At 40.5% G+C, this 144179-nt stretch overlaps 3 protein-coding genes across 5 annotated transcripts in view; 1 reads left to right on the plus strand and 2 right to left on the minus strand.

Moving 5' to 3' along the window:
* Window positions 1-11905: 11905 nt before the first annotated feature.
* On the minus strand, window positions 11906-96979 carry Chsy (Chondroitin sulfate synthase). Of its 2 annotated transcripts, XM_071697001.1 has the most exons (13): window positions 96878-96979; window positions 93758-94638; window positions 52979-53119; window positions 52522-52654; window positions 47801-47978; window positions 41265-41433; window positions 38791-38928; window positions 35320-35419; window positions 34889-35049; window positions 26367-26516; window positions 16256-16339; window positions 13388-13525; window positions 11906-13160 (listed from the first exon to the last, which is right to left on the minus strand). In XM_071697001.1, the coding sequence occupies exons 2-13, from the start codon at window positions 94631-94633 to the stop codon at window positions 12951-12953; spliced, it is 2478 nt and encodes an 825-aa protein (XP_071553102.1). In that variant the 5' UTR covers window positions 94634-94638; window positions 96878-96979; the 3' UTR covers window positions 11906-12950. The 2 variants fall into 2 exon arrangements, with proteins under 2 accessions (XP_071553102.1, XP_071553103.1); XM_071697002.1 differs by lacking the exons at window positions 11906-13160; window positions 13388-13525; window positions 16256-16339 and adding an exon at window positions 16438-16510.
* Window positions 96980-105540: 8561 nt separating this feature from the next.
* LOC139745795 (uncharacterized) lies at window positions 105541-108578 on the minus strand. Of its 2 annotated transcripts, none has more exons than XM_071656342.1 (3): window positions 108431-108578; window positions 106915-107110; window positions 105541-106392 (listed from the first exon to the last, which is right to left on the minus strand). In XM_071656342.1, the coding sequence occupies exons 2-3, from the start codon at window positions 107077-107079 to the stop codon at window positions 106111-106113; spliced, it is 447 nt and encodes a 148-aa protein (XP_071512443.1). In that variant the 5' UTR covers window positions 107080-107110; window positions 108431-108578; the 3' UTR covers window positions 105541-106110. The 2 variants fall into 2 exon arrangements, with proteins under 2 accessions (XP_071512443.1, XP_071512444.1); XM_071656343.1 differs by lacking the exon at window positions 108431-108578 and adding an exon at window positions 107359-107377.
* Window positions 108579-119680: 11102 nt separating this feature from the next.
* LOC139745786 (uncharacterized) overlaps window positions 119681-144179 on the plus strand; it is an 82293-nt gene continuing 57794 nt past the window's right edge. Inside the window, exon 1 of the mRNA XM_071656327.1 lies at window positions 119681-119884. Coding sequence (XP_071512428.1) covers window positions 119870-119884 — 15 coding nt within the window. The 5' untranslated portion in view covers window positions 119681-119869. The remainder of the gene's footprint in view (window positions 119885-144179) is intronic.

The following is a 144179-nucleotide window of genomic DNA, read 5'->3' on the forward strand; positions in this document are numbered from 1 at the left end:
TTTTTATTTACACACATCTTTCTTACCTATTTTATCGACCACCCCTTAGGGGTGGTCTGAAGTGAATAGTCAGCTACTTATTCCCTGTCTGCACACATCCCAATAAAAACGTATGTAGTTAATTACCTTTAGTTACATTCTTCCTCCTATGTATTATATTTTAGATTAGTTTGTTAATTAAATTGTTGAGTCCTATTCCATTATTTTCTTACTGCTTACTTCTTGAAACACAAAAAGTTTGCACCTACATTTTATGTGATATGCAAAACATACAGAATTATTTCTGCAGTTGTTTGTGCAATGACACTGGGCCTTTAATACCTGACCAGCTAGAAATTGAATGATGGTGACAAGCACGCAGGAAGGATTCTGTAGAAGCCACCCTACTTAAATGCTTTAATGGGTATTTCCAAAAAGTACATGGTTTTCATACCAATGGTTCCATGGGAAGGAAATAATAAATAAGTGATTCACTTTTGCTATACCTTTAGAGACTTAATCCCAAAATAAATTTAGGTTTTCTTATATAAAAAGTATATATACTTTTTATATAAGAAAACCTAAATTTTATATAAGAAAACCTAAAGTGGGTTGGTTTCAGATGAATCTTCCCAATATATTTCAGTCTTTGTAAAAAAGAAAAGGGGAAGAAAGAGAAGTATAATGAAGATAGGGCCTAAACGGAGATTATCCAAAGAATAGTAACACATGATTGATGCAAACTTTAAATTGTTGCATGACACATAGTATTAGCATGTGTGAAACTATTATGACATGTCTTAGCATTTGCTTATGCAGTATACAGTTTGTGAACACGTGACAAACCAAATTCTTAAGGTGGATGTGACAAAAAATCATTGAGAAAAAGCAAGAGAGAAAACCCTTCCTTCCAACAGTCCTTCTTATTTCTATGTTGATAATCCCAATGCATAAGGTTAAGCTATCTGCAGTTTCTATAACATAATTTTTGTTTTTGAATGTTGTGTTTGTCAGTCAACCTAATTAGAAACAAATAATTTTCTAAGGCTATACACATATATAATATCTAAGAGAGCAAGTCATTGAATTTTTAGAGCACAACACAATATATTTGGTCCCCTTTTAAAATAATTACATTTCCTTTGCAGATAACCCTATAGTTTTGGCAAGACACTACTTAAAGATTCATTAATATTTTAGCAGCTGAACTCTATGTTCATGCCAACTTAAAATCTTTCACTGACTAATCTTATGAGGTATACATGTTTTTACCATGATTTGGCACCAATATCTGGAATACTAAAGGTTTTGATGTTAAATAATTTCCTAACAAATAGGAAGTACCTAAGATTGTCAAAATGCAATGGCTTGAAGACCCATATTCATCTCTGGAGAGAATGAAAATGTTTTGCACCATATGAGAACATGTCAGTCTTTCATACTAATCTGGAGAGTATACTTAAAACTTCCAAAGTGGGAAATATTAGAATTTTTTTTATCTAGCTACCTAAATCTTGTGTGTCCTCTCCTATATATGCTGGTTATTCATGCACATTTTTCCAATACAAAATAACAAAATTTTTTAGATGTGCAACTAAATTTGTTTTATTTGATTTCAGTTTCAATAATCTTACAGCATAATATTTATAAACGTTTACAAGAGAAATCTATTACATGCAAGTATACAACTAAGTGTAATAAATTCTTCAATACACTGTGTATAAAGTGGTTTTCCTTAGATGTATTTTCCTGAAAATTTTAGTGACTAATACTTGTTTGACAGGAAACTGCATATTTAAAATTATCTTCCATACGTGATACATGTATACACACACAAAAAAAATTGATCTGAACTATGCATCGGTTATGAGATGATGCAAATGCAGAAACAGGACCGTCAGCATCCTTTAAATTCTACTATCATAAAAAAAAATCACAGCTTGGTGATGGATGTTTTTCTGGAGACAATCTAGATTAGATGAGTATCTCTAAAGGCACACTAAGTTATTATTTAGTCTTATGAATTATGTGCTTATCACTATCTGCACAAAATTTAGAGTATGTTGAAATGGTTTGGACATATGGAGAGAATGAGTGAGGAAAGGTTGACAAAGAGGCTATATGCGTCAGAGTTGGAGGGAATGAGGAGAAGTGGGAGACCAAATTGGAGGTAGAAAGATGGAGTGAAAAAGATTTTGAGCGATCGGGGCCTGAACATAGAGGAGGGTAAGAGGTGTGCACAAAATAGAGTGAATAGGAACGATGTGGTATACTGGGATCGACGTTCTGTCAATGGATTGAACCAAGGCATGCAAAGCGTTTGGGTAAACCATGGAAAGTTTTGTGGGGCCTGGATGTGGAAAGGGACTGTGGTTTCAGTGCATTATACATCACAGCTAGAGAATGAGCGTGAACGAATGTGGCCTTTGTTGTCTTTTCCTAGCACTACCTCGCGCACATGCGGGGGGAGGGTGTTGTCATTTCATGTGTGGTGGGGTGGTGACGGGAATGAATAAAGGCAGCAAGTATGAATGATGTATGTGTATATATGTATATGTCTGTATATATATATATATATATATATATATATATATATATATATATGTGTATATATGTATATGTCTGTATATATATATATATATATATATATGTGTATATATGTATATGTCTGTATATATATATATATATTTTTTTTTTTTTGCTTTGTCGCTGTCTCCCGCGTTTGTGAGGTAGCGCAAGGAAACAGACGAAAGAAATGGCCCAACCCACCCCCATACACATGTATATACATACGTCCACACACGCAAAATATACATACCTACACAGCTTTCCATGGTTTACCCCAGACGCTTCACATGCCCCGATTCAATCCACTGACAGCACGTCAACCCCGGTATACTACATCGCTCCAATTCACTCTATTCCTTGCCCTCCTTTCACCCTCCTCCATGTTCAGGCCCCGATCACACAAAATCTTTTTCACTCCATCTTTCCACCTCCAATTTGGTCTCCCTCTTCTCCTTGTTCCCTCCACCTCCGACACATATATCCTCTTGGTCAATCTTTCCTCACTCATTCTCTCCATGTGCCCAAACCATTTCAAAACACCCTCTTCTGCTCTCTCAACCACGCTCTTTTTATTTCCACACATCTCTCTTACCCTTATGTTACTTACTCGATCAAACCACCTCACACCACACATTGTCCTCAAACATCTCGTTTCCAGCACATCCATCCTCCTGCGCACAACTCTATCCATAGCCCACACCTCGCAACCATACAACATTGTTGGAACCACTATTCCTTCAAACATACCCATTTTTGCTTTCCGAGATAATGTTCTCGACTTCCACACATTCTTCAAGGTTCCCAGAATTTTCACCCCCTCCCCCACCCTATGATCCACTTCCGCTTCCATGGTTCCATCCGCTGCCAGATCCACTCCCAGATATCTAAAACACTTCACTTCCTCCAGTTTTTCTCCATTCAAACTCACCTCCCAATTGACTTGACCCTCAACCCTACTGTACCTAATAACCTTGCTCTTATTCACATTTACTCTTAACTTTCTTCTTTCACACACTTTACCAAACTCAGTCACCAGCTTCTGCAGTTTCTCACATGAATCAGCCACCAGCGCTGTATCATCAGCGAACAACAACTGACTCACTTCCCAAGCTCTCTCATCCCCAACAGACTTCATACTTGCCCCTCTTTCCAAAACTCTTGTATTCACCTCCCTAACAACCCCATCCATAAACAAATTAAACAACCATGGTGACATCACACACCCCTGCCGCAAACCTACATTCACTGAGAACCAATCACTTTCCTCTCTTCCTACACGTACACATGCCTTACATCCTCGATAAAAACTTTTCACTGCTTCTAACAACTTGCCTCCCACACCATATATTCTTAATACCTTCCACAGAGCATCTCTATCAACTCTATCATATGCCTTCTCCAGATCCATAAATGCTACATACAAATCCATTTGCTTTTCTAAGTATTTCTCACATACATTCTTCAAAGCAAACACCTGATCCACACATCCTCTACCACTTCTGAAACCACACTGCTCTTCCCCAATCTGATGCTCTGTACATGCCTTCACCCTCTCAATCAATACCCTCCCATATAATTTACCAGAAATACTCAACAAATTTATACCTCTGTAATTTGAGCACTCACTCTTATCCCCTTTGCCTTTGTACAATGGCACTATGCATGCATTCCGCCAATCCTCAGGCACCTCACCGTGAGTCATACATACATTAAATAACCTTACCAACCAGTCAACAATACAGTCACCCCCTTTTTTAATAAATTCCACTGCAATACCATCCAAACCTGCTGCCTTGCCGGCTTTCATCTTCCGCAAAGCTTTTACTACCTCTTCTCTGTTTACCAAATCATTTTCCCTAACCCTCTCACTTTGCACACCACCTCGACCAAAACACCCTATATCTGCCACTCTATCATCAAACACATTCAACAAACCTTCAAAATACTCACTCCATCTCCTTCTCACATCACCACTACTTGTTATCACCTCCCCATTTGCGCCCTTCACTGAAGTTCCCATTTGCTCCCTTGTCTTACGCACTTTATTTACCTCCTTCCAGAACATCTTTTTATTCTCCCTAAAATTTAATGATACTCTCTCACCCCAACTCTCATTTGCCCTTTTTTTCACCTCTTGCACCTTTCTCTTGACCTCCTGTCTCTTTCTTTTATACGTCTCCCACTCAACTGCATTTTTTCCCTGCAAAAATCGTCCAAATGCCTCTCTCTTCTCTTTCACTGATACTCTTACTTCTTCATCCCACCACTCACTACCCTTTCTAATCAACCCACCTTCCACTCTTCTCATGCCACAAGCATCTTTTGCGCAATCCATCCCTGATTCCCTAAATACATCCCATTTCTCCCCCACTCCCCTTACTTCCATTGTTCTCACCTATATATATATATATATATATATATATATATATATATATATATATACATATTATCCCTGGGGATAGGGGATTAAGAATACTTCCCACGTATTCCCAGCATGTCGTAGAAGGCGACTAAAAGGGGAGGGAGCGGGGGGCTGGAAATCCTCCCCTCTCTTTTTTTTTTTTAAATTTTCCAAAAGGAGGAACAGAGGGGGGCCAGGTGAGGATATCCCACAAAGGCCCAGTCCTCTGTTCTTAACGCTACCTCGCTAACGCGGGAAATGGCGAATAGTTTAAAAGAAAGAAAGAAAAAGATGACTGGTGACTGTGTTTGGTAAAGTGTGTGGAAGAAGAAAGTTAAGAGTAAATGTGAATAAGAGCAAGGTTATTAGGTACAGTAGGGTTGAGGGTCAAGTCAATTGGGAGGTGAGTTTGAATGGAGAAAAACTGGAGGAAGTGAAGTGTTTTAGATACCTGGGAGTGGAGCTGGCAGCGGATGGAACCATGGAAGCGGAAGTGGATCATAGGGTGGGGGAGGGGGCGAAAATTCTGGGGGCCTTGAAGAATGTGTGGAAGTCGAGAACATTATCTCGGAAAGCAAAAATGGGTATGTTTGAAGGAATAGTGGTTCCAACAATGTTGTATGGTTGCGAGGCGTGGGCTATGGATAGAGTTGTGCGCAGGAGGATGGATGTGCTGGAAATGAGATGTTTGAGGACAATGTGTGGTGTGAGGTGGTTTGATCGAGTGAGTAACGTGAGGGTAAGGGAGATGTGTGGAAAAATAAAAAGAGCGTGGTTGAGAGAGCAGAAGAGGGTGTTTTGAAGTGGTTTGGGCACATGGAGAGGATGAGTGAGGAAAGATTGACCAAGAGGATATATGTGTCGGAGGTGGAGGGAACAAGGAGAAGAGGGAGACCAAATTGGAGGTGGAAAGATGGAGTGAAAAAGATTTTGTGTGATCGGGGCCTGAACATGCAGGAGGGTGAAAGGAGGGCAAGGAATAGAGTGAATTGGAGCGATGTGGTATACCGGGGTTGACGTGCTGTCAGTGGATTGAATCAAGGCATGTGAAGCATCTGGGGTAAGCCATGGAAAGCTGTGTAGGTATGTATATTTGCATGTGTGGACGTATGTATATACATGTGTATGGGGGGGGGTTGGGCCATTTCTTTCGTCTGTTTCCTTGCGCTACCTCGCAAACGCGGGAGACAGCGACAAAGTATAAAAAAAAAAAAATATATATATATATATATATATATATATATATATATATATATATATATATATATATATACATATATATATATATATATATATATATATATATATATTTTTTTTTTTTTTTTTTCAAACTGTTCGCCATTTCCCGCATTAGCGAGGTAGCGTTAAGAACAGAGGACTGGGCCCCTGAGGGAATACCCTCACCCGGCCCAATTCTCTGTTCCTTCCTTTGGAAAATAAAAAAAAAAAAAAAAACGAGAGGGGAGGATTTCCAGCCCCCCGCTCCCTCCCCTTTTAGTCGCCTTTTACGACACGCAGGGAATACGTGGGAAGTATTCTTTGTCCCCTATCCCCAGGGCTATATATATATATAATTTCTTTCTTTTCTTTTAAACTCTTCGCCATTTCCTGCGTTAGCGAGGTAGCGTTAGGAACAGAGGACTGGGCCTTTTTTGGCATATCCTCACCCTATATATATATATATATATATATATATATATTATCCCTGGGGATAGGGGAGAAAGAATACCTCCCACGTATTCCCTGCATGTCGTAGAAGGCGACTAAAAGGGGAGGGAGCGGGGTGCTGGAAATCCTCCCCTCGTTTTTTTTTAATTTTCCAAAAGAAGGAACAGAGAAGGGGGCCAGGTGAGGATATTCCCTCAGAGGTCCAGTCCTCTGTTCTTAACGCTAGCTTGCTAATGCGGGAAATGGTGAATAGTTTGAAAGAAAGAAATATATATATACGTTGAAATGTATAGGTATGTATATGTGCATGTGTGGACGTGTATGTATATACATGTGTATTTGGGTGGGTTGGGCCATTCTTTCATCTGTTTCCTTGTGCTACCTTGCTAACGCGGGAGAAAGCAATAAAGTATAATAAAAAAAAAATATAAGGAACAATGTGGTATACTGGGTTCGATATGCTGTCAGTGGATTAAACCAGGGCATGTGAAATGTCTGAGTTAAACCATGGAAAGGGCTGTTGGGCCTGGATATGGATAGGGAGCTGTAGTTTCGATGCATTACACATGACAGCTAGAGACTGAGTGTGAAAAAATGTGGCCTTGTCTATTTTCCTGGCACTACCTCAGTGATTCAGGAGGAGGTGATGCTGTTTCCTGTGGGGCAGGGTGGGGCTGGAAATGGATAAAAGCGACCATGTATGAATATGTACATGTGTATATATGTATATGTATGTGTATGTATATATGTATATATGTACATGTATGTGCATTTATGTATATGAGTGGATGGGCATTCCTTTGTTTGTTTCCTGGCGCTATCTTGCTAATTTGGGAAACGTCAATCAAGTATAATAAATAAATAATGAATATCATAAATGAGATGGCCTGTATTTGGATATGAAGCTGCCTGTGCCATCTCAGCTAAAAAAAAAAAAAAAAAAAAAAATAATTGGAGGGCACTTCTTTTTTTCCTTTGATGTGATAACACATGAAACAAGGTAGGGTACCAATCACCTAAATATGCAGTACTAGTAACACAGTGTAACAAATTTGGTGTAGATACTTTCTCTAATTCTCTTGCAGTTTGAATGAAATGTAATGGGGAACTTCAGCTTGTAACCTACACTAAATGAAAATACAAAAATCTGAGTTTATGACAAAGGTGTGTCCTTTGTTCCTTGACTAATGAAAAGTGCTTGACATTTCTATTTTTGATTTATGTAATCAGAGCCAATGTGATAGCCAAAGCTCCTAACATAAAATGCTCTTCATTGCTATGAATGATCTTTGAGAAGCTTGAATGTGAAAAGAGTACAAAAATGAAGAATGGAAAAAAAAGAATAAGAAATCATATTCACTACGGCTCATGAGTGAAGATACAGAGAGAGGCCAAAGATGAGGCAGAGGAACTAAGCAATAGGGAAAGGGAAATTCAAATGTAAATGGATGTGGGAATAAACATATATCATAGTACATATCTAGAAAAATTCTGCAAGAAACATTTACTAGAGTAAAAGCAATAATATCACCATAGACTGTCATATACATTTTAGTTTCTCTTTTATATTTTTGGTAAATAAGTGGAAAGATTAACTAAACTATGTTGGAAAACTAAAAAAAATTATCATATGAAAAGAATAAAACAGAAATCTTGGAAAGCCAAAGTTTTCCAACAGCAGCAGCAAAACATTTTTTGTTAGAGACTGCTTTCTGGACCCTCTAACATGATACCCAAAGTATACAAGCTCTAATTTAGATCAATGATCCATACATGTTAAGTATAAACTATCTAAAATAAAAGTGACTTATATGCCAGTGCATTTTATATACCAGAAAATGTGGGAATTGTTTACAGTTCTTAACTTTTTGGCATATATATACATATATATATATATATATATCTTATGAAAATAATGAGTTCTACTGATTTTTTTTTTTTAAGTGTAAAGTGCACCTTCAGTAAGGATCACTTTGGATGGCAAAATGCTGTAGCTCAAAATGCTGTTTCAAGTATTCACTATGAATACTGACCGTAAATTAGCATGGAACTGATGGTAATCCTTAAGGATTCTCAGCTCTCTGATTTGAATCTGAAAGATGAATGGATCTTCAACTCTCTGTTTTTGAATCTGAAAGTTGAATAAGCTCATCATGCACTAACTCTTATTGACAAAAATTTAATAACTTGATGAACCATGGCTTCGAAGCCCTCACCATCAACACTTCATCCCAGGCAGATAATGCCTTTCACTTTTCCAGTACTAATGCAAAATTCATTAAAATCAGATAACGTTTGGTCATAAGGCTGGCAAACCAAATTTACTGTTGTATCTTTCACAGTATCTTAGCCCATGTACACATGTGCTAAAAGTTTTAGCTATGTTGGGAAGCTCAAGAAGTAATATAATTGACACCATAGTTTCAGGTATCATTAGGAATGTAAAAACATAACTAATGATACTTGAAATTTCATTCTTTTATACTTTAATTGATCACTGCATTCCACAGTGTATTAATACTCTGGGTACAGTGCATTAATCATCAAAAACAGCAAAGCTAACATGTACACAAATACATGAAGTCAAGTTTATTTTATAATTTTATGTGTACTTTCCTCTTCCCACCTTAGCAAGGTAATGTCTGGAGTAGAAGGGTGAGCCTTTGAGGAAAAATCCTTACTTGGCTTCTGTTCACCTTTCAGAGAGTGATAATGCTGAAGAGAAAAATTTCTAGCACTCCCCATTTCCATCTTTCTTAGTAACCTTCCACACCACATGGGAGATATATGGATAGCAATCTTCCCTGTTCCTGTGCATAGTGATTATTAATGAAAACTGAATAAATAGTTCAGTAGTGTACCATGCAGTATATCAGTACAGTATGTACAATACAGCGTTATTAATTCTAATTAAAGTATAGAAGCAATATGTACATGCACATATGTACATACATGTATATATTGTACATAAAGTTGTGTATAGTGAAGTAGGTGCTTTTCTATTCCTAAAATTAATCACAAATTTGTGAACCCTTTCACACAGTGCAATCTGTGTGTATGAATGACTTTTTCAGGAGCCAAAATTTGCTAATTTGTGTGGGATTGGTTACTCACTGAATTCAAAATTGTGTTGAGTGGTTTGGCCTTGCTGTATACTGTTTTAGTTACTGGACTGACTGAAAAAGAGCCTGCATTCCTTTACCCTTACTGAGTCCATAAAACATGAAAACATAACATTGTGCAAGGTATCACATTTCATATCCCAAAAAGCTGCTCTTACATCACTATTACATGATATACAAAATGGTAAAACCCAATTCGAGCCTAAGCTTTCTTGTTTCTCTGACTAAAACAAATTATAAAACAAGATTTTCATTACACTTAACAAACTGACGAATGATAACATAGCAACAATTGCTTTATACATTTGTACACCACTGGATTTATGTTTGCAAACATACCTTTCCTTCAAAAAGATTACATCAGTTAAAAAACATCACAGTAGAGTGCAATGTGCACAAGGATGAAGCCTGATAAAAATGTACAGTACATGGACAACTTCAAAATATAAACTAGTCACCATATTAACCTGATTCAAGAGTTGAGCACCATATAAATTACAGCAGTTTCTAATCCACCCTCTTACAAGATCATTCCACAATATGTTCAATGTTGTGCAATGATATTCATGTAAGACATACACTATTTGTATCATAAATAATACCAGTTTCCTTACACTCACACATGTAAACAACCCATTCTCTCCATCATGTTCATTCTATCTCAGTTCTTGACTTCATACTTATATATATAACTTACTCATTTCAATGAACCCTAACTCTACATTCAACTGATAAGCACTAAGACATAAAGCAAAGAGGACATGAGCAAGCAGGTAACAGATGACGTACTGGCTTGTAATGAGGTTACTTGCTGAAGGAATTCTGGATCTTTATTCAGTTCTTACTAGCTTATGATAAATTACCATCCAGAAATAATCTAGTCATAATAAAAGTCTTTTGTTTTGTTATTCATGATCTTAAAAGGGAACTTATTCATCTATTTTTATATCGGTGTGAAACCTTTTTCCTCTAAGCTTCAGTCCACTGTTTTCTCATTACCAGATCCCTTTGTACTTTGAAGAATTTGTTTCTTTTAGCACATTTTATAATCATCATAAAAACGTTTATCAAGTCATATGATTCTCTGCTTTTGTTTAGAATATTTTCCTTTCTGTAATTTTCCTCATATGGCTTGTTTTATAGTCTTACAATGATATCTGTTGCTCTTTTCTGTGAAGCCAGTCCTGATCCTTTTAACCTCAAAACCAAAAATGTATAGGATACTCAAGATACGGTCTTACTAATGAGTTTCAGAGGTCAATTTGTGTCTGGTGTTTTGCAAAGGAAGTTTCTTGTTAAGTAGTGAATCCTAACACTATTTGATTTTTGAGCAGCAGCTGTACTTTGATCTCTATACTTTACATTATTATTGAAAAAGGTTTTAAGATTATTCTCAAAGGTACTGCAAGTACATTTCATAGCATACCGTATATGCATTCATATTTATTTCAATATGTATTTCTTTACACTTGTGTTACTTCTTGGATGATTTTACCAGTGTGTCTTTGTCATTATGGAGAGATCTTATGAATTTTGTTGGCTGGTATCCAATGTCATATCACTAATCAGCAAACTTGGACACTGGTAGTAAGACCTATTCATTATATAATATATAAGTATTATATAAGGAACTGGGCCAAAAATTGATCATTGTGCTGTTCCACTATGTTACATTCAAGAAACTGATATTTTTTCCTTTAAATACCATTCTTTTTTGCATGTTAACCTGACTGTTTTTCAGTTAAGAGGTTTACTATATGAAACAATCTTTCATGTACAATTTCATCAAATCCCTTTTAGAATTCATACAAACTCATCTTATGGTATCTTTGTGTAGTAGTTTTTTTATATTTCATTGAAGAATTTGAGAATATTGCTGACGGTAGGGTCTTTCTGTGAAGGCCATGCTGACTATCTGTTTTTTCTTTTAAGAAATCTTTTAAGCTCATTTCAAGTAAAGATTTTTCACCATTTTCCTGGGTACTGAGATGTGACTCCCTGGATGATAGTTCAATGTCCAGTTCTTATCAAATTTAGCAAATACTGTGGAAACACTAGACATCTACTCTTCAGATATGTTCCCATTTAATATTGATTTAATTTTTAGTTTTGACTGCATAAATTCTATATCTCGTTTTTCTTCAAAATTTCCTTTGTCAGTTGATTCTTACCTGTATCTAAGATGTTAGGCAGTTCTTTATCTTCCATTATGTCTACAAGAAAATGTTAAGCATCTGGCATATAAGAGATGTCCTTTACTGCCTAGAAGGACAAACTAGGACATAAGTATCCCATGGGATACCAGCTTTTCTCTAGGAATACAAGAAATTAATTAAAGTAGACAAGACACTACAAAAATATGATACTATTTAAATCAAATTTTTTTACTGTAACCCCATAACACATTTACAGTCAATGCAAAGTTGATCTGTAAATCATCAATCCATGAAGAAGAAATGGCCAATTAATCACATGAATCCATTTTATTTTCATTTATATGTGAATGTACTAACTGTACGCACTGTTATTTAAAAATCATCTGTCTCAGTTGATTTATATTCATGCCTATAGTTTAATAATTTTCTAGTATTATGCTAAAGCGGGTGTTATCAAATGCATTTGGTGTAATGTATTTAAAAGAAATAAGCTTGTCCACAAAACTTCTTCCTATTGATCAATACAGTGTATATCTTCATCCCCCAAATAATATTCCTTTTTCTGGTGATTCTCCAGAGAGAAAACATATTGGTGTCATTCTGGGAGTATCCCATATATAACTGTTCTTATCCGTAGTCACTAAGATCAGATTTCTGTAATTGCACATTAACTCCTAGACCTACCCTTGAGGACAGGGTTGTCAATGACAACAAAAAATAGCTGTGTTTAAAGCAAAGTAGGTTTCACAACCACTTCCAGTGCTTATCATCAAAATGGAAGATTCATCTATTTCTACATTTCTTAGTAAGATTACTATTTTCTCTTTCACATGAAGGACTGGATTTCTTGCATTATATTAAGAGTTTTTGGATTCACAAAAAAAAATTTCTTAGTAGCCTACACTTTTTATGACTGTCTTGTGCACAGCTATCTGTAAGACTTAGTCATCCTATCTCCTTGCCATCAAATATGCTACTGTTCAAGCTACATATCCGAACTTATGACACAGTAATACAATGAGTATATTTCTTAAGTTGCAGAGTACCATGCATTTCCTAAGGATTTGCTTTCTTATATGCTAATATTTCTGGGTTTTCTAAAATAGTTTTAACAAGGGCATGTGCAGCACCATATGTACTGTAGCGTGTTCCTTGGCACATTTGGTATTGAGAAGATTCTAGATTACGATCACAGTCAACATGATGAAAGACATGGACTAAACCAGGGTCAGCAGCTCGAAAGATTTGGATCCCCTTTTTCATCACCTAGAAATTGAAGAAAAATAATAAAAACACATCTTACTCTCAAGGTTATAAATGCCACTATAATGATACAATGACCTAAATAACACCTAAATGCAATTTATTGAGAGTAATCCACCTATCTCTTTCAGTATTCCTCTATAATTCAATTCCACTTCTTGATTACTTAAATTCAATTCCACTTCTTGATTACTTAGAGTTTTCATTGCAATACTATATTCATACATTACCTTTTCAAAAAGATCGACATCCTCTCCTCCCCATCCAAGAATGGACGTGTCAAAGCCTCCTACTAACTGCAACTCTGATTTGTACATGGAGACAATCCCAAATCCAAAAGCTCGCCAATAACCGACATCTTCATTAATCTGATGAAAAGTAGGGAGTAAAGTTAGGCGTTGGTGAGAGGACGAGTAAAAGAAGTAGCACTACTCCTGAAGTAGGAGTTTTGGGAAAGTGTAAAAGAGTGTAAGAAAGTAAATTCTATTATATGGCAAGAGATGCGTGATTATTAGTGCTTATGCACTTGGCAATGAGAAGAAAGATCATGAGGCAAGTGTTTTGTCAGCAGTTTTTATGAAAGAAACCAGGCATTAGTAACAGGTGATTTGAATGCAATGGTGAGTTACGTGGCACTTGGGAAGCATGGGATTTGCATTATTATAAATGGAAATTGTGAACAGCTTGTGGAGCTATGCTGAAAAGGACTTGTGAGTGGGAATACCTGGTTTAAAAAGAGGGAAATACACAAGTATAAGTATGTCAGTAGGATAGATGGCCATTGGGCATTATTGGATTAAATATTAACAGATAGGTGTATAAAAGAAATTGTTGAATGTAAATTTGCTGAGAAATGAGGGTAAAGATTTACAGAGGTTTTTGAAAAAGAAGAAACAATGTTGATGATGAGAGAAGTGAGAGCAAGAGGGCTTGGAAAAGAGACTTGTGTGAAGAAATACCAGGAGAGATTGAGTGGAGAATGGCAAAAGTTGACAGTAAATGAAGCAAGGGGAGTGGGTGAGTAATGGGAGGTATACTGGGAAACAGTGGTGGGATATGCATGCAAAAGGTGGGAGGTAGCCAGATTAGAAAGGGTAGTGAGAGGTGAGATGAGGAAGAAAAGTTGCTAGTGAAAGTGAAAAGAGAGGCTTTGGGCTTTACTTTCAAGGAATGAGAGGATGATTGGGGTATGTATTAGAGAATGGCAGGAGGTCAAGAGGTGCAGGGATTGAAAAAGAGGGCAAATAAGAGTTGGGTTGAGCAAGTATCAGTAAACTTCAGGGTAAATAAGAGGTTTTGAAAGGAGGTTCACGTGCTAACAAGAGAACAAATAGGAATATAGGTGAAGGGGGCAAAATGAGAAGTGGTAACAGGTAGTAATGAAGTGAGGAGATGAGGTGAGTATTTTGAAGGACTTCTGAATATGCTTGAGGATGGGATGGTAAATGTAAGGAGTTTGGGTTGAGATGGTATGCAAAGTGAGAGAGTCAAGGAGAGTGGTTTGGTGAAGAGAGAAGAGGATGTGAAAGCCCTGCATAAGATGGAGTGTAGCACAGTGGCTAGAGTGGACGGTTTTGCAGGTGAATTTATCATGAAAGGGAGTGACTGTGTTGTTGATTAGTCAGTAAGGGTTTTCAATGTATGTAAGGATCATGGTGACGTGCCTGAGGACTACTAGAATGCATGTATAGTGCCACTGCATGAAGCTATGGGGGATAAAGGTGAGTGTCCAAACTACAGAGTTTGATTGTTCTGGGAATAAATGGGAAATATTCTTTCTCCCCTATCCTCAGGGATAAAATCTCCTTTGCCAGCGAAAGGTATGCCTTAGGTAGTAAAATAATGGGCCCTTCCATGACCCCAGCAAATTTAAAGCATACTCCTCTGACTACACTTCATTGTGTGACTCTGCCACCAGTGAGAGGGAGGGCTCAGTGGTAGTGTACTGGCCCCTCCCAGTACCCCACCTAACTCAAGGATTGTCCTCTCCTACCCTTGGAGCAACCCATTAGGTAGTAGGTTGTTGACAACAGCCACCCAGGGTGGCACTTTTGTCCTGATTTAGAAGCGTTATAGTGCCCAGAACCATCTTACACTCTCCATGTCAGGATTGCTGGTGTTTCTGTCTCTTCAAAATGAGACTCACTGGGCTAGACCTACCTTCTTCTTACAAGCACCATACATCTATTCAAACCTTGCTTATTATTTTTACTTTTTTTCACTAAGTACTCTTGCCAAATTCCTGTTCACTCAAACATTCATAAGTATCATCATGGAGTGCTAGGAATCTCCAGGTTTCTACCTGACTCTACTGTCCTGTTTAGATGTAGAAACTTCCTCTCTTCTGAACAGCTGCTCCATTTATACAAAGAATTGATTCATCCTTGTATGGAGTACTGCTCTCACATTTGAGGTGGTTCTAGCTCTGCATCCTTACTTGACAGAGCTGAGTTGAAAGTGGTCCAACTTAAAACTGTCATAAGCTAACTTCCAAACTTGACCCCCCTTGCTCTATGTTGATTACTGTGTAGTCATTGGCAACTCAAGGGTGGGCCATTTTCATACCTGCTTCTCACCCTACACATAGAAGCTTTGGAACTCTATTTTCTCATGTCTTTCCCAATAATTATGACCTGGCACATTTCAAAAGAAAGGTTTTTCAATTCCTTTTCAATTACTTCCCTTGTCTTTTCTTTTCCGTTTCATATTTCTTTCTATATCTATCCCTGATGATAGGGGAGAAAGAATACTTCCCACACATTCCCCGTGTGTCATAGAAGGCAACTAAAGGGGATGGGAGCGGGAGGCTAGAAACCCTCCCCGCCTTGTATTTTGACTTTCTAAAAGGGAAACAGTTTACTCCACATATGATGCTAATTTTGCCATCAAACAAAAATTTTGAATGATGAATGCTTAGCAAGTGGTGATAGAAAAGGATATACAAAAGTTATCCATCACATTATATTACATGCTTTAAAAAACTTTCAGATATATAAAGAAGGAGAGATTTGAAAACCGTTTTGCCCCCATATTATGATGAAAAAATTCTGCTGACTTGGAGAGAGAGTTAAGAGTAAAGGTAAATTGAAGAAACTTACCACACTATGGTCATAATTTTCTACATCACTTCCTTTTCGAGTAAATTTTGGGTCAAACTCACTGAAGACAATGGGATAGTAAATCTGAAAAAAGTTATGATATCAGGAAAACAAAGAACTTTCATAAATATTCATATATTTATATCTAGCACAAAATTATCAGCATTTACCTAACATTACCTCAGGCATTCAGTGTGCTGGGACTTGTAGATTCCTGCCTTAAGTATTGGGAAACTTACCATCTCCACACTTTATCTGTCAAAAGCCAAACATCAACAACTTAAACATCAACTAAAATATTTTACATTCTAGTGATTACACAGGTATTTGGAATATCTGTATGACAAGCTGGATTGAATGTACAATGAATATATATGAAAACAGAAGGCAGTGTACTTCACTGAGTATGCTAATAAAGACAGCTGAAGAGATATGAAAAAAAAATACCTGAAATAAATGAAAGACATATCCATAAGAATTAGAAATATCTGAGAGAGAATAATGATTCTGGATAAAATACTGTGGCAAACTACCATGTGGGGTTGCAGCTTGAATTTTTTCTGAGAAAAGAACAATTGGAGGGAAAGCTGATTACCTTATCACTACTCGTATGATATGTTTCGTGTGAAGATGGGCTAAACGGTGGAAAAAACATATATTTCAAGTAAATTTGTACTCCTATCACTGTGGTGATTTTGTACGTTAAGGCTAAGTGATATCTTACCTATTAAGAATGTGCACAATATACACCCATTCAATTGGAACATCTACCAAAAGGATTGATTAAATATATAGACATGAAATTTCTGCATATTCCCTAGCTACCGCACTAAAGGAGGCAAACACTCTCAACTTGCACAGTCTGAAAAGAGATGGCTGCCATTAATTGCTACTTAGCTTGGAATGTTAAAAAAAAATTTCATTCTTGTTTGCCATTTTCTGCATCAGCGAGGTAGTGCTAGAAAACAGATGAAGAAAGATACATCCATTCACATATACTCACATACACATACATAAGGGGAGAAGAGAGTGATGAGAGTAAGTGAGCTTGCAAAGGAGACTTGTGTGAGGAAGTAACAGGAGAGATTGAGTGCAGAATGACAAAAGGTGAGAGCAAAAGATGTGTGGGAGTGGGTGAAGAATGGGATGTATTTAAGGAAGTAGTGATGGCTTGCACAAAAGATGCACGTGGCATGAGAAAGGTGGGAGGAGGGCAGAATAGAAAGGATATTGAGTGGTGAGATGAAGTAAGGTTGCTAATGAAAGATAAAAGAGAGGCATTTGGATGACACTTGCAGGGAAGAAGTGCAAATGATTGGGAGATGTATAAAAGAAAGCTGCAGGAGATCAAGAGAGAGGTGCAAGGGTTGAAAAAAGAGGGCAAATGAGAGTTTGGGTGAGAGAGTATCATTAAACTTTAGGGAGAACAAAAAGATGTTTTGGGAGGTACAGTAAATAACATCCATAAGACAAAGAGAACAAATGGAAACATCGGTGAAGGGGGCAAGTGGGGAGGTAATAACAGGTAATGATGAAGTGAGGAGATGGAGTGAGTATTTTGAAGGTTTGTTGAATGTGTTTGATGACAGAGTGGCAGATATAGGGTGTTTGGTCAGGGTGGTGTGCAAACTGAGTGGGTTAGATAGAATGGTTTGGTAAAGAGAGAAGAGGTAGTGAAAGCTTAGGGGAAGATAAAATCCAGCAAGGCAGTGGGTTTGGATGGTATTGCAGTGGAATTTATTAAAAAAAGGGGGTGACTGTGTTGTTGAGTGGTTGGTAAGGATATTCAATGTCTGGATGGACCATGGTGAAGTGCCTGAGGATTGGCAGAATGCATGCATAGTGCCATTGTACAAAGGCAAAGGGATAAGGCTGATGGTTCAAACTACAGAGGCATAAATTCGTTGAGTATTTCTGAGAAATTATAAGGGAGGGTATTGATTGAGAGGGTGAAGGCAAGTACAGAGCATCAGACTGGGGAAGAGCAGTGTGGTTTCAGAAGTGATAGAGTATGTGTGGATCAGGTGTTTGCTTCGAAGAATGTATGTAAGAAATACTTAGAAAAACACATGCATTTGTATGTAGCACTTATGGATCTAGAGAAGGCATATGATAGGGTTGATAAAGATGTTTGTGGAAGGTTTTAAGAGTATATGGTGTGGGAGGTAAGTTGCCAGAAGCAGTGAAAAGTTTTTACCATGGATGTAAGGCATGTGTATGAGTAGGAAGAGAGGGGAGTGATTGGTTGCCAGTGAGTGTCGGTCTACAGCAAGGGTGTGTGATGTCCCCATGGTTGTTTAATTTGTTTATTGATGGGATGGTTAAGGAGGTAAATGCAAGTTTTGAAGCGAGGGGCGAGTATGCAGTCTGTTGGGGATGAGAGAGCCTGGGAAGTAAGTCAGTTGTTTCCCGATGATACAGCTCAAGTGGCTGATTCGAGTGAGAAACTGCAGAGGTTGGTGACTGAGTTTGGAAAAGTGTGTGAAAGGAGAAAGTTGAGAGTAAATGAATAAGAGTAAGGTTATTAGGTTCAGGTGGATTGAGGGACAAGTTAATTGGGATGTAAGTTTGCATGGAGAAAAACTGGAGGAAGTGAAGTGGTTTAGAAGGTTCTTGGAGTTTGAATGGAGAAAAACTGGAGGATGTGGAGTGTTTTAGATACCTGGGAGTTGATTTGGCAGTGGATGGAACCATGAAAGTGGAAGTGAGTCACAGGGTGGGGGAGGGGGCAAAGGTTGTGGGAGCAATGAGGAATGTGTGGAAGGCGAGCACTTTATCTTGGGGAGCAAAAATAGGTATGTTTGAAGGAATAGTGGTTCCAACAATGTTATATGGTTGCAAAGCATGGGCTATAGATAGGGTTGTGCGAAGGAGGGTGGATGTGTTGGAAATGAGATGCTTGAGGACAATATGTGGTGTGAGGTGGTTTGATCAATTAAGTGATTAAAGAGTAAGAGATGTGTGGTAATAAAAAGAGTGTGGCTGAGAGAGCAGAAGAGGGTTATTGAAATGATTTGGTCACATGGAGAGAATGAGTGAGGAAAGGTTGACAAAGAGGATATATGGGTCAGAGGTGGAGGGAATGAGAAGTAGGAGACCAAATTGGAGGTGGAAGGTGTAGTGAAAAAGATTTTGAACAATCGGAGCCTGAACATACAGGAGGGTGTTAGGCGTGAAAGGAATAGAGGGAATTGGAATGATGTGGTATACCAGGGTAGATGTGCTGTCAATGGATTGAATCAGGGCATTTGAAGCATCTGAAGTAAACCATAGAGAGTTCTGTGGGGCCTGGATGTGGAAAGGGAGCTGTGGTTTTGGTGCATTACACATGACAGCTGGAGACTGAGTGTGAACGAATGTGGTCTTTGTTGTCTTTCCCCAGCACTACCTCATGTGCATGCAGGGGGGAGGGGGTGCCATTTCATGTGTGGTGGGGTGGCGACAGAAATGGATGAAGGTAGCATGTATGAATATGTACATGTGTATATATGTATTAGCCCCCTTCACTGATACATATATACAGTGAAAGGGGCTAATGGGGAGGTGATAACAAGTAGTGGTGATGTGAGAAGGAGATGGAGTGAGTATTTTGAAGGTTTGTTGAATGTGTTTGATGATAGAGTGGCAGATATAGGGTATTTTGGTCAAGGTGGTGTGCAAAGTGAGAGGGTTAGGGAAAATGATTTGGTAAACAGAGAAGAGGTAGTAAAAGCTTTGCAGAAGATGAAAGCCAGCAAGGCAGCAGGTTTGGATGGTATTGCAGTGGAATTTATTAAAAAAGGGGGTGACTGTATTGTTGACTGGTTGGTAAGGTTATTTAATGTATGTATGACTCATGGTGAGGTGCCTGAGGATTGGCGAATGCGTGCATAGTGCCATTGTACAAAGGCAAAGGGGATAAGAGTGAGTGCTCAAATTACAGAGGTATAAGTTTGTTGGGTATTCCTGGTAAATTATATGGGAGGGTATTGATTGAGAGGGTGAAGGCATGTACAGAGCATCAGATTGGGGAAGAGCAGTGTGGTTTCAGAAGTGGTAGAGGATGTGTGGATCAGGTGTTTGCTTTGAAGAATGTATGTGAGAAATACTTAGAAAAGCAAATGGATTTCTATGTAGCATTTATGGATCTGGTGAAGGCATATGATAGAGTTGATAGAGATGCTCTGTGGAAGGTATTAAGAATATATGGTGTGGGAGGCAAGTTGTTAGAAGCAGTGAAAAGTTTTTATCGAGGATGTAAGGCATGTGTACGTGTAGGAAGAGAGGAAAGTAACTGGTTCTCAGTGAATGTAGGTTTGTGGCAGGGGTGTGTGATGTCTCCATGGTTGTTTAATTTGTTTATGGATGGGGTTGTTAGGGAGGTAAATGCAAGAGTTTTGGAAAGAGGGGCAAGTATGAAGTCTGTTGTTTGGTAAAGTGTGTGAAAGAAGAAAGTTAAGAGTAAATGTGAATAAGAGCAAGGTTATTAGGTACAGTAGGGTTGAGGGTCAAGTCAATTGGGAGGTAAGTTTGAATGGAGAAAAACTGGAGGAAGTAAAGTGTTTTAGATATCTGGGAGTGGATCTGGCAGCGGATGGAACCAAGGAAGCGGAAGTGGATCATAGGGTAGGGGAGGGGGCGAAAGTCCTGGGAGCCTTGAAGAATGTGTGGAAGTCGAGAACATTATCTCGGAAAGCAAAAATGGGTATGTTTGAAGGAATAGTGGTTCCAACAATGTTTTATGGTTGCGAGGCGTGGGCTATGGATAGAGTTGTGCGCAGGAGGATGGATGTGCTGGAAATTAGATGTTTGAGGACAATGTGTGGTGTGAGGTGGTTTGATTGAGTAAGTAACGTAAGGGTAAGAGAGATGTGTGGAAATAAAAAGAGCGTGGTTGAGAGAGCAGAAGAGGGTGTTTTGAAATAGCTGGGCACATGGAAAGAATGAGTGAGGAAAGATTGACCAAGAGGATATATGTGTCGGAGGTGGAGGGAACGAGAAGTGGGAGACCAAATTGGAGGTGGAAAGATGGAGTGAAAAAGATTTTGTGTGATCGGGGCCTGAACATGCAGGAGGGTGAAAGGAGGGCAAGGAATAGAGTGAATTGGATCGATGTGGTATACCGGGGTTGACGTGCTGTCAGTGGATTGAATCAGGGCATGTGAAGCATCTGAGGTAAACCATGGAAAGCTGTGTAGGTATGTATATTTGCGTGTGTGGACATATGTATATACATGTGTATGGGGGTGGGTTGGGCCATTTCTTTCGTCTGTTTCCTTGCGCTACCTCGCAAACGCGGGAGACAGCGACAAAGCAAAAAAAAAAAAAATATATATATATATATATATATATATATATATATATATATATATATATATATATTTTTTTTATTATACTTTGTCGCTGTCTCCCGCGTTTGCGAGGTAGCGCAAGGAAACAGACGAAAGAAATGGCCCAACCCCCCCCATACACATGTATATACATACGTCCACACACGCAAATATACATACCTACACAGCTTTCCATGGCTTACCCCAGACGCTTCACATGCCTTGATTCAATCCACTGACAGCACGTCAACCCCGGTATACCACATCGATCCAATTCACTCTATTCCTTGCCCTCCTTTCACCCTCCTGCATGTTCAGGCCCCGATCACACAAAATCTTTTTCACTCCATCTTTCCACCTCCAATTTGGTCTCCCTCTTCTCCTTGTTCCCTCCACCTCCGACACATATATCCTCTTGGTCAATCTTTCCTCACTCATCCTCTCCACGTGCCCAAACCACTTCAAAACACCCTCTTCTGCTCTCTCAACCACGCTCTTTTTATTTCCACACATCTCTCTTACCCTTACGTTACTCACTCGATCAAACCACCTCACACCACACATTGTCCTCAAACATCTCATTTCCAGCACATCCATCCTCCTGCGCACAACTCTATCCATAGCCTACGCCTCGCAACCATACAACATTGTTGGAACCACTATTCCTTCAAACATACCCATTTTTGCTTTCCGAGATAATGTTCTCGACTTCCACACATTCTTCAAGGCCCCCAGAATTTTCGCCCCCTCCCCCACCCTATGATCCACTTCCGCTTCCATGGTTCCATCCGCTGCCAGATCCACTCCCAGATATCTAAAACACTTCACTTCCTCCAGTTTTTCTCCATTCAAACTCACCTCCCAATTGACTTGACCCTCAACCCTACTGTACCTAATAACCTTGCTCTTATTCACATTTACTCTTAACTTTCTTCTTTCACACACTTTACCAAACTCAGTCACCAGCTTCTGCAGTTTCTCACATGAATCAGCCACCAGCGCTGTATCATCAGCGAACAACAACTGACTCACTTCCCAAGCTCTCTCATCCCCAACAGACTTCATACTTGCCCCTCTTTCCAAAACTCTTGCATTCACCTCCCTAACAACCCCATCCATAAACAAATTAAACAACCATGGAGACATCACACACCCCTGCCGCAAACCTACATTCACTGAGAACCAATCACTTTCCTCTCTTCCTACACGTACACATGCCTTACATCCTCGATAAAAACTTTTCACTGCTTCTAACAACTTGCCTCCCACACCATATATTCTTAATACCTTCCACAGAGCATCTCTATCAACTCTATCATATGCCTTCTCCAGATCCATAAATGCTACATACAAATCCATTTGCTTTTCTAAGTATTTCTCACATACATTCTTCAAAGCAAACACCTGATCCACACATCCTCTACCACTTCTGAAACCACACTGCTCTTCCCCAATCTGATGCTCTGTACATGCTTTCACCCTCTCAATCAATACCCTCCCATATAATTTACCAGGAATACTCAACAAACTTATACCTCTGTAATTTGAGCACTCACTCTTATCCCCTTTGCCTTTGTACAATGGCACTATGCACGCATTCCGCCAATCCTCAGGCACCTCACCGTGAGTCATACATACATTAAATAACCTTACCAACCAGTCAACAATACAGTCACCCCCTTTTTTAATAAATTCCACTGCAATACCATCCAAACCTACTGCCTTGCTGGCTGTCATCTTCCGCAAAGCTTTTACTACCTCTTCTCTGTTTACCAAATCATTTTCCCTAACCCTCTCACTTTGTACACCACCTCGACCAAAACACCCTATATCTGCCACTCTATCATCAAACACATTCAACAAACCTTCAAAATACTCACTCCATCTCCTTCTCACATCACCACTACTTGTTATCACCTCCCCATTTGCGCCCTTCAATGAAGTTCCCATTTGCTCCCTTGTCTTATGCACTTTATTTACCTCCTTCCAGAACATTTTTTTATTCTCCCTAAAATTTAATGATACTCTCTCACCCCATCTCTCATTTGCCCTTTTTTTCACCTCTTGCACCTTTCTCTTGACCTCCTGTCTCTTTCTTTTATACGTCTCCCACTCAACTGCATTTTTTCCCTGCAAAAATCGTCCAAATGCCTCTCTCTTCTCTTTCACTAATACTCTTACTTCTTCATCCCATCACTCACTACCCTTTCTAATCAACCCACCTCCCACTCTTCTCATGCCACAATATATCTATATCTATCAATATATCCATATTTCCATATATCTATATATGGATCTGGCAGCGGATGGAAGCGGAAGTGGATCATAGGGTGGGGGAGCGGGGCGAAAATCCTGGGAGCCTTGAAGAATGTGTGGAAGTCGAGAACATTATCTCGGAAAGCAAAAATGGGTATGTTTGAAGGAATAGTGGTTCCAACAATGTTGTATGGTTGCGAGGCGTGCGCTATGGATAGAGTTATGCACAGGAGGATGGATGTGCTGGAAATGAGATGTTTGAGGACAGTATGTGGTGTGAGGTGGTTTGATTGAGTAAGTAACGTAAGGGTAAGAGAGATGTGTGGAAATAAAAAGAGCGTGGTTGAAAGAGCAGAAGAGGGTGTTTTGAAATGGTTTGGGCACATGGAGAGAATGAGTGAGGAAAGATTGACCAAGAGGATATATGTGTCGGAGGTGGAGGGAACGAGGAGAAGTGGGAGACCAAATTGGAGGTGGAAAGATGGAGTGAAAAAGATTTTGTGTGATCGGGGCCTGAACATGCAGGAGGGTAAAAGGAGGGCAAGGAATAGAGTGAATTGGATCGATGTCGTATACCAGGGTTGACATGCTGTCAGTGGATTGAATCGGCATGTGAAGCGTCTGGGGTAAACCATGGAAAGCTGTGTAGGTATGTATATTTGTGTGTGTGGACGTATGTATATACATGTGTATGGGGGTGGGTTGGGCCATTTCTTTCGTCTGTTTCCTAGCGCTACCTCCCAAACGCGGGAGACAGCGACAAAGCAAAAAAAAAAAAAAACTATATGGATATCCCTGGGGATAGGGGAGAAAGAATACTTCCCACGTATTCCCTGCATGTCGTAGAAGGCGACTAAAAGGGGAGGGAGCGGGTGGCTGGAAATCCTCCTCTCTTGTTTTTTTTCAATTTTCCAAAAGAAGGAACAGAGAAGGGAGGCCAGGTGAGGATATTCCCTCAAAGGCCCAGTCCTCTGTTCTTAACGCTACCTCGCTAATGCGGGAAATGGCGAATAGTATGAAAGAAAGAAGAAAACGCGGGAGACAGCGACAAAGCAAAAAAAAAAAAAAGAAAAAAAAATCATGAATCAGCCACCAGCACTGTATCATCAGCGAACAACAACTGACTCACTTCCCAAGCTCTCTCATCCCCAACAGACTTCATACTTGCCCCTCTTTCCAAAACTCTTGCATTCACCTCCCTAACAACCCCATCCATAAACAAATTAAACAACCATGGGGACATCACACACCCCTGCCGCAAACCTACATTCACTGAGAACCAATCACTTTCCTCTCTTCCTACACGTACACATGCCTTACATCCTCGATAAAAACTTTTCACTGTTTCTAGCACCTTGCCTCCCACACCATACATTCTTAATACCTTCCACGGAGCATCTCTATCAACTCTATCATATGCCTTCTCCAGATCCATAAATGCTACATACAAATCCATTTGTTTTTCTAAGTATTTCTCACATACATTCTTCAAAGCAAACACCTGATCCACACATCCTCTACCACTTCTGAAACCACACTGCTCTTCCCCAATCTAATGCTCTGTACATGCCTTCACCCTCTCAATCAATATCCTCCCATATAATTTACCAGGAATACTCAACAAACTTATACCTCTGTAATTTGAGCACTCACTCTTATCCCCTTTGCCTTTGTACAGTGGCACTATGCATGCATTCCGCCAATCCTCAGGCACCTCACCATGAGTCATACATACATTAAATAACCTTACCAACCAGTCAACAATACAGTCACCCCCTTTTTTAATATATATATATATATATATATATATATATATATATATATATATATATATATATATATATATATATATATGTATATATATATATATATATATATATATATATATATATATATATATATATATCCCTGGGGATAGGGGAGAAAGAATACTTCCCACATATTCCCTGTGTGTCGTAGAAGGCGACTAAAAGGGAAGGGAGCGGGGGTCTGGAAATCCTCCCCTCTTTTTTTTTTTTTTTTTTTTTCTTTTTCCAAAAGGAACAGAGAAGGGGGCCAGGTGAGGATATTCCCTCAAAGGCTCAGTCCTCTGTTCTTAACGCTACCTCGCTATCGCGGGAAATGGCGAATAGTATGAAAGAAAGAAAAAAGATATATATATATATATATATATATATATATATATATATATATATATATATATATATATATATATATATAATATAGTGCATCTGAATGCGCACTACCATGTAACATACAAACCTCCAACAGCCAGGATTGAACCCAGGATCCCTGTATAGCAGCAGGCAGGATCACTCCCAAAAAGGAAATGACTTTGAGATGAAGGTCAAACCACCTCGCACCACATATTGTCTTCAAGCAATTCATTTCCAACACATCGCCCTCCTCTGCACAGCCCTATCTATAAGCCATGCCTTACAACCATATAATATTGTTGGAACTACTATTTCTTCAAACATACCCATTTTTCTCCTCTGAGATAACATATATATATCAGCTAAGTTTTTCCCTTAGTATGGACGTACCTGATATCCTTTTATAGTATGGAGACGAATCCTATCCAGAGTAGAAGGGGAAAAAGTCATGTCCACATCTACAAAGAACATTAAGTCATTATCTTGACACTGGCTTGCACCTAATTCCAATGCCAATGCTCGAGCAAAACTTGTGTTGGCCTGAAATTAATGATTACATGAATTTTTTTTTTTTTTGAGATATATATCAACAATATTTTGTCTAAATTTATACACATGTTTACAAATTAAAAAGCAATTTTTCTTTGGAGCAGGATGTTCAATTCACACAAGAATAGATATCAAGAATAAGGGGGATCAATTGTGACATACACATTCAAAGACAAAAGTTAGTTCTCAGAAATTCATTTGTAAATGAAGTGGAAACAAGAAAAGGCAGAAGATAAAATGCAAACTACCTTTCCTGCAATTCTCCACTCAATTTCTCCAAGTATCTTGTCACCCTGGCCTCTTTTTCAAGCTCACTCACTTTCATTCTTTCGCACGTTTTCCTTAAAAGTTCTACAAACTTTCACATTTCCTTCCATTGAGAAATCATCAAGCATCACACCTACTGTCCCTCTCAGGATGTTCACACCCAAGAACCTCCAATGGAAGTAAGGGGAGTGGGGGAGGAATGGGATGTATTTAGGGAATCAGTGATGGATTGCGCAAAAGATGCTTGTGGCATGAGAAGAGTGGGAGGTGGGTTGATTAGAAAGGGTAGTGAGTGGTGGGATGAAGAAGTAAGAGTATTAGTGAAAGAGAAGAGAGAGGCATTTGGACGATTTTTGCAGGGAAAAAATGAAATTGAGTGGGAGATGTATAAAAGAAAGAGACAGGAGGTCAAGAGAAAGGTGCAAGAGGTGAAAAAAAGGGCAAATGAGAGTTGGGGTGAGAGAGTATCATTAAATTTTAGGGAGAATAAAAAGATGTTCTGGAAGGAGGTAAATAAAGTGCGTAAGACAAGGGAGCAAACGGGAACTTCAGTGAGGGGCGCAAATGGGGAGGTGATAACAAGTAGTGGTGATGTGAGAAGGAGATGGAGTGAGTATTTTGAAGGTTTGTTGAATGTGTTTGATGATAGAGTGGCAGATATAGGGTGTTTTGGTCGAGGTGGTGTACAAAGTGAGAGGGTTAGGGAAAATGATTTGGTAAACAGAGAAGAGGTAGTAAAAGCTTTGCGGAAGATGACAGCCAGCAAGGCAGTAGGTTTGGATGGTATTGCAGTGGAATTTATTAAAAAAGGGGGTGACTGTATTGTTGACTGGTTGGTAAGGTTATTTAATGTATGTATGACTCATGGTGAGGTGCCTGAGGATTGGCGGAATGCGTGCATAGTGCCATTGTACAAAGGCAAAGGGGATAAGAGTGAGTGCTCAAATTACAGATGTATAAGTTTGTTGAGTATTCCTGGTAAATTATATGGGAGGGTATTGATTGAGAGGGTGAAGGCATGTACAGAGCATCAGATTGGGGAAGAGCAGTGTGGTTTCAGAAGTGGTAGAGGATGTGTGGATCAGGTGTTTGCTTTGAAGAATGTATGTGAGAAATACTTAGAAAAGCAAATGGATTTGTATGTAGCATTTATGGATCTGGAGAAGGCATATGATAGAGTTGATAGAGATGCTCTGTGGAAGGTATTAAGAATATATGGTGTGGGAAGCAAGTTGTTAGAAGCAGTGAAAAGTTTTTATCGAGGATGTAAGGCATGTGTACGTGTAGGAAGAGAGGAAAGTGATTGGTTCTGAGTGAATGTAGGTTTGCGGCAGGGGTGTGTGATGTCTCCATGGTTGTTTAATTTGTTTATGGATGGGGTTGTTAGGGAGGTGAATGCAAGAGTTTTGGAAAGAGGGGCAAGTATGAAGTCTGTTGTGGATGAGAGAGCTTGGGAAGTGAGTCAGTTGTTGTTCGCTGATGAAACAGCGCTGGTGGCTGATTCATGTGAGAAACTGCAGAAGCTGGTGACTGAGTTTGGTAAAGTGTGTGAAAGAAGAAAGTTAAGAGTAAATGTGAATAAGAGCAAGGTTATTAGGTACAGTAGGGTTGAGGGTCAAGTCAATTGGGAGGTGAGTTTGAATGGAGAAAAACTGGAGGAAGTGAAGTGTTTTAGATATCTGGGAGTGGATCTGGCAGCGGATGGAACCATGGAAGCGGTTTACCCCAGACGCTTCACATGCCTTGATTCAATCCACTGACAGCACGTCAACCCCGGTATACCACATCGCTCCAATTCACTCTATTCCTTGCCCTCCTTTCACCCTCCTGCATGTTCAGGCCCCGATCACACAAAATCTTTTTCACTCCATCTTTCCACCTCCAATTTGGTCTCCCTCTTCTCCTCGTTCCCTCCACCTCCGACACATATATCCTCTTGGTCAATCTTTCCTCACTCATTCTCTCCATGTGCCCAAACCACTTCAAAACACCCTCTTCTGCTCTCTCAACCACGCTCTTTTTATTTCCACACATCTCTCTTACCCTTACGTTACTCACTCGATCAAACCACCTCACACCACACATTGTCCTCAAACATCTCATTTCCAGCACATCCATCCTCCTGCGCACAACTCTATCCATAGCCCACGCCTCGCAACCATACAACATTGTTGGAACCACTATTCCTTCAAACATACCCATTTTTGCTTTCCGAGATAATGTTCTCGACTTCCACACATTCTTCAAGGCCCCCAGAATTTTCGCCCCCTCCCCCACCCTATGATCCACTTCCGCTTCCATGGTTCCATCCGCTGCCAGATCCACTCCCAGATATCTAAAACACTTCACTTCCTCCAGTTTTTCTCCATTCAAACTCACCTCCCAACTGACTTGACCCTCAACCCTACTGTACCTAATAACCTTGCTCTTATTCACATTTACTCTTAACTTTCTTCTTCCACACACTTTACCAAACTCAGTATATGTGTGTATATGAGTGGATGGGCCATTCTTCATCTGTTTCCTGGCACTACCTTGCTGATGTGGGAAACTGCGATCAAGTGTAATGATAATAAAAAAAGAATTTTAGGTCAAAATTAGCAATCAGGTTTACCTGTTCCTACAAGTTAATTTGGCAAAGGCTTCTGAACAAGGGGAAAATACAATGGTTTCTGGTAATGAGCAAAGTGTTAAGTCTCTTGCTTGATGCAAATAGATGTGCACGTGGTTTGTCTGGTGATGACAAGCCAACTTATTTGTAAAGGCTACAAAAGAAATCTCAAACATCATTTACCATCTTATCATCTATAATATCACCATAGGAAAAAGACGAGTACTGACAACTTGTCAGTGTATTGCAAGGCAAATTTGGCAGTTCTCTTTTTACCACAATGGAATGGACAGCTGACTGAATCATAACAAGACAACATCTATGCACAGAGATGAGAAACTGTCAACTGCAAACTTTCCTTATTGACTGCATTTGCCAGCAAGGTTACGTCATGAACAGATTCAGAGTCACCTTGCCTTTCTACCCCGACGTTTCCATGATGAGGTGAGTGTTACACAGCCAAAATTATGTCAGTATTCATTACATGTATCACAGCACATGGTTTCATAAAAACTTACAATCTGTGCAAAGCCTCTTCATGTCTAGGAATATCAAGAATTCCTACACTATACAGACTGCCTCTGCCTTTATTCTAAATAAAATGATGAAGTCAACATTATGATGGAAATATCTCTGGCTACAAAGGCTTGACAATTAGATGAATAAAGGCTCTTTGTTCTTTGAATTTACCAAGAAATCTCTCCATCCTGTGATGCTGGCATTGTCTGATGGCAAATACTCTCATTTAGCTATACTTTTTCCTCCCGTGGTGCTTATCAAACTTTCAGCTTTCTGCTCCCATGCCATATCAATATTCCATAAAGTGGATGAACATGCAACCAGCAAGTTTCATTAGTATCTTTGTTGAAGTTTTCCAAAAGTATTGGCTCCTAGAGTTTGGCATCATTGAATTAATACCATTGCATCAATGACAGACCACATCTGAACATAATACTAGAGATTTTTTTGTGTGTGTTTTTTGCCATGCTTCTCCAGCCTCTTTCTGAACTGTTTCAAAACAGTCTGATTCAAATCCTTAGCACACAATGAAGGCCCCTGGCTCTTTTCTTATCCAGAGTGAATACTGATGGAGGTTATTCCTACAATTTGTAACTGAATGTCTAATTCCTAGCCTCATCACTAAGCTCCTCTGTAATGCAGACTCCCTGTAACAATAGTTTTCTCATGAAGGATTTGCTTTACACTGTCACATTTCTTTTTGCTGTTTTTCTGCTGAGTAATAAATACTGCTATTTTTGGCAGTTATTTTATTTACATTCAGAGTACAGCAGCTGTGACTGACTTCAAACCAAGTTTCTTTACTTGAACCAGTTCTGTTGAGGAAAGTTTTTCACCTGTCATGATGTTGAGCAGCTTATCATCTGTTACAAGGTTGAGGGCAAATGGATTTACCATGTTCAAGGCACTCTGTTTCCTTTACGTTAGTAACAATGTCAAGGTCATCCTTATTCATTTTCTCATCAGATTTGGCAAACAAAATCTTGGTAATTTTCTTTAATCAGAACTACTTCTGTTTAAAAAATCGTCAGAGGCTTCCGAAGATTTACTTAAAGTGAAAGTACTCTTGCTAAACATACGATACAACTACAGTGAACTAATTATATTGTTTAAAAACCCTGATTTAAAGCATCACATGAACTTTAACCATTACCTTTTAACCTCTGGCTATCTCAAGTTAGTAAAATGCTTAAACTATTTTAACCAGTACATCACGGGAAAAGTAATGAATGGTCATTGTTGGCTCTAGCATTTCAAATGATGTTGATTTGACAAATTATAATTATCATACCCCATAATCTTCCCATTTCAGGAGGAGCAAATTTATCATAAAAAAAAGTCAACAGAAACTGCACAACTTAAACTACTTGTCCAAATTCACTTTTTGCATGTCCAAGACCCTACCAAAGATGATCCAAGGGTCAAACAAAATAGGTCTCATCATGAAAGCTATCTTTTGTGCATTTTTCCATTTTGGGTCCCATTCTAACCCACATCAACCTTCAATTCACTTCCTTACACTCTCTAACATGGTTCTACAGCTTCTCCTCCCTTAGAAATGTCACCCCTTCCTTTGCTTCTGCCCTTACCCTAACCTGAGACTAACCCTGTTTCATTCCTCAACCATTCTATCCTTTTCACCTTCAACTTAGTGTCATAAAGAACCAGAATTAAGCCCTTCAGATAAAATCCTCACATGGCTCTTTCTTCTGTTCCCAATTGAAAAGAGATAATGCAAGTCAGGCGGATAGTGTAAGACACTAGACCTGCCATCATGGTAAGGTCTTGTTGTAGGTACTTGTAAGTAGGACTGTACTCCTCACCGTAGACTTTTGTCAGTCAATGATTGTACCTCATGAGTGTATGCCATTTTTCTCAGTTGATGAATATTTCATTCTCCCCAACTCCTCAAATGATCTTTCTCCTGAAAGTGCTCATTCAATACTGCCTCCATTATATTGTGGACCTTCCTGCAGGTCATATGCTAACTTACAATCCACTCATAAAACTTTTCTTGCATGTTCTCCTGGTTAGCTTTTCTTGTGTGTACAAATAATCACATCTGACCCCTTTTTATGAAAACTATAATAGGTTTCACACCCAGCTAGATATGGACACTATGAATACTGAACATTATCTGCAGTACTCTCATTTCTGCTGCTTGTATTTTACAGCTACTCTTAGATGTCAATCTTCACTTCCCTGAGCCATGACATTGAACTGGTCATAGGATTGCAGTACAAAATATCATCATAACTTTCCTGGGAACATTTCTATAATATAGTAATGGGGAAAATAAATTTGTCATAAACTTTCCGTTCCAGATGATCATTTCTCTCTATTACTCCAAAGTTAAAAAGATTAATTTCTAGTAATCTACAGTCATTACCATACTTTTCCTTTATATGTATATATCGTGCAATATTTTTCCTCTCTTCTTGCTGTCATTATTTTGCGGTTACTAATATTCAGCTTCATTAGCTTCTCTTCCAGGCTATAATACGATCTAGTTAGTGCAATCTGAACATTTTCTATGCATTCTGACATCAAAGTAACATCTTCAGCATGAACAAAAATTAAAATACATCTATCCCTCACTTTATGTGGGGTTATGTTCAACAAAAACCTTGAACACAGAGTAATAGTATTTAGCAAACAGATAAGCCTACACAGAAAAATGAGATATGTGCAGCAGCTTTGTGGTTAGCACTGGTAGATTATCCTGTTACCTTCATGTTACATAGCTCCTGACTGAATAAACTTACCTAACCATCCTCTACTTCCTCGAAATGGCTCTGGCTTAATGATATTGTCTTCTTACATAAACATTCATAAATCTTCAGAGCTTTAAACTTGAGCTGAATCTTACTAAGGCTGCTTTTCTTTGTCTAATGCTTTATGTATGAGAGCATTTTCTTCTTTTCCTTAAGTAGATTTCTAAACTTTGTGGTTACCTTGTCAAACAATGGAGTGCAGTGAACAACAGCACTTTGAATTTGCTTTGCATCATTCTTTATGCTGTGTATTGTCGATTCATCCAGGTTGTAAGCACGTCCAATTGCCTTTACCAGCATCAGTGCATCATAAGGTTCCTAGCTTCATTTCTAAGGTCTGAGATGTTTTCTTCCATCATCTAACTGCTGGTTCTGGGGTGGGAGATATTGATGAATGTTTGGATGCCATATTAACAAACAAAACACAGTGGCTCTCTGGAAAATCACATTTGCAGTTATAGCCAACTTACACAAGTAGCACACATTCGCATACAATGGTGGTAACTGTGAGACTGATCTGCTGATGGAATTTGGCTTGCTGCACCCAGGACCCACACTTGCTCCACCAACCAACTCCCACTGAAGTTTTAGTGCACTGTCTACTGCAGTTACCTGCATACCAGCAAATTTTGACCACTTAAAAAGAGGGGCTGGTAGAAGTAGGTTTTTTGTGCATAATAGCAAAATTGTATGTGGTGATCCCACATAAAGCGAGGACTCAGTGTATATTCTTTGTCATTATATATGATAAAGCTAACAGATAATCAACAAATGTGATATCATACTGCCCTGTCTTTCTCCAATGCTCAAACAGAAGCAGTTTTCTCTACTCTTGTCAGATCTCACTATGCCTTCACAGGTGATATGAGTTCTCGATGGTTATCAATGGACCTCCAGGTATGTCATAGTATGGATTTGTGAGTGCTTACCCTAATTTCATGGTACATAATTCAAAAGCCTTTTTATGTCTAAAAGTACAGTTTCCTGTATGGTCAACAGTTCTGTTGGGTGGAAAACCATATCGCATGTTTCTAACTTTCTCCATTACCGGGCCTTTTAATTATCTTTTCCAATATTCTCTTATGAATCTTTCCTATATGAGATAGAAGAGAAATAGCTCTGTAATTTTTGCATTCATGCTCATTTACTTTTTTTTGTGTGTGGGACAGATTAAAGTTTTGGATCATTTTCTGGACATTTCTCCTTTCCTCTTTGGCAATCTCTGTTCCTCCAGCCTTATGGAGCTATTTTTTCATTTTCATTACTGCTGCCATGACTTATTCTGTTGTAATATCCTGATTAAGCTCTATATTCTCTGATTGTTCTTTACACCTTTCTGCATTTGCTTCTACAATTAGTAAAGCTAAAAATACTCATTTTATCTATCATGTTTTAACTAGATCTGTCATTAGTTGACCTTCATTATCCAAAACTGTTGAGTTGAATCTTTACTTCCTTTTTTATAGCTTTTAGTTGAGTTATATGCTTTCTCTTTTTTTTCATACTTGATTGCCATTTCCCATGTTGGCAAGGTAGCACAAGGTACATAAAAGAAAGGTTGCATCTGCTCACATCTCCTTTCTTCTTATTAAGTTATTTTCAAGTCGAGTTCCTGATTTTTCCTAAAGTTCTTTTTGTATCCCTCATTATTCTTTCACCTTGATTTCTTGCCATTTCACATTCATGGAGTTTGCTTTTCTCAGTTTTCTTAGTACCATCAGTTTATTCAACTTCTATGAATCTTTCTATAATGTCAACTTTTTTTGATGCTTATTAAGCTTTATTGTCATTTTAAGACATGAACACAAATGTTTATTTTTCTCTGGGAGAGCAGTGCCTGAAAAGGTGAATGCATGTAAGCATATGAGAAGACATGAGTGAAAGGGAGAACACAGGGAATCAGTGAAAATGAGAGTTAAGTACTGGTAAGAATACATGCATGAAGAATTCAGAAACAAATTTACTTGAAGATGCAAAACTAAAGCCATAGGTGCTTGGTAGTACAATTAAGAAGCAATATGTACCTTTTAGTTGAATATTCAGTGATTAGATCCTACTAATTCTCAAAACAAGAAAAACACTTTTGTCTAACACCTATCATGGGTCTCTCAAACTATCATGCTATAACTATCATGCTATCATGATCAACAAAATATACTTTGAAAAAAGAATATCACAGATATGCAACACACCTGTAAAACAGTCATGGGAGTCTGAGGATAATCCAATTGAAGACTAGAGATTAAGGCTTCCACATTCTCAGTTGTGTCCTCTTCCCCAACTGATGGTCGAAAGGACACTACCACGAGTCGCACATTCTCTCCGCCTTCCAGACATACTCGTTGAAAGTCTTCTAAATAACGAAAAATCCAATATTGCTCAGTAACTTAGACATCCTTAAAACCAAAATAATATATCAAGTATTAACTGTGGTAAACTCAAGATTACAATATTAAGGACAGAACTGGATGCTTTGTATCCTGAACACCATGAGGAGTACAATATGTGTGCTTCATAAAGCAATTTGACTTTATCAAAATTAAGACAGGATCGTATGGTACTTTCTTTACAACTCAAAACTGAAAGTTCTTTTCCATAAATGAAAAACCAAATCAATAAATACCCATAAAACGTTGAAAAGTTTTAAATCTTCCCGCCAGAGGTAAGATGAAATGGATTTTCTTTGGCTTCAGCTGAGGTGTAGGAGGTTTCGCAGGTGGAACCTTAAACATGAAATTGTTACTATCATTAAAACTTTCATTAAATCTTTTCCAAAGCTAACAGAAATTAATCATATCAGCTGTTTGCTTGTAAGTGGTATGATTCAGCATTTAATATTGTCATTATAACTTCCACTGCCCATATTGCTCCTGGGGTACGTTAACCATGGTTTAAACTGGAGATACTGTCCTGAAATAAGCAACACAGGCAAAAATCTGTATAATGAAATCCATTTCACTATTGGATAGATTGGAAATAAATGGGCTTACATTCTTGAGGATAATTTATCATTATAACTTTCATATAAAAAAAGAAAGTCAAGAAATATACAATACAGTATATGATCAGTGTTTCTAAGATGAAACTTACAATACTGTATTTAAGTTTGGTAACACTTACCCAAAAAGGATCTGGATCTTGCATGTTATGCTGTTAAGAGTACGGAAGGTGTGGTGGGACTATACATATGAATAGCCATAATTGTCTGGCACTTCTTCTAGGGATGGGTGTTTGAAGTATTCGTCCAGACTTAGCTGAACACTTAGCTTTCTCGTGATTAACTGCTGTACGTAGAGGATGTTAAACTGACTCTGGTCTTCGATGTAAACTACGATGACCAGCATCAAAGCACCTCAAAATATCTAACTTTACGTCCATGCTAATGATTTCCCTGCTATTTTTGCTTGCTAGAAGAACAAGACTCATTTGGGCACTTTTTACTCATAGGCGTAGAGAATGTGAGGAGGTTATATACAATAATGCACAGTAAAAATATGGCATGTATCACTAACATATAGCCAAGTGTGTTGGAATGCTTACCTCAGTAATTCTTGCCAGAGTGATTGCTTGCTATTGCTGCACAATGTTGTTGAAACTTTTTTAATTTTCTTTTGTCAACATTATCTTATTGTTCAACAGACAACATGTATGCCTTCGTGGTCACAATCACTCACTAGTGAATGATCGCTCATATCAGTAATGAATCACTATTCTGTGTATGAAATTTTTTAAAATTCTTTGTGTCTAAACAATTTCATTTATTTTTCTATGGTTTGAGTATATGTAAAATACCATGTACTGTACCATAAAGCCATGAATATCAGTGCACCAACAATAGCAAGGGTCCTCATGAGTATGAGATTGCACAGTCTCTTCAGTTACAAGATAATCAGATCCACATCAGAAAAATCCTCAAAACAAAATGTTTTAACTATGTTCATTTCCTTTTGGTACTGATAGATTTCACTTGTTTCCTTTGTCATTTGTTGTCTTTTAATATATACAGTTCTACTGAAAAATGTCTTTATACTTGCTGAGAACACATGTGGGTCCAAAAGGGCATATTTCAAATTTAGTAATGAAAACAATTCAACATTTTATATCACAGGACTCCACAGCTGGAAGGTAGCTTTGTCTAGCCCTGGTTTGTTTAGCGGCACAGTTCTGAGTTAAACACTGTGACCACACCACTGGAAAGGTGGAGCACATTAAAATGAGTACCTATGATGGGATTCTGCCAAAAAGCATGGTTAGCACAGAATTTCAACGGCATGTCTTGCTTGATAGATAATGCTTTTATTCTCTGCTTGTTTGCTTAGTACATAATCATTAATATTGGATATATCTGGGACTGATTTCCACAATCTATGAAGTTTTATAAGTTTCTGTAGTAGTTCCAGGCTTTTCTAATTTTGCTGGTAGTACACCAAGTAGTCTCTTGACCTTTCTTGCAGGCTCCCATATATTTCAGCTAAATGTCTATTACGTATATACCATGATATTCTCGAAAACTTAATGATGCTGTTTCTTTGTAGCTGAAAGGGTTTCAAGTTCATAATAGTGTACTGTATATCCTTTACCCTTCAATTTGTTGCCATGCCTAGATTAACAAGGATCTTTTTTCCCCATTAAGTTCAAGGTTTTTCAGTTTTGATGATAGTTAATATGTTTTCTCTTACTTGTTAATTTCAATTCTGTGGTTGGTAGTAAAAGGACACAATGATGTCTGATTTTCCTTAGACATACACATACACACACACACACATATATCATATTATCAATTTTTTTATTATACTTAACAGCCATCTCTCGCTTTAGCAAGGCAGCGGAAGGAGACAGACAAGGAATGGCCCAACCCACCCACACATACACAAACGCCCATACATGCACATATACATACATATACATTTCTACATATACATCCAAGAACCACAGACCTTTCCATGGTTTACCCCAGATGTTTCACATGCCCTAGTTCAATCTATTGACAGTACATCCACCCCAGTATACCACATCGTTCCAATTCATTCCATTCCTTGCACGCCTTTCACCCTCCTCTATGTTCAGGCCCCGATCCCTCAAAATCTTTTTCACTCCATCCTTCCATCTCCAACTTGGTCTCCTGCTTATCCTTCTTCCTCCAACTCTGACACATATAACCTCTTTATCAATCTTTCCTCACTCATTTTCTCCATGTGTCCTAACCATTTCAACACACCCTCTTCTGCTCTCTCTTTTCATTACCACACATCTCTCTTACCCTTTCATTACTTCCTCGATCAAACCTCCTCATATATATTGTCCTTAAACATTTCATATCCAACACATCCACCCTCCTCTGCACAACTCTATCGATAGCCCATGCCTCACAACCATATAACATTGTTGGAACCACTATTCCTTCAAACATACCCATTTTTGCTCTCCAAGATAATGTTCTTGACTTCCACACATTCTTCAACACTCCCAGAACCTTCGATCCCTCCCCCATCCTGTGACTCTATGGTTCCATCCGCTGCTAAGTCTACTCCCAGATATCTAAAACACTTCACTTCCTCCAGTTTTTCTCCATTCAAACTTACCTCCCAATTAACTTGTCCTGCAACCCTACTGAACCTAATAACTTTGCTCTTATTCACATTTACTCTCAACTTTGTTCTTTCACACACTTTACCAAACTCGGTCACCAACTTCTGCACTTTCTCACCTGAATCAGCTACCAGCGCTGTATCATCAGTGAACAAAAACTGACTCACTTCCCAAGCACTCTCATCCACAACAGACAGCATACTTGCTCCTCTCTCCAAAACTCTTGCATTCACCTTCCTCACCACCCCATCCATAAACAAATTAAACAACCATGGAGACATCATGCACCCCTGCTGCAAACCGACAATCACAGGGAACCAATCACTTTCCTCTCTTCCTACTTGTACACATGCCTTACATCCTTGGTAAAAACTTATCACTGCTTCTAGCAATTAGGTATAATGAAATAAAGTGAAATAAATACTACATAAAATGAGTAAATGAATTATAATAATTAAAACCTCTTCAAATATTAGAATATGTTTTCTTTAAGTTACAATCTTACCTGATAATGAAGCTTTGAAAGGTCAGTAAGACTGCCTTTCACAACAACCTCCACAAATTCCTGGATTCCTGATGGTTCTAATTCTTCCTCAAAACCTTTATGTTCATATTCACGAACATACAGTGCACCAAGTGGAACCTGGAAAAAAAGGCCTTTAGTGCAAGATCTTATTCATACCTCAAAAATTATATCTATAGCATCCAAAGACCAATAATTATGCATGCTTATGTAAAACAAGATAATCTAAACATAAGCGACTCATTCTGGGTATCACAGAGAGTACCATAAGAGAAGAATGTCCCCACATCTCTTGCCATTAATGAGCTTTGTCAGATGAGAAGGTAAACAAAGAGGGTTCAGCCATCATATCATGGTGCACATTCAGTGGAAGACTGCAGCCATCACGTCATGGTGCACATTCAGTGGAAGACTGCAGCCATCGTGTCACGATGCACATTCAGTGAAGACTGCAGCCATCGTGTCATGGTGCGCATTCAGTGAAAGACTGCATCTTTCTGTCTGCCAACTACCATTTTCATGATTTCATGTTTGTATGCAAATATTCTTTAAAAACAAAACAATTCAAGATGGGCTCTAACAAACATTGTCCTTCAGTTTACTATCTATTCCTTTACAAGTGATATTCATTCCCATTTACATGGGTATTTGAGATGCATACAACCTCTGAGTTCACTGACACAGCCTCAACCTGTCCAGTATGCTTATATGAAACATGATTTTACATGCTGATATTACAGGCACTTTTTTCATCATTTTCCATAGTAAATTAGTGTCATGTGAGAAAACAGCCAATGCATATCTCCACTAACACACAAAATTTTAAGTTTTGAAGAAAGTAAAACTCTCTCTCCAGGTTAGTGTTCCACAAGCTTGAGAGTCCTTGGACCACAAGCATGAAGGACTCTGTAACCCTTGGATCCCTGGGGGTTATGACTCTCTAACCCCTTTACTTTCTGATGGGGTAACTCTCATTAAACTAACCTGCAGCCAAGCCTGAGACAATTCTGTGGTTTTTCCATGACTGCTTCATATACTCTGGTTATGCCTGACAGCACATCCATTCTACCCCCAATATACCACAATGCTCCAAAGCATTTTATACCATTTTATCCAACTAATTATATCCCGTGCATGCATCCAGTTTATTTCATCTTTCTGTTAACTAATGGTGATCACTGTTCGGATAAGTCCATGATCCATGAACACTCTCTTGAATGTTCAAGCCCCAGTACATTAAAACCCTTTTCACTCCACCTGTCCATCTTCTTAATCAAGCTCTCTCCCTTGCTCCCCAAAATTCTGACTTGCACATCCTCTTAGTCAATCTCTCCTTGCTAATCCTCTTCTTACGTGAAACTACTTCAGCAAACCTTAGTAAACTCTCTCAATCATACTGCACTACTACAACAGCTTTCTCTTACAATGTCACTCTTTACATGATCAACCTGCCTCACACCGCATATTGTCCCCAGGCATTTCATTTGTGACATGTCCACCCTCTTCTGTTCTTTTGTATTTTGGTTTTAAGACTCTCCTCCATACAACACTGTGAGGACTACTATATTTTCAAATGTATTCTTCATTGCCCTTAAAGACAATGGCCTCTCCTTTCACATACTTATCAGTGCATCCAAGAACTTAATTCCCTCTCCCACCCTACGATATACTTCAGTCTCCAAGGTCCCATCCACTATAATGTTCACTTCCAGGTGAGTAGAATACTGCACTTCCTCCAGGTCCTCCTCATTCAATTTTACTCTCAAATCATTCTGTCTCATCTCTGCTGCATTTTGTTAGCTTACATTTGTTCACACTCACTTTCTGCTCTTTACTCTTACACACTCCAAATTCTGTCACAAGTATCTGGAGTCTCTCAGATCTGCCACCAAAGCTGAGTCATGTCCAAACAGCTAATAATTCATCAACCATGCTCCTCCACCCCCAATATGCCATACACTTGCCCCTCCCTGTAAAACCTTGGCATTAATATCTCCAACCACTCTATCCTTAAACAATCAGTGACATCACACATCTATCTATCTATATCTCTGATGATCATTTCCTCCAGGGATTCCTATCAAGAAGGTGGCCATAGCATGAGTCTCCACATATCCTTTTCTTTGCATGCGTCCCTCGCATTCTTTATCCATTTCACTCCTTCCTGGATTTCTTTTCTTTAAAAAATAATTGAGAATCCCACACACAGTCTATGCACGGGTTATTTGGACTGTGGCAGAGATTGGGGTAATACTACAAATGGATTCTATGAAATAACATAATTACATTGCAGCCAAGTCTGATCTAAAACTAAGAAAGAGACAAAATCTTAATCCAGATATAAATGGATATCTATCAAATAACAGCAGGACACTGGAAAATATAAGGGAATACAAAGAGATCCTAAATAAGTTTTTCATTTTGAAAGAGACACTACAATGTAACCCATGACTTACTTGCAAATAAGCATGTCTGCGAACTGGCACAGTCATCTTTTTGCCACGATACTTCTTGTATAGTAGCAACATATCTATGATATACTCCAAAGCCAGGGTTGGATGCCACCTAATATACCCATATAGCACCTCCTTAAAGTCAATCACTCGTCCTCGCTCCTTCGATACTCTGCAAGTTATACAGAGAAGAAATATTACCAGTTCATTCGCAACTGAGAAGGAATGAATTACATGTAATATCAAAAGCAATAACATATCATACTTAATTCTATATGCATGTAAAAATACTGTAATACAAATACAGTCTATAATATATCTATGGTGATATGCTATTTCCTATCTATAAAGCTGCTTAGCTCATTTAAGAAATACGAGTTACTAAATAATTCATTTTGTCATATGCCATATCTGAAACAAATTTGTAAGTAATTTCCAAAAAACATGATTCATGGCAATTTTGTCCATTATGTTCTGACAAACAGATTTGGACAGATGTGGTATGTAGGGGTGTTGTTTTGTCCATAAACCAAATTAGGGCATGTGAAGCAGTCAAGGTACATGGAATAGCTTGTAAGGTTTGACTATGTATAGTAGACTCTGGTTTGAGTATATTTTGTATCACAATTATAGTGGTTAGGGAGGTGAATGCAAGTGTTTTGGAGAGAGGAGCGAATATGCAAGTGTTGGGGATGATAGGGCCTGGGAAGTGTATCAGTCATTGTTCATCGATGATACAGCTATGGTGGCTAATTCGAGTGAGAAACTGCAGAAGTTGGTGCCAGAGTTTGGAAAAGTGTGTGAAAGGAGAAAGTCGAGAGTAAATGTGAATAAGAGCAAGGTTATTAGGTTCAGTAGGGTTGAGGGACAAGTTAATTGGGATGTAGGTTTGAATGAAGAAAAATTGGAGGAAGTGAAGTGTTTTAGATATCTGGGAGTGAACTTAGCTGTAAATGGAACCATGGAAGCAGAAGTGAGTCACTGGATGGGGAAGGGTGCGAAGGTTTTGAGAGAGATGAAGAATGTGTGGAAAGAGAGAACATTATTTCGGAGCTCAAATATGGGTATGTTTGAAGGAACAGTAGTTCCAACAATATTATGTGGTTGCAAGGCATGAGCTATAGATAGGGTTGTGCAGAGGAGGGTGGATATGTTGGAAATGAGGTGTTTGAGGACAATATGTGGTGTGAGATGGTTTGATCGAGTAAGTACTGAAAAGGTAAGAGAGATGTGTGGAAATAAAAGAGTATGGTTGAGAGAGCACAAGAGGGTGTGTTGAAATGGTTTGGGCATATATAGAGAATGAGTAAGGAAAGATAGACAAAGAGGATATGTGTCAAAGGTGGAGGGAACAAGGAGAAGTGAGAGACCAAATTGTAGGTGGAAGGATGGGATGAAAAAGAATTAGAGCGATTGGGGCCTGAATATACAGGAGGGTGAGAGGTGTGCAAGGAACAGAGTGAATTGGAACGACGTGGTATACCAGGGTCGACGTGCTGTCAATGGACTGAACCAGGGCATGTGAGATGTTTGGAGTAAACCATGGAAAGGTCTGTTGGGCCAGGATGTTGATAGGGAGATGTGGTTTCGATACATTACACATGACAGCTAAAGACTGAGTAAGAATGAATGTGGCCTTTTTGTCTGTTTCCCTGGCGCTACCTCGCTGAGGCAGGGAGTAGTGATGCTTTCCTATGGGGTGGGGTTGTGCTAGGAATGGATGAAGGCAAGGAAGTATAAATATGTACAAGTGTACATATGTATATGCATGGAAAGGATCACAATTTTGTGAGTGATCAAGTATATTCCCCCTGGACTCATAGGAATGTATATGTTGATATGTATATGGGCATTTATGTACATATATGTGTATATAAGAGGATATGCCATTCTTCATCTTTTTCCTGGAGCTACCTCGCTGTTGTGGATAACAGCAATTAAGTAAAATAATAAAGTAGATGAGTGCAAATGAGGCCATTGTCCATTTGTTCCTGATGCTACCTCACTTAAGGTGGAGAAGCAATTGGGCATAAAAAATATTTCAAAACTACTTATTCAACTCATGAGATGGCACATGAAGAACTTCCAGAACATATTTCTGTTACCAATAATCACCACAACCTCAAACTCCAAGACCCAACAGCAAAACTTGAAAAACTCATTTTGGTTTTGCCTTCAAGTAAGTGAGGGAGAAGAAAATGAGTTTCTGAGGTTGCTTTGAGAAACCATTTAGCTATTCAAACAACTATTCAAATTAACTTGGATAGGCAACCTTGGAACAACTGGATCTTCAGCTAGCCATGATGTTATGAATAAAGAACTTTTTTCTTGTCAAGCAAAGCCAACATTCAGATGTGCACAATCAAAAAATAAAATGAGCTGGAAAATGATGTTAACAAGAGATTATGGTAATCACAACCAAATCCAAAAACCATCAAGCCAATGTTGGATGATATTTAATGAATAGCAGCAAGTAAGCACTTCATACCCATTTATCTTTACCATTCGACATATATTTCATAAATATAATGGTGACTCAAGCAGAATCCCCTGTAAACATTCAACTCTCAGTGTGTTTACCTAATGCATACATGATGAAGTCTTCAGGCTGGATTCCATCACTGGTCGGCCAAGCTGTTGGAAACCACACAATTCAGGTCCATATAGCGCCAACAGCCTGGATGGTCAAGCAGACCTTGTAGGTACTTGCACAGTGCACTCTTAAATTTCTGCCATCTTGTTTCTGATGGTAGCAGGCAAAGTGTTAGGAGTCTTGTACCCCAAATGTTTAAGTTGACCTCTCTTTTAGTGCATATCACATCTTGGGATTTCAGAGGTAGTATTTTACAAAGCCTGTCATGCCAGTAGGATATTTTCAAATGTAAGTTGGGAACCACACATTCCTGTATTTTTCCAGGTTTAGATGATGATATACTTCATCTGTCTGTGTCCCAGGGAGTACAGCCTTCTAGATTTCAGCTATTCCCAGTAATCTAGTATCTTTACCACATTCATATGGGCTGTAAAAGATCCCTGAAAATGCTCTATTTCTACAGTTTTGCCAGTCTTTTGGGTGATGTTAGAATACAAGAATATTTAATTCATGCAAGAATTTTCACTTTGAATGACATGGTCACTGGTTTTCACAAAATTCAACTGGTTTGTGATAGTGCCTGTGTCTGTCTGATAATCAGTTTTGATTTTGATTTCTTCATTTTTTCCATACCAGAGGAGTTGAAACTTATCTCCATTGAAAAGCATGTTGGTCTCCGTTGCCCACTTACTCTTGTATCATCTGCAAAGGATGATATGAAACTGTAGCTCATGTACCTGTCAATGTGTCAGATACAAGAACAAGGAGCAGGAGGGGTGCAAGTACAATTCCATGGGGAACTGAGAATTTCAGTGTGGAGGCACTGGAGATGGCATGGCTTATGACAATGCATTGTCATCTATGAGTTAAAAAGCAGTAAATCCATCTCCCAATTTTTTTGGTTGTTCCCATTTTCACAATTCATGTGAAAAGATGCCAAGGTCATATTTGCCAAATGCTTTTGCAAAGTCAGTGTAAATCACGTCAGCATTTTCAATGTTTTCCCGAGCTTTAACAACCCTATCATGGTAGTCAAGCAACTAAGAGAGGCAAGATCTTCCTGAACTAAAACCATGTTGTCCTGGATTATGTAGATTGCTCATTACCATAAATTCCATCAGCTTGCCTCTTAGGACTCTTCTGAAGATTTTAATGATGTGAGATGTTTACACTACGGTTGATAGCTTTTTAGGACTGCTTTGCTTTCACATTTCTGAGGTTGGGTAAGTCTGAGTCAGATTCAGACTAGACTTTCTCTCCAAAGGACATTTAGTGCATATAAAAAAGATGTCATGCATTTCTTATGAAGACATGGTTCCAAAAGCAGGCCTTGGGGCTGAGTGCAGGAGCATACTCTCAATGGCCCTCTTGAAATACTGTATTGAGGGGGTGATATCTGCTGCAAGTACACAAATTATATTCATTTTATATATATACTCCTTTTGGTCTATCATTGGTGTCTCAAACTCTTTACCTTTCCCTCTATTTTCTCTCAAGGGAAATCAGTTTCATTCCATTCCCCTCTTTTGTTTCCAGTTCTAGGCCCTGCAAGCTGTTACATCCTGGCCATGAGACTCATAAGGAGTTTGCTCGCTCTGAACTTTTCCTCTATGTCTCCATTCACATTTTTTCTCATATGGTAATTCAAAACAAATCATATCTGTTTCCTTGATGGCTTTTCATTTATGTTTACCAAAAAATTACATTACAGATACCAGCAGTATCTTGTCCTACATGCCATAGGTGTTCAAATTTATGGGTCGTCTCAGGTCGTCTCACTTTGATTAAAATTTCATCAAAAATAATGTGTACTATTTAATCCAAGTTTGACTAAAATGATGTAATATCAGTCCATGCTATTCCTTTTTTTGTTTCTCTAACTGTATTTTGAAGACCCAGGAATAGGAAAATTTTATCCCAATGGTACTATCCCAGATCAGTTCACTCAGTGTCTAAATTCTTTGTTTTCCTCAATTTCTTCAAAAATCACTAAAGGTTGAGTATCTCTTATCTGAAATGGCTAGGACCAGAAGTGTTTTGGATTTTGGATTTTTTAGATTTTGGAATATTTGCATATACACAGAGATGTGGAAAACTGGATGATAGTGGGGACAAACAGGTTTGAGCTAAGACATACCTCAACATTTTGACTCTCCAACCATCTTCCTCAGGAGATACTGATTCTAGCATTTGGCAGGACTGTGTTCCCCAGCAAGTGATGGTCACCCAGTCATACACCTTGGTGTGTTGCTGTCTGATTGGATCACTTGTCCTGCTGCTTCCACCAAATTCACAGCCTTCTCCGTTGCCTGTGACCAGCAGATGAACCCAACTTGCCTTTAGTTGCCTTGGTGTTGACTGTTTAGTGATAGTGTGAAAGCTTACCTAGGGGAAGGGATCAAGAATAACCATCTGCTGGTCACGTCAGGCAGCAGAGATCGCTGTGAACAGGTGGAGGCAGCAGGACAAGTGATCCAATCAGAGAGCAACACAACAAGGTGTCCAACTGTGTGACAATCACTTCCTGCGGAATATGGTCCCACCAAATGCTAGAATCAGTATTTCCTGAGGAAGACAGTTGAATGTTCAAAAAGTTGAGGTATGTCTCAGCTCTGACCCATTTGTTTCCAAGCCATCCTCTTTTCCACATTTGTCATGATGGATAATAGATAATGAAATACCTTGGGGATGAGACCCAAGTCTAAACACGAAATACATTTATATTTCATATACAACTTACAAACATCACCTGAAGGTAATGTATACAATACCTTTAATAATTCGTGCATGAAACAAAGCTTGTATAACACTGAACCATCAGAAAGCTAAGGTATCACAACCTCAACTGCTCATGTGGATAATCAGAGGTTGTTTGGCATCACCTTCATTCCTGACCCTGAATTTATTGCTACTGACAAGCAATTATTTTCTTACACTTATTCACACAGAACAGAGAATAAGAAAAAAGTTAGTAATGTACGCAGGTCTACTGGTGACAATGGTTTGTAACAAATTGCCGCCAAAAGAGCATCAGAGCTTAGCATGGGCAAGTGAGGTCAAGTGTGAAATTTTCCAACTGTAACACCATATTGCTGCTCAAAACGTTTTGGATTTTGGAGCATTCATATCAGGGATGCTCAACCTGTGGTTATTTCAAGGATGCAACACTGATACACAGCAAGTGTAACCAGACCAACCACAATGCAGCAGAAACTTTGTATATGTTTCCATTGTTGTCAGATATTTAATGTATTTTTGCAAAGTACACACGTGTGCTCCTTCTCTCGCCCATCTGAACTACACTTCTATATATCAGTGTCAGATGCAACTATGCACTGTAGCAATGCCAAAAATATATTCTAGAGAACTCTCTGAAAGTCCAACTTGCCCACAAAATAAAAACAGCTACCTATTGTTTTTAAAAGAAAAAAAAAGTTTCTTAGTATAGTTGCTCAAAAATACAAGAAAACGGTAATAGATCCAGGGGAATAAGAAAAAATAAGAATCAAGAAACAGCAACAGTTACATGACTGGGATGAAAGCCGAGTATATTTCACTCAACAATACGTGAGAGTGATTATGAGTATGACAAAACAGTAATTCTACACTGACACTTGCATTACTTACATGAAGGTTTTCACTTAATTCCACATTAAAATGTTTAGTTTCATGAGATAAATCAGTGAGCCACACAATGATACTAATTACAAACTGGACAGCTTACCTTTACAGTAAATCCTCAGTTTAGTAATATTATTATAATCGCCTGTATATTATGTGCATATGCCCTTTAAGTCTGTAAAGAGATGAATCTATTTAAATGGCAAACAATGTATGAATTAAAAAACTATGAACAGCTACCTTCTTGGAAAAAAGATCTCATACGATTAAATGAAGGGTATTCCATAAAAGATTTGATAGTTTAAGGTAAAGAGCAAAATCTTACCTATTAATCATTTCCATTACATCTCGAACAACATCATTTATTCCCTCATTCATGCCAGAAGTGGGCTTGTGTCGGGGGTTTGCATCCCCTAGTTGGAATGCTGCCCTACTGAAAAAGTCCCAGTGGAGTACTTCTTCTTCAATGCTTGGCATCCACTTCTGGAGAGTACCATCGGTTCCTAGTTAGGAGAACATTAAGTTAGGAGAGGGTCATTTAAGATTGGGCAAAGAACCTAAGTTGATGCTTAATTGTAAAAGGCATTAGATATACGTATGTTTTTCTTATGATTCACTGTCTGATCTGAGAGTGTTTGCTTGAAGCTTTACTTTTTCAGAGCTTGTGGAATGATAAATAAACATACAACCAGGCAATAAGAACTGCTTAATATACGTGTTTAATTTTCTTTGATTATTTCAGCATTCGTTGTAGTAAACATTCAGATCCTGATAAACATGTCAAATTTGTTTGTCTTTTTCACCTGTTTTTGTTTATCCCTTCATTTACACACACACACACACAAAAACCACACTTAAAGAAGTACAAAGAGCTAATGAAGCTCCAGAGAAGGCCAACAAAGATGGTACCATTATTATGAGAGCTGAGTTACATGGAACGGATAAAGGCTTTGAATGTGCCCTACTTGGAGAAGAGAAGAGAGAGGGGTGGCCTGATCACAGCCTTCAAGTCTTTAAGACAGACTGATGATGACAACAGACAGCAGATGGTTCTTAAAGAAATGTAAGGGTAAAGCAACGACATTACAAAGCATGAAATCAAGCGAGAAACTTGTTAAAAATGCTAAAAAGAATTATTTTTATAGTATATGAGCATTGGATGAATGGAACAGAATGACTGTGGACATGGTTCTGTAGACAGGATACATGAATTTAAGAAGCTGTATGATAGTAAAGAATGTTCAAGAGATAGGGCCCCATGAGTGTAAAACCATCTCCCTGAACAGAACAAATTATTATTTTATTTATTTATTTTCCTTTGTCGCTGTCTCCCGCGTTTGCGAGGTAGCGCAAGGAAACAGACGAAAGAAATGGCCCAACCCACCCCCATACACATGTATATACACACACGTCCACACACGCAAATATACATACCTATACATCTCAATGTACACATATATATACACACACAGACACATACATATATACCCATGCACACAATTCACACTGTCTGCCTTTATTCATTCCCATCGCCACCTCGCCACACATGGAATACCATCCCCCTCCCCCCTCATGTGTGCGAGGTAGTGCTAGGAAAAGACAACATAGGCCCCATTCGTTCACACTCAGTCTCTAGCTGTCATGCAATAATGCCCGAAACCACAGCTCCCTTTCCACATCCAGGCCCCACACAGCTTTCCATGGTTTACCCCAGACGCTTCACATGCCCTGATTCAATCCACTGACAGCACGTCAACCCCGGTATACCACATCGATCCAATTCACTCTATTCCTTGCCCGTCTTTCACCCTCTTGCATGTTCAGGCCCCGATCACACAAAATCTTTTTCACTCCATCTTTCCACCTCCAATTTGGTCTCCCACTTCTCCTCGTTCCCTCCACCTCTGACACATATATCCTCTTGGTCAATCTTTCCTCACTCATTCTCTCCATGTGCCCAAACCATTTCAAAACACCCTCTTCTGCTCTCTCAACCACGCTCTTTTTATTTCCACACATCTCTCTTACCCTTACATTACTTACTCGATCAAACCACCTCACACCACACATTGTCCTCAAACATCTCATTTCCTGCACATCCACCCTCCTGCGCACAACTCTATCCATAGCCCACGCCTTGCAACCATACAACATTGTTGGAACCACTATTCCTTCAAACATACCCATTTTTGCTTTCTGAGATAATGTTCTCGACTTCCACACATTCTTCAAGGCTCCCAGGATTTTCGCCCCCTCCCCCACCCTATGATTCACTTCCGCTTCCATGGTTCCATCCGCTGCCAGATCCACTTCCAGATATCTAGAACACTTTACTTCCTCCAGTTTTTCTCCATTCAAACTCACCTCCCAATTGACTTGACCCTCAACCCTACTGTACCTAATAACCTTGCTCTTATTCACATTTACTCTTAACTTTCTTCTTTCCACACTTTACCAAACTCAGTCACCAGCTTCTGCATTTTCTCACATGAATCAGCCACCAGCGCGTTATCATCAGCGAACAACAACTGACTCACTTCCCAAGCTCTATCATCCACAACAGACTTCATTCTTGCCCCTCTTTCCAATACTCTTGCATTCACCTCCCTAACAACCCCATCCATAAACAAATTAAACAACCATGGAGACATCACACACCCCTGCCGCAAACCTACATTCACTGAGAACCAATCACTTTCCTCTCTTCCTACACGTACACATGCCTTATATCCTCGATAAAAACTTTTCACTGCTTCTAACAATTTGTCACCCACACCATATATTCTTAATACCTTCCACAGAGCATCTCTATCAACTCTATCATATGCCTTCTCCAGATCCATAAATGCTACATACAAATCCATATAATTAATTACACACAACTGATCACAACCTTTAAGTTTCTAAAACATAACATAAACAGTGAACAATTCATTGAATGATATAAGGAGAGAACAGTCAGTAGACATAACATGAAATTATGCAAGAAGCTTGTTAAACAAGATGTAAAGTACTTTTACAGTACAAGAGAGGTGGATGAATGGAATAAAACAACTGAGGACATGGTTAATGCATAAAGTATACATAAACTTGTGAAAATAAATGATAGGAGATTTTCTGAGATGGGGGCTCAATGAGTGTAAAACTCCCTCACCTTATCATGCAAACAGGTAAGATATAGCTAGTATGTTTGAGAAACATAAATCTTTGAGATGTGAAAGAAATAAAGTTAAAGAAAGTAGAATCAGGGGTTAAAGTGATGGCAAGAACTGAGAAAGGGGTAGCAATGCTGCTGAAGGAGTGCTAGGAACGAGTAAAAGTGCAAAGAAATGAGCCTCAGACTGAAATGGGTAAAAATGAAAGTGGATCACAAGAGGTAGGTGATCATTAGTGCTTATGCACTTGGAAACAGGGGACTAAGGAAAAGAGATTGTTTTGGGAGGAGCTAAGTGAGCAGTTTTACTGCAGGGGATCAAGCACTAGTGATGGGTGAAAAGAATGTAAGAGGCAGTTGAGGATCCAAAAAGAGTGCATGAGGTGCCACAATTTGTGAATGAAAATGGTGAATAACTAGCGAAGTTGTATGCTCTAAAAAGGACTGGTGATGAGAATGCCTTATTTCAAAAGAGGGACATAAATGAGTCTATGTGGGTGAGAAGGGTTGATGGAGAGCAGGCAATAATGGATTATGTACTATCTGATAGATATGCAAAGGAGATACTTTGGATGTAAATGTGCTGATAGGGGAAGCTGGTGGGATGTCTGATCATTTCTTGGTAGAGGCAAGATTGAAGGTATGTATGAGGCTCTAAGAAAAAAGAAAAACAATATGGGTGGGATGAGGTTTGTGAAAGTGTGTGTGCCTGGACAAGAGGGTTGTGTGAAGACATATCAAGAGAGACTAGGTGTAGATTGGCAAAAGATAAGAGTAAATGAAGGTAGGGGAATGGGTGAGGAGCAGGAAGTATTTAGGGAAGCACTGCTTACATGTGTGAGAGAAAAGTGTGGCATGCAGAAGGTGGGAGGCTGTCAAGTATGAAAAGGCTGTGGAGAGTGGTGGGATGAGGAAGTTAAGTTGCTAGTGAAAAAAAAAAGATAGATGTATTGGCATTATTTGCAGGGAAGGAGGACAAGTGACTGGAAAATGTACAAAAAGAAGCATGAGATCGAGGTGAAGGTACAGACTGAAAAAGAAGGCAAATGAGAGTTGGGGTTAGGGAGTATCAGCAAAATTCAGGGAAAATGAGAACATATCTTGGAAACAGATTAACCGTGTGAGAAAAACAAAACAACAAATGGGAACATCAGTGAAAGGGCCAAATGGGGAAGTGGTAATTGGCAAAAATGATAAAGACTGTGTAAGGATTCTGTAGGATTGTTGAATGTGTTTGATGATAAGGTGGGAAATGTGGGATGTTTTGGATGTGGAGGTATGCAAAGAGAGACATGGCAAGAGGTTTGAAGAACAGAGGAGAGGTAGTGAAAGCCTGGCATATGATGAAGTGCAGCAAGCAGCTGGATTGGATGGGGCTGCAGTTGAATTTCTTTAGAAATAGAGGTAATTGTGATATTGACAGATTAGCTAGGATTTTAAATGTATGTATGTGTGGCTCAAGGGGTCATGCCAAAGCACGGGTAGAGTGCCTGTACAGTGCTGCGGGAAATGTGGGATGTTTTGGATGTGGAGGTATGCAAAGAGAGACATGGCAAGAGGTTTGAAGAACAGAGAAAAGGTAGTGAAGCCTGGCATATGATGAAGTGCAGCAAGCAGCTGGATTGGATGGGGCTGCAGTTGAATTTCTTTAGAAAGTGAGGTAATTGTGATGTTGACAGATTAGCTAGGATTTTAAATGTATGTATGTGTGGCTCAAGGGAACATGCCAAAGCACTGGTAGAGTGCCTGTACAGTGCTGTTGAATAAAGATATGAGGGACAAAAGTGAATATCCAAATTACAGAGGTGTAAGTGTATTCAGTGTACCTGGTAAGTTGTATAGGAGAGTGGTGACTGAGAGGGTGGTGGCATGCACAGAGCTTCAAACATTACCCAAATGATTAATGAAGGTTCCACTGAATGGGTCATCCAGATGTGGCATAGGTAGCCCAGCTTCTTCCTTAATCTTTGCCATTTCACGAATGAGGTGCACTAACTCTGCTTCACTTGACCGCACATTTAAACCCTGTTACAAAGAATAATACCTAATTTCTTTTTTTAATAAACAATACATTATTTAACTGACAAGTATATGAATGCTTGTTAACATTAAAAAAATTACAGCTGTATAAAATGAGAGCAAAACGTCTTGCTGCATCATACACCTAAAAGTATTCTTAAAACTACATGTGATACAATGTTAATTACCTTTGCAAACTAAGACCAGCCTTTATATAAAAACAATAATATAGAATATCTAATATTTCTGTACATTTGAATGCCAATAAACTGTATTTATGAGAGATCTGGGTGAGGTATAAAACCATTACAAAAGTGAACCAGTGCTTACTTGAATATAGGCATGAAGACGATAAAGATGCAAATGGTTCTTAATGGGATGGAGAGTAATGGCCCTGTGTACCTCCCGTTGTTTAAGTGGCCCTGTGAAAGCTTCAGTGCCACTTCCATTGTGGTATAAAATATTTTGCATCTGGAAATAGCAATGGAGCACTTCAGCCATATAAATAAGAGCTCTGGATTTTATGCCAATCATAAAGAATAAGATAATCGATTATAGGATTCAAGAGAGTTTCAAAATAATCAATGCCACAGTTAATGGATGAGACAAAGTTTTCAGATACATCTGATAAAAACTACATTAGAAAAATACGAAAATCATTATTATCTTTAACTATCTATCTATCCATATCCTGTAGGCAACTTCAGTTTTAAGATACCTCACACACTATAATCTAGTTTCCATAGACTTATAAGCCTTTCTCAAAGATACTCTTTTTTTTTCATTTTACCTTGTCTCAGAAAGATAGTTGAACAGAATTTTTGAAAGATCATTGTATCGACCAGTCATAAAATAGCAATACATCAAAGTAGATATCAGTCTACAGTCAGACCCATTAGAGAAGCATGAGTAGATGTACAGAATTTTTGGAAGGTCTTTGTACCAATCAGTCATAAAAATATCAATACATCAAAGCATATCAGTCTACAGTTCGTCATTTACCAGAAGCATGAATATCTATGCCCCTACGATGCAAGTTATTCCACTTCATAGTAGCCATCATATACTGCACAAATTTTTTTTTTTTTTTTATACTATGTCGCTGTCTCCCGCATTTGTGAGGTAGCGCAAGGAAACAGACGAAAGAAATGGCCCAACCCCCCCCATACACATGTATATACATACGTCCACACACGCAAATATACATACCTACACAGCTTTCCATGGTTTACCCCAGACGCTTCACATGCCTTGATTCAATCCACTGACAGCACGTCAACCCCGGTATACCACATCGCTCCAACTCACTCTATTCCTTGCCCTCCTCTCACCCTCCTGCATGTTCAGGCCCCGATCACACAAAATCTTTTTCACTCCATCTTTCCACCTCCAATTTGGTCGCCCTCTTCTCCTCGTTCCCTCCACCTCCGACACATATATCCTCTTGGTCAATCTTTCCTCACTCATTCTCTCCATGTGCCCAAACCACTTCAAAACACCCTCTTCTGCTCTCTCAACCACGCTCTTTTTATTTCCACACATCTCTCTTACCCTTACGTTACTCACTCGATCAAACCACCTCACACCACACATTGTCCTCAAACATCTCATTTCCAGCACATCCATCCTCCTGCGCACAACTCTATCCATAGCCCACGCCTCGCAACCATACAACATTGTTGGAACCACTATTCCTTCAAACATACCCATTTTTGCTTTCCGAGATAATGTTCTCGACTTCCACACATTCTTCAAGGCCCCCAGAATTTTCGCCCCCTCCCCCACCCTATGATCCACTTCCGCTTCCATGGTTCCATCCACTGCCAGATCCACTCCCAGATATCTAAAACACTTCACTTCCTCCAGTTTTCCTCCATTCAAACTCACCTCCCAATTGACTTGACACTGACTTGACCCTCAACCCTACTGTACCTAATAACCTTGCTCTTTTTCACATTTACTCTTAACTTTCTTCTTCCACACACTTTACCAAACTCAGTCACCAGCTTCTGCAGTTTCTCACATGAATCAGCCACCAGCGCTGTATCATCAGCGAACAACAACTGACTCACTTCCCAAGCTCTCTCATCCCCAACAGACTTCATACTTGCCCCTCTTTCCAAAACTCTTGCATTTACCTCCCTAACAACCCCATCCATAAACAAATTAAACAACCATGGAGACATCACACACCCCTGCCGCAAACCTACATTCACTGAGAACCAATCACTTTCCTCTCTTCCTACACGTACACATGCCTTACATCCTCGATAAAAACTTTTCACTGCTTCTAACAACTTTCCTCCCACACCATATATTCTTAATACCTTCCACAGAGCATCTCTATCAACTCTATCATATGCCTTCTCCAGATCCATAAATGCTACATACAAATCCATTTGCTTTTCTAAGTATTTCTCACTATTCCTTCAAACATACCCATTTTTGCTTTCCGAGATAATGTTCTCGACTTCCACACATTCTTCAAGGCCCCCAGAATTTTCGCCCCCTCCCCCACCCTATGATCCACTTCCACTTCCATGGTTCCATCCGCTGCCAGATCCACTCCCAGATATCTAAAACACTTCACTTCCTCCAGTTTTTCTCCATTCAAACTCACCTCCCAATTGACTTGACCCTCAACCCTACTGTACCTAATAACCTTGCTCTTTTTCACATTTACTCTTAACTTTCTTCTTTCACACACTTTACCAAACTCAGTCACCAGCTTCTGCAGTTTCTCACATGAATCAGCCACCAGCGCTGTATCATCAGCGAACAACAACTGACTCACTTCCCAAGCTCTCTCATCCCCAACAGACTTCATACTTGCCCCTCTTTCCAAAACTCTTGCATTTACCTCCCTAACAACCCCATCCATAAACAAATTAAACAACCATGGAGACATCACACACCCCTGCCGCAAACCTACATTCACTGAGAACCAATCACTTTCCTCTCTTCCTACACGTACACATGCCTTACATCCTCGATAAAAACTTTTCACTGCTTCTAACAACTTTCCTCCCACACCATATATTCTTAATACCTTCTACAGAGCATCTCTATCAACTCTATCATATGCCTTCTCCAGATCCATAAATGCTACATACAAATCCATTTGCTTTTCTAAGTATTTCTCACATACATTCTTCAAAGCAAACACCTGATCCACACATCCTCTACCACTTCTGAAACCACACTGCTCTTTCCCAATCTGATGCTCTGTACATGCCTTCACCCTCTCAATCAATACCCTCCCATATAATTTACCAGGAATACTCAACAAACTTATACCTCTGTAATTTGAGCACTCACTCTTATCCCCTTTGCCTTTGTACAATGGCACTATGCACGCATTCCGCCAATAAATATCTAAATGTTTTTCTCAGTTACATCAACTGTGGTAGATGAAACTAAAAGCAAAAAAGAGACTTGCCTACAGTAGTGGGATTAACTATCTTTAATTTTATGATTTTTCTTTTATTAAAGAAAAAAATTTCATAGTTTTCAAGCACTAATGGTTTCTATTTCCAAACCAAACAAAAGGAAATTTGTAGTTTCCATAACTAATACAAAGAGATAATGAAAAAAATGTTAATTTGGATACTTTTTCATTAAAAAATATTGAGTAAACTTAAAAGTATCTCATAACCTAAAGCCTGTGCATTTATAATTCTGTACAGTACTTAATCTAAGATGGCCCTTTTCATCGAAAGATGTGACCAGCTTTTGACATAAAGCCCTTTATGGCTTAGGTGATAGCAGTGGGAACATATGGATGAAGGCATAGGCACAATGGTTATTATTGTAAATGGGGTAGTGGGGATGAATGAGGGCCGATAGTAAGGGGTGATTCACCACTTGTGGTACTAGAAATGGTGCATGTAATGTGGTGCTCGTGATCATGGCAACAAAGATACACAGGTTACTAATAACAACAGTGTGAAGGAAACACCATAAGATGAAACACCATACGATGAATCTAAAACAATCTGCTCGTTTGTTATCTATTTATTTTTTATTACGCTTTGTCGCTGTCTCCCGCGTTAACGAGGTAGCCCCAGGAAACAGATGACAGAATGGCCCAACCCACCCACATGCACATGTATATACATACATGTCCACACATGCACATATACATACCTTTGCATTTCAACGTATATGTATATATACATTCACAGACACATACATACATACACAGGTACATAATTCATACTTGCTGCCTTTATTCATTCCCGTTGCCACCCCATCACACATGAAATAACAGCCCCCGCATGCACACGAGGTAGCGCTAGGAAGACAACAAAGGCCACATTCGTTCACACTCAGGCTCTAGCTGTCATGTATAATGCACCAAAACCACAGCTCCCTTTTCACATCTAGGCACCACAAAACTTTCCATGGTTTACCCCAGACGCTTCACATGCCCTGGTTCAATCCAGTGACAGCATGTCGACCCCGGTATATCACATCGTTCCAATTCACTCTATTCCTTGCACGCCTTTCACCCTCCTGCATGTTCAGGCCCCGATCACTCAAAATCTTTTTCACTCCATCTTTCCACCTCCAATTTGGTCTCCCACTTCTCCTCGTTCCCTCTACCACACATGAAATAACAGCCCCCGCATGCGCACGAGGTAGCACTGGGAAGACAACAAAGGCCACATTCGTTCACACTCAGGCTCTAGCTGTCATGTATAATGCACCAAAACCACAGCTCCCTTTCCACATCTAGGCACCACAAAACTTTCCATGGTTTACCCCAGACGCTTCACATGCCCTGGTTCAATCCATTGACAGCATGTCGACCCCGGTATATCACATCGTTCCAATTCACTCTTTTCCTTGCACGCCTTTCACCCTCCTGCATGTTCAGGCCCCGATCACTCAAAATCTTTTTCACTCCATCTTTCCACCTCCAATTTGGTCTCCCACTTCTCCTCGTTCCCTCTACCTCTGACACATTTTTTTTTTTTTTTTTTATACTTTGTCGCTGTCTCCCGCGTTTGCGAGGTAGCGCAAGGAAACAGACGAAAGAAATGGCCCAACCCCCCCCATACACATGTACATACACACGTCCACACACGCAAATATACATACCTACACAGCTTTCCATGGTTTACCCCAGACGCTTCACATGCCTTGATTCAATCCACTGACAGCACGTCAACCCCTGTATACCACATCGCTCCAATTCACTCTATTCCTCTTCTCCTCGTTCCCTTCACCTCTGACACATATATCCTCTTTTTGTCAATCTTTCCTCACTCATTCTCTCCATGTGACCAAACCATTTCAAAACACCCTCTTCTGCTCTCTCAACCACACTCTTTTTATTACCACACATCTCTCTTACCCTTTCATTACTTACTCGATCAAACCACCTCACACCACATATTGTCCTCAAACATCTCATTTCCAACACATCCACCATCCTCCGCACAACTCTATCTATAGCCCACGTCTCACAATCATATAACATTGTTGGAACCACTATTCCTTCAAACATACCCATTTTTGCTTTCCAAAATAATGTTCTCGCCTTTCACACATTTTTCGACGCTCCCAGAACTTTCGCCCCCTCCCCCACCCTGTGACTCAATTCTGCTTCCATGGTTCCCTCCGCTGCCAAATCCACTCCCAGATATCTAAAACATTTCACTTCCTCCAGTTTTTCTCCATTCAAACTTACCTCCCAATTGACTTGTAGCTTGTGTTTGTATACTTTCAAAATGCAATAGGACACACTCATCCTTTCAGTAGATGAATTTATATAATTTGCCATTACTGCAAATGCAAATACCAAACTTCCACGTTTATTTACCCTGTAAAAAAAATTTTCCTATGACTGTAATGACCTGTTTAATTATAATTTTGATGCCATTATTCCATCTCTCATCCTGTCTCTTAGTCTTTGTACCTATTTACCAAGGAAATCATCATTATCTCTGTTCCTATTTCCATGGAGTGGATCAATAACACACATCCTCTCAAATCAAATACTCTAGTCCTTTATTTTTACTTAAAGCATCTTTTCAATTCAAGAAGATCCTTTTAAGAAAATTATAATAATTTTCTATTCCAAATACTAACTGTAAAAGCAATCTGTAGTGAGCTTTTGCCTTCTTATATTTCTCCATTGTAAATTTGCAGTGTTTCTAATGAATGCAGGCAATGTGTTGAACAGTTTTGTTCTGTGGATGTTCAACGTATCTTTTTTTCAGTGCCTAACTGTCTCTACAATAGCAATCATGTGATTTTTCAATGCTAATATACAGAGTACACAAAATTCACCTTGAACTTACACATATTCATTCACCTCTATCTTTGAATTTAAGCTAAAGTTAAAGAAAATGAGTAAAGATTCAAATAAAAATATTCCACAGTTTAACAAATTTTGCGACAAGTGTGTAGAAGCATACTGTAATGATTTGAGGTATATTACCAATTCTACCTGCCTGGGTATCAAGGGGGTAAGTGAAATCTGCTTGGTGAGCCACCACTTTTGTGGTTGTCAAGTTGCACTCCTCTTACCCAGGTAGCTCATTTCTTTCTGCCTCACTAACATGTGGACTACTGGCATTCTGTCTACAAACATACAATCTCTCCTTGTCATGTGTAACACTTGACAACATTTAACTAACGCAGCTCATCTTCATAACTCTAGATTTTCCTGCCATGAGCACTATGACCTAGCCCTGCCTTTTGGCAAAATGGTAGGAGCAGCGTATAGAAGTAGTAGGTAGGAACATTCAGGCAGGAGCATTAGGGGGAAACAGTAGGTAGTAGTAGTAGGTTGGAGCATTAGATAGAAGTAGTCATTAGGAACATTAGGTAGTAGCCTCTGCAAACACTACACTAGCCTTGCCCTCCACCAGTGGACTGTTAATGGTGAGGCACTGAAGGCTAAGAAGTGGCATTGGAGTTTTTTACTTATGGAGAATGCTGCTATGGCCACCTCTTTGAGGGAGTTCCAATTATAACAGGCATCTGAGATATAGATAGAAAATGTTTGAATTATGGAACTATTTTCAGCCCTGAAGGTGGTAGTGGTAATGCACTGGCTGTCATCATGGTGTAGAAAGTGGAAGTGTTTGTGGCAAATGTGGAGGTGACTGGGGGGAGGGGAGAATAAGGTGGCAGTTGGCAGTGGTGGTGATGGTGTAGGAAGTGGAAGTGTCTGTGGAAAACTTACAGGTGACTGGGGATGGTATATGACAGTGTTGGTTGTGGTGATTATATTACTTTAGGAAGTGGAAGTGACTTGGGGTGGCAATGATGGAGGGTGCAATGTAGAAAGTGGGAGTTATTGTGGTATTATGTGCAGGTGGGTGGGGTGGAATGATGGCTTTGATGATGGTAATGGCATAAAAACTGGAAGTGATCATGGGAAGCATGGTGATAGGGCTGTCGTGGTGGCAATATTTGTGGTGGTGAAGAAGAAGGTGATGATAATGATTGTGGTGCAAAAAGTAGAAATGAGTGTAGTAAATGTGGAGACTGTAGGTGGTAGTGTTTGCTGAGTAGGGTGTGGAGGTAGCAGTGACAGATGTAGTGGTGGCTTCACACATTTTGGAGGTGGCAATGGCAGTGGTACATGTGGAGTTGTGTGGTGGAGGTGTTGGTGAGGGTGTTATGGATGATGGAGGAAGATGTGATGGTGATTGATATACATTAATATAGGATTGAGGTGTGACCTGGTGGAGGTGATGATTATGATAATACTGGTATGGTGATGAAAGGTGTATGACATGATGATGGTGTCTCTGGTAGTGGCAAAAGAAGTTGTATTAATGTATTAATGATTGAAGTGGGGATGATGGTGGTGGTGGTGGTAGTGGTGGTAGTAGTGAGGAGGGAGATGGAGTACAGGCGGTGGGTGGGTGGGTGGTGGTATCAGATGGCAGGAGAGCTACTGATGACAATAACCATCATCATAACCAGACCAGCGAAGATCCTGCCCCACCCGTCAAGACTCTCTGCCTTACAGCCTATCACTTTACCACTCATATCAGTTCTTCATCATGATGGACCACATGTCTGCTTAGGCAAACCTCAATACCCCCTCCCTTCTACCTCCTTACCACTCCCCCATCAACCTCTTCCCCCTCACTACCCACTGCTCTTAATATCCCCTCCCTTCCCCATTCCCTCCCTTTTCTACCCTTTCCCCTCACTAGCCCCATTCCCTTCATCCTCTTCCCCTCACTACTTTCTCCCTTCTCACCTGCACCTCCCCACAATGTCCTGTTCACTCCTCATTACCCACCACCCTCATAACTTTCTAAACCCTAATTGCTTTGTCCCCTTACTACTACTACTACTACTACTACTACCCTTCTTCACTATCTCTTCCCCTCACTACTACTATCTCCTCCCTTCACTGCTAGTACCTCATCACTATGTCATTCCCTAAATACCCCACGATTGACCCTTTTTCTCATGATTTCATTCCCCTCACTACCTCCTTACCACTCTACCCATTCCTGTAATTACCTCTTCATCACTCTACTCCCTCCCCTTAGTACCTCCTCATCACTCTACCCCCTCCCCTCACTAACTATTCACCACTCTACCATCCTCCTCTCATTACCTCCTCATCACTCAACCCATTCCCCTTATCATCTCCTCACCACTCTACCCCATCCCCTCACTACCTCCACACCACTCTACCCACTAGGGGCCCCTCACTACCTCATCACCAATCTACCCATTCCCCTCATTACCTCATCACCACTCTTCCCCCTCCCCTCACTACCTCCTCACCACCCTACCCATTCCCCTCATTACCTCATCACCACTCCCCTCACTACCTCATCCCAGACTCCCCCCACAAACCCCCTCCTATCACGATCCCTTGCCCTCATTAACTCAGATCTTTCTTTCTCTGTTAGGATATCCGTCAGCTGTGAGGATAAACATTAATGCATGCAGAGAGAGAGAGAGAGAGAGAGAGAGAGAGAGAGAGAGAGAGAGAGAGAGAGAGAGAGAGAGAGAGATTACTGCACTGGGACGTTGCAAGATGAAGTCAGCAACAACAAACATGCATGCACTTAGATAAACACGATCAGCCACGTCACATCCAGCCTCATACACGCCAACCTCCGTGGCGTAATGGTGAAAGTTACTGGCCACGGGCCAACGCGGGGTCGTGCCTGCATGGGTTCGAGTCCTGGGCGTGGCAGTCGGCCCACACCCATTCTAGGTGTTCATCCTTCCCTCGGGGCAGGTTGATGAATGGGTAATTGACATTGGCTGGGGTGTTCGTGTGTGTATACATACATATGAGCAAATACATGGTACATACACACACACACACACACACACATATATATATATATATATATATATATATATATATATATATATATATATATATATATATATATATATATATTTTTTTTTTTTTTTTTTTCAAACTATTCGCCATTTCCCGCATCAGCAAGGTAGCGTTAAGAACAGAGGACTGGGCCTCTGAGGGAACATCCTCACCTGGCCCCCTTCTCTGTTCCTTCTTTTGGAAAATTAAAAAAAACAACAAGTGGGGAGGATTTCCAGCCACCCGCTCCCTCCCTTTTAGTCGCCTTCTACGACACGCAGGGAATACGTGGGAAGTATTCTTTCTACCCTATCCCCAGGGATATATATATATATATATATATATATATATATATATATATATATATATATATATATATATATATACGTACAAAATGCATATGACCGCATTTTCATAGAACACAGAGAGAGAAACGAAGCAACAAGGTTGTAAACCTTTCCCCATAACACAACAAGTAGCAATAACACAATCAAACGGGCGAATCTAATGTTCGTCACAGTAAAACAGCAACTGACCAAAATGAAACTGGTGCTTGAATTTAGGGCAACGACCCTTAGCGGCGCATGACGCCTCTCTGCACGTGTTGTATCTACCAGTACGAGCAATCGGGCTATCGCCTCACAATGATTGATTTAGTGCAGTGAGAACAATTTCTCCCTCACAGCTACTGGCTGATGGCCGGCGGTTTCAATGGGCCTATCAACGCCCATGAGGGTTATGTTTATATAAAGGGACACACGTGATCATGTTTAAGGATGGCTTGTATTTTAAACCATTCATTATAGCCAGAGTTTAAAGATTCATTCAAGGGGATTCAATACTTTAGGTTACTTATTAATTTAAGTCGTGGGGTTTAGTTACTTTATGTTACTTAAAAGGTTTATCATATCCAAAAGGCTACAAATTCATAGTCCACTTGTTCAATCTCTCAATGTATTCAAAGAATTTAATTATCATCAGTACAAAACATAATTAGAGGTTATGGTAGAGTATTTAAGTATGTGAGTCATATATTCATGTTTACTACCAACATCATCAAAAGGGGTTAGTTTTAAAAATCTAAACAGTCATGCTAATTGGGTTGTCATCATTGATCTTGACGTAGATTTTTCTGCCTAGTCAAACCTGCTGTTGACAACCTGTCATCCTAATTAAACTTTAAATTGCCTACTTATCAAAACCTTATGATCAAACTTACAGCGGACCTAATTAAGCTTACAGAAGACTTAATTAAACCTACAATGAACCTAATTAATCTTCCATTGCTTAATCAAACCTTTTAGTGAGCTTGATTAAACCTACAGTGAACCTAAAGCTAGGCACCTAATTAAACCTACAGTGAACCTAAAGCTAGGTACCTAATTAAACCTACAGTGAACCTAAAGCTAGGTACCTAATTAAACCTACAGTGAACCTAAAGCTAGGCACCTAATTAAACCTACAGTGAACCTAAAGCTAGGTACCTAATTAAACCTACAGTGAACCTAAAGCTAGGCACCTAATTAAACCTACAGTGAACCTAAAGCTAGGTACCTAATTAAACCTACAGTGAACCTAAAGCTAGGTACCTAATTAAACCTACAGTGAACCTCAAGCTAGGCACCTAATTAAACCTACAGTAAACCGAAATAAAACGCAAGTAAACTTAATTGCGCCTACAGCGTACCAAATTGTCTAAAGAGAACTTAATGAAACCTACATTGAACCTAATTAAAACCTAGTCCTTAATTATACCTACCGTGAACCTAATTAGGACTACAGTGAACCTAAACCTACAATGAGGCTAAATACACCTACAGTGTTCGACCTTACGACGGTAAAGCTTCAGTAGAAACCTGTCTTCTTCAAAGCACCACTAGATAAAAACCCACCGCTCAAACTTCCACTTGGTAGAATCCAGCTATACGAACTACCCCTAGATTAAAAAAAAAACTATACAAAGCACCACTTGGTAGAGACGTTCAATAAAAAGGACCCATTTTTTTTTATTCATGTTAGCTATACCATTCTATCGACCAACACCCCTGGGGGAGGATGAATGGCTGGGTTGACTGTGGACTCAAGGTCGAGCAGCCAGTGAATGTCACGACCAGTATAGTTCACCGAGACACCATGTTCTGGACGAAGCACCACTTGCTAGGAACCTACAATATAAAGCACCACTTGCTAGGAACCTGCTATACAGAGCACCACTTCCTAGGAACATGCTATATAAAGCACCACTTGCTAGGAACCTGCTATATAAAGCACCACTTGCTAGGAACCTGCTATATAAAGCACCACTTGCTAGGAACCTGCTATATAAAACACCACTTGCTAGGAACCTGCTATACAGAGCACCACTTGCTAGGAACCTGCTATATAGAGCACCACTTGCTGGGAACCTGCTATATAAAGCACCACTTGCTAGGAACCTGCTATATAACGCACCACTTGCTAGGAACCTGCTATATAAAGCACCACTTGCTAGGAACCTGCTATATAAAGCACACTTACTAAGAACCTGCTATATAGAGCACCACTTGCTAGGAACCTGCTACATAAAGCACCACTTGGGAGGGACATGGTATATAAATCGCCACTTGCTAGGAACCTGCTATATAGAGCACCACTTGCTAGGAACCTGCTATATAAAGCACCATTTGGGAGGGACATGCTCTATAAATCGCCACTTGCTAGGAACCTGCTATATAGAGCACCACTTGCTAGGAACCTGCTATATAAAGCACCACTTGCTAGGAACCTACTATATAAAGCACCACTTGCTAGGAACCTGCTATACAGAGCACCACTTGCTAGGAACCTGCTATATAAAGCACCACTTGGGAGGGACATGCTATATAAAGCACCACTTGCTAGGAACCTGCTATATAAAGCACCACTTGGGAGGAACATGCTATATAAAGCACCACTTGGGAGGAACATGCTATATAAATCGCCACTTGTGAGGAACCTGCTTGATGACGCACGACTTAGGCCACAAGCCAGTGGGGAGGGGGGGGGGGGTAGTGACTATGTACACAATCTGTCCACACATGTCTTGCCTGGGTCATCATGTTTATATTGCAGTGGTTACCAGAGAGGTCAGGCTAACATAGTGCCTCCTTCTCTGTCTTGCCTCTAACTGCTTTCTTCTCTACTTTGCCTCATACTGACTCCTTCTCTACCCTGCCTCATACTGCCTCCTCCTCTATCTTGCCTCATACTGCCTCCCTATTAACTCTGCTCAGCCTCATACTGTGTCCCTCCTCACCATGGCCTGCCTCATACTGCCTCCCTACTCACCCTGCCCTGGGTCACACTGCCTCGCTCTACCTTGCCTCATACTGCCTCCTTCTCTACCTTGCCTTATACTGCCTCCTTCTCTATCTTGCCTCATACTGCTTCCCTATTAACTCTGCTCAGCCTCATACAGTGTCCCTCCTCACCCTGTCCTGCCTCATACTGCCTCCCTCCTCACCCTGCCCTGCCTCATACTGCCTCGCTCTGCCCTGCGTAGTGGCAGTGTCGTGTAAGGTTAGGTTACGATTGTCACTTAAACTCAGATTGTATTTGGCTGGGAAGACAGGTTGGGTTAGGTGGTTGAATTTTGGTAGTTTAGATGATCAGGTTACGTTGAATTAGGTGGTTAAATCTTATCAGATAGGTGGCTAAAATTGGGCTAAATCACGTTAGATGGTTAAAGTTACCTTAGGTTAATTGCTTAATTGTTACTTGTTCATTATATTACGCGATCAAAATTTAAGTTATAACTTTAAATGACAACGTTAGGTTAAGACGTGAGGGAAAATTCAAGTTATATAACGTTAGATGATTGAATTTTGGTTGCAATGCTGCTGGTTTGACAAGTACGTTTTGTTAACTTGGTTAACTTTAGGTTATAACTGGCTAGGTGGTTAGAACTGTTAAGTGATATATGTTAAGATATCCTGTCACATTCAAGGATTAAAACTATTACTAAAACAAGGTTGGATGAAGTAGTTAGAATAAAGCTAAATTAAAATAGCTTGCTATGGTATATGGTTAGGTTATGTGGGTTAGGTTATGTACCTAAGCTACGGTAGATTGTTCATTAACACCCATGAACACTGCACCAAAAGCTACCTCCTTTAATATATATATATATATATATATATATATATATATATATATATATATATATATATATATATATATATATATATATATTTCTTTTCTTTTAAACTATTCGCCATTTCCCGCGTTAGCGAGGTAGCGTTAGGAACAGAGGACTGGGCCTTTTTTGGAATATCCTCAACTGGCCCCCCTCTGTTCCTTCTTTTGAAAAAAAAAAATATATATATATATATATATATATATATATATATATATATATATATATATATATATATATATATATATTGGAAAGCATCACAATTTTGCGCGTGATCAAGATATTCCTACGAGTCCACGGGGAAAATGAAACACAAGTTCCCAAGTGCACTTTCGTGTAATAATCACATCATCAGGGGAGACAAGAGAGAAATGTAAGTCAGTTTATATACATCGAAAAGACGAAGCTAGGGCGCCATTTGGTAAACATGTTTACCAAATGCCGTCCTAGCTTCGTCTCTCTCTCTCTCTAAACCTGGTGACCAACACGCCTCAACTCTCCCTACCCTACAGGGCGTCCCCAAGGGCGTGCCTGACCACAGACAGAATTGGGGGCAACCCTGGCCATTCACCCTTGACATTAAGCCCTTAGTCTCTATGTCCCTTACATCTTAAACCTACAAATGTGACTTATCTATTTACGTGTGAACTTACGAGTCGTATAGCCCAGTACTTTCCGGTACCTGAATAGGTTTAATATTTCCAGGTCTTTTAATGTTCCTAATCATTCAGCTGCCAATTTAATATTCTAAAGCCTTTCACATTCTAATGATATGCTTTTAAATAAATTACAGTAGATTACGGGAATATTATACACTTACACTTTTCATTATATATAAATATATATATATATATATATATATATATATATATATATTTTATCCCTGGGGATAGGGGATTAAGAATACTTCCCACGTATTCCCTGCGTGTCGTAGAAGGCGACTAAAAGGGGAGGGAGCGGGGGGCTGGAAATCCTCCCCTCTCTTTTTTTTTTTTTAATTTTCCAAAAGAAGGAACAGAGGGGGCCAGGTGAGGATATTCCAAAAAAGGCCCAGTCCTCTGTTCTTAACGCTACCTCGCTAACGCGGGAAATGGCAAATAGTTTAAAAAAAAAAGAAAAGATATATATATTTATATATATATATATATATATATATATATATATATATATATATATATATATATATATATATATTCCTATGAGTCCACGGGGAAAATGAAACACCATTAGTTCCCAAGTGCACTTCCTTGCAATAATCACATCATCAGGGGAGACACAAGAGAGAAATATAACAGTCAGTTGATATACAGTGAAGAGACGTAGCTTGGATGCCATATGTCTTGACTTGTGAAACGTGGCTCAGAAATAACATGTAATAAATTATTTCAAAACTTATAATAAAAGGTTATGATATGTTAAACATAGTTTCAAAATCTGCAGTGTCTAAGATTAGTAGAGTGACAAATAATATCACATTACCTAAGACTTGTACAGTATCTAAGCTTCAGTAGATTAAAACATCTACAACTGAACACATACAAAGTGGCTAACTAACATATACAAAACACATGGGCTTTCACCAATGTACTTGTAGAGAGGAAAGTAAATGTCATGACAAATAAACAGGTCTGATCAGTTTGTAACAATAGATATTACTGTCAACCTTTGAGGCAAAGACTTCTGCATTATAATGTGTGGATCTGGGGTGAGCAATGAGAACACACAAACATGCGAAAGAGGACATCTAAGAGTTTAAAAGGCTGTATGATAATAGAATATGTTCAAGAGATAGGGGCCCACTGTGTAAAACTCCCACCCAGTGTAGTACCAATAGGTAATTGGAGTTTAAAATACAGAGACCCTTGACAGTACATCTCTCTCCCTATACTGTAAAAATGAGTACTTACATATACACAGTATGTTAGGGGTGTGAGAATAAGGCACCACAAAATACATTTCCAAAAAACACTCGCACTTCAGTGTTATTATTGAGATAGTTTCTAACATTATGTAATAAACCGTTGAATATTATTATACCCAGAGAATATATATTTATTCATTTTTATTATACTTTGTCGCTGTCTCCCACGTTATGTCTCCCACGTTAGCGAGGTAGCGCAAGGAAACAGACGAAAGAATGGCCCAACCCACCCACATACACATGCACATATACATACCTATACCTATACATTTCAACTAACTTATATATAAATACAGACATATACATATATGCACATGTACATAATTCATACTTGCTGCCTTTATTCATTCCCGTCGCCATCCCCGCCAGACATGAAATGACAATCCCCTTAACCCGCAAGTGCGCGAGGTAGCGCTAGGAAAAGACAATAAAGGCCACATTCGTTCACTCAGTCTCTAGCTGCCATGTATAATGCAACGAAACCACATCTCCCTTTCCACATCCAGGCCCCACAAAACGTTCCACGGTTTACCCCAGACGCCCCAGTTCAATCCATTGACAGCACGTCGACCCCGGTATACCAAATCGTTCCAATTATTCTATTCCTTCCACGCCTTTCACCCTCCGGTATGTTCAGGCCCCATCGCTTAAAATCTTTCTTACTCCATCTTTCCACATCCAATTTGGTCTCCCACTTCTCGTTCCTTCCATCTCTGACATATATATCCTCTTTGTCAATCTTTCCTCACTCATTCTCTCCAAGTGACCAAACCATTTCAAAACACCCTCTTCTGCTCTCTCAACCACACTCTTTTTATTACCACACATCTCTCTTACCCTTACATTACTTACTCGATCAAACCACCTCACACCACACATTGTCCTCAAACATCTCATTTACAACACATCCACCCTCCTCCGCACAACTCTATCCATAGCCCACGCCTCGCAACCATACAACATTGTTGGAACCACTATTCCTTCAAACATACCCATTTTTGCTTTACGAGATAATGTTCTCGCCTTACACACATTTTTCAACGCTCCTTGAACTTTCGCCCCCTCCCACACCCTGTGACTCAATTCCTCTTCCATGGTTCCATCCGCTGCCAAATCCACTCCCAGATATCTAAAACACTTTACTTCCTCCAGTTTTTCTCCAATCAAACTTACCTCCCAATTGACTTTTGTCCCTCAACCCTACTGTACCTAATAACCTTGCTCATATTCACATCTACTCTCAGCTTTCTTCTTCCACACACTTTACCAAACTCAGTCACCAGCTTCTGCAGTTTCTCACTCGAATCAACCAACAGCGATGTATCATCAGCGAACAAAAGCTGAATCTCTTCCCAAGCCCTCTCATCCACAACAGACTGCATACTTGCCCCTCTCTCCAAAACTCTTGCATTCACCTCCCTAACAACCCCATCCATAAACAAATTAAACAACCATGGACACATCACGCACCCCTGCCGCAAACCGACATTCACTGGGAACCAATCACTTTCCTCTCTTCCTACACGTACACATGCCTTACATCCTCGATAAAAACTTTTCACTGCTTCAAACAACTTGCCTCCCACACCATATATTCTTAATACCTTCCACAGAGCATCTCTATCAACTCTATCATATGCCTTCTCCAGATCCATAAATGCTACATACAAATCCATTTGTTTTTCTAAGTATTCCTCACATACTTTCTTCAAAGACTACTTATCCCTGGGGATAAGGGAGAAAGAATACTTCCCACGCATTCCTCACGTGTCGTAGAAGGTGACTAAAGGGGACGGGAGTGGGGGGCTAGAAACCCTCACCTCCTTGTATCTTAACTTTCTAAATGGGGAAACAGAAGAAGGAGTCACGCGGGGAATGCTTATCGTCCTCGAAGGCTCAGATTGGGGTATCCAAATGTGTGTGGATGTAACCAAGATGAGAGAAAAGGAGAGATAGGTAGTATGTTTGAGGAAAGGAACCTGGATGTTTTGGCTCTGAGTGAAACGAAGCTCAATGGTAAAGGTTAAGAATGGTTTGGGAATGTCTTGGGAGTAAAGTCAGGGGTTCGTGAGAGGACGAGAGCAAGGGAAGGAGTAGCAGTACTCCTGAAACAGGAGTTGTGGGAGTATGTGATAGAGTGTAAGAAAGTAAACTCTAGATTGATATGGGTAAAACTGAAAGTAGATGGAGAGAGATGGGTGATTATTAGTGCATATGCACCTGGGCATGAGAAGAAAGATCATGAGAGGCAAGTGTTTTGGGAGCATCTGAGTGAGTATGTTAGTAGTTTTGATGCACGAGACCGGGTTATAGTGATGGGTGATTTGAATGCAAAGGTGAGTAATGTGGCAGTTGAGGGAGTAATTGATGTACATGGGGTGTTCATTGCTGTAAATGGAAATGGTGAAGAGCTTGTAGATTTATGTGCTGAAGAAGGAATACCTGGTTTAAAAAGAGAGATATACATAAGTATACGTATGTAAGTATGAGAGATGGCCAGAGAGCGTTATTGGATTACATGTTAATTGATAGGTGCGCGAAAGAGAGACTTTCGGATTCAAATCACCCATCACTATAACCCGGTCTTGTGCATCAAAACCACTAACACACTCACTCAGCTGCTCCCAAAACACTTGCCTCTCATGATCTTTCTTCTTATGACCAGGTGCATAGGCTCCAATAATCACCTATCTCTCCATCCACTTTCAGTTTTACCCATATCAATCTAGAGTTTACTTTCTTACATGAGTAGTACTACTCCTTCCCTTGCTCTTGTCCTCTCACTAACCCCTGAATTTACTTCCAAGACATTCCCAAACCATTCTTCCCCTTTACCCTTGAGCTTCGTTTCACTCAGAGCCAAAACATCCATGTTCCTTTCCTCAAACATACTACCTATCTCTCCTTTTTTCTCATCTTGGTAGCATCCACACACATTTAGACACCCCAATCTGAGCCTTCGAAGAGGATGAGCACTCCCCGCGTGACTCCTTCTTCCATTTCCCCTTTCAGAAAGTTAAAATACGAGGGGAGAGTTTCTAGCCCCCCAATCCCGTCCCCTTTAGTCGCCTTCTACGACACGTGAGGAATGCGTGGGAAGTATTCTTTCCTATCCCCATGGATAAAATGGACATGTGTGAAGGAATAGTGGTTCCAACAGTGTTATATAGTTGCGAGGCGTGGGCTATAGATAGGGTTGTGCGGAGGAGGGTGGATGTGTTGGAAATCAGATGTCTGAGGACAATATTTGGTGTAAGGTGGTTTGATCGAGTAAGTAATGAAAGGGTAAGAGAGATGTGTGGTAATAACAAGAGTGTGGTTGAGAGAGCAGAAGAGAGTGTATTAAAATGGTTTGGTCACTTAGAGAGAATGAGTCAGGAAAGATTGACAAAGAGGATATATGTGTCAGAGGTGGAGGGAACGAGGAGTGGGAGACCAAACTGGAGGTGGAAGGATGGAGTGAAAAAGATTTTGAGCGATCGGGGCCTGAACATGCTGGAGGGTGAAAGGCGTGCAAGGAATAGAGTAAATTGGAACGATGTGGTATACTGGGGTCGACGTCGGCGCTGTCAATGGATTGAACCAGGACATGTGAAGCGTCTGGGGTAAACCACGAAAAGTTTTGGGGGGCCTGGATGTGGAAAGGGAGCTGTAGTCTCGGTGCATTATACATGACAGCTAGAGACTTGAGTGTGAACAAATGTGGCCTTTGCTGTCTTTTTCTAGCGCTACCTCGCGCGCTTGCCGGGGGAGGGTGTTGTCATTTCGTGGGGTGGCGGCGGGAATGAATAAAGGCAGCAAGTATGAATTATGTATATATATATATATATATATATATATATATATATATATATATATATATATATATATATATATATACGTTGAAATATATAGGTATGTATATGTGCGTGTGTGGACGTGTATATATACAAATGTGTGTGGGGGTGGGTTGGGCCATTCTTTCGTCTGTGGATGTGTTGGAAATGAGATGTTTGAGGACAATATGTGGTGTGATCGAGTAAGTAACGAAAGGGTAAGAGAGATGTGTGGTAATAACAAGAGTGTGGTTGAGAGAGCAGAAAAGAGTGCATTGAAATGGTTTGGGCACATGGAGAGAATGAGTGAGGAAAGATTGACAAAGAGGATATATGTGTCAGAGGTGGAGGGAACAAGGAGAACTGGGAGACCAAATTGGAGGTGGAAAGATGGTGTGAAAAAGATTTTGAGCGATCGGGGCCTGAACATGCAGGAGGGTGAAAGGCGTGCAAAGGAATAGAGTGAATTGGAACGATGTAGTATACTGGGGTCAACGTAATGTTAATGGATTGAACCAGGGTATGTAGAGCGTCTGGGTTAAACCATATAAAGTTTTGTGGGGCCTGGATGTGGAAAGGGAGCTGTGGTTTCGGTGCATTATACATGATAGCTAGAGACTGAGTGGGAACGAATGTGGCCTTTGTTGTCTTTTCCTAGCGATACCTCGCGCGCGTGCGGGGGGAGGGGTGGTGTCATTTCGTGTGGCGGGGTGGCGGCGAGAATGAATGAAGGCAGCAAGTATGAATTATGTACATGTGTATATATTATATTTCTATATATTTCTATATATATATATATATATATATATATATATATATATATATATATATATATATATATATATATATACATATATACGTTGAAATGTATAGGTGTGTATATGTGCGTGTGTGGAGGTGTGTATGTATGTAAATGTGTATGTGGGTGGGTTGGGCCATTCTTTTATCTGTTTCCTTGCGCTACTTCGCTAACGCGGGAGACCAAATTGGAGGTGGAAAGATGGAGTGAAAAAGATTTTGTGTGATCGGGGCCTGAACATGCAGGAGGGTGAAAGGAGGGCAAGGAATAGAGTGAATTGGAGCGATGTGGTATACCGGGGTTGACGTGCTGTCAGTGGATTGAATCAAGGCATGTGAAGCGTCTGGGGTAAACCATGGAAAGCTGTGTAGGTATGTATATTTGCGTGTCTGGACGTATGTATATACATGTGTATGGGGGTGGGTTGGGCCATTTCTTTCGTCTGTTTCCTTGCGCTACCTCGCAAACGCGGGAGACAGCGACAAAAAAAAAAAAAAAAAAAAATATATATATATATATATATATATATATATATATATATATATATATATATATATATATAGTGTGTGTGTGTGTGTGCGTGTGTGTAGGGAGCTGTGGTTTCGATGCATTACACATGACAGAGTCTGAATGTGTGAAAAAATGTGGCCTTCTTTGTCTGTTTTCCTGGCGCTCCCTCGCTGAAGCAGAGGGTAGCGATGCTGTTTCCTGTGGGGCGGGGTAGCGCCAGAAATGGATGAAGGCAAGTAAGTATGAATATAGGGAAGAGCAGTGTGGTTTCAGAAGTGGTAGAGGATGTGTGGATCAGGTGTTTGCTTTGAAGAATGTAAGTGAGAAATACTTAGAAAAGCAAATGGATTTCTATGTAGCTTTTATGGATCTGGAGAAGGCATATGATAGGGTTGATAGAGATGCTCTGTGGAAGGTATTAAGAATATATGGTGTGGGAGGCAAGTTGTTAGAAGCAGTGAAAAGTTTTTACCAAGGATGTAAGGCATGTGTACGAGTATATTCTAAAACTACCGTCGTTTAACCGCTTCGGTATTCGTTTCCAGTCATCCAATAAAGAAAAATAAAATGGATAATATTTCACGGCCGACATTAAAAGCTGGTATAACCTGCTCTGATACGCTACTGTCACTGATAATAACCTTGTTAAGACACCTTCACAACAACGTACACACACACACACACACACACACACACACACACACACACATTTGCAGTCAAGAGTTTATTGAGGATGAGTTTGAGAAGATGTATTCTATTGGATCTAAGTTAAAGTACCCTAGATCTTTCATTGATAAATCCCTAAAGTTAGCAAAGAAATCATTTTATAGAGTTAAGCCCAAACCTCCCATTGACACCAACAATCTTTTAGTTCTCCCTTTTAATAATAAGTCTACTTTACTTCCCATGTTGCTTAAATCCTTTAATGTAAATGTTGCCTTCAGCAACAATAATACTATAAAGAATATCTTAATCAGGATCTCACTAGAAAATTCTCCTGGATGCATCTATAAAGTGCCATGTAGAAATTGTGATAAGTTTTAAGTTCGGCAGATTGGTAAGGATCTTTCTGTTAGACTTAAGCAACATAAATATAGTATAAGAGCAGGACAAGAATCAAATGCCTTGTTTAATCACGTTAAAAACTGTGATCATTGTACTGACTGGAGTAATGCCATCCAGTTATCAACTCTAACTCTATTACCAAGAGAAATATCATTGAATCTTCTATCATTAAATACACAAAGAATCATAATCTTAATATTAGCGATGGTCTATACAAATTGGATAACTTTATTGTTGATAAAATTATTTAACAATTCACCTTGTCCACATGATAAGTTTATGATACGCTCGTTGTCTATCTTGGACAATCACTTTTTTACCAAATGGCGTTCTAGCTACGTCTCTTCGTTGTACATCAACTGACTGTTATATTTCTCTCTTGTGTCTCCCCTGTTGATGTCATTATTACACGAAAGTGCACTTGGGAACTTATCGTGTTTCATTTTCCCCGTGGACTCATAGGAATATCCTTGATCACGCGCAAAATTGTGATCCTTTCCAATATACATATATATATATATATATATATATATATATATATATATATATATATATATATATATATATATATATATATATAATATATATATATATATATATATATATATATATATATATATATATATATATATAGAAGCGGGGGCTGGAAACCCTCCCCTCCTTGTATTCTAACTTTCTAAATGGGGAAACAGAAGAAGGAGTCACGCGGGGAGTGCTCAACCTCCTCGAAGGCTCACATTGGGGTGTCTAAATGTGTGTGGATGTAACCAAGATGAGGAAAAAGGAGAGATAGGTAGTATGTTTGAGGAAAGGAACCTGGAAGTTTTGGCTCTGAGTGAAACGAAGGTCAAGGGTAAAGGGGAAGAGTGGTTTGGGAACGTCTTGGAAGTAAAGTCAGGGGTTAGCGAAAGGACAAGAGCAAGGGAAGAAGTAGCACTACTCCTGAAACAGGAGTGATGGGAGTATGTGATAGAGTGTAAGGAAGTAAACCCTAGATTGATATGGGTAAAACTGAAAGTGGATGGAGAGAGATGGCTGATTATTGGTGCATATGCACCTGGGCATGACAAGAAAGATCATGAGAGGCAAGTGATTTGGGAGCAGCTGAGTGAGTGTGTTAGTAGTTTTGATGCACGAGACGAGGTTATAGTGATGGGTGATTTGAATGCAAAGGTGAGTAATGTGGCAGTTAAGGGAATAATTGGTGGACATGGGGTGTTCAGTGTTGTAAATGGAAATGATGAAGAGCTTGTAGATTCATGTGCTGAAAAAGGACTGGTGACTGGGAATACCTGGTTTAAAAAGAGAGATATACATAAGTATACGTAAGTAGGAGAGATGGCCAGAGAGCGTTATTGGATTACGTGTTAATTGATAGGCGCGCGAAAGAGAGACTTTTGGATGTTAATGTGCTGAGAGGTGCAACTGGCGGGATGTCTGATCATTATCTTGTGGAGGCAAAGGTGAAGATTTGTAAAGGTTTTCAGAAAAGAAGAATGTTGGGGTGAAAAGAGTTGTGAGAGTATGTGAACTAGGGAAGGAGACTTATGTGAGGAAGTACCAGGAAAGACTGAGCACAGAGGAGGTAAGGGGAGTGGGGGATGAATGGGATGTATTTAGGGAAGCACTGATGGCTTGTGCAAAAGATGCTTGTGGCATGAGAAGCGTGGGAGATGGGCAGATTAGAAAGGGTAGTGAGTGGTGGGATGAAGAAGTAAGATTATCAGTGAAAGAGAAGAGAGAGGCATTTGGACGATTTTTTTGCAGGGAAATAATGCAAATGAGTGGGAGATGTATAAAAGAAAGAGGCAGGAGGTCAAGAGAAGAGTGCAAGAGGTGAAAAAGAGGGCAAATGAGAGTTGGGGTGAGAGAGTATCATCAAATTTTAGGGAGAATAAAAAGACGTTTTGGAAGGAGGTAAGTAAAGTGCGTAAGAATAGGGAAGAAATGGGAACTTCAGTGAAGGGGGCTAATGGGGAGGTGATAACAAGTAGTAGTGATGAGAAGGAGATGGAGTGAGTATTTTGAAGGTTTGTTGAATGTGTTAGATGATAGAGTGGCAGATATAGGATGTTTTGGTCGAGGTGATGTGCAAAGTGAGAGGGTTAGGGAAAATGATTTAGTAAACTGAGAAGAGGTAGTAAAAGCTTTGCGGAAGATGAAAGCCGGCAAGGCAGTGGGTTTGGATGGTATTGCAGTGGAATTTGTTAAAAAAGGGGGTGACTGTATTGTTGACTGGTTGGTAAGGTTATTTAATGTATGTATGAATCATGGTTAGGCGCCTGAGGATTGGCGGAATGCTTGCATAGTGCCATTGTACAAAGGTAAAGGAGGTAAAAGTGAGTGCTCAAATTACATAGGCATAAGTTTGTTGAGTATTCCTGGCAAATTATGTCGGAGGGTATTGATTGAGAGGGTGAAGGCATGTACAGAGCATCAGATTGGGGAAGAGCAGTGTGGTTTCAGAAGTGGTAGAGGATATGTGGATCAGGTGTTTGCTTTGAAAAATGTACGTGAGAAATGCTTAGAAAAGCAAATGGATTTGTATGTAGCATTTATGGATCTGGAGAAGGCATATGATAGAGTTGATAGAGATGCTCTGTGGAAGGTATCTAGAATATATGGTGAGGGAGGCAAGTTGTTAGAAGCAGTGAAAAGTTTTTATCGAGGATGTAAGGCATGTGTACGTGTAGGAAGAGAGGAAAAAGATTGGTTTTCAGTGAATGTAGGTTTGCGGCAGGGGTGTGTGATGTCTCCATGGTTGTTTAATTTGTTTATGGATGGGGTTGTTAGGGAGGTGAATGCAAGAGTTTTGGAAAGAGGGGCAAGTATGCAGTCTGTTGTGAGTGAGAGATCTTGGGAAGTGAGTCAGTTGTTGTTCGCTGATGATAACGCGCTGGTGGCTGATTCGTAAGAGAAACCGCAGAAGCTGGTGACTGAGTTTGGTAAAGTGTGTGAAAGAAGAAAGTTGAGAGTAAATGCGAAAAAGAGCAAGGTTATTAGGTACAGTAGGGTTGAGGGATAAGTCAATTGGGAGGTAAGTTTGAATGGAGAAAAACTGGAGGAAGTGAAGTGTTTTAGATATCTGGGAGTGGATTTGGCAGAGGATGGAACCATGGAAGCGGAAGTGAATCATAGGGTGGGGGAGGGGGCGAAAATTCTGGGAGCGTTGAAGAATGTGTGGAAGTCGAGAACATTATCTCGGAAAGCAGAAATGGGTATGTTTGAAGGAATAGTGGTTCCAACAATGTTATATGGTTGCGAGGCGTGGGCTATGGATAGAGTTGTGCGGAAGAGGGTGGATGTGCTGGAAATGAGATGTTTGAGGACAATATGTGAGATGTTTTGATCGAGTAAGTAATGCAAGGGTAAGAGAGATGTGTGGTAATAAAAAGAGTGTGGTTGAGAGAGCAGAAGAGGGTGTGTTGAAATGGTTTGGTCACATGGAGAGAATGAGTGAGGAAAGATTGACCAAGAGGATATATGTGTCAGAGGTGGAGGGAACGAGGAGAAGTGGGAGACCAAATTGGAGGTGGAAAGATGGAGTGAAAAAGATTTTGAGTGATTGGGGCCTGAACATGCAGGAGGGTGAAAGGCGAGCAAGGAATAGGGTGAACTGGAACGATGTGGTATACCGGGGTATACGGGGTCGACGTGCTGTCAATGGACTGAACCAGGGCATGTGAAGCGTCTGGGGTAAACCATGGAAAGTTCTGTGGGGCCTGGATGTGGAAAAGGAGCTGTGGTTTCGGTGCATTATTACATGACAGCTAGAGACTGAAAGTGAACGAAAGTGGACTTTGTTGTCTTTTCTTCGCGCTACCTCGCGCACATTTGGGGGGAGGGGGTTGTTATTTTCATGTGTGGCGGGGTGGCGATGGGAATGAATAAAGGCAGACAGTATGAATTATGTACATGTGTATATATGTATAAGTCTGTGTGTGTATATATATGTATACGTTGAGATGTATAGGTATGTATATGTGCGTGTGTGGATGTGTATGTATATACATGTGTATGTGGGTGGGTTGGGCCATTCTTTCGTCTGTTTCCTTGCGCTACCTCGCTAACGCGGGAGACAGCAACAAAGCATAATAAATATAAATATATACATATATATATATATATATATATATATATATATATATATATATATATATATATATATATATATATATATATTTTTTTTTTTTTTTTTCTTCTTTTTTTGCTTTGTCGCTGTCTCCCGCGTTTGCGAGGTAGCGCAAGGAAACAGACGAAAGAAATGGCCCAACCCACCCCCATACACATGTATATACATACGTCCACACACGCAAATATACATACCTACACAGCTTTCCATGGTTTACCCCAGACGCTTCACATGCCCTGATTCAATCCACTGACAGCACGTCAGCCCCGGTATACCACATCGATCCAATTCACTCTATTCCTTGCCCTCCTTTCACCCTCCTGCATGTTCAGGCCCCGATCACACAAAATCTTTTTCACTCCATCTTTCCACCTCCAATTTGGTCTCCCACTTCTCCTCGTTCCCTCCATCTCCGACACATATATCCTCTTGGTCAATCTTTCCTCACTCATTCTCTCCATGTGCCCAAACCATTTCAAAACACCCTCTTCTGCTCTCTCAACCATGCTCTTTTTATTTCCACACATCTCTCTTACCCTTACACTACTTACTCGATCAAACTACCTCACACCACACATTGTCCTCAAACATCTCATTTCCAGCACATCCATCCTCCTGCGCACAACTCTATCCATAGCCCACGCCTTGCAACCATACAAAATTGTTGGAACCACTATTCCTTCAAACATACCCATTTTTGCTTTCCGAGATAATGTTCTCGACTTCCACACATTCTTCAAGGCTACCAGGATTTTCGCCCCCTCCCCCACCCTATGATCCACTTCCGCTTCCATGGTTCCATCCGCTGCCAGATCCACTCCCAGATATCTAAAACACTTTACTTCCTCCAGTTTTTCTCCATTCAAACTTATCTCCCAATTGACTTGACCCTCAACCCTACTGTACCTAATTACTTTGCTTATTCACATTTACTCTTAACTTTGTTCTTTCACACACTTTACCAAACTCAGTCACAGCTTCTGCAGTTTCTCACATGAATCAGCTACCAGCGCTGTATCATCAGCGAACAACAACTGACTCACTTCCCAAGCTTTCTCATCCCCAACAGACTTCATACTTGCCCCTCTTTCCAAAACTCTTGCATTCACCTCCCTAACAACCCCATCCATAAACAAATTAAACAACCATGGAGACATCACACACCCCTGCCGCAAACCTACATTCACTGAGAACCAATCACTTTCCTCTCTTCCTACACGTACACATGCCTTACATCCTCGATAAAAACTTTTCACTGCTTCTAACAACTTGCCTCCCACACCATATATTCTTAATACCTTCCACAGAGCATCTCTATCAACTCTATCATATGCCTTCTCCAGATCCATAAATGCTACATACAAATCCATTTGCTTTTCTAAGTATTTCTCACATACATTCTTCAAAACAAACACTTGATCCACACATCCTCTACCACTTCTGAAACCACACTGCTCTTCCCCAATCTGATGCTCTGTACATGCCTTCACCCTCTCAATCAATACCCTCCCATATAATTTACCAGGAATACTCAACAAACTTATACCTCTGTAATTTGAGCACTCACTCTTATCCCCTTTGCCTTTGTACAATGGCACTATGCACGCATTCCGCCAATCCTCAGGCACCTCACCATGAGTCATACATACATTAAATAACCTTACCAACCAGTCAATAATATATATATATATATATATATATATATATATATATATATATATATATATATTTTTTTTTCTTTTGCTTTGTCGCTGTCTCCCGCGTTTGCGAGGTAGCGCAATGAAACAGACGAAAGAAATGGCCCAACCCACCCCCATACACATGTATATACATACGTCCACACACGCAAATATACATACCTACACAGCTTTCCATGGTTTACCCCAGACGCTTCACATGCCCTGATTCAATCCACTGACAGCACGTCAACCCCGGTATACCACATCGATCCAATTCACTCTATTCCTTGCCCTCCTTTCACCCTCCTGCATGTTCAGGCCCCGATCACACAAAATCTTTTTCACTCCATCTTTCCACCTCCAATTTGGTCTCCCTCTTCTCCTCGTTCCCTCCACCTCCGACACATATATCCTCTTGATCAATCTTTCCTCACTCATTCTCTCCATGTGACCAAACCATTTCAAAACACCCTCTTCTGCTCTCTCAACCACGCTCTTTTTATTTCCACACATCTCTCTTACCCTTACGTTACTTACTCGATCAAACCACCTCACACCACACATTGTCCTCAAACACCTCATTTCCAGCACATCCATCCTCCTGCGCACCACTCTATCCATAGCCCACGCCTCGCAACCATACAGCATTGTTGGAAGCACTATTCCTTCAAACATACCCATTTTTGCTTTCCGAGATAATGTTCTCGACTTCCACACATTCTTCAAGGCTCCCAGAATTTTCGCCCCCTCCCCCACCCTACGATCCACTTCCGCTTCCGTGGTTCCATCCGCTGCCAGATCCACTCCCAGATATCTAAAACACTTCACTTCCTCCAGTTTTTCTCCATTCAAACTCACCTCCCAATTGACTTGACCCTCAACCCTACTGTACCTAATAACCTTGCTCTTATTCACATTTACTCTTAACTTTCTTCTTTCACACACTTTACCAAACTCAGTCACCAGCTTCTGCAGTTTCTCACATGAATCAGCCACCAGCGCTGTATCATCAGCGAACAACAACTGACTCACTTCCCAAGCTCTCTCATCCCCAACAGACTTCATACTTTGGATTGCGCAAAAGATGCTTGTGGCATGAGAAGAGTGGGAGATGGGTTGATTAGAAAGGGTAGTGAGTGGTGGGATGAAGAAGTAAGAGTATTAGTGAAAGAGAAGAGAAAGGCATTTGGACGATTTTTGCAGGGAATAAATGCAACTGAGTGGGAGATGTATAAAAGAAAGAGACAGGAGGTCAAGAGAAAGGTGCAAGAGGTGAAAAAAAAAGGGCAAATGAGAGTTGGGGTGAGAGAGTATCATTAAATTTTAGGGAGAATAAAAAGATTTGGTAAACAGAGAAGAGGTAGTGAAAGCTTTGCGGAAGATGAAAGCCGGCAAGGCAGCGGGTTTGGATGGTATTGCAGTGGAATTTATTAAAAAAGGGGGTGACTGTATTGTTGACTGGTTGGTAAGGTTATTCAATGTATGTATGACTCATGGTGAGGTGCCTGAGGATTGGCGGAATGCGTGCATAGTGCCATTGTACAAAGGCAAAGGGGATAAGAGTGAGTGCTCAAATTACAGAGGTATAAGTCTGTTGAGTATTCCTGGTAAATGATATGGGAGGGTATTGATTGAGAGGGTGAAGGCATGTACAGAGCATCAGATTGGGGAAGAGCAGTGTGGTTTCAGAAGTGGTAGAGGATGTGTGGATCAGGTGTTTGCTTTGAAGAATGTATGTGAGAAATACTTAGAAAAGCAAATGGATTTGTATGTAGCATTTATGGATCTGGAGAAGGCATATGATAGAGTTGATAGAGATGCTCTGTGGAAGGTATTAAGAATATATGGTGTGGGAGGCAAGTTGTTAGAAGCAGTGAAAAGTTTTTATCGAGGATGTAAGGCATGTGTACGTGTAGGAAGAGAGGAAAGTGATTGGTTCTCAGTGAATGTAGGTTTGCGGCAGGGGTGTGTGATGTCTCCATGGTTGTTTAATTTGTTTATGGATGGGGTTGTTAGGGAGGTAAATGCAAGAGTTTTGGAAAGAGGGGCAAGTATGAAGTCTGTTGGGGATGAGAGAGCTTGGGAAGTGAGTCAGTTGTTGTTCGCTGATGATACAGCGCTGGTGGCTGATTCATGTGAGAAACTGCAGAAGCTGGTGACTGAGTTTGGAAAAGTGTGTGGAAGAAGAAAGTTAAGAGTAAATGTGAATAAGAGCAAGGTTATTAGGTACAGTAGGGTTGAGGGTCAAGTCAATTGGGAGGTGAGTTTGAATGGAGAAAAACTGGAGGAAGTGAAGTGTTTTAGATATCTGGGAGTGGATCTGGCAGCGGATGGAACCATGGAAGCGGAAGTGGATCATAGGGTGGGGGAGGGGGCGAAAATCCTGGGGGCCTTGAAGAATGTGTGGAAGTCGAGAACATTATCTCGGAAAGCAAATATGGGTATGTTTGAAGGAATAGTGGTTCCAACAATGTTGTATGGTTGCGAGGCGTGGGCTATGGATAGAGTTGTGCGCAGGAGGATGGATGTGCTGGAAATGAGATGTTTGAGGACAAAGTGTGGTGTGAGGTGGTTTGATCGAGTGAGTAACGCAAGGGTAAGAGAGATGTGTGGAAATAAAAAGAGCGTGGTTGAGAGAGCAGAAGAGGGTGTTTTGAAATGGTTTGGGCACATGGAGAGGATGAGTGAGGAAAGATTGACCAAGAGAATATATGTGTCGGAGGTGGAGGGAACAAGGAGAAGAGCGAGACCAAATTGGAGGTGGAAAGATGGAGTGAAAAAGATTTTGTGTGATCGGGGCCTGAACATGCAGGAGGGTGAAAGGAGGGCAAGGAATAGAGTGAATTGGAGCGATGTGGTATACCGGGGTTGACGTGCTGTCAGTGGATTGAAGCAGGGCATGTGAAGCGTCTGGGGTAAACCATGGAAAGCTGTGTAGGTATGTATATTTGCGTGTGTGGACGTATGTATATACATGTGCATGGGGGGGGGGGGGTTGGGCCATTTCTTTCGTCTGTTTCCTTGCGCTACCTCGCAAACGCGGGAGACAGCGACAAAGTATAATAAATATAAATAAATAAAAAGATGCTCTGGAAGGAGGTAAATAAAGTGCGTAAGACAAGGGAGCAAATGGGAACTTCATTGAAGGGCGCAAATGGGGAGGTGATAACAAGTAGTGGTGATGTGAGAAGGAGATGGAGTGAGTATTTTGAAGGTTTGTTGAATGTGTTTGATGATAGAGTGGCAGATATAGGGTGTTTTGGTCGAGGTGGTGTGCAAAGTGAGAGGGTTAGGGAAAATGATTTGGTAAACAGAGAAGAGGTAGTAAAAGCTTTGCGGAAGATGAAAGCCGGCAAGGCAGCAGGTTTGGATGGTATTGCAGTGGAATTTATTAAAAAAGGGGGTGACTGTATTGTTGACTGGTTGGTAAGGTTATTTAATGTATGTATGACTCATGGTGAGGTGCCTGAGGATTGGCGGAATGCGTGCATAGTGCCATTTTACAAAGGCAAAGGGGATAAGAGTGAGTGCTCAAATTACAGAGGTATAAGTTTGTTGAGTATTCCTGGTAAATTATATGGGAGGGTATTGATTGAGAGGGTGAAGGCATGTACAGAGCATCAGATTGGGGAAGAGCAGTGTGGTTTCAGAAGTGGTAAAGGATGTGTGGATCAGGTGTTTGCTTTGAAGAATGTATGTGAGAAATACTTAGAAAAGCAAATGGATTTGTATGTAGCATTTATGGATCTGGAGAAGGCATATGATAGAGTTGATAGAGATGCTCTGTGGAAGGTATTAAGAATATATGGTGTGGGAGGCAAGTTGTTAGAAGCAGTGAAAAGTTTTTATCGAGGATGTAAGGCATGTGTACGTGTAGGAAGAGAGGAAAGTGATTGGTTCTCAGTGAATGTAGGTTTGCGGCAAGGGTGTGTGATGTCTCCATGGTTGTTTAATTTGTTTATGGATTGGGTTGTTAGGGAGGTGAATGCAAGAGTTTTGGAAAGAGGGGCAAGTATATATATATATATATATATATATATATATATATATATATATATATATATATATATATATATATATAAACCTTCCTTCTGTCTCCATCATCAGGTTGTGAAGTGGGCGAGGTCAGGTTCCTCTGCCGGATCTGAAATCCAGTCAACTCTTACAACACTGCTCAGAATACAATGACTTCCACTAACAGTAAACAATTTATGCTAATTATGAAATAAACGGGTTTAACCCATTTAGCATCACTACTGAAAATTTGGGGGAAGTTCCTTACGATAAGGTAATTCTGAAAAATACAAAAGGAGCGGAATTTTAGCGTCAATGACAGAAGACAAATTGGAAATAGAAATCTAAATATTCAAATGACCAACTAGGACTAGGGGAACAATAAGAGGGCAAAGGTCAAACCAAAGCCCCAGTGATCTGGTGTTAAAGGTCAAGCCAGGTGAGAGTTATATCTGCAGGTAACGAGGGAAAGGTAAACTTGTAATAATTATCTAAATTAATATACACACAACCTTAAGACATTCTGTACACTAAAGACGAATGCAAAATCATATATAAACAAAAACTCTCACAAACACACACCTAAGAAACAAAATGTAAATGTGTTCAGACGAATTGTTAATAAAATTCAACTCTGGAAAAATTAAAATGGCAGAGACTGAAACATGTGACTACTATAATACTGACAGGTTACAACAACTGTGGCATAAGTCCATGAGTTTAAACTTACAACCAGTTTACTGGGAAATCGCGTGAAGAGATCGTAAGAGACAAACTATAATTTGGTCAAAGTCTACCTTTTAAGTACCTATGGAAAACGAGGGAGGTATTTAAAAAATATACAACGGACATGCGACCCAAATTGGGTCATACTTTATAGCAAACTGGTCAATTTTGGATATATAAAGATCTTATTAGTGGACGTCCAACTGAACGCATCGGGGATCGTGTTTCACGTGTTATGCAAAGATACCTGAAATTTTTAAGACTGTATCCACTCTTGGCAGTGACTGAATGATTCTAATGTATGAAGACACTGCAATAATGTAAACTGAATGACTAATGTATGAAGACTGTAATAATATAATGTACTGGCTCTGTACCGATGTAATGATTAAGTGTCTACTTGGATTTAATATAAAACCTTTGTGCCTACACTCACAAACATATTCATACACATCATTTGTTAATTCTAATGGCAGCATTTCCCCTCCCCACCCCAAATCTTTCATTAACAGTTAGTATCAATTTAATATTTGCATTTCGTAATGCAGGTTTACCCATCCCTAGCATAACACCAGCGACTAACGGCATTTGTTGCCAAACACACGATTTTTTCTTTCTCAAGAAAGATTTATGTATTTCCTTATCAAGGCTGGCGAAGGCCAAGGGTGGAGAAAGTTGCAGAAACAGCCTTTCTCTCCCTCATCAGCTGGGGAGGTGGGGGGCTAGGGGAGCATTGGATTCAGTGGGGGTTGGGGGGGGCATGCGAGGCCTCAGGGAAGCATGCCAGAGGGGTACTGCACGAGGGGGTGCCCCGTGGGTGGGGTTACAAGCCTCCGGGGAGAAGGTCGAGGGTGGTGTCCTAAAGTTCCCAGATCAACTTTCGTGTCCCGTTTGGTGACGTGGCGTGGGAGCGCTGGTCGTCTCACACAGTGCCCCAGTCACCACTACCCACCTACCCTGCCACGTGTGTGTGTGTGTGTGTGTCTAGTTGTACCGTACTGGGAAGGACTTTTAAACTCGTGGGGGGGCTCCACCTCTTTAACTTCTCTCATCAAATATTTTTTTTTTTAACTTTTACATGCTGTCCACATTGACAAGTTCACCATCCACTTTATTTCATTTGTCCACAAAGGTACTTTCGTACTATATAAATGCTTCTTGATAACTTTTCTGTCCAGTTTCTTGCTTAATTTCAATTTATAACCCTGCTTGCTCTAACCCTGCATCTTTCTAAGCCTAGTTCACTGTTAACGTGATCAAATGGTACAAAACTTGAAAGCTGTCATCAGGTCACCATTCACTCATTCCTCTTCCACTGTGCACAGATTTAAGACCTCATAACCTTTTCCTGTAACTAAGCCTTACATTCCAGTAGTCTTTGATGCCCTCCTTTGAATAATTTCTTCTGTACTAAGCTTACATTCCAGTAGTCTTTGATGCCCTCCTTTGAATAATTTCTTCAAGTTATTTGAACTTCTTTATGTAATCATACCTGAGAAGCATATTCTAGTTTTGGCATAAAATGCGAACAGCTTCCAGAATATATCCTTAAGAATATACTTGACTGTCATTCTAATACTTGCCAGCAGACAATTGGTCACCTTTACTTTCTCCTAATATAGGACTCTGGTAATGAGTTAGTGATGATGTTGACTCCCAGTTCTTTCTCATGCAGAGTCCTGCACCGTATCTCCTGCTAAATACTATTCGGGTAGGAGTCCAATTCCTCTGGCAAGTCATTCACATGCATCTACAAGAGCAATGGTCCCAGATCAAACTCCTGTGGCACACCATTTAGATTATGCATCGAAACAGTCTTCCCCTCATTCCTTCCTGAAGATCCAGCTTCTTTATCAACCTCCTATATTGTAAAGTGTCTTATGTTATTGGCAATCCAAAGAAAGACAATCCATCAAGCCTTTTGTTTATCTAAAATGGAGGTAAATCTCTCATAGAAATCAAAAAGATTAATTACCCATGAAATCCTTTCACTGAAAACATAGTCTCTCACTTATGTAGTTTCTCCATTTCCCAATTTCAATCCTTGAATTCAAGCTCTTTCATTTGTTACTGGTCCATCTGCATTTGTACACATTATCTATTTTAAGATTTCCTCAACTTTCTGTGACATTGATAGGGCTGTTCCATCCTCTTGCCTCATTAAATGCACATGTGTGTGTGTGTGTTTCTCGATTTTCTTTTAAGTATTACTTGCTTTTCTCCCTACCATTGAACCCCAGTTTGTGTTTAAGTTTCTCAGTCTTCCTAAATACATGACAGCAAGTTTTGATGTTAATCTTTTGAGGGGAGAATGAATACTTCCCATGCATTCCTCATTTGTCATAGAAGGCGACTAAAGGGGACGGGAGTGGGGGGCTAGAAACCCTCCCCTCCTTGTATCTTAACTTTCTAAAAGGGGAAACAGAAGAAGGAGTCACACAGGGAGTGCTCATCCTCCTCAAAGGCTCAGATTATGGTGTCTAAATGTGTGTAGATGTAACCAAGATGAGAAAAATAGAGAGATAGTAGTATGTTTGAGGAAAGGAACTTGGATGTTTTGGCTCTGAGTGAAATGAAGCTCAAGGGTAAAGGGGAAGAGTGGTTTGGGAATGTCTTGGGAGTAAAGTCAGGGGTTAGTGAGAGGACAAGAGCAAGGGAAGGAGCGGCACTACTGAAACAGGAGTGGTGGGAGTATGTGATAGAGTGTAAGAAAGTAAACTCTAGATTCATATGGTTAAAACTGAAAGTTGATGGAGAGAGATGGGTGATTATTGGTGCATATGCACCTGGGCATGAGAAGAAAGATCATGAGAGGCAAGTGTTTTGGGGGCAGCTGAGTGAGTGTGTTAGTAGTTTTGATGCACGAGACAAGGTTATAGTGATGGGTAATTTGAATGCAAAGGTGAGTAATGTGGCAGTTGAGGGAATAATTGGTGTACATGGGGTGTTCAGTGTTGTAAATGGAAATGGTGAAGAGCTTGTAGATTTATGTGCTGAAAAAGGACTGGTGATTGGGAATACCTGGTTTAAAAAGAGAGATATACATAAGTATACGTATGTAAGTAGGAGAGATGGCCAGAGAGCGTTATTGGATTGCGTGTTAATTGATAGGCGCGTGAAAGAGAGACTTTTGGATGTTAATGTGCTGAGAGGTGCAACTGGAAATATGTCTGATCATTATCTTGTGGAGGCGAAGGTGAAGATTTGAAGAGGTTTTCAGAAAAGAAGTGAGAATGCTGGGGTGAAGAGAGTGGTGAGAGTAAGTGAGCTTGGGAAGGAGACTTGTGTGTGGAAGTACCAGGAGAGACTGAGCACAAAATGGAAAAAGGTGAGAACAAAGGAGGTAAGGGGAGTTGGGGAGGAATGGGATGTATTTAGGGAAGCATTGATAGCTTGCGCAAAAGATGCTTGTGGCATGAGATGCGTGGGAAGTGGGCAGATTAGAAAGGGTAGTGAGTGGTGGGATGAAGAAGTAAGATTATTAGTCAAAGAGAAGAGAGAGACATTTGGACAATCTTTGCAGGGAAATAGTGCAAATGATGGAGGTGTATAAAAGAAAGAGGCAGGAGTTCAAGAGAAGGGTGCAAGAGGTGAAAAAGAGGGCAAATGAGAGAGTATCATTAAATTTTAGGGAGAATAAAAAGATGACTTGAAAGGAGGTACATAAGGTGCGTAAGACAAGGGAACAAATGGGATCATCAGTGAAGGGGGCTAATGGGGAGGTGATAACAAGTAGTGGTGATGTGAGAGGTAGATGGAGTGAGTATTTTGAAGGTTTGTTGAATGTGTTTGATGATAGAGTGGCAGATATAGGGTGTTTTGGTTGAGGTGGTGTGCAAAGTGAGAGGGTTAGGGAGAATGATTTGGTAAACAGAGAAGAGGTAGTAAAAGCTTTGCAGAAGATGAAAGCTGGCAAGGCGGTGTGTTTGGATGGTATTGCAGCGGAATTTATTAAAAAAGGGGGTGACTGTATTGTTGACTGATTGGTAAGGTTATTTAATGTATGTATGACTCACTGTGAGGTGCCTGAGGATTGGCGGAATGCTTGCATAGTGCCATTGTACAAAGGCAAAGGGGATAAAAGTGAGAGCTCAAATTACAGAGGTATAAGTTTATCGAGTATTCCTTGGAAATTATATGGGAGGGTATTGATTGAGAGAGTGAAGGCATGTACATAGTATCAGATTGGGGGAGCAGTGTGGTTTCAGAAGTGGTATAGGATGTGTGGATCAGTAGTTTGCTTTGAAGAATGTTTGTGATAAATACTTAGAAAAGCAAATGGATTTGTATGCAGCATTTATGGATCTTAGAAGACATATGATAGAGTTAATAGAGATGCTCTGTGGAAGGTATTAAGAATATATGGTGCTGGAGGCAAGTTGTTAGAAGCAGTGAAAAGTTCAGGCCCCGATCACTCAAAATCTTTTTCACTCCATCTTTCCACCTCCAATTTGGTCCCCCACTTCTCCTCGTTCCCTCCACCTCTGACACATATATCCTCTTTGTCAATCTTTCCTCACTCATTCTCTCCATGTGACCAAACTATTTCAAAACACCCTCTTCTGCTCTCTTAACCACACTCTTCTTATTACCACACATCTCTCTTACCCTTTCATTACTTACTCAATCAAACCACCTCACACCACATATTGTCCTTAAACATCTCATTTCCAGCACATCCACCCTCCTCCACACAACTCTATCTATAGGCCACACCTCGCAACCATATAACATTGCTGGAACCACTATTCCTTCAAACATACCCATTTTTGCTTTCCCAGATAACGTTCTCGGCTTCCACACATTTTTCAACGCTCCCAGAACTTTTGCCCCCCTCCCCCATCCTATGATTCACTTCCGCTTCCATGGTTACATCCGCTGCCAAATCCACTCCCAGATATCAAAAACACTTCACTTCCTCCAGTTTCTCTCCATTCAAAGTTATCTCCCAATTGACTTGTTCCTTAACCCTACTGTACCTAATAACCTTGCTCTTATTCACAGTTACTCTCAGCTTTCTTCTTTCACACACTTTACCAAACTCAGTCACAAGCTTCTGCAGTTTCTCACCCACATCTAACACTATCATCAGTGAACAACAACTGACTCACTTCCCAAGCTCTCTCACCCACAACAGACTGCATACTTGCCCCTCTTTCCAAAACTCTTGCTTTCACCTCCATAACAACCCCTTCCATAAACAAATTAAACAACCAGGGAGACATCACACACCCCTGCCGCAAACCAACATTCACTGAGAACCAATCACTTTCCTCTCTTCCTACACATACACATGCCTTACATCCTCGATAAAAACTTTTCAGTGCTTCTAACAACTTGCCTACCACACCATATATTCTTAATACCTTCCACATAGCATCTCTATCAACTCTATCATATGCCCTCTCCAGGTCCATAAATGCTACATACAAATCCCTTTGCTTTTCTAAGTATTTCTCAAATACATTCTTCAAAGCAAACACCTGATCCACACATCCTCTACCACTTCTGAAACCACACTACTCTTCCCCAATCTGATGCTCTGTACATGCCTTCACCCTCTCAATCAATACACTCCCATATAATTTCCAAGGAATACTTAACAAACTTATACCTCTGTAATTTGAGCACTCACTTTTATCCCCTTTGCCTTTGTACAATGGCACTATGCAAGCATTCCGCCAATCCTCAGGCACCTCACCATGAGTCATACATACATAAACAACCTTACCAACCAGTCAACAATACAGTCACCCCCTTTTTAATAAATTCCGCTGCAACACCATCCAAACCCGCTGCCTTGCCGGATTCCATCTTTCGCATATCATTCTCCCAACCCAATCACTTTGCACACCACCACCACCAAAACACCCTATATCTGCCACTCTATCATCAAACACATTTAACAAACCTTCAAAATACTCACTCCATCTCCTCACATCACCACTACTTGTTATCACCCCCTAACTTCTTGGACTTATACATCACTATTCCCCTATTAAAGTGTGAGGGTGAAAATTTCCAAAGTTGAATGGTGGTGCAATAACATTCTGTCCATGCTGCTGGTTCTGTGATATAATCTACCTACCGCCATGTGAAAAATTTCCCAGGATAACTGTTTACCATTGACTAATACTCCATTTGCATTTTACACCAACTATCCCTCAAGATGATATTTTACAAAGGGTACCAAAAGGCTGCATTTGTCTCAGAACAGTATGTATTTTCTGTACTAACAGTACCTAAGAGAATGAAGTAACAGAGCAAGTACTAATGTATTTTGCAGATGAGACCAGAATGAAGTCACAGTACAACAAACTGAAAAAGCATGAATCAAATATACTGTAGAAATGGGCAGAGGAGAACCTAATCAGATTTATGAGGAAAATATTTGCATAAAAACTAAATAAATGGCAGCAACATCTCCAGTTAAGCTTAAAACAGACAATTATGCATGTGCAAGGCAGCAGAAAATATTATCAAACAACTGATTAGCGCTGTAACAAACCATGTTCGGAGGCAAAATCTCACCACAGACAGGATGGTAGATACTTTCATATTTGGCACTCTCTGCATTAGTATTGTTCATGTCCTGATCTCTGGTTTCCATATATTCTCTTGAATTAGTGTATTAGGGGTTCTGATCTCTGAACCCCATTTATTTCCAAGTTAGTGTATCAGAAGTCCTGCTCTCTGATCTCCATTTAAACTCCCCTGAGTTAGTGTACTACGAGTCCTGATCTCTTGGTTTCTTTATATTTCCCTGCATTAAGTTGTATATGTCCTGATCTTTGGCCACTTCATATTCCCTTTTTCTTTTTATTCTAAACCTTTCCATTTCCTTTACTAATAAATATCCTACCAACTTCTGCATACAAAGGTAGAAGATGGCAGGCGATCACTGACCAAGGAAGCTCTACTGCCACTGGTTACTAATTGGTATTGGGAGGATTAGTGATGGCAGTGCAGTCATCCAGCATTAAAGTGGCTGTCAGGTTCCCCTCCCTGTCCTAGGTTACTGTATTTCCTTTCTGCCTCACATCGTTACTGGTTGCAGCATTCAGTCTAAGAGACAAACATTCTCTCCATCTTATACATGTTCTCATAAACGTGTTCCTTAAACAGCAGTGTTTTTTACTCTAACTCTTCCTGCAATGAATGCTATATGCTGGCCATGCCTAATGGCAGAAGTTCATCTTTGGTAAAGAAAATTCAGATTGTCCTCCATGGGTGAAAAACTTCCCATTCTGTACAAATACGTAATCAAATATGGTGGTGACAGTCACAGTATTAGATAGCCAAGACCTTCCATAAATGTTCTTCAGTCTATGAATGTTTGAGAGGTAACAGGGGAAAGGTGAAGAAAAATGTCTTCCTGTTATTCATCTTATGAATACAGTATGGAAAATTGGGTATTCTGAAAGTATCTATGATGGTAATATAATTTACAGCAACTTTAGGAAGTACTATGGTGCAACATAAAAACAATATTTCCAGGTTTAGGAGCATGAAGACAAGAGAACAACAAAAACTGGAAAGAAACTTGAGGGGACTTTTTTTTTTACTTGAAACATAAGGTAACAACTGATACAACCACAAATTTATGGTACATGAATTACTGATAACGTCATGGAAGGATGGCAGATAAAAGAAAAAAGGTTAAGTGGCTTTTATGGCACAATGACAGAATTCTAAAACAACCAAAAGCTTACTGGTGAAGAAGCTCAACAATTATGACACATAAAGAGATGAAAAGACAAGAGAAAAAGTGTTCACTGACCTCTACTTACTGAGTGTGAATATGCCATATTCTTAGACAGAGGTATTTGAAAAATATAAAGAACCATGTATCAGTAAAAAACACAATAGGTGATAAAGGAAGAGAAACAAGACCAAAGATGTAGTTCAAGAAGTCATAAGATGAACAGGAGAAATAGATATGGTAAAAATATATATATCCTTGAAAACAGTATAGGAAGAGTAAGTGAATTCTGAAGGATGTAACCCAAAAACGTAAAATCAAGTAGGCTCTATGAAGTAAATTGTTAAAGAAGATCTAATCTTGTGGCTCTCAATGGTGTTATCTGCTTTTCCTTCCTAAAGTTATCATTATAAATCTAAATAATTTAAGAATAAATGGCAAAAAACTAGTCTGCAATCTTTCTACAGTAGTAACATATAAATATTTTTCAAATTTTGATTTCCATGCAACATACTCTTTTAAGCTAATTCTAAGAAATTTATCAAAAACTCTAAGCTCATGTGAAATTCAGTAAATGTACTGCGATGATGTAAATCAAGCTGAGCAACGGCTATGCCTTTGAGATTTCATATGACAATCAAAATAACAGAAATGATTCCCACTGCCCACATCAGCATCAAGGACTATCTTCATCTGATATGGATTAGTTCCTATGATTTGCAGGAGGACACAGGTGAGTTAATTTTCAGACTGAGTATAGTATTAAGATCTAATTAACTTAAATGCAACTATAAGACATTACTCTCATCTCGCAGAAACGAAAAGTGTGTTAGTAAGTACCAACAAAGAACTTTCAACAATGTTCTGTTGGATATATTTAAATCAACATAAACATACTGGTCTCGTCTCATGTGTTCTTGTCATCATATTCAACATAAATCATAAAAAGCAGCAACTAAGTACAATGTCCTTTTGAAAGAAGACATAATGTAACATGGTAAAAGCTCTTTCAGTGAAAACTATGGTAAGACAAATCAAGTATGGCTCAAAATTATAATAGAAAAACATTTGTGCTACTTGCACAAATCATACCAAGCTATCAAATTATAGCTCCAGGTGGAGTTTTCTTGTATAACACAGACATTAAACCAAGAAATTAGTGCTGTAGATCTTACACTATGGAAGGAGGTGGAGTTACTCATAGCCTACCTTGTTCTAATGAAAACTCAAAACAATAACACAAAATACTGAAATGATGTAGTAGTACTCACCTCATATGACCAAGTACAGGGAATTTTCGCATATTTTCTCACACATCTTCCAACTTCAACATCTTCATGGGTTGATCTTAGATTTCTGAGGCACTCCCGAATATGTGGAGCAACTTGCATCAATGTACTGCGACTCATTATAACACCAGGACCTCCCATGCAGAAGTTTTCATCACTCTTAAGAGCCAGATGACCAAGCTCTTCTTGATTACCTCTGCCAGCCTGGCCAATGAACTGACGCTTTGTGCTATTCACTGAACGCAAAAAGAGCTCTAATTTTTCAGGTCGGATGTAAACATCATCATCAGCACGCATAAAAAATTCAAAGTGTTTTGAGAAATGCTCAGCCATATATCTGATCATCATAAATGATTTTTTCTGTGGTGGATAAGAATCATCAACACCTCTTAATCTGATTAGCGGTATGTCAACATCAGTCACTGATGTTTCAGATGAAAAGAAGGCAATTTTTCCTGGTAGTTGCTTGCCCCAGGTTTCATATACTGCTTTGGCACGAGTATCAAGGTACTTATTTGCAGTCATAACACCAACAAAAATTAAATTTTTAGCACTATTATGAACATTTTTGTTCCTGTCAAATCCCACTATTCTAAAAGCTTCACTTTTTTCATCATAAATAGGCCTATTTCTTACAGATAAACACATATGGGGTTTTAACATTAATTGTCTAATAGCAGCCGTAAGTATAACCCCAAAAATTATCCCTGCAATAATAGCAAGTAATTGACCAAAAGTTCCATGCTTTCCGTGAGATCCCATGCTACCATTTAGTGCTCGAACTGTGAGTCTCATCTTTTGGGGTCGGGGGACAAGCTCAATCCCTGTCGGAGGTGCCCGGTACTGGTATGGGTTCATCTTCCCTGAAAAAATGAAGTAAAAATAAAAAAGTTAGTATGAAAAAATTCACTCATGAATTTAAGTACAAATAATCTGGTGCTAAAAATATACAATACTATGAGCATCAAAGTACCATATGATGAGAAAAGTCAACAATCCTAAAACTTCAGTTAATCTAGAATATAGGTATGCACCCATTCTTACTCAAGGATATTTCCATTTACATAAAAAATGGAATGGAATAAAAAATCATATCATCACTCCTCTGCTTAGTTTATGCAAATTACCATATCTGGAATCTGTAGACAGGTTCTTCACCTATCAATAGGGTTCTCCAACAGACAAGACTGTCTTATCTGGTCAATAATCTTCCCTCCCTCCCTTAAATCACAGTGAAACATAATTTACACTTGGCTGATCCCTTACCCTATCATTTCTTATTCAAACAAACAACATATCTTCAAACATTTCAAACACATTCACCAATTTTTTCTTATACTTAACTGTTGTTTCCGGCATTAGCAAGGTAGTACTAGGAACAGACAAGAAATGACCACATCCGCTCATCCATTCCCTAGCTGTCATGTGTAATGCACCAAAACCAAAGTGCCTTACCCAAAACCAGGCCCCAAAACCTTTCCATGGTTTACCCTGGCAGCTTCACATGCCCTGGTTCAATCCATTAACAGCTCATCACATCCTGTATAACTGATCATTCCAATTCACTCTATCCCATGGATGCCTTCCACATTCCTGCATGTTTAGGCCCTGATCACTCAAAATCTTTTTCACACTATCCTTCCATCTCCAATTTGGTCTCCCTGTTCTCCTTTTTTCTCCACTTCTGACACATATATCCTCTTTGTCAACCTCTTCTCACTCATTCTCTTTCTAAGTCCAAACCATTTCAGTGCACCCTCCTCGGCTATATGAATCACTCTCTTTTTATCACCACACATCTCTCTCACCCTTTCAATACTTACCTAATCAAACCACCTCACACCATATACTGTCCTGAAACATTTTGTTTCCAACACACCCATCCTCCTCCGAACATTTCTCTTATACATATAATAATGTAGGGACTATTATACCTTCAAACATACTCATTTTTGCCCTTCCAGATAACAAGTTCAATCTCCACACATTTTCCAGTACTCCCAGAACCTTTGCCCCCTTACCCACCCTATGACTTACCTCCACTTCCATGGTTCCATTCGCTGCTATGTCCACTCCCAGGTGTTCAAAACATTTCACTTACCCCAATTTTTCTGCATTTAAACTCACCCAATTAACCTGTCACTCAACCCTGTTAAACCTAATAGCCTTATTTTTGTTCACATTTACTCTCAACAGCCTCCTTTCACTCACCCTTCCAATCTCAGTCACCTAGTTCTGCAGTTTCACACTCGAAGCTGCCTTCAGTGCTGTATCATCAGTAAACAACAACTGGCTCACTTCCTACGCTCTTTCATCCCCTACAGACTACATACTCGCATATATCGCCCTCACCAACCCATCCACAGACAAATGAAACAACCATGGGGACATCACACAGACCAAATTTCAATTAGAACCATTCGCTCTCTCTTCTTCTTCTACATATGCATACACCCTTTGGTGTGTTTCTAGCAGCTCTCCTCACACACTGTATACTCTTAAGACCTTCCACAAAGCATCTCAATCAACCTTATTATATGGTTTCTCCAGATCCATAAATGCCACATACAAATCCTTTATCATTATTAAAATATATTACCAATGTAAAACACTATCACTCATTACCAGCTACGCTAACAATGCTAAACAAGATCATTCATAAACCAAAATTGTTTCTGTTGCATAAGTCAACTGGTACCTTACCGTTATACACATTGAAGAGTTTTATCAATGATACAGAACATTTTCTTTTTTGTTACATTAAACATTCATCAGGAAGCAAAGAAAACGTATCTGGTAATACTGTATTTACTTTCATTTTTCTTTAAACATCACACGTCTGTTTGAAAGTGCAATAACGCTATTTATATAGCAGTGGTATAATCTTATATGCGAAATATCTCATTCGCTTTCGTATATTAATTTTTCAACAACTCTGTCCACTAACTACTTAAAGAGTAATTACAGTCACCTTGTCTCCATCTCGAAGACCTTAGTTAAATACCCTTCCTAAGTGTATGGCTTCAACTTTTTTCCATTCTAGTATGATACTTGCTTTGTATCAGCGGGCGTTAAGTATATGTGTAATAACTTCAAACTCACTTTCATCTGGCAGCTAATTCACAAAAATCCAGCGTGTAATTCCATTATAAGAGAGAGCACACAACCCAACGTTAACCTGCCGCTGACACTTCTTGTTTACTCAGTTGCCAAGGCGACCGCCAGAGGGTAGCACTCAACAGTAAACACAACATCCCATTTTCTATAACTAGAGGCGCCAAATTAAAATTCTAAAATGCTATGTTGTTTAGGAGTACTTAATATATTCATAGATTAAAAATCCACACGATATGATCAGAGAATATTTACAAATGGGTTTGTAGTGATCTATTTAGTAGACAAACCCTATATATTAAGCTTCTAGAATTTCTATCTGCGTCTTAACAGCTCTTGCGATTATTTGGGGAGGAGCATTCAGGTCCATTGTTGATTCTATCATTTCTGTCGAGCGTAGGAACAAATATGTCTTATTGGTGCATAAAGCGACGCTTACACTATGTCCAACCTTCATCCTCTGAGCATGAACCAACAAAGATGAGATAGGCGATGCGCAACCCATTCAAATCGGCCGCTTTAAAGATTAAGTGTAATAATGCTGGTTTTAGGGGAGAAAGTTTTGAGATTAACATCGAACGTAACCATCCTATGGTCATATTGACCAAGATGTTTAAAACCAACACTGCTATTGGTTCCTAAGAACGTCTAGAAGGCAAGATTTAAACAACACTGCTATTGGCTACTAAGAACGTCTAAGAGGCAAGATTTAAAACCAACACTGCTATTGGTTCCTAAGAACGTCTAGAAGGCAAGATTTAAAACCAACACTGCTATTGGCTACTAAGAACGTCTAGGAGGCAATATTTAAAACCAACACTGCTATTGGTTCCTAAGAACGTCTAGGAGGCAAAATTTTTAAAACCAACACTGCTATTGGTTCCTAAGAACGTCTAGGAGGCAAAATTTTTAAAACCAACACTGCTATAGGTTCCTAAGAACGTCTAAGAGGCAAGATTTTAAAACCAACACTGCTATTGGTTCCTAAGAACGTCTACGAGGCAAGATTTTTAAAACCAACACTGCTATTGGCTACTAAGGACGTCTACGAGGCAAGATGTTTAAAACCAACACTGCTATTGGTTGCTAAGAACGTCTAGGAGGCAAGATGTTTAAAACCAACACTGCTATTGGTTCCTAAGAACGTCTAAGAGGCAAGATTTTAAAACCAACACTGCTATTGGTTGCTAAGAACGTCTAGGAGGCAAGGTGTTTAAAACCAACACTGCTATTGGTTCCTAAGAACGTCTACGAGGCAAGATTTTTAGTTTAAAACCAACACTGCTATAGGTTACTCAGAACGTCTACGAGGCAAGAATTAGATAAAGTCTATCAGTTTCCCTTAGGCTCTGTAACAGTGTGAAAAAGTATATTTAACAAAGCTGAAGTCCCTATAGATCACTTTCTACATTTGTCTTTTATTCATTGCTCGTTGTAGACTCTCGTACCTGACATTGTCACTGTATATTGGCCGACTAGGAAGTCTATAAACGAAGGTAATGGAAACTGTGGTCAATTGTGTGTTCAGCAGCAGCCGGCATTGTAGGCTGAATTTCAGTGGTGTTTAGGTTTCATTTTGTGCGCCATTTCCGCCTGCTCGATTGTCTCAAATCCTGTAAAAGTCATTTACATTGTGGCTAATCGTATTTACTGATCACATTGTTGTTTTTCTTCGTGCCTAAGAAATGTTTCTGGTAATCCAATGAATTCGACTTGATTTCTTTCGGGTTGGGCTTACGTTCGTAAAGTTCATTTAACTTTAACGTGTGAACTCCGTATGAAACTATTAATGTGATTGGGTCTGTTCTTAGAGCGAGGTCACACGAGACCCATACATCATCCCCCCCTTCCAAATCATTGCTCTATAATGCTGCAAGGAGGAGACTCGGTCAGTCCTCCCTCGCACATCTTCTTTATTCCTTACACTTCCCATTTTCTTCTATCACTACTTTCATCCACTTCTCATTTTTCTTTCATCACTACTTTCATACACCTGCCTTTTTTTTTTTTTTTTCCTATCACCACATCCATATGCTTCTCATTTTCTCTCATTACTACTTCCATACGCTGCCCATTTTCTCCCACCACAACTTCCATACACGTCATATTTTCTCCAGTCACAACTTAGATGCACTTTCCATTTTCTCCCATTATCACTTCCGTACACTTCCCATGTTCTCCCATACCTACTTCCTTACATTTCCCATTTTCTTCCATCACTACCTCCATACATCTCTCATATTCTCCTATTACTACTTCCAGACACTTCCCATTTTCTCTCAGCCACTGCTTCCATACACTTCCCATTTTCTCTCAGCCACTGCTTCCATACACTTCCCATTTTCTGTCATTACTACATTCGTCGTCGTTTCCTCTGTGTAGAACGGCAGGGTTCAGGTCAGGTGGCATGACGTTTGACCTGGCTTTTTGCATGACGTTTGACCTGGCTTTTTGCATGACGTTTGACCTGGCTTTTAAGAGACTGAAACAATGGGTTGGCTGTCGCAGGCTCTTGGGCTGTCATACCAGAAGGTCTTAGCGTCGTGGTCATGGGTCACACCGTCATGGTTGAAGGGTCACGCCGTCATGGGTCATGGTTGAAGGGTCAAGCGTCATGGGTCATGGTTGAAGGGTCAAGAGTCATGGGTCATAGTTGAAGGGTCAAGCGTCATGGGTTATGGTTGAAGGGTCACACCGTCATGGGCCATGGTTGAAGGGTCAAGCGTCATGGGTCATGATTGAAGGGTCACACCGTCATGGGTCATGGTTGAAGGGTCACACCGTCATGGGTCATGGTTGAAGGGTCAAGCGTCATGGGTCATGGTTGAAGGGTCATACCGTCATGGGTCATGGTTGAAGGGTCACACCGTCATGGGTCATGGTTGAAGGGTCACACCGTCATGGGTCATGGTTGAAGGGTCACACCGTCATGGGTCATGGTTGAAGGGTCACACCGTCATGGGTCATGGTTGAAGGGTCAAGCGTCATGGGTCATGGTTGAAGGGTCACACCGTCATGGGTCATGGTTGAAGGGTCACACCGTCATGGGTCATGGTTGAAGGGTCACACCGTCATGGGTCATGGTTGAAGGGTCAAGCGTCATGGGTCATGGTTGAAGGGTCAAGCGTCATGGGTCATGGTTGAAGGGTCAAGCGTCATGGGTCATGGTTGAAGGGTCACACCGTCATGGGTCATGGTTGAAGGGTCACACCGTCATGGGTCATGGTTGAAGGGTCACACCGTCATGGATCATGGTTGAAGGGTCAAGCGTCCTGGGTCATGGTTGAAGGGTCAAGCGTCATGGGTCATGGTTGAAGGGTCAAGCGTCATGGGTCATGGTTGAAGGGTCAAGAGTCATGGGCCATGGTTGAAGGGTCAAGCGTTATGGGTTATGGTTGAAGGGTCACACCGTCATGGTTGAAGGGTCACACCGTCATGGGTCATGGTTGAAGGGTCAAGCGTCATGGGTCATGATTGAAGGGTCACACCGTCATGGGTCATGGTTGAAGGGTCAAGAGTCATGGGTCATGGTTGAAGGGTCACACCGTCATGGGTCATGGTTGAAGGGTCAAGCGTCATGGGTCATGGTTGAAGGGTGAAGCGTCATGGGTCATGGTTGAAGGGTCAAGCGTCATGGGTCATGGTTGAAGGGTCACACGTCATGGTTGAAGGGTCACACCGTCATGGGTCATGGTTGAAGGGTCACACCGTCATGGGTCATGGTTGAAGGGTCACACGGTCATGGTTGAAGGGTCACAGCGTCATGGGTCATGGTTGAAGGGTCACACCGTCATGGGTCATGGTTGAAGGGTCAAGCCGTCATGGGTCATGGTTGAAGGGTCACACCGTCATGGGTCATGGTTGAAGGGTCAAGCGTCATGGGTCATGGTTGAAGGGTCACACCGTCATGGGTCATGGTTGAAGGGTCACACCGTCATGGGTCATGGGTCACACCGTCATGGTTGAAGGGTCACACCGTCATGGGTCATGGTTGAAGGGTCACACCGTCATGGGTCATGGTTGAAGGGTCAAACCGTCGTACTTCAGGTATTTCATTCTTACATTTTCTAAGTATGATTCATTGTGGTATTTTCCATATCATAACCTTGGATCCACGCCATCCATCCCTGGGCGCTGGAGGAGGGTGCCTCTTCTCTTTTGTTTTATGTTGTTGTTGTTTCATTTATTCCTGGGACCATTATGACTTGTAGATGCTTGTAGGTACATTAGAGCTGTGAATACTGAGGTGATGTTTTGTACCTACTTCACAGACAGTTTGATAACTGATAATATTTGAAATGATTGATTGTGAGTAGGAAGTGGAGGGTCGCTTGTCATTGTGAGTTACAGCCTGCAGTCTGGAATTGGTTTTCTGTCAACAGAAACATTAATGTCAGAAAGTAAGACTCTTATTATGTTTACCATTCAGAGCTGGACAGTATACGGAGAACCTTTTCTTAACAAAAAACAGCCGAGTGCGAGCTGATGATGGTACGCGCAAAAGACGTTCCAAGCAGAGGTGAGGTGAGCTGGGGTGTTAGGGCGTTTGCTTAAGAAGGTGTTTCTGCTTTTTTGTGGACATATCCACAGTTCTAGGTGTTGAAGACCAAAGAAATGTCTAATATATATATATTCTTATTTATTATACTTAGTCGCTGTCTCCCGCGTTAGCGAGGTCGTTCAAGGAAATAGACGAAAGAAATGGCCCAACCCCCCCATATACACATGTATATACATACACGTACACACACGTACATATACATACCTATGCATTTCAGCGTATACACATATATGCATACTCATGTATATACATACACGTCCACATAGGTACATATACATACCTATACATTTCAGCGTATACACATATATACATACAGACATATACATATATACGCATGTACATAATCATACTGTCTGCCTTTAGTCATTCCCGTCGCCACCCCGCCACACATGAAATGACAACCCCCTCCCCCAGAATGCGCGCAAGGTAGCGCTAGGAAAAGACAACAAAGGCCACTTTCGTTCACACTCAGTCTTTAGCTGTCATGTATAATGCACCGAAACCACAGCTCCCTTTCCACATCCAGGCCCCACAAAACTTTCTATGGTTTACCCCAGACACTTCACATGCTCTGGTTCTATCCATTGACAGCACGTCGACCCCGGTATACCACATCGTTCCAATTCACTCTATTCCTTGCACGCCTTTCACCCTTCTGCATGTTCAGGCCCCGATCACTCAAAATCTTTTTAACCCTGTCTTTCCACCTCCAATTTGGTCTCCCACTTCTCCTCGTTCCCTCCACCTCTGATACATATATCCTCTTTGTCAATCTTTCCTCACTTATTCTCTCCATGTGACCAAACCATTTCAAAACACCTTCTTCTGCTCTCTCAACCACACTCTTTTCATTACCACACATCTCTCTTACCCTTTCATCACTTACTCGATCAAACCACCTCACACCACATATTGTTCTCAAACATCTCATTTCCAACACATCCACTCTCCTGCGCACAACTCTATCTATAGCCCACGCCTCGCAATCATATAATATTGTTGTAACCACTATTCCTTCAGACATACCCATTTTTGCTTTCTGAGATAATGTTCTAGCCTTCCACACATTCTTCAACGCTCCCAGAACTTTCGCCTCCCCCCCCCCACAATGTGACTCTCTTCCACTTTCATGGTTCCATCCGCTGCCAAATCCACTCCCAGATATCTAAAACACTTCACTTCCTCCAGTCTTTCTCCATTCAAACTTACCTCCCAATTGACTTGTCCCTCAACCCCTACTGTACCTAATAACCTTGCTCTTATTCACATTTACTCTCAGCTTTCTTCTTTCACACACTTTACCAAACTCAGTCACCTGCTTCTGAAGTTTCTCACCCGAATCAGCCACCAATGCTGTATCATCAGCGAACAAAAACTGACTCACTTCCCAAGCTCTCTCATCCTAAACAGACTACATACTTGCCCCTCTCTCCAAAACTCTTGGATTCACGTCCCTAACACCCCCATCCATAAACAAATTAAACAACCATGGAGACATCACGCATCCCTGCCGCAAACCGACATTCACTGAGAGCCAATCACTTTCCTCTCTTCCTACTCGTACACATGCCTTACATCCTCGATAAAAACTTTTCACTGCTTCTAACAACTTGCCTCCCACACCATAAACTCTTAATACCTTCCACAGAGCATCAACTCTATCATATGCCTTCTCCAGATCCATAAAGGCTACATACAAAGCCATTTGCTTTTCTAAATATTTATCACATATATTCTTCAAAGCAAACACCTGATCCACACATCCTCCACCACTTCTGAAACCACATAGCTCTTCCCCAATTTGATGCTCTGTACATGCCTTCACCCTCTCAATCAATACCCTCCCATATAATTTACCAGGAATACTCAACAAACTTATACCTCTGTAATTTGAGCACCTACCTTTATCCCCTTTACCTTTGTACAGTGGCACCATGCATGCATTTCGCCAATCCCCAGGCACCTCACCATGAGTCATACACACATTAGATATCCTTACCAACCAGTCAGCAACACATTCACCCCCTTTTTTAATAAGTTTCACTGCAATACCATCCGAACCCGCTGCCTTGCCAGCTTTCGTCTTCCGCGAAGCTTTTACTACCTCTTCTCTGTTTACCAAATCATTCTCCCTAATCCTCTCACTTCGCACACCACCTCGACCAAGACACCCTATATCTGCCACTCAATCATCTAACACATTCAACAAACCTTCAAAATACTCACACCATCTCCTCACATCACCACTATTTGTTATCACCTCCCCATTAGCCCCCTTCACCGATGTTCCCATTTGTTCTCTTGTCTTACACACTTTCTTTGCCTCCTTCCAAAACATCTTTTTACTCTCCCTAAAATTCAATGATACTGTCTCACCCCAACTCTCATTTGCCCTCTTTTTCACCTCTTGTACCTTTCTCTTGACCTCCTGCCTCTTTCCTTTATACATCTCCCAGTCATTCGCACTGCTTCCCTGCTAAAATCGTCTAAATGCCTCTCTCTTCTCTTTCACAAATACTCTTACTTCATCGCACCACTCACTGCCCCTTCTAATCTGCCCACCTCCCAGGTTTCTCATGCCACAAGCATCTTTTGCGCAAGCCATCACTACTTCCCTAAATACATCCCATTCCCCCCCCCCCCCCCCCCCATCTCCTTACGTCCTTTGCTCTCACTTTTTTCCATTCTGTACTGTCTCTCCTGGTACTTCCTCACACACGTCTCCTTCCCAAGCTAATTTACTCTCGCCACTCTGTTCACCCCCAACATTCTCTCTTCTTTTCTGAAAACCTCCACAAATCTTCACCTTCGCCTCCACAACATAATGATCAGACATCCCTCCAGTTGCACCTCTCAGCACATTAACATCCAAAAGTCTCTCTTTCGTGCGCCTATCAATTAACACGTAATCCAATAACGCTCTCTGGCCATCTCTCCTCCTTACATACGTATAATTATGTATATCTCTCTTTTTAAACCAGGTATTCCCAGTTACTAGTCCTTTTTCTGCACATAAATCTACAAGCTCGGCACCATTCCCATTTACAACACTGAACACCCCATGTACACCAATTATTCCCTCAACTGCCACATTACTCACCTTTGCATTCAAATCACCCATCACTATAACACGGTCTCGTGCATCAAAACTACTAACACACTCACTCAGCTGCTCCCAAAACACTTGCCTCACATGATCTTTCTTCTCATGCCCATGTGTATATGCACCAATAATCACCCATCTCTCTCCATCCACCTTCAGTTTTACCCATATCAATCTAGAGTTTACATTCTTACACTCTATCACATACTCCCACCACTCTTGTTTCAGAAGTAGTGCTACTCCTTCCCTTGCTCTTGTCCTCTCACCAACCCTGACTTTACTCCCAAGACATTCCCAAACCATTCGTCCCCTTTACCCTTGATCTTCGTTTCACTCAGAGCCAAAACATCCAGGTTCCTTTCCTCAAACATACTACCTATCTCTCCTTTTTTCTCATCTTGGGTAACTACATCCGCACACATTTAGACACCCCAATTTGATCCTTATGTGTGACAAAACTTTTTTTTTTTTTCTTTTGGCTTTTTGACAAGTGAAGGAGATAGGGGAATTAGATGTTTGCTTTGGAAGGAATGACTTTGTATTAAGAGAAAAGAGTTGCAATGTCTTGTGTTGGGTAATGTCCATAAAGGAAAAAGCAAGATATTAGGAAACTTAAAAGATAAGATATAGGGAACTGTTGTCTGTTGAGACAAGAGAATCTTATATTTTCTTGTGTCGTTGATGAGAAATGTGCTGGTTTTCTAATTTTCAGATGTGAGAAGAGTATTAAAGAGACATGTTGAAGTGAAAGTTAGAATACTTAAATCATAAATTTCAGTAACTGAAATAGTGAAAAGAAAATGATAATGAAAAAATCCTTGCCTTGACACTATTCAACCAAGTGAAAGAAAAAAATAAATATTCTAATCACTCTATATAAGTTGATATATATTTTTACGTTGAAAACGTTGATATTCATTTCTTAATGAACACTTCAGAAATGTCATATTGAGACATGATTCGTAAATGGTGAGATTCAATACAAAATTTTTTTTATTCATTTATTAAGACAAAATACATTTGAAGTAATACTGTGTTAAGTCTGGCGTCTGATTCATGTTATGAATTATAAACCAATTGCATAAAGGTGGTCGGTGCAAAAAACATGAGACTGGAAGTACATAGATTATTTTAACAGTCTGCAAATAAGGAGCGGTTGATGTAGGGCTGAATGGTGCTACCAAACCTGTTGTGATGTCTTGGTAAGCATAGTGTGAGACGCCAGGGAAAACCCTCATGGAAGTAGTGCAATGTTGACCCTAACCTAACCTGACCTCAACTTGACCTCATTCGCCTGATCTATAGCAAAATCTGATGACGTAAAATGTCATACTTCTTCCTATACAGGACCTCTCTATATCATTCTACAGGTATTACAAAAATAAACTATGTATACTTCTACCTCTAAATAGAAAAATAGATTTTCTAGCATTACTAGAATCTAATTAGACCTTTTTTTGGGGGGAATGTCTCAAAAAATGGTTGCCATTTGTGTACATCATTGACGGCCAGTGGTGGCCTGTGGGACCAGGGAAGTGGGGGTTGGAGAAGCTCTGTCTATCCACCATAAGACGGTTTGGGACAGACGGTCTTGTACTCCTTCTTGACGACGGTTTCCGTCTCTGTGACGTAGACCTGCTGAGTCTCGGTCTCGTAGGTGGTGGAATAGACGACCTCGGTCTCGGTGAGGGTGGTGGGCACCACCTCCGTCTCTGTCTCGGTTTGATAATCGGTCTCGGTTTGTGTGAGGACCTCCGTCTCTGTCTCCGTCTCATACTGAGTTTGGATTTCCGTTTGGTAGGTGGTGGTCGTGACGTAGACAGGTTCAGTGGTTGTCTCCTGTTGAGGGAGGGAGATACAGTGGTAAGGCATTGGACAAATTCTGTTTAGTATTTACTCTAATTATTATATATCATATGTATTCCTATGAGTCCACGAGGAAAATGAAACACGATAAGTTTCCAAGTGCACTTTCGTGTCATAATCACATCATCATCACGGGAGACACAAGAGAGAAATATAACACTCAGTTGATATACATCGAAGAGACGAAGCTAGGACGCCATTGGGTAAACATGCAATTGTTAGATGTACACTTTTTCTATCACTTCATGATGGGAAAACTTGTCCATTGGACTAAGACAACGACGAGCTATAAGGTTAAACAAATTTCGAATGATGTGACCTAGTATGAGTCACTGTGACCTAGTATGACTCACTGTGACCTATTATGACTCATTGTGCCCTAGTATGACTCACTGTGACCTAGTATGACTCACTGTGACCTAGTATGACTCACTGTGATCTGGTATCAGACTCACTGTGACCTAGTATGACTCACTGTGACCTGGCGTGACTCACCGTCACTTCCTGGTATTCAGTGCTGGTCTTGGTGACGGTGGCTGGGTAGCATTTGGGGGCTGGTGGGGCGCCATAGGTCGGGCGAGGGGCGTGGTACTGGGGCACACCGCTGACTGCAGCTGACTCCAACACCACTACTACCAACATGAAGGCGTATGATCGCATCCTGGGTCAACTATTATTATGACCTTATTACCTGCAACGCAAATGATCAGACTGGAGTCAAACAATGATAAATATAAGAACAACGTCTACAAAATATCAATAAAGACAATAGGTATAATTATTCCGTATTAAAATCGTACTTTTTCCCCCTTAAAAAAAAGGTATTTGAATGGATGGATTAGGTACTGGTCTACTTAGGCATAACAGTCGGGCAAACACGTACACTCCATTAATCTCATTCACTACAAACAACCCAGGGGACAAACGTGAGTCATTTACAGTAATGTCAGCAATGCCCGGTAGACAGTAACGTATGATAACCATCCATCCAAGTGTGAGGGAAGTGGCGCTACACAACAGCTGACGACGAATGGACGTCACGTGAGGGAAGGTAAACATAGGATTGCCACCGCAGTGCCGGACGTACAAACGTTTGGTTGATTAATATCATTTTGAGACATTAAGTAAAGATGGTGATGTACAGAAGGGCGTACTGTATAGAGGGGAAGAAATATATACTCTTGTGAAGAATACAGGACGTTAGAGATAGAATCTTTATGGTAATAATGACAAGGGTTGGAGATATATTAGTCTACTGTGTTGATTCAACCGCATATTATCATACGTAAAAGAAATTGTAAAAATTAAGAAAATTCGATGCTTGTGTAAGATAAGATTCGGCTACGAGTCTGTCAGACGATGATTTTATTTTCATTTTTACATAAAACTATTCACGAATGAACACAAACATTATTGCAGAGGAATATAGATGTGTCCATAGAACTATTACGTGTATGTGGTGGCCGAAGGCATGGATGATACAAAATTTTTAATCGTTCTATGAGATTAACTTAACAACCGCATATAGAGAAGAACACTCCGTTCATCAAACATGAAATGCACATAACTACATTACAACACCTACGTAAAGAACAAACTGTTCTTTACAAGTAATCTCATAACTTGAGAGCAACAACCATGAAGAACACACCACATATCAGAAGTGAACATCATAAGAACGAGTATAATATCCATAAGAAGAAGAACAATCCATTCTTCAGAAGAGAACCTCAGAAGTACAACACCCAGGTGAAGAACAAACCCGTTCATCAGAGGTGAACATCATAACCACACGTTCAGAACCCATCACAACACAAGACTATGAACTATCAAGACATGATAACTCATTACAACACCCGTCATTACAACACCCGTCATTACAACACCCGTCATTACAACATCCTCGTCAATTCATGGTTTAAGAAGGAGCCAACAGCCGGCCTTGGGGCACCCCACCACCTCAGTAACCCTCACAAAACATCTTGACAACAGACGAAGCTCTGCAACTTACAGATATAATAGGCACTTCCTTGAGAATCTTTCTCCTCACTGGTTTAGAGTTTGTGTGGCTCACTATATATATAAGAAAGTAGTCAGTGGGCGGAGCTGAAGTATGTTCTTAGCCCCTCCCTCAGTTCCGCCTCTACCACGCCCAACACCTGGACAGGTAGGTTGTGGTAAGACCTCTTCCTCGCCTCCTGTGGTAACACAGATGAGTGCCTGGTCCTTGGGATGGCTACAGTAAATGCAGACTTATCATAGTCCTCACATCATCATGTACTCTTCGAAGATACATTAACATTTCCGATAGATATACGGTCTACCAAAACATACGGTCAAACATTCATGTTATGAAAGTGTGCTGTACTTGCTGGGAGAGAAATGGCAGCCATATGGTGCGTCAAAGTGGACATAGATGACGGTAAAAGCTGTGACGTATTATAACTCCTCGGCCATAGACGCCCTTGGGTGAGGGATGTGTATGGTTCGTCACGCGTGGTAACACAAGCAACACAATGACGCGCGAGATGCGAATCGTACTTTCCACAGGACTTGTGTTTACATAAGTGTGTGTTGTGGCGTCATCAGCACAGCTGATTACTGAACATCAGGTAAATATCGTTGCTCGTAGAGTCTGCATTGCAGCAACTGTCGTGGTATAACTCTTTTAAAGTTGCGTTTGCAATCCTAATGAAGCTGGTCATACCACATACTTCAGAGTGGACGCAACATGGTTGCTTCAGAGTGGACGCAACATGGTTGCTTCAGAGTGGACGCAACATGGTTGCTTCAGAATGGACGCAGCATGGTTGCTTCAGAGTGGACGCAACATGGTTGCTTCGGAGTGGACGCAACATGGTTGCTTCAGAATGGACGCAGCATGGTTGCTTCAGAGTGGGCGCAATATGGTTGCTTCAGAGTGGACGCAACATGGTTGCTTCAGAGTGGACGCAACATGGTTGCTTCAGAGTGGACGCAACATGGTTGCTTCAGAGTGGACGCAACATGGTTGCTTCAGAGTGGACGCAACATGGTTGCTTCAGAGTGGACGCAACATGGTTGCTTCATAGTGGACGCAACATGGTTGCTTCGTACCGTCGTGGTCAAGGGTCGTACCGTCGTGGTCAAGGGTCGTACCGTCGTGCTCAAGGGTCGTAGCGTCGTACTCAGGGGTCGTAGCGTCGTGCTCAAGGGTCGTACCGTCGTGCTAAAGGGTCGAACCGTCGTGCTCAAGGGTCGTATCGTCGTGCTCAAGGGTCGTACCGTCGTGCTCAAGGGTCGTACCGTCGTGCTCAAGGGTCGTACCGTCGTGCTCAAGGATCGTACCGTCGTGCTCAAGGGTCGGACCGTCGTGCTCAAGGGTCGTATCGTCGTGCTCAAATGTCGTACCGTCGTGCTCAAGGGTCGTACCGTCGTGGTCAAGGGTCGTACCGTCATGCTCAAGGATCGTACCGTAGTGCTCAAGGATCGTACCGTCGTGTTCAAAGGTCGTACCGTCATGTTCAAGAGTCGTACCGTCGTGCTCAAGGGTCGTACCGTCGTGCTCAATGTCGTACCGTCGTGCTCAAGGGTTGTACCGTCGTGCTCAAGGGTCGGACCGTCGTGCTCAAGGGCCGTACCGTCGTGCTCAAGGGTCGCACCGTCGTGCTCAAGGATCGTACCGTCGTGCTCAAGTGTCGCACCGTCGTGGTCAAGGATCGTACCGTCGTGCTCAAGGGTCGTACCGTCGTGCTCAAGGGTCGCACCGTCGTGCTCAAGGGTCGCACCGTCGTGCTCAAGGGTCGTAACACCGTCCTTAAGATATTGCCACACACCTAACCCATTGTAGTACCTTTTCAAATTTCTGTACTACTGTTTTAAGAGAGAGAGAGAGAGAGAGAGAGAGAGAGAGAGAGAGAGAGAGAGAGAGAGAGAGAGAGAGAGAGAGAGAGAGAGAGAGAGAGAGATTTTCAGTCTAGCTCATGAATATTGGTTTGAGGTTTGGTGTGTATAGCTGGTTGGCTGGATGCTTGTATGTCCACACCACCAGGTAAACCTTGAAGGATTCTGCAAGCCGCTGCGTTACACAATTATGGTGTGGCCATCAGCAACGCAAGGGTGGGCCGTTTTGACACCTATTTCTTTCCCTACACGTCGAAGCTTTGGAACTCAATATCTTCTCATGTCTTTCCCCAATATCTATAACCTGGCACATTTCAAATTACAGGTTTTTCATTTTCTCAAAAATTCGTAAATACTTTCCCTTGTATTTTCTTTTTCAGTTTAATAATTCTATCTGTATTTCAATTAAGGCCCGACCCTGATGTGGACTTTGGTCTGAGACTGGAACCTTAAATACTGTAGCTTGGAATTAGTGCTATAACAGCCACTTACGGACGGCAGCCAGCCCGTGTGGGAACGAAGACAGACAGATATATACATACATACATACATACATACATACATACATACATACATACTTTATCAACTCATTACAGGAATTATATAAGGAATACAGGACTAACTCGTATTTTCATAGTTCGCTCGTAATCATGGACATGACCATGTCAATGTGGCAAATTATATGGGAGGGTATTGATTGAGAGGGTGAAGGCATGTACAGAGCATCAGATTGTGGAAGAGCAGTGTGGTTTCATAAGTGGTAGAGGATGTGTGGATCAGGTGTTTGCTTTGAAGAATGTATGTGAGAAATACTTAGAAAAGCAAATGGATTTGTATGTAGCATTTATGGATCTGGAGAAGGCACATGATAGAGTTGATAGAGATGCTCTGTGGAAGGTATTAAGAATATATGGTGTGGGAGGCAAGTTGTTAGAAGCAGTGAAAAGTTTTTATCGAGGATGTATGGCATGTGTACGTGTAGGAAGAGAGGAAAGTGATTGGTTCTCAGTGAATGTAGGTTTGCGGCAGGGGTGTGTGATGTCTCCATGGTTGTTTAATTTGTTTATGGATGGGGTTGTTAGGGAGGTGAATGCAAGAGTTTTGGAAAGAGGGGCAAGTATGAAGTCTGTTGGGGATGAGAGAGCTTGGGAAGTGAGTCAGTTGTTGTTCGCTGATGATACAGCGCTGGTGGCTGATTCATGTGAGAAACTACAGAAGCTGGTGACTGAGTTTGGCAAAGTGTGTGAAAGAAGAAAGTTAAGAGTAAATGTGAATAAGAGCAAGGTTATTAGGTACAGTAGGGTTGAGGGTCAAGTCAATTGGGAGGTGAGTTTGAATGGAGAAAAACTGGAGGAAGTGAAGTGTTTTAGATATCTGGGAGTGGATCTGGCAGCGGATGGAACCATGGAAGCCGAAGTGGATCATAGGGTGGGGGAGGGGGCGAAAATTCTGGGAGCCTTGAAGAATGTGTGGAAGTCGAGAACATTATCTCGGAAAGCAAAAATGGGTATGTTTGAAGGAATAGTGGTTCCAACAATGTTGTATGGTTGCGAGGCGTGGGCTATGGATAGAGTTGTGCGCAGGAGGATGGATGTGCTGGAAATGAGATGTTTGAGGACAATGTGTGGTGTGAGGTGGTTTGATCGAGTAAGTAACGTAAGGGTAAGAGAGATGTGTGGAAATAAAAAGAGCGTGGTTGAGAGAGCAGAAGAGGGTGTTTTGAAATGGTTTGGTCACATGGAGAGAATGAGTGAGGAAAGATTGACCAAGAGGATATATGTGTCGGAGGTGGAGGGAACGAGGATAAGAGGGAGACCAAATTGGAGGTGGAAAGATGGAGTGAAAAAGATTTTGTGTGATCGGGGCCTGAACATGCAGGAGGGTGAAAGGAGGGCAAGGAATAGAGTGAATTGGAGCGATGTGGTATACCGGGGTTGACGTGCTGTCAGTGGATTGAATCAAGGCATGTGAAGCGTCTGGGGTAAACCATGGAAAGCTGTGTAGGTATGTATATTTGCGTGTGTGGACGTATGTATATACATGTGTATGGGGGTGGGTTGGGTCATTTCTTTCGTCTGTTTCCTTGCGCTACCTCGCAAACGCGGGAGACAGCGACAAAGCAAAAAAAAAAAAAAAAAAAATGAAGTGAATATTAATATAATACTGTACAACCCCATGTGATAATATGTTGTATGTTGTCACAACAATTTGATGTCAAAAGGTAAAAGTCATTTCGCTAAAATCCATATCATACCTGAAAGTGCACACACACACACACACACACACACACACACACGACTAATATTGGACTTCCCTGTATATCTAGCTCTTTTTATCTAACGCTTGGCCTTACAAAGGAACTTTTTCTGTAACGAAGCCTTCTACATCGAGGCTATTGTTGTCTTATCAACTACCATGACCATTACAGTCGTCAACGCCAGTTAAATAAAATAACCACCAGTCGAATAATCTTTTGGACGCATTCATTCAGGCGCTAAAGATATTTCTGAGATCGTAGGTACTTTTCTTTCTGCATATAGGGTTCTGAAGTGAGAAAATATATATGCATAGAGAGAGAGAGAGAGAGAGAGAGAGAGAGAGAGAGAGAGAGAGAGAGAGAGAGAGAGAGAGAGAGAGAGAGAGAGAAGCGGAGGTTAGAATAAAACATTTTAGTTGATGCACAACTGAATGTAATTTGGGGGGACGAAAGGGAGGGACTCATAAGAAATCTCATTATTGATGTCCTTAATTAATAAAGTAATTATGTTGACGCATATCAGAATGTTATTAGTGTTCATAGATCCTTGTTAGGCATAAACAACGTATATGTGGTCTGCATGCATTAACCCTGCCTAATAATGCCATAAAAAATGACGTAGGCTTGATATCAAGTGTGTGTTTAGTATCATTTTCTAATTTTTTTGTGAAATCTCACGGTACGTAAGTTGTATTTATTGCTGTATATCAAATATAATATTATCGTTTTATCTGTACTTATACCTTATATTTCCTTCGAATCTCTATTTCCAGTGTGTGTACAAGCTCCCAAATTTCCATGCCAGGTACTAGGTTTACATTTGTAACCTTTTTTTCCCTCTTTGTTTTCATTGCTCGAGAAAAAAATACAAGGCAAAGGATCACTGTTTCTCAATCCAGTCTCTTAACGTTTATTCTTCCTAGCATGGACAGCTGCCGTTAACTAATTTAATCACGTCCAACAAAAGATTTCTCCAAAGAAGCCTTGAGGTAACAGCCAGTCGCCCACTAGCCTAACTTAAACAAGTATGTAACCCACCCTCCCACCTCCTTACCCACCCAACCCACCCACCCAACCCACCCACGGGAGCCTAAGGCGTTTGTTGATGGTGATCGGTTTCACACTCACCTGCTAACCTCACACCCTGAGAAGGAAAGACGTCAAATTCTAAATACCTGACGTAGGAAAGAAAGAAAAAATTGGGCTTAGGAGCTCATTGAAGATTGAGAAGTTAGAAAGAAAGTTAGGCATGAGTTAGCACTAAAGGGGTAATACTACTATGAAAGAAATTCACCCAATGGAAATGTTTAGGAATAGTGTGTGTATGTGTGAGGATACATTCAGTGCTCTGAACATATGGTGAAGGCAACAACTTTAGGTATATTGAAAGATGCTATTAAAAATGAGAGAAAACTATTGATAAATACAAAAGAATTTTAAACAAGAAGGCATTTATATCAACCTGGAAGGATAACAATAAGTAATACGAGTGAAATAAATGTAGAAGGTTATATAAAGAATTATTGTAAGGTTTGGGATCAGGTGGATATATGAAGAAGGATCAAAGAAATGTTAATTAGATCTTCCTTTTAGATGAATATATTGTCTACAGAGAAACATTTACTTAAGATATGTAACCTTAAAGAGAAAGACATGTATAGCGCGTAGCACATGAATGGGGATAGGCTGATATAATGTGCTGATGAAAAATAAAAATTTGAAAGGCTGGTTTTATGAAAATAGGTCAAAATAACAAACATTGAAATTCAATACAGATTAAGGGATTATATAATATTAGATAAGAAATAACCATGGCTCATCATTTGAAACGGTAATAATCGCATTGCCTGAGAAAGATGTAATTTAATTCATTAAAGATCAAGAGAAACATAGTTGAAAATGTAATTAAATTCTTTAAAGATTGAGGGAAAGCATAGTAACAGCAGAGGTAACCTTGGACCAGTAACACGATGCATGGAGGCTGTGTTGGGGTTAGTGCACCATTAAGTGAAAGTTCGAGAACAAAGGCAGCCAAATCATATACACCCAGAGGGAAAATTGTTCCCCTATTGCTTTTAATGTGTGGATAACCAAGGTTAAGTGTTGGTTAGGGTGATGTGGCGTGAGTATGGCTGAGGTAGAACACCACTTCAAGACCTCTACATCTTAATCTCACCAAGAATGACCAATTTGAAGTGTCTTAAGAGAATTGCCAAATGCATACATATGACTATTTCTAAATGCAGTTATGTATATCATCCCTGGGGGATAAAGGAGAACAGAAACTGTTCATTTACCTTTTGGGTGTCTAAAGAGAGACTAAGAGGAGCGGGAGATTGGGGAAAAAAAATCCTCTCATTCTGTATTATCGCAGACGAAAATTTGGAACAGTTCCTGCAAACCAGTTGCTTACGCCTGAGTGAAGAGGATGTATTATTAGCAGTACAATTCCTCAAAATGCCACTAACTCCAAATGAGTTCACATTTCCATGTTGTCAGTAGCTCAGCCATCGACTGCAGGAGCATATATTTATTTCTTATACTTTGACGCTGTCTCCCGCGTTAGCGAGGTAGCGCAAGGAAATAGACGAAAGAATGGCCCAACCCGCCCACATACACATGCATATATATAAACGCCCACACTAGCACATATACATACCTATACATCTCAACGTATACATGCGTATACATACATAGACATATACATATATACACATGTACGTATTCATACTTCCTGCCTTCATCCATTCTCGTCGCCACCCCGCCACACATGCGAGGTAGCTTTCTTCTTTCACACACTGAGAGTAAGGCTGAGAGTAAATGTGAATAAGAGCAAGGTTATTAGGTACAGTATGGTTGAGGGTCAAGTCAACTGGGAGGTAAGTTTGAATGGAGAAAAACTGGAGGAAGTGAAGTGTTTTAGATATCTGGGAGTGGATTTGGCAGCGGATGGAACCATGGAAGTGGAAGTGAGTCACAAGGTAGGGGAGGGGGCGAAAGTTCTGGGAGCGTTGAAAAATATGTGGAAGGCGAGAACATTATCTTGGAAAGCAAAAATAGGTATGTTTGAAGGACTAGTGGTTCCAACAATGTTATATGGTTGCGAGGCGTGGGCTATAGATAGAGTTGTACGGAGGAGGGTGGATGTGCTGGAAATGAGATGTTTGAGGACAGTATGTGGTGTGAGGTGTTTGATCGAGTAAGTAATGAAAGGGTTAGAGAGATGTGTGGTAATAAAAAGAGTGTGGTCGAGAGAGCTGATGAGGGTGTTTTGAACTGGTTTGGTCACATGGAGAGAATGAGTGAGGAAAGATTGACAAAGAGGATATATGTGTCAGAGGTAAAGGAACGAGGAGAAGTGGGAGACCAAATTGGAGGTGGAAAGATGGAGTGAAAAAGGTTTTGAGCGATCGGGGCCTGAACATGCGGGAGGGTGAAAGGTGTGCAAGGAATAGAGTGAATTGGAACGATGTGGTATACCGGGATCGACGTGCTGTCAATGGATTGAACCAGGGCATGTGAAACGTCTGGGGTAAAGCATGGAAAGTTCTCTGGGGCCTGGATGTGGAAAGGGAGCTGTGGTTTCGATGTATTATACATGACAGCTAGAGACTGAGTGTGAACGAATGTGGCCTTTGTTGTCTTTTTCTAGCGCTACCTCGCGTGTACGCGGAGGGAGGGGGTTGTCATTTCATGTGTGGCGGGATGGCGAAGTGAATGAGTAGAGGCAGCAAGTATGAATCACATACATGTGTATATATGTATATGTCTGTGTATGTATTTATGTATATGTTGAAATGTATAGGTATGTATATGAGCGTGTGTGGACGTGTATGTGGGTGGGTTGGGCCATTCTTTCGTCTGTTTCCTTGTACTACCTCGCTGACGCGGGAGACAGCGACAAAGTATGATAAATGAAATAAATAAATAAATGAATTACAAATCCATCTGTTCTTCTACGTATTTCTCACATACATTCTTCAAAGGAAACTCCTGATCCACACATCCTCTACCACTTCTGAAACCACACTGCTCCTCCCCAATCTGATGCTCTGTACATGCCTTCACCCTCTCAATCAATACCCTCCCATATAATTTACCAGGAATACTCAACAAACTTATACCTCTGTAATTTGAACACTCACCTTTATCCCCTTTGCCTTTGTACAATGGCACTATGCAACCATTCCGCCAATCCTCAGGCACCTCACCATAAGTCATACATACATTAAATAACCTTACCAACCAGTCAACAATACAGTCACCCCCTTTTTTAATAAATTCCTTTGCAATACCATCCAAACCCGCTGCCTTGTCGGCTTTCACCTTCCGCAGTGCTTTCACTACCTCTTCTCTGTTCACCAAACCATTCTCCCTAACCCCCTCACTTCGCACACCACCTCGACCAAAACACCCTACATCTGCCACTCTATCATCAAACATTCAACAAACCTTCAAAATATTCACTCCATCTTCTCACTTCACCACTACTTGTTATTACCTCTCCATTAGCCCCTTCACCGATGTTCTCATTTGTTCTCTTGTCTTACGCACTTTATTTATCTCCTTCCAAAACATCTTTTTGTTTTCCCTAAAATTTAGTGATACTCTCTCACCCCAACTCTCATTTGCCCTCTTTTTCACCTCTTGCACCTTTCTTTTGACCTCCTGCCTCTTTCTTTTATACATCTCCCAGTCATTCGCACTACTTCCCTGCAAAAATCGTCCAAACGCCCCTCTCTTCTCCTTCACTAACAATCTTACTTCCTCATCCTACCACTCACTACCCTTTCCAATCTGCCCACCTCCCACCTTTCTCATGCCACAAGCATCTTTTGCGCAAGCCATTACTGCTTTCCTCAATACATCCCATTCCTCCGCCACTCCCTTTACGTCCTTTGTTCTCACCTTTTTCCATTCTGCACTCAGTCTCTCTTGGAACTTCCTCACACAAGTCTCCTTTCCAAGCTCACTTACTCTCACCACTCTCTTCACCTCAACAATCCCACTTCTTTTCTGAAAACCTCTACAAATCTTCACCTTTGCCTCCACAAGATAATGATCAGACATCCCTCCCGTTGGACCTCTCAGCATATTAACATCCAAAAGTCTCTCTTTTGCGCGCCTATCAATTAACATGTAATCCAATAACGCTCTCTGGCCATCTCTCTTACCTACATACGTATACTTATGTATATCTCTCTTTTTAAACCAGATATTCCCAATCACCAGTCCTTTTTCAGCACATAAATCTACAAGCTCTTCACCATTTCCATTTACAACACTAAACACCCCATGGACACCAATTATTCCCTCAACTGCCACATTACTCACCTTTGCATTCAAATCACCCATCACTCTAACACAAACTCCCACCACTCCTGTTTCAGAAGTAGTGCTACTCCTTCCTTTGCTCTTGTCCTGTCACCAACCTCTGACTTTACTCCCAAGACCTTCCCAAACCACTCTTCCCCTTCACCCTTGATCTTCGTTTCACTCAGAGCCAAAACATCTAGGTTCGTTTCCTCAAACATACTACCTATCTCTCCTTTTTTCTCATCTTGGTTACATCCACACACACATTTAGACACGTAAACACCTAAAACAATTTGAGGAAAATCACTTAAAAAATAAGTTCAGAGGCTCCAAGCTTTAGATTGTATTTCAGACCATTGTCAAAAAGCTCCAACTCACTCCAACTTAGGCACATGGAATTGCTGGCCCGATTAACATCATAGCATGGTTGGCCCCAAAAAGGGTAGGTAGGTGAGGTGCAAAATCACTTATCCATCAGCCTAGTCATAACCTCAGGTCTGTCAATATACTACTTTGAAGCTTTCGTCATCTAATTAACTTCCAATTGGCTTTTAATCAAAACATTACCTAAATTGTTCACGCATTCATGAAGTTCTTCTTAATACTCATAACATTAATAGTAGAGAAATGTGAACGAGCATTTCTGTGACACGCAAGGTACTGCCTAGTATTTTGGGGGTGACTGAGTTTTCCCTATGTCTGATAATAGCACTTGATTCCAAGGCTGTCATTACAGTTTATTTATGTAGCTAAATCCTCTCATTTAAACACACCAAATTGGCCAATATCCACCATAACACAAGCTTCACACAGAAGTGAACCAGCACCTGGTTTATCTTTAGATTTTGGGCTGTTTACAAAGCATTACGTATGTTGTCTTGATATCTAAATTCATTAATGATAATCAGTGATTTTAAGATACTATTAAAGGTGAAAACTCCTTCTGATAGGTAAAACTAAAATGATTTTGTCTCGAATTTTTGTTACTTGACGTCGCCATAAGTTTTTTTTATTACAATTATGCATTTCTCTATCAAAACCTTCGAAACAATTTTTTTGTGCTGTCAACATGAAAGTCAAAAGGCCTAAAGTCTATATGACATGTATTAGATTTATTGTTGCATCCTCTTGATTGCAACATGATCGTTCTACTTGACTTGAAAATCTTAATTCCTGGCCAACACTTGATTGCTGACAGTTTTAAGATTCTCGTATGACCAAACAGGTTGTGATGGTCTGTAAGGTGCATAATCACGTAAGTCAATACAGGATAAAAATGAAATTGATTTCATTACTGAGTCGATTTGAACTTATAAGTTAATACATTTCAGTTAATAAATTTCTGATCTACCTCCAGCGTCTTGGAATAATATTACCTTTAGGTTGTTCATTTTGTATGATTTTTATATTTGTCTGCGGTTGTCACAACCTAAATGATACTATTCACTGTCAATTAACTAATTCTGCCTGATGGTAGTTGACATAATCATCTGCTTAACCCAACAACCCAACACAAATTGCTTTTGAAAATGCAGAAACTTTTTTTTCATAAAATTCCTCCACATTCTCGGCAAAGTTGACCATGATCTTGTTTTGACCCGTGTGACCAGCATTCAAAAACTTTATAATTCGTAAAAAAAAAAAAACACTGCGAAGCGTGAAAATAACTTTTTTTTAGTTTATTTTCGAGTAAAAAAAATATAAGATGTATTTTCTATATACCTCCGTAGGGGAATTTGTAAGATGAAGAGAATGAATTAGTGAAGTAAGGAACTCACTGCCCCGACCTGTCTCCCGCCACCAGTCATGGCTGATGTGTTGACCGTTGAGGACTTGAGTTCGTGACGCTGGGGTTTGATCAGTAAACAGTAATTATGTATGTGCTAGTGAATTGTGATTGAAAATGAGGTGTAGATTAATTCAAGAAGAGTTTAGAGAGAGAGAGAGACACAGCGCGCTTGGATATTGCTGACAACAGAGGAACCTAACTAGGAAATGGTCGTTAACAAGGTAAGGCCACTTGTTTCATGTAAAATCTTTGATAATTTTGAAATTTGATTAAATTTCTTTTGGAAAGTTAAGGTCTTTTCTGCTTTTCGCTGTCTGTTAAGAAAGAATAATGTTGGATTAAGGTTCAGTTTACGGGCACGAGAGAAATAACATAAACATTTGTAATTTGGGTAATGTCAACTTAATTATTTTTTTATATGAATCCCAAACTATAATGGTGTAGAGGGCTGTATTGTTGTGGAAAATTGTTGGTTAAAACATAACATTTTTTGGAAATCAACCTAACCTATGAAATCCTAGCATAACCACTTGAGTCCAGATTCACATTAATTTTCATTGTCGATGTATAACAAATCCTGTATGATGATTAATGATTATATCCTTATTTTATAAAGGATTAAACACCTGGTAAGCAAACCCCCCACCAACTGTTTACAATCACCGGAAGAATTTTATCCTCAAATAATATCGGAAGTAGTTCAAGGTTAAGTTGGTCGAGGAAGTTAGGTCAAGATGTCATGGGTTGTGTTGACTTAGAGAAAAGATACAGTCACTTTTATTCTCCCATTTTCCCCTCTCAGTTATCATCGCCCTCCCCACTGTCACATTATCGAAGGCTGCAATTAGTGTTTCACATCATTCACCACCGGTCTGACACATTTAACTAGCCTTATGAAGTCGAATGTAATTTTTTTTTCTTTTTTGCAAAGATCTTTAACTTATTTCTCTGGTTCACTTTTGAATTGGAACTTTTAATGAGTGTGTATAGTTGTGTGTTCGCCTGTAAAGTCTTGGCAAAGACTTAAATTACTGTAAGTTACATTAATACCGTATTAATATATATATATATATATATATATATATATATATATATATATATATATATATATATATATATTTTATTATTTTTTAGATAAATACGGCAGAACGATTTTTCTTAGTATAATAGTTTTTTTTTGTTTGAATATTTGGTCGTATGTTCGTGTGTTGTGTATGTAATATATGGGAAGTACACAGAGGTGGACTGTTCTATATATAGTGTACATTTTCATCGCGCACACATGTACTAATGCTGTGTACAAAATAACAGATGGCCATTGGTCAATCTCCGACCATTTCGCGCAAACTACCTCACTGGTAGTTGCACGGTCGGTTAACGTCCGGTAATATGCTTTAGCTTGCGTTGCTAAGCTTTAGCTTGCCTTGCTAAGCTTAAAAAAAGTCGCCCAAAATTATTCTGTATAGAAGTGGTTCAGAAATGACTAGCTCCCTTCCTTCTATTGCTGTTCTTCAAAGTAGTAGAATTTAATTACTCAGATTTTCTAGCCATGACAGATGATGAAGAGTAACCACGAAAAATTTGCTTCAAAATTTTAATCCTCAGCACATCAGTTTATTTGGGTCGTAACCATTAATTAATGGGGATGAAATGAACTCTGTATAAACCCAATCCTTGCATAATTTAGTGCGGCTAATCTGTAATAAGCCAGTGAAATGTTCATATTACCATTACAAATGCCGAATAATGTCTGTGTAAAGCATTTTAAGAGATATAAGTGGTTTTAAGTTTCGTTTTGCAAAATTCTATAAGTGGTGTTAAGTCTCGTTTTGCAAAATTCTATAAGTGGTTATAAGTTTTGTTTTGCAAAATTGTAAAGTGGTTATAAGTTTCGTTTTACAAAATTCTATAAGTGGTTTTAAGTTTCGTTTTGCAAAATACCATAAGCGGTTATAAGTTTTGTTTTGTAAAATTCTATAAGTGGTTTTAAGTTTCGTTTTGTAAAATTCTATAAGTGGTTATAAGTTTAGTTTTGCAAAATTTTATAAGTGGTTTTAAGTTTAGTTTTGCAAAATTCCATAAGCGGTTATTAGTTTTGTTTTGTAAGATTCTATAAGTGGTTTTAAGTTTCGTTTTGTAAAATTCTATAAGTGGTTATAAGTTTCGTTTTGCAAAATTCCATAAGCGGTTATTAGTTTTGTTTTGTAAAATTCTATAAGTGGTTTTAAGTTTCGTTTTGCAAAATTCCATAAGCGGTTATTAGTTTTGTTTTGTAAAATTCTATAAGTGGTTTTAAGTTTCGTTTTGTAAAATTCTATAAGTGGTTATAAGTTTCGTTTTGTAAAATTCTATAAGTGGTTTTAAGTTTCGTTTTGCAAAATTCTATAAGTAGTTGTAAGTTTCGTTTTGTAAAATTCCTTTTTTTTCACTATTTTTTCCCATGTGTTCCTTGTGTTTTGGTTTGACAAGGTTGGCAACCCTCCTGTATATCAAGTTCACTCAGATCTGATAGTTAAGTGGACACAAACAGGTGAAAGGTGTACGTGGAGTAGGGGATCTCTTTGGTTACCAGACAATAATTACTGGCTGCCGCTGGAACATCTCCGGCCAGAGGTGTGACGACGAGTCAGGCTGCTGTAATATCCTAGCCTACTTTTTATTGCTGTCTATTGGTTTGATTATAGACAGATCATGATGGAACTGTATTGAATAGGATATATCTAAAATATTTCTTGATATTTTATGGTTATCAGACATAATTACAGCTGGTTAAGACTTGAAAATCTGGCAATTGTCGAAGCAATAGCCTAGCCTACGTTGCCATCTATGGCTTTATTATAGTTAGATCAAGGAACTGCATTGATTAGGATAAATCCTTTTTTTAGTCTTGTCAAATAAAGCCAGACACAAGTGATTTACAAAGAAAGTAAGTAAACCGGCAAGTGACTATGTACAGAATAATCAAAACTGGCAGGTAAACATTATTTACAGTTCAAGTCCATACGCTTGGCACGCTGCATTATGTGACAAACACTTCACCATGTTGATTGAGAACACCTACATACCCGCATTAACTTCAAACGTCACTCATCATTTTATAAGACTTATAATCATCATTAATTTTCTTTGGTAACGGTAAACTTTTTGAAGCTAATTTTTACCTCTTTAGCTTCGGAAATTATTCCGTATTTAAACTAGCTGTTTATATAGCACGCACTTTACAAATATAAATGCATATGTGTTCAAATAAGAAGAGATGTAGATTTACCATTCGCCTCAGTGTTCATTAACCAATGAACAGCCTTGATTCTAAGTGAACAGGGTATAGTGCCATGTTATGCGTCATATAACTTACCAAATAGTAAGATTTCTGTTTTATGGATCTTGTTGGGCTGTTCTTGGGTCCTGTGATTTATTTTTTTCATTAAACGTTGTAGTCCAGATTCAGAATTTTAGAAATGAAGTCGACATATAACAGTGTAGTTGCTGTTTTTTTGCTTTTCATTGCGTTTGTAGTTTGTGGTTTGCAAACTCTTGTCACTTCGTCATGAAGGCCAGCGTCGTTCTGGACAATCCTCGTCACACAAAGCCAGCTTCAATGAAGTCAGTCGTCACAGCGTCACAACTTCGTGATTGAGATGTTCTTTGGCGAGGTTGTATCTTCGTCAGCTGTGGAACGTCTCACTCTAAAGAAGTCATCATTGTTAACATTGCCTTAAAGTTGTAGGAGTCTTTCGGGTATATTATGCATATGTATGTTTACCAAATGGCGTCCTAGCTACGTCTCTTGTTGTATATCAACTGACTGTATATTTCTCTCTTGTGTCTCCCCTGACGATGTGATTATGACACGAAAGTGCACTTGGGAACTTATCATGTTTCATTTTCCCCGTGGACTCATAGGAATATCTTGATCACGCGCAAAATATAGGTATATAAAGGGGATGTATGTCTCAGAAGAGGATGGGAAAAAAAAGGAGGAGATCAAATTAGAGGTGGAAGGGTAAGTGAAAAGTATTTCGAGTGCTCGGTGCCTGAGCATGCAGGAGGGTGAAAGGCGTGCACGTTAGAGTGAATTAGAACGATGTGGTATGCAAGGAGCGTTTTGGTGTCAATGAACTGAACAAGGGCATATGAGAAGCAGAGGAAGACCACGTAAAGATCTTTGTGGCTAGGTTGTGGATAAGGGGCTGTGGGTTCGATGCATTTCATAAGACAGATAGAAATCTGATGTGAGGGAATGAAGCCTTTTCTTCCTTTGTTCCTGGCGCAACCTCCCTCACAGGGGAGACGGCGAATGAGTATGAAAATGGATAATCATCTTTCCTATACCGTGATAAACTCGCGTGTGGTATACCCTCGTGATTTTCATCCCATTGAGGTCAGAAAGTTGTGTGTGGAGCGACGAGAATGAACAACCATTGCTTCAGGCACTGTGTGGTCAGCTAATTGCAGAAGCAACCATAGTGTTGCACGATATGATATGTTAATTCATATGCGGTTGCGAGAAACCATCTTAGCGTGCATTGCCTACCTGGTGTGCATATATATATATATATATATATATATATATATATATATATATATATATATATATATATATATATATATATATATATAATTTTCCGCAGCATCCCTTCATCGCGTTGCCCAAAGAGGATTAAACACTTGGTCTATGAATGCAAGCAGGTTGCCGCTGTGAGCGGGTTTCGAACCCTGGCCTGCGATTCGTTGGTTACGACGCTGACCACATCACCACGGAGGCTGAGAGTGGCGATATTACGGCGGACCCTGAGGTCTTGCAAGAGGAATTGAAGGATGAAGCTGAAGGCTGTGGTGCAGTGACTAGTTTTGCGACGCACAAAACTCTCGGGGCCTCGGTTCGATCCATTTGATTGATGGACAGTTTCATGTGTTCCCAGCCGTCCAGGGAACTAGTCTTCGCATAGCTAGAGGGTTAGTTGCCTGAAAACAAACAAACAAACAATGAAGTTGGTAGATGTTGTGGTTGAGTTCGTCGTGCAGATGTGAAATATGCCTTTCCAGCCGTTATTTTTGTACATTTTGTTCTCCGGTCATGGATCAAAGTCCTCAAACCTGACACAACTAAAGACAAAACGAAGATCAGAAAATCCAAAAGCTTTTAAAGAAGTTGAGGACCTGGTGGTAGGTGTCAGGGGAGACATGAGGAGGAGGTAGTATAGGGTTCTTAAGTTTAGCGTTGTAGGGAAAGATACAAAGATAACAACGGCCCGTCACTCTCGAATTGCCAACAGCTACACAGTAATCATGCTGCCACACAGGGGGTTTGCAGAGTACTCCGTGATGGTGTAGGTAATGACTAGGGCACACAAGCAGTCACTTGTATCATATCTTGTACCAGACGTATCATATAAAGTAGTTGGACCCTTACCTTGAGCCTGGGGTTTGACGCCATTGGTGACGTGTGAGTTGCACTTTGACCTCGTTCTGATGACCATTGGTCACGGTAGTGGCCTAGGGGAGAGGTTACGGACTTTTGCAAAACATTCACTGGGCCTGAGCCTGCCGTGGGCCCTTGTGGTGAAGTGGTTAGCATTTCTGAGAATGATTCACACATAGACCTGTCCCGATTCGAATCCTGGGCCAGGCAGCCAACTTTGGGGATGATGTATATATATATATATATATATATATATATATATATATATATATATATTTTTTTTTTTTTTTACTTTGTCGCTGTCTCCCGCGTTTGCGAGGTAGCGCAGGGAAACAGACGAAAGAAATGGCCCAACCCCCCCCCCCCATACACATGTACATACACACGTCCACACACGCAAATATACATACCTACACAGCTTTCCATGGTTTACACCAGACGCTTCACATGCCCTGATTCAATCCACCGACAGCACGTCAACCCCGGTATACCACATCGCTCCAACTCACTCTATTCCTTGCCCTCCTTTCACCCTCCTGCATGTTCAGGCCCCGATCACACAAAATCTTTTTCACTCCATCTTTCCACCTCCAATTTGGTCTCCCCCTTCTCCTCGTTCCCTCCACCTCCGACACATATATCCTCTTGGTCAATCTTTCCTCACTCATTCTCTCCATGTGCTCAAACCACTTCAAAACACCCTCCTCTGCTCTCCCAACCACGCTCTTTTTATTTCCACACATCTCTCTTACCCTTACGTTACTTACTCGATCAAACCACCTCACACCACACATTGTCCTCAAACATCTCATTTCCAGCACATCCATCCTCCTGCGCACATCTCTATCCATAGCCCACGCCTCGCAACCATACAACATTGTTGGAACCACTATTCCTTCAAACATACCCATTTTTGCTTTCCGAGATAATGTTCTCGACTTCCACACATTTTTCAAGGCTCCCAAAATTTTCGCCCCCCTCCCCCACCCTATGATCCACTTCCGCTTCCATGGTTCCATCCGCTGACAGATCCACTCCCAGATATCTAAAACACTTCACTTCCTCCAGTTTTTCTCCATTCAAACTCACCTCCCAATTGACTTGACCCTCACCCCTACTGTACCTAATAACCTTGCTCTTATTCACATTTACTCTTAACTTTCTTCTTCCACACACTTTATCAAACTCAGTCACCAGCTTCTGCAGTTTCTCACATGAATCAGCCACCAGCGCTGTATCATCAGCGAACAACAACTGACTCACTTCCCAAGCTCTCTCATCCCCAACAGACTTCATACTTGCCCCTCTTTCCAGGACTCTTGCATTTACCTCCCTAACAACCCCATCCATAAACAAATTAAACAACCATGGAGACATCACACACCCCTGCCGCAAGCCTACATTTACTTAGACCCATAGACAACATAGATACGTTTCCCTGCCTCAAACTTGCTGAACCACACCTCCCATCATCTCCCCAAAGAGCAAGCCTATCACTTTCTGGTCCATAAACACCAGTAATATATATATATATATATATATATATATATATATATATATATATATATATATATATATATTTTTTTTTTTTTTTTTTTTTTTTTTATACTTTGTCGCTGTCTCCCGCGTTTGCGAGGTAGCGCAAGGAAACAGACGAAAGAAATGGCCCAACCCCCCCCATACACATGTACATACACACGTCCACACACACACAAATATACATACCTACACAGCTTTCCATGGTTTACCCCGGACGCTTCACATGCCTTGATTCAATCCACTGACAGCACGTCAACCCCTGTATACCACATCGCTCCAATTCACTCTATTCCTTGCCCTCCTTTCACCCTCCTGCATGCTCAGGCCCCGATCACACAAAATCTTTTTCACTCCATCTTTCCACCTCCAATTTGGTCTCCCTCTTCTCCTCGTTCCCTCCACCTCCGACACACATATCCTCTTGGTCAATCTTTCCTCACTCATTCTCTCCATGTGCCCGAACCATTTTAAAACACCCTCTTCTGCTCTCTCAACCACGCTCTTTTTATTTCCACACATCTCTCTTACCCTTACGTTACTTACTCGATCAAACCACCTCACACCACACATTGTCCTCAAACATCTCATTTCCAGCACATCCATCCTCCTGCGCACAACTCTATCCATAGCCCACGCCTCGCAACCATACAACATTGTTGGAACTACTATTCCTTCAAACATACCCATTTTTGCTTTCCGGGATAATGTTCTCGACTTCCACACATTTTTCAAGGCTCCCAAAATTTTCGCCCCCTCCCCCACCCTATGATCCACTTCCGCTTCCATGGTTCCATCCGCTGACAGATCCACTCCCAGATATCTAAAACACTTCACTTCCTCCAGTTTTTCTCCATTCAAACTCACCTCCCAATTGACTTGACCCTCAACCCTACTGTACCTAATAACCTTGCTCTTATTCACATTTACTCTTAACTTTCTTCTTCCACACACTTTACCAAACTCCGTCACCAGCTTCTGCAGTTTCTCACATGAATCCGCCACCAGCGCTGTATCATCAGCGAACAACAACTGACTCACTTCCCAAGCTCTCTCATCCCCAACAGACTTCATACTTGCCCCTCTTTCCAAGACTCTTGCATTTACCTCCCTAACAACCCCATCCATAAACAAATTAAACAACCATGGAGACATCACACACCCCTGCCGCAAACCTACATTCACTGAGAACCAATCACTTTTCCTCTCTTCCTATATATATATATATATATATTCCTATGAGTCCACGGGGAAAATGAAACAAGATAAGTTCCCAAGTGCACTTTCGTGTAATAATCACATCATCAGGGGAGACACAAGAGATAAATACAACAGTTAGTTGATATACAGTGAAGATACGTAGCTAGGACGCCATTTGGTAAACAAGCGTTACGGGTCTGGCATCATACTTGTTATAAGATTTTGTTATGTGGGCAGGAAAGGGAAATGTTTAAGAATTTTACCCACGAGAAAAATATAAAGTTTGCATAAACCTTCGCTACTATTAATGTTACAGTTCTTTGTGTTTTTGATAATACACAAAGAATTGTAACTGCAACTCTTTTCCTAAAACTACTACTAATTTTCTTACTCTCATCCACCAGGAAATTATTAGACATTGCACTTACTGCCTCTCTCAGCACGTTCACATTGAACAGCCTCTCCTCTGCCTGTGTATCACTCAGCATGATAGATAGATAACCTTTGACCTCAATCCTACTCATCCACTTTTATCAGCATCTTTTTTCAGTAGCTTTGGAAATCGCCACGAAGTCAAAAAGTCATTTCCTGTTTTCCTTTATACCGAATACCCCATTTTCCCCACATCATCATCCAGTCTCGCACTTAGACCCATAGACAACATAGATACGTTTCCCTGCCTCAAACTTGCTGAACCACACCTCCCATCATCTCCCCAAAGAGCAAGCCTATCACTTTCTGGTCCATAAACACCAGTAATCACCCCACCCTCGTAGTCTACTTTCATTCCGACCCGGATGAATCTTGAACAACCTACCATACCCTTTGCAACACATTGCCACCCCATTCCTTTAGGCCTAACAGTAACCCCCACACTTAACCTCCACTAACATACCCATAGCATTCTACGCTCTCTCTTCCCCTTCCAGATGAGTTACGACATCCAAACTCTAGTAAATGTAGCCTCGAATATCTTCATTTTAATCATCCTTGCTACCTCAGCAAGGTAGCGTTAAGAACAGAGGACTGGGCCTTTGAGGGAATATCTTCACCTGGCCCCCTTCTCTGTTCCTTCTTTTGGAAAATTAAAAGAAAATAAACGAGAGGGGAGGATTTCCAGCCCCCCTCAGCTCCCTCCCCTTTTAGTCGTCTTCTACGACACGCAGGGAATACGTGGCAAGTATTCTTTCTCCCCTATCCCCAGGGATGATATATATATATATATATATATATATATATATATATATATATATATATATATATATATATATATATACTTTAGTGATCATTGTATGTTATGAGCCGTCTGTTCTGCCTTAGGCTGGTACATGATTGTGCTGGCTGGCCAACCTAATCCCCGGCTCACAGCTGACGTGAAAGTTGTGTTGCCGGTTGGTAACTGGAGGTGCTGCTGTTACGTCATGCCTCTGGAAGTGTACGGAAGTGTACATCAAGACATACTCTTGTACATTGTGAAGGTCTTCGGTCTTACGTTATATGCTAGGGAGGTGTTGTGTACACGAACTCACTCCTCCATTGCCGGAGTGTTTGGTTGAACGTCTTGCCTTGGGTATTGCATGTGAGACAGTACGACAGTTGAGCACGACGGTACGACCCTTGAGCTCGACGGTACGATCCTTCAGCACGACGGTACGATCCTTGAGCACGACGGTACGATCCTTGAGCACGACGGTACGACCCTTGAGCACGACGGTACGACCCTTGAGCACGACGGTACGATCCTTCAGCACGACGGTACGATCCTTGACCACGACGGTACGATCCTTCAGCACGACGGTACGACCCTTGAGCACGACGGTACGACCCTTGAGCTCGACGGTACGATCCTTCAGCACGACGGTACGACCCTTGAGCACGACGGTACGATCCTTGAGCACGACGGTACGATCCTTGAGCACGACGGTACGATCCTTCAGCACGACGGTACGATCCTTGACCACGACGGTATGTGACCCTTGAGCACGTCGGTACGATCCTTGACCACAACGGTACGTGACCCTTGAGCACGTCGGTACGACTCGTTACCTCTCAGCCAGTGGTTCAGTAGTTCTTCGTGTCATTAGAGGAAGTGTTGCGGTCCACATGTTGACTGGGTGTTTACCGAATCACCGACCATCGGAAATGGTGGTCGAATCTGTTGTCTGCACTCACATTAAGGAGGTTGGAGATGGGTGGGAAACTGGCTTGGGGATGGGCCCCGTTGTGCTCAAGGACCGTGCCGATATGTTCAAGGATCGTACCGTCGTGCTCAGAGGTCGTACCGTCGTGCTCAAGGATCGTACCGTCGTGCTCAAGGATCGTACCGTTGTGCTCAAGGGTCGTACCGTCGTGCTCAAGGATCGTACCGTTGTGGTCAAGGATCGTACCGTTGTGGTCAAGGGCCGTACCGTCGTGCTCAAGGATCGTACCGTCGTGCTCAGAGGTCGTACCGTCGTGCTCAAGGATCGTACCGTTGTGGTCAAGGATCGTACAGTTGTGCTCAAGGATCGTACCGTCGTGCTCAAGGATCGTACCGTTGTGCTCAAGGATCGTACCGTTGTGGTCAAGGATCGTACCGTTGTGGTCAAGGGTCGTACCGTCGTGCTCAAGGGTCGTACCGTTGTGCTCAAGGGTCGTACCGTCGTGCTCAAGGATCGTACCGTTGTGGTCAAGGGTCGTGCCGTCGTGCTCAAGGGTCGTACCGTCGTGCTCAAGGGTCGTGCCGTCGTGCTCAACGATCGTACCGTCGTGCTCAAGGATCGTACCGTCGTGCTCAAGGATCGTACTGTCGTGCTCAAGGATCGTACTGTCGTGCTCAAGGATCGTACCGTCGTGCTCAAGGATCGTACCGTCGTGCTCAAGGATCGTACCGCTGGGGCATAAGGAATTAGATTAAGGTCCGCCATGATGATGTGTATATATCATATTTATTCTAATTATTGCTAAGTGAATATTTACGAATACTTTGAATATATCACGTCATCCATTAACACAAGAATAACCCATCCGTTGTCAGGTCTCACCACGTTTTCTAGGCGATTTGTTTATATGTTTACAGTCTCCACATAACCTCTGATCTGTGATTAAGATTGCCGGTCTAGATAAAAACTACAGAAAAGACTTTTAGATTATCTTTTGCTCTGAATTTCGATCGTGAAGCCTTGAAGAAAAAATAGTCAAATAGATACTTCTGTTTCTTAATTAAGATACAAAATGATTGATAGTTTGTCATTTTTTTCTGTATCTGTCTGATACTGTGATTTTGAAATTAGTTTATTTAGAATAGATAAATGATTATATTTAACACCTGTACATAATGGATTTGAAAAATAACATACATAGGCCTGAAATGGTAGAGGATGTGTGGATCAGGTGTTTGCTTTGAAGAATGTGTGTGAGAAATACTTAGAAAAGCAAATGGATTTGTATGTAGCATTTATGGATCTGGGGAAGGCATATGATAGAGTTGATAGAGATGCTCTGTGGAAGGTTTTAAGAATATATATGGTGTGGGAGATAAGTAGCTAGAAATAGTGAAAGGTTTTTACTAAGTATGTAAGGCATGTGTACGAGTAGGAAGAAAGGAGAGTGATTGGTTCTCAGTGAATATCGGTCTGCGGCATGGGTGTGTGATGTCCCCATGGTTGTTTGATTTGTTTATGGATGGGGCTGTTAGGGAGGTGAATGCAAGATTTTTGGAGAGAGGGGCAAGTATGCAGTCTGTTGTGGATGAGAGAGCTTGAGAAGTGAGTCAGTTGTTGTTCGCCGATGATACAGCAATAGTGGCTGATTCGAGTGAGAAACTGCAGAAATTGGTGACTGAGTTTAGAAAAGTGTGTTAAAGGAGAGAGTTGAGAGTAAATGTGAATAAGAGCAAAGTTATTAGATTAGGTTCAGTAGAGTTGAGTGAATTGGGATGTAAGTTTGAACTGAGAAAAACTGGAGGAAGTGAAGTGTTTTAGATATCTGGGAGTGGGCTTAATAGCGAATTGAACCGCAGAAGCGTAATTGAGTCACAGGGTGGAGGAGGGGGCGAAGGTTCTGGGAGCGTTGAAGAATGTGTAGAAGGAGAGAACGTTTCTCGGAGAGCAAAAATGGGTATGTTTGAAGGAATAGTGGTTCCAACAATGCTCTATGGTTGCGAGGCGCGGGCTGTGGATAGAGTTGTGCGCAGGAGGGTGGTTGTGCTGGAAATGAGATGTTTGAGGACAATATGTGGTGTGAGGTGGGTTGATCGAGTAAGTGATAATAGGGTAAGAGAGATGTGTGGTAATAAAAAGAGTGCACTTTCGTGTAATGATCACATCATCAGGGGAGATACAAGAAATTGAATATAACTCAGTTGATATACAAGGAAGAGACGTAACTAGGACGCCATGTGGTAAACATTATGTATATGTATAATGAAGGATTGTTCCTTATTCTTGTATTATTTACAAACTTGACCATACTGATGCAATACGTTAATTAAACGTGTGCTGGGTACATTTCACATGGTGTTGGTAATGTTAGAATAGTTATTGCTCGTTATAAGCTTATATCTTTTGTTCAGTGGAATGCTGTGATGCGTATGGCCAAGTCTTACATCTCCAGTGTAGTGTGTGTGTGTGTGTGTGTGTGTGTGTGTGTGTGTGTATGTATGTATGTTTCTGTGTGTGTGTGTGTGTGTGTGTGTGTGTGTGTTACGAGGGTAGAGTCGTACACTGGTGTTGTTGCCCCGTCTCTTAACCTGGTATATAAATCTACCATGTCTTGACTCTTATGCATACACACATGTACACTCCAGCTTACGCCTGGTACTCATTCATCGACCCGTTTCAGAAGGGAGGCTGAACACTCCATTAGCTGCTTGCCTGTCCGGGAATTCGAACCCTGGCTAGCTAAGATGGTTAGGTCGCAACGCTAACCAACGCCCTACAGAAGGCTCCTCTGTGCGTGAGGTGTGTCAAGGACAGTGGGATTTACGTGAGATCATTATCAAACCATTATCCCAGTTGTCGGCAGGCTGTGTGAAATGCACCTCGTACCTCCAGCGGATGGTAAATACTGCGGTAGTTGTGGTGTGGACATGATTAACGCGTGTGTGTTTAACTACAAGGACATGATAGCGAACGATGGGTCAGGGTGGTACGAAATTTCGCTGCAGTTTGTGGTGATTTTGGACTATTGGTATACATATTCTGACTTTGCTTTTCAGTCAACCCTGATGCGTCTTATAAGCAATATAAGAACCGAGTATAGCCATATATATATATATATATATATATATATATATATATATATATATATATATATATATCGAAGCTTCGTCTCTTCGATGTATATCAACTGACTGTTATATTTCTCTCATGTGTCTCCCCTGATGATGTGATTATTGCACGAAAGTGCACTTGGGAACTTATCATGTTTCATTTCCCCGTGGATAAAAAGGAATATCTTGATCACGCGCAAAATTGTGATCCTTTCCAATATGTATATATATATATATATATATATATATATATATATATATATATATATATATATATATATATATTAGTGACAAGCAGATTAATCTTTTATTTAAAACACATTTTGAATGATTTAATTCGTAAGATTGAGAGATTCTGTAGTCAGTAAATGATATATCATTTTCAGAGTTTGTTGGTCAATGTAAGTAAAATGTATTTATGGTTACAGCTCAATTACACAATTGTAATTACTAGAAGTGATTGTTTTTGGTATATGATTCTTCATTCTTTCGTATGGACCGGTTTAACACAAGAGGATGCAGATGGAATGACCAGCTCATGTGACATGATTACTTTAATCAAATTTATGATTAGACTCCTGATTTATGATTAATTAGACTCCTGATTTATGATTAATTAGACTCTTGATTTATGATTAATTAGACTCCTGATTTATGATCAATCAGACACCTGATTATAGACACATGTAGCACTATAACCACAGGTCATGTGAAGGCTTGTCACTCTCATGTCTTAAGTCTGCTGTCATAACTACAGGTGTCATCCTCTGGTGTCATATGTCTCTTGGCATGACACTGTCATCCTCTGGTGTCATAAGTCTCTTGGCACGACACTGTCATCATCTGGTGTCAAAGCTTATCGGTGTAGGGAAATAAATAGACCTTACAACAGTCTGTCACCATTGCGTCGTCAACAGCCACACAGTAACCACGTGACACAGCAGCTTGCCTCAGTATTACGTTGTCTAGATTATGATGGGGGGCACACAGGCAGCCAGCTCTCAGGAGCAGAAACCGGAGTAATATCTGTAGAAGGAAAGTGAACCCATACTGCGGCGTATGGCAAGTGGGCTAAGTTACGAGGTCAGATGAAGGGAGTTGAAAGTCGGATGGCTTTGTATTATTCGTCCCTGTTAAGTACAAGACCCACTTCTGGTGCTAGAGCAGTACTCCATACAAGGACGGATCAATTATTGTACGAACAATCATAAAAGCTGTTCAGAAAAGAATTATTTTACGGCATCCGGTGAGGGGGGGGGTCTTAATTTCTTTTAGAGGCAGAGTAAGTTGTGTGTATGATGTCTGATTCATAAGATTGCAGAGATGTTCCAGATCGTGAGTATGCTTACTGTAACGAGGGATTTAAGTGTAGATGCATCACAGACGATGGGGGGAGTTGTGAGGGGTTGGGTTCTAGATAGAGAAACAGAAAGAAAATGGAAATTAAATGGATTTTAAATGCGTTCCATTAACTCGGGTGCGTCAGCTCCATTACAAAATCCTATTCTAGTCTGAGTTTACAGAGGGTTTTGGTGTAGAATTAGGGCAAGAAAAGATCAAACAGATGTAGAAGACGTGGACGAATGTAGTAATGAGAAGCCAGGATATAAACTTATTAAACAGATGTAGAAGACGTGGACAAATGTATTGATGAGAAGCCAGGATGTACCCGCATTAAACAGATGTAGAAGATATGGACGAATGTAGTGATGAGATGCCAGGATGTAAACACATTCAGTTATCTGTCGGAGATGATAAGTAATTGGTGAAGAGGATATGGAAAGCGTAGGAGACAGGACAGATAAGCAGGGAGGGGTTGCTCTGTGTACACTTACTGGGGAAAACTAGACACACTAGGGTGCTGGAAAACCGCCAGGAGCACTGTGGAAATGCTGTCCCTCACACCACGTCCCACAACAAGGCATTCACCAGCCTCACAGAGAGGAAGGGGGACGACATGTGGTTTTCGTCCTGCGAAAGCCATATATCGATGACCAGAGCCAAGTGTGGGAGATTCGTGTGATCCAGAAGGACATGGGAACATGGGAGGGAGGCACCAGTCAGTGTCATGATTTTGTGATGATGTTTATTGTGGTTAGATGTCACATGTGTGGTGTCTCGGTCACTGGACACGCTGGGAGTGAAGGTCACAGTAGCACGATAGTTGGGAGGTCAAGGGTAATCTTCCTCATCTGGCTTAGAGACTCGGTACTCATGTGGGTTCAGCACTGAGGCGAAGGAAAACGTTCGGGTTCCTTGAACGAAGCGTTGGCACAGACGAACATACAACACAAGGCCAGAGTCCCACTCGATTGTTAGTACACGAGGAGTGACCTTGGCTGGTCCAGTGAGGGGGACATAGGTGTGGAGGCGAGTTCTGTGTGGAGTAGAGAGAGAGAGAGAGAGAGAGAGAGAGAGAGAGAGAGAGAGAGAGAGAGACGAACAGTCGTGTGTATACGAGGTACATACGTCACGGGGTGGAAGAGAGTTGGGGTCACCCGGGAGGGAGGGGCTTAAAGTGTGGGGGGTGTTTCCGTCGATAGATAGTTAAAGGTGAATAGAAAAGTGAAGAGAAAGACGCATCATTTCCAGAGACAGTTGTAATCTTAACGTTAAGGGGCGGAGGTGGACGAGTTGACGCATTACTTGATCATACAGGTGGAAGGCGAGGTAGGGCAGCCTCCGACCCACCTGGCCTTGTTTACTGCAAGATTTATGTGTCGTGTGTGTGTGTGTGTGTGTGTGTGTGTGTGTGTGTGTGTGTGTGTGTGTGTGTGTGTGTGTGTGTGTGTGTGTGTGTTGGACCAGGCCACAACCAGTACCTCGGGCCAGGGTCGGTCTTGCTTGAGGCAGCTCTGGTGGCCACCAGTAGTTTACTGTTGGACTCAGGGACCTTCACTCCTTCCCATCCACACCCTCTCCGACGTCTGCTGACCATCCATCCACTATGACGTGCTGCCCACTCAGGGCGTCGCTCCACTGCTACTGTTTGGAGTGCATAAAACGTTTATATATATATATATATATATATATATATATATATATATATATATATATATATATATATCAGCGAACAACAACTGACTCACTTCCCAAGCTCTCTCATCCCCAACAGACTTCATACTTGTCCCTCTTTCCAAAACTCGTGCATTTACCTCCCTAACAACCCCATCCATAAACAAATTAAACAACCATGGAGACATCACACACCCCTGCCACAAACCTACATTCACTGAGAACCAGTCACTTTCCTCTCATCCTACACATACACATGCCTTACATCCTCGATAAAAACTTTTCACTGCTTCTAACAACTTTCCTCCCACACCATATATTCTTAATATCTTCCACAGAGCATCTCTATCAACTCTATCATATGCCTTCTCCAGATCCATAAATGCTACATACAAATCCATTTGCTTTTCTAAGTATTTCTCACATACATTCTTCAAAGCAAACACCTGATCCACACATCCTTTACCACTTCTGAAACCACACTGCTCTTCCCCAATCTGATGCTCTGTACATGCCTTCACCCTCTCAATCAATACCCTCCCATATAATTTACCAGGAATACTCAACAAACTTATACCTCTGTAATTTGAGCACTCACTCTTATCCCCTTTGCCTTTGTACAATGGCACTATGCACGCATTCCGCCAATCCTCAGGCACCTCACCATGAGTCATACATACATTAAATAACCTTACCAACCAGTCAACAATACAGTCACCCCCTTTTTTAATAAATGCCACTGCAATACCATCCAAACCTGCTGCCTTGCCGGCTTTCATCTTCCGCAAAGCTTTCACTACCTCTTCTCTGTTTACCAAATCATTTTCCCTAACCCTCTCACTTTGCACACCACCTCGACCAAAACACCCTATATCTGCCACTCTATCATCAAACACATTCAACAAACCTTCAAAATACTCACTCCATCTCCTTCTCACATCACCACTACTTGTTATCACCTCCCCATTTGCGCCCTTCACTGAAGTTCCCATTTGCTCCCTAGTCTTACGCACTTTATTTACCTCCTTCCAGAACATCTTTTTATTCTCCCTAAAATTTAATGATACTCTCTCACCTCAACTCTCATTTGCCCTTTTTTTCACCTCTTGCACCTTTCTCTTGACCTGTCTCTTTCTTTTATACATCTCCCACTCAATTGCATTTTTTCCCTGCAAAAGTCTTCCAAATGCCTCTCTCTTCTCTTTCACTAGTACTCTTACTTCTTCATCCCACCAGCGCTGGTGGCTGATTCATGTGAGAAACTGCAGAAGCTGGTGACTGAGTTTGGTAAAGTGTGTGGAAGAAGAAAGTTAAGAGTAAATGTGAATAAGAGCAAGGTTATTAGGTACAGTAGGGTTGAGGGTCAAGTCAATTGGGAGGTGAGTTTGAATGGAGAAAAACTGGAGGAAGTGAAGTGTTTTAGATATCTGGGAGTGGATCTGGCAGCGGATGGAACCATGGAAGCGGAAGTGGATCATAGGGTGGGGGAGGGGGCGAAAATTCTGGGGGCCTTGAAGAATGTGTGGAAGTCGAGAACATTATCTCGGAAAGCAAAAATGGGTATGTTTGAAGGAATAGTGGTTCCAACAATGTTGTATGGTTGCGAGGCGTGGGCTATGGATAGAGTTGTGCGCAGGAGGATGGATGTGCTGGAAATGAGTTGTTTGAGGACAATGTGTGGTGTGAGGTGGTTTGATCGAGTAAGTAACGTAAGGGTAAGAGAGATGTGTGGAAATAAAAAGAGCGTGGTTGAGAGAGCAGAAGAGGGTGTTTTGAAGTGGTTTGGGCACATGGAGAGAATGAGTGAGGAAAGATTGACCAAGAGGATATATGTGTCGGAGGTGGAGGGAACGAGGAGAAGAGGGAGACCAAATTGGAGGTGGAAAGATGGAGTGAAAAAGATTTTGTGTGATCGGGGCCTGAACATGCAGGAGGGTGAAAGGAGGGCAAGGAATAGAGTGAATTGGAGCGATGTGGTATACCGGGGTTGACGTGCTGTCAGTGGATTGAATCAAGGCATGTGAAGCGTCTGGGGTAAACCATGGAAAGCTGTGTAGGTATGTATATTTGCGTGTGTGTACGTATGTATATACATGTGTATGGGGGGGGGGGGGGTTGGGCCATTTCTTTCGTCTGTTTCCTTGCGCTACCTCGCAAACGCGGGAGACAGCGACAAAGTGTAATAAAAAAAAAAAAATATATATATATATATATATATATATATATATATATATATATATATATATATATATATATACACATCGACAGGGTAGGCGTGTGGCGTCTTTGGCTTCATAGTCATGGGACGAAATAGAATGTATCTAAGTTCCCCACGAGCAGAAAATATCGTGATGGTAATCATATATATTTCGTAAAAGGTAATTTGCATTTCTTTGAAGAGAATGTATGAAAGAAAACACTGTGTTCTCTCTCTCAGTGGGTTAGGAAGTGAGCAGCGACGTGGCGCAAGGCTGGGGTCTGTGAACCATTGATCTTCTTAATGTTTGTAAACAATTGGCAGGAAATCCTTTTGACAGACAGTGTGTCAGGAGTGGTGTTGCTGTAGGGGAGGGGGGGTTATAATGTCTTGATAGGGTGACTTGTGGGTCACAGCTGAAGATTATACAGGGGTAGGTGCAGTGTGTGTTGTCGTGTGGCATATCCCACTGGATGAAGAATGTAGTTTTGTGCCACAGTTCGTGTGGAATTACACTTAGAAAAAAAAGAAAGAAAGATGCAGCTGTACCTATATTGGCCAGTATTGCCCATGACATCCCCCCTTCCACGCTGGGGGGGGGGGGGGGTTCAAGAGACGTGACCCACCTTTTATATTTCCCCCCAACCCACCCCACCCACCCCACCCTCCGTCGGGGTCGGGAGACGTGACCCAGCAACTTAGGGGCTGCTCAGTGTGTCGACCTGGGTCACACACACACACACACACACACACACACACACACACACACACACACACACACACACATTTGTATGATAGCAGAGAATGTTCAAGAGGTGGGCCACCCTGGTATAGAATTTCCTTCCTTACTACTCTACTTACAATCAGGTATTATTAAGTATGTAAGTAGAAACAACTGATATATGTTATTTTCATTTTTTCCTCTATTCACTATGAGACATTTTATGCCTCTCAGTAAATATAGGATGATGTATTCAGCGACCTTCCTATTTGATGTCAAAGGATAACTTAACATCGACTTAAATACAGGATATCTCCAAAGAATCTATACACGCTTGCAATGTGTATTAATACAATGCCAGTTAAACTACATCCAAGATTTGTAATTCAAATTCAAGAGGACAGATGTGGGATTATTTTGAGATGTCTCATGTGATCACACTCATATCCAGTCTGGTCCAGACACAAAGCATTTCCATGCAGTTGCAAAAATCATTAAGCAGTTCATTTGGGATTTGGACGCGTTCTGTCTCAATGGCTGTTAAGTGTGTATACATTTTAATGACCACGTGCGATTACTCGAGATAATTACCCATCCGTCTTCTTTCATTTGAATGACAAATCTTGGATGTAGTTTGATTGGCATTGTATCAATTCAAAGTGTGTATACAATTTTTTTTGAGACGCCTTGTATATACCTGGATAATTTCTTTATTGCACCCAAAGATGTTGCCAGTTAGTTATCGTAGATTTTTACCTCTAGATAAATGATTAATATAGGCGTAAACCTCAGGAAATATCGACCATTGTGATATATGGGGGTTTAGTATTATGTCCATTGATCATACCCCGACCTGGACAACATTGATGTCTACATCCACAGTAAGGACTTGTGTTTGTCTTTCATATATTTCTGTTTCAGGATGAGTATGTGAACACATCAGTAACGGTATGAGATATACCCTCATCCTGTTAGTTAGGCCAAGGCGATAATGGTAGATGGAAATGGAACATATCCAGAAAAGTAAAGCCTTTGAAGCGGTAGATTGTAATGAAAACCATGATATTCTGTCTTTACCTTGACTTTGATTAGACATTCCACAAGATTCTTTGTAAGGGATTAACTTATATATATATATATATATATATATATATATATATATATATATATATATATATATATATATATATATAATGATTTGGTAAACAGAGAAGAGGTAGTAAAAGCTTTGCGGAAGATGAAAGCCGGCAAGGCAGCAGGTTTGGATGGTATTGCAGTGGAATTTATTAAAAAAGGGGGTGACTGTATTGTTGACTGGTTGGTAAGGTTATTTAATGTATGTATGACTCATGGTGAGGTGCCTGAGGATTGGCGGAATGCGTGCATAGTGCCATTGTACAAAGGCAAAGGGGATAAGAGTGAGTGCTCAAATTACAGAGGTATAAGTTTGTTGAGCATTCCTGGCAAATTGTATGGGAGGGTATTGATTGAGAGGGTGAAGGCATGTACAGAGCATCAGATTGGGGAAGAGCAGTGTGGTTTCAGAAGTGGTAGAGGATGTGTGGATCAGGTGTTTGCTTTGAAGAATGTATGTGAAAATACTTAGAAAAGCAAATGGATTTGTATGTAGCATTTATGGATCTGGAGAAGGCATATGATAGAGTTGATAGAGATGCTCTGTGGAAGGTATTAAGAATATATGGTGTGGGAGGCAAGTTGTTAGAAGCAGTGAAAAGTTTTTATCGAGGATGTAAGGCATGTGTACGTGTAGGAAGAGAGGAAAGTGATTGGTTCTCAGTGAATGTAGGTTTGCGGCAGGGGTGTGTGATGTCTCCATGGTTGTTTAATTTGTTTATGGATGGGGTTGTTAGGGAGGTGAATGCAAGAGTTTTGGAAAGAGGGGCAAGGATGAAGTCTGTTGGGGATGAGAGAGCTTGGGAAGTGAGTCAGTTGTTGTTCGCTGATGATACAGCGCTGGTGGCTGATTCGTATGAGAAACTGCAGAAGCTGGTGACTGAGTTTGGTAAAGTGTGTGAAAGAAGAAAGTTAAGAGTAAATGTGAATAAGAGCAAGGTTATTAGGTACAGTAGGGTTGAGGGTCAAGTCAGTTGGGAGGTGAGTTTGAATGGAGAAAAACTGGAGGAAGTGAAGTGTTTTAGATATCTGGGAGTGGATCTGGCAGCGGATGGAAACATGGAAGCGGAAGTGGATCATAGGGTGGGGGAGGGGGCGAAAATTCTGGGAGCCTTGAAGAATGTGTGGAAGTCGAGAACTTTATCTCGGAAAGCAAAAATGGGTATGTTTGAAGGAATAGTGGTTCCAACAATGTTGTATGGTTGCGAGGCGTGGACTATGGATAGAGTTGTGCGCAGGAGGATGGATGTGCTGGAAATGAGATGTTTGAGGACAATGTGTGGGGTGAGGTGGTTTGATCGAGTAAGTAACGTAAGGGTAAGAGAGATGTGTGGAAATAAAAAGAGCGTGGTTGAGAGAGCAGAAGAGGGTGTTTTGAAATGGTTTGGTCACATGGAGAGAATGAGTGAGGAAAGATTGACCAAGAGGATATATGTGTCGGAGGTGGAGGGAACGAGGAGAAGAGGGAGACCAAATTGGAGGTGTAAAGATGGAGTGAAAAAGATTTTGTGTGATCGGGGCCTGAACATGCAGGAGGGTGAAAGGAGGGCAAGGAATAGAGTGAATTGGAGCGATGTGGTATACCGGGGTTGACGTGCTGTCAGTGGATTGAATCAAGGCATGTGAAGCGTCTGGGGTAAACCATGGAAAGCTGTGTAGGTATGTATATTTGCGTGTGTGTACGTATGTATATACATGTGTATGGGGGGTGGGTTGGGCCATTTCTTTCGTCTGTTTCCTTGCGCTACCTCGCAAACGCGGGAGACAGTGACAAAGCAAAAAAAAAAAAAAAAAAAAATAATATATATATATATATATATATATATATATATATATATATATATATATATATATATATATATATATCCTCCCCTTCAGTTTTTACTTTTCCAAGAGAAGGAACAGAGAAAGGGGCCAAGTGAGAATTTTCCCTTTGAGGCTCAGTCCTCTGTTCTTAACACTACCTCGCTGACGCGGAAAAAGGCGAATATATATATATATATATATATATATATATATATATATATATATATATATATATATATATATATATATATATATGATAAGATTCATGGCACTATTTGTGGAATTTCTGAGTCGGATTTGAGTTTATTTGAGTTTTGGTTTAAGTAAGCATAAATCACAATGTGTACAAGGGACCATTGTTGAACCTCTGTTAACTCATTTATAATGACTTAAACACAGATGCCACCAGCAATAACATCAGTAAATTTGCTGATAATAAAACAGTAAATTGCGCTTGATGTTGTAGTAAGAAAACGGTCGTGTAGTGCATCACAACAAATATTAAGAAAACAGTTTGTAAGGGAGATCATGACGTAATGACAGCCATTAACGAAAAACATTGGCTACAATGAATAAACTTTCGAATGAAAACTAATAGATTATTTGAATTTACTTAATAAAAAAAAGTGTTATCTGTAAAAGTGCACATGTTATAACTTGATTATGCAGTGCAGTTTTGAGCCGTGAATTGTACAATAGATATGAATTATAAAAAAAAATATTCAGATAAGGATGATGAAAGTGATTTTGGTCACATTAAAAGTCGTACGTACTGAGAGACTGTAAGCTTATATGTGGATGACGTGGCGAAATGTATATTAAGGATGATAAATGAAGTAATGCAAATATCCAGTGAAGAAAGAAATGGCAATATTAGATGTAAAATGGATGAGATGAGATTTCACAAGAATATAGGAAAGCGTTGATTTGGAGACAGGACTTGCTCAGACTCGGAATAAATGGCAGAACGAATGTTTATATAAAGATCATAGACACACTTTTAAGTACAGATGGGATGTCTTCCTTAAGTGAGGGTTTGAGGAGGAACTGCCTGGCTGGGTTTATGACCACCATCAACAACAGAAGCGGCAGATTATTACACCTGAAATAATGTTGTTGTGGCGGGAAACCGACTAACTCCACATTTCGCCAGTCAGACCACATCATCTTTACATATTAAACCTCTAGATGGGTCTCCACATGACCAGGAAGATAATTAGAGGATTAACTTTGAGTCTAGAGTTAGGCAACAAGGTTAAAGTTAGGATTAAGATACAAAATAGTGCAAGGTGGAAGCAGGAAACGCTCGTCTCTAACCACCACTGAATCATGTATTTATCCGCGACTTAGCGTCATTTTGTGTGTTTGTTTAGCTGTTTTCTCCGACTGAATGTTATTTCGTATTTGTTTAGCTGTTTTCTCTGATATATGAGAGCTTGATGACATCAACATAGGTAATGCTTCTCAAACGATACAATAATCTTACACTAAAAAGCCACTAGTCCAATTCGTAATGGAAAAATATTCAAACAAATATTCCTCTAAAAATTAGGAAACTAACAACTGAGAGAAAAAAAAAAATTATTGCCAAAAAGCCCCAGAATAATAGATTCATTCAATAAACTACGTGATAGTAAAAAGAAATATAGTTTACTGGACAAAAATGAATATTTTTCATCAGTTTATGTTTGGTGTATATATCTATGTGATTTCTGTTTGATTATGTTGCCTGTATAGTTATCAGACGGTGAAGTTTAGGTACACTTAGGCATTTCTCTTGTTAGATGTAATCACACCAACTGCTGATTGGTCATTAAGTCGTAGATAACCACACACACACACACACACACACACACACACACACACGTACACATGTGTGTATATATATACATATATATATATTTTTTTTTTTTTACTTTGTCGCTGTCTCCCGCGTTTGCGAGGTAGCGCAAGGAAACAGACGAAAGAAATGGCCCCCCCCCCCCCCATACACATGTATATACATACGTCCACACACGCAAATATACATACCTACACAGCTTTCCATGGTTTACCCCAGACGCTTCACATGCCTTGATTCAATCCACTGACAGCACGTCAACCCCGGTATACCACATCGCTCCAATTCACTCTATTCCTTGCCCTCCTTTCACCCTCCTGCATGTTCAGGCCCTGATCACACAAAATCTTTTTCACTCCATCTTTCCACCTCCAATTTGGTCTCCCTCTTCTCC

The sequence above is a fragment of the Panulirus ornatus genome, chromosome 62 (assembly GCF_036320965.1).
Source record: "Panulirus ornatus isolate Po-2019 chromosome 62, ASM3632096v1, whole genome shotgun sequence".
Taxonomy (NCBI): domain Eukaryota; kingdom Metazoa; phylum Arthropoda; class Malacostraca; order Decapoda; family Palinuridae; genus Panulirus; species Panulirus ornatus.

What these genes read in the sequence shown, in the direction of transcription:
- Chsy (XM_071697001.1), bottom strand. Translation starts at nt 94,633, where the DNA reads ATGAACCCATACCAGTACCGGGCACCTCCGACAGGGATTGAGCTTGTC. An exon ending in CCTGTACTTGGTCATATGAG is followed by an intron (nt 53,120 to 93,757) that starts GTGAGTACTACT and finishes TGCTATTTCCAG; the next exon opens with ATGCAAAATATTTTATACCA. An exon ending in AACTTTTCAACGTTTTATGG is followed by an intron (nt 35,050 to 35,319) that starts GTATTTATTGAT and finishes TTCGTTATTTAG; the next exon opens with AAGACTTTCAACGAGTATGT.
- LOC139745795 (XM_071656342.1), bottom strand. Translation starts at nt 107,079, where the DNA reads ATGCGATCATACGCCTTCATGTTGGTAGTAGTGGTGTTGGAGTCAGCT. An exon ending in CTGAATACCAGGAAGTGACG is followed by an intron (nt 106,393 to 106,914) that starts GTGAGTCACGCC and finishes CTCCCTCAACAG; the next exon opens with GAGACAACCACTGAACCTGT.